The 135,000-nt window shown below is 51.0% G+C and overlaps 4 protein-coding genes across 6 annotated transcripts; 2 read left to right on the plus strand and 2 right to left on the minus strand.

Annotated features, from left to right (window-relative positions):
* Positions 1-430: 430 nt before the first annotated feature.
* Col16a1 (collagen type XVI alpha 1 chain) lies at positions 431-50,533 on the plus strand. Its single transcript, XM_051188919.1, has 72 exons — positions 431-519; positions 2,037-2,143; positions 4,067-4,141; positions 4,222-4,339; positions 5,342-5,465; positions 5,745-6,011; positions 6,579-6,659; positions 6,781-6,906; positions 7,613-7,666; positions 7,942-7,968; positions 8,462-8,497; positions 9,408-9,434; positions 10,420-10,482; positions 10,763-10,804; positions 10,884-10,928; positions 11,013-11,048; positions 11,382-11,444; positions 11,734-11,778; positions 11,855-11,950; positions 12,133-12,171; positions 12,594-12,638; positions 12,800-12,835; positions 13,095-13,205; positions 13,823-13,858; positions 14,093-14,128; positions 14,201-14,311; positions 14,582-14,626; positions 17,189-17,224; positions 17,368-17,412; positions 17,694-17,825; positions 18,538-18,573; positions 18,869-18,976; positions 19,269-19,391; positions 19,488-19,541; positions 19,740-19,781; positions 20,265-20,300; positions 20,379-20,432; positions 20,575-20,643; positions 24,206-24,259; positions 24,349-24,375; positions 25,034-25,093; positions 25,290-25,337; positions 25,457-25,510; positions 28,717-28,770; positions 28,959-28,991; positions 31,064-31,180; positions 31,367-31,408; positions 31,504-31,590; positions 32,401-32,445; positions 33,261-33,305; positions 34,972-35,025; positions 35,479-35,532; positions 36,015-36,068; positions 37,469-37,513; positions 37,628-37,681; positions 37,893-37,928; positions 38,182-38,244; positions 40,157-40,228; positions 40,400-40,453; positions 41,085-41,129; positions 41,294-41,338; positions 41,636-41,689; positions 42,074-42,127; positions 44,296-44,346; positions 44,647-44,736; positions 46,016-46,051; positions 47,012-47,056; positions 47,864-48,052; positions 48,368-48,434; positions 49,080-49,256; positions 49,431-49,508; positions 50,193-50,533. Exons 2-72 carry the CDS (start codon positions 2,071-2,073, stop codon positions 50,393-50,395), a joined length of 4,878 nt encoding a protein of 1,625 aa, XP_051044876.1. The 5' UTR covers positions 431-519; positions 2,037-2,070; the 3' UTR covers positions 50,396-50,533.
* A 9,192-nt stretch (positions 50,534-59,725) lies between these two features.
* Pef1 (penta-EF-hand domain containing 1) lies at positions 59,726-78,979 on the plus strand. Its single transcript, XM_051188920.1, has 5 exons — positions 59,726-59,812; positions 72,048-72,321; positions 75,984-76,139; positions 76,560-76,703; positions 78,131-78,979. Exons 1-5 carry the CDS (start codon positions 59,789-59,791, stop codon positions 78,358-78,360), a joined length of 828 nt encoding a protein of 275 aa, XP_051044877.1. The 5' UTR covers positions 59,726-59,788; the 3' UTR covers positions 78,361-78,979.
* Positions 78,980-81,770: 2,791 nt separating this feature from the next.
* On the minus strand, positions 81,771-89,605 carry Hcrtr1 (hypocretin receptor 1). Of its 2 annotated transcripts, XM_051188921.1 has the most exons (9): positions 89,417-89,605; positions 88,502-88,590; positions 88,066-88,303; positions 87,723-87,901; positions 86,487-86,730; positions 86,099-86,214; positions 84,545-84,771; positions 83,398-83,519; positions 81,771-81,937 (listed from the first exon to the last, which is right to left on the minus strand). In XM_051188921.1, exons 3-9 carry the CDS (start codon positions 88,262-88,264, stop codon positions 81,774-81,776), a joined length of 1,251 nt encoding a protein of 416 aa, XP_051044878.1. In that variant the 5' UTR covers positions 88,265-88,303; positions 88,502-88,590; positions 89,417-89,605; the 3' UTR covers positions 81,771-81,773. The 2 variants fall into 2 exon arrangements, with proteins under 2 accessions (XP_051044878.1, XP_051044879.1); XM_051188922.1 differs by lacking the exons at positions 88,502-88,590; positions 89,417-89,605 and having other exon boundaries at positions 87,723-87,826; positions 88,066-88,422.
* A 25,507-nt stretch (positions 89,606-115,112) lies between these two features.
* Positions 115,113-124,700, minus strand: Tinagl1 (tubulointerstitial nephritis antigen like 1). Of its 2 annotated transcripts, none has more exons than XM_051188924.1 (12): positions 124,591-124,700; positions 123,761-124,075; positions 122,818-122,881; positions 118,800-118,892; positions 118,498-118,612; positions 117,417-117,540; positions 117,186-117,336; positions 116,896-117,085; positions 116,760-116,805; positions 116,393-116,516; positions 115,792-115,837; positions 115,113-115,702 (listed from the first exon to the last, which is right to left on the minus strand). In XM_051188924.1, exons 2-12 carry the CDS (start codon positions 124,065-124,067, stop codon positions 115,565-115,567), a joined length of 1,398 nt encoding a protein of 465 aa, XP_051044881.1. In that variant the 5' UTR covers positions 124,068-124,075; positions 124,591-124,700; the 3' UTR covers positions 115,113-115,564. The 2 variants fall into 2 exon arrangements, with proteins under 2 accessions (XP_051044881.1, XP_051044880.1); XM_051188923.1 differs by having other exon boundaries at positions 123,761-124,253; positions 124,591-124,699.
* Between the last annotated feature and the right edge of the window lie 10,300 nt (positions 124,701-135,000).

The raw sequence follows: 135,000 nt of genomic DNA on the forward strand, positions 1-135,000 counted from the left end.
GCGCCTGGTTTGGCCTCCCTCCCACCAGCCCGCCGCAGGCGCCCCTTCCAGGGCAGCTCTGGGCACGCAGGGTCCCGCCTTGCTCCGCTCGCTCACCCCGCGGGCTCACCTGGCTAGGGAAGCCGGACGGGTGTGCCCGGGCGCAGGGCCAGGCCAGGAGCGCGGCAGTGCAGCCCAGCAGCCAGCGCCTCCGCAGCCCGCCGAGCCCTCGCGACCTCCCTCCTCCTCCAGCCTGGCGGGCCTGCCCAGCTGTGTTCCATTAGCCTCTTGGCAAAGCCCCAGTCCCCCAAGGACCGCCCTCTTCCCCCTCCAGGAGCGGCCGGCAATCCCGGCAGGCGTGCGCCGCGCGGCACTCAGCCGAGAGAGCTCGGGACGCGGGAGAAGCTGGGGACAGCGCAGACCAGCAGGGAGAGATCGAGGATCCCCTGGGGGCCGGTGGACCCCAGGCCCTGCTTCCCATCCATAGCTGGCGGCCTTGGGGCCGCCAGAATTGCTCAGTGAGGGGTTTGCGGGCCATTGGTAAGTGGGCCAAGACCGGGGCTGCTTCTCGCTGTAGGCTGAAAGGGTATTTTCTGCCACTGACTCTCTCTATGTGACCTGGGACAAGTGGCATCCCCTCTCTGAGGGTCTCCGTGTTCTTCTGTGTGGCAGGGTGGCCTGGAAACTCCATGCTGGTCCTGCTGTCGCCTCAAATCTGTGCCTGTGTTGAAGGGGGCGGGGTCTCCTTGGAAGCATCTCTCTAGCTATCTCTGCAGCCCTCCACTTAGACTGAGGCCTGGGAATGGAAGCCAGGAGTGAACATAATGAGCACACCTATGTTCACGCCTCCACATGCACCCACATGCTGCTCACAGCCGGCTCTCCTTCTATTAACTGTCAGGAAGGGGAAGGCCAGGGCAGGGTATGAGAGTGGGAGATGCATACTCCTAGGATGGAAGATGATTAGGATGGGGGGCACAGCTCCGTCCCAGGGAGGAAGAGTCGAGCCTACTTATTTACTGGGGGGAAGGAGTCCTTTCTGTTGTCACTCTGTATCCAGCAGCAAGACAGATAAGTTGGAATCACATTGGACCAAGTTGGACTTGCCTAAGAAAGTACCAACAGGAAGGCCTCCAGAAGGGGGCTCATGGGCTGGCTCTGGACAGGAGTGTTTATGTAAACTCAGGGCTTATCAGTTCTCATGTCTGTTAGCATGCCTGTGTGCAGCTAGGTTTGACTGCATAGTCCTGGTATCTATGTGCCTGTGTGCCTATGTGTATTGTACTGACACACATGGCTTTGCATGCTCATCATCTGCCTGTCCTGGAAGAGGCCAGATGATATATGGCTCTGCTGGCCACTTGCTGAGCCTGCATTGATTTATCTGGGACCATCCATCAGGGCTTAATAAAACCAAAAGACGAGCATCCATCAGCCTAGGAGTTTGGCAACAAGATCCTGGGCCCTGGTGACCTGCTCTCTGGCCCCTTGTCCACACAAGGGGAAGCTTTCTTGGCCCATACACAGCCCCTGTGATCCCTGCCAAGAGATTCAGTCCAGTCTTTGGCCCCTGACCTCATGGGTTCCTGGCAGGGCTATCTGTGCTCAGTTGAGCATGGCTCTCCAGGTACTGGGCTGCTGTATGCCAGCACAGAACACAGCTGTTAAAGCTCTGGGATTCATCCAGGCATTTTGATAAATTGCTGCTGCTCAAGGCCCCCCACTCTCACAGCCTTTGTGGTCTTTTAGGGCCCTCTAGACCCCTTCTCAATCCTGACATAGCCAGTAGCTGCCTGGGTCCTGTTTCTGTACTTCAGCCAGCCTTCTGCTCTGGCTGGTGGGTGTCTGGGCCATACCGGTAGTTAAATATTTGTATTATCACCTCTGCCCAGATTCTCACCCCAGCCCTGTGTGGGGCCCCTGTGAGAGGGACTGACACTAAGCCCTGACCACTGCAGTCCCTGGTGCGTGGGCCCTGCAGATTGCTGCCACTTACCCACACATGCAGCTGTCCTTTGGGCACTCTGAAGCCCACCTTTCCTGTTTCTGGTTGTCAGGCGCCAAGGCTGCAGCTGATCTCTCTGGACCAGCATGTTGGCATCCTGGGCTCTTGGTTTGTGGCTGCTTGGGCTCTGGACCACCTTCAGCCATGGAACAAATAGAGGTGAGCTGACACAGCCTTGCATCTGGCTCCCTGGGTTGCTGGGGTCTATGCACATATGTGGCCATGTATATCTCAGTTATGTGAGCATTTATGGACAAGTGTAGTGGCTGAGCTCAGGTTAGCCTCTGAGGTGTTTGCATACCTGAGCCTGTGTGAGTAGGCTGGAGTGCGAGTGTGTGTGTGTGTGTGTGTGTGTGTGTGTATCTCTTGTCTCCGAGTATCTCTGGGTTTACAACTTTAAAGCACAGTATATTTGTATGTACTCTTGGGCCTTTGTAGGAGGAGAACAGGGCCCTTCCACAGCATATCCTTGCTCTTCTTGCTAGCTAGTGGGATGGGAAAGAGCAGGCAGCACACTCTCCCTACAAAAGGCAACACTTCCGGAAAAGCTGCCCAGCCCCTCTGTTCCTTCTCATGACAATGACTCCATCCTTCAGCCACAGGCTCCTCCTTTGCTCTAGCCTGGATCTCTGATGACTGCCCGCCCCATGGTCCAGGCTCTGGACAGGGAGAGGGTATAGTTTTTCAGGGCCCAAAGCGAAGTTAAGTTGACCAGGCAATCTGCCTGGACTTGCCTGGTGCCCTCTGGGCCTGGTAGTTGTACCACCTAGCCAGGATGGAGCCAAACTCTTAGGCCCAAGTCCAGGGTGGGTTGAACTGCCACTATGGTGTGTGTGTGTGTGTGTGTGTGTGTGTGTGTGTGTGTGTGTATACAGGCACATGTGTATTTCTGCATGTGTATGGGAGAGTTTTGCTCTCCTCTCCCTCACCAGGTCCCCTAGAGGGGTTGGGGCAGAGGATTTCAACATCTGTAAGGAATCTGGGCCTGTTGCCAAGGGTGAGTCACCCAGTACCGAGGCAATGCTGAAGACAGTGATGGTCTTTCCGGCCAGACTTGGGGGTGGAGATTCCAGTGGGTCACTGTGCCCAGTGACACAGGGCTCTGTCTTTCAACTAGGCTGGACAGGGAGCTGGCCATCTTCTGGAAGGTGACTCCACTGGCTTGGCCCAGACTTCCCATCAGCTTTGCTGGGAAGGCCCATTGATCTTAGCCCCTGTCTCTCTGATGTAGCACTCCACCAACACTTCTGGTCTCAGGAGGGGAAGGAAGCTCAGCTCCGGGGAGAAGGAGGCTCATAGCCTCCAGCCTGTCCCTTTGGGGCTTCAGAGACTCGTGTCCTTGTTCAGAATCTTATACCTCTTTAATATGCCTGGTCTGGAGCATAAGGCTTTGTTCCTTGAGCTTGTGTCCCCTCAGCCCCTTGGTCTCCTTTGGTTGATTTGCTAGCTGGGTATGCAGGTGAAAAGTCATTCTGGTAGCTCAGACTTGTGTCTGCATTTTCTTCTTTGAATTTGGGAAATAGAAAGCCACTCATTGCCTAGGACATGTGTGCCAGTGCACGTGGTAGCCCTGGGGACATGGGTATGCATAGCTCATGCATGTATAGTCATGTGCACATAGTTGCACGGAACACCAAGTATGCATGAAGATAATATTTTCTAATCCCTGCAGTGTTCCTCTGCTCCCATCTAGGAGGAACATGTGGAGGAACATGTACATACCCATGGCTCCCCACTGTCTGGGCTCTGAACCATCCAGGCTTTCTTTCACTGCTCATTGCCTTGGCTCCAGCTGGGGGTATTGGAAGGCTGGGGTCCCAGGGGTCTGGCCCTATTCTGCTGTTGAGTCATTCAATGGCTTTGGGGCAGGTCTCAGTCTTCCCAGCCACGTGTTGGGCTCTTCTTGCACAACCAGGATCAGAAGGCAAAGTGAGAGCACAGCCTCAAGGCAGACTAGGTTAGGGTCCCAAAGGAAGACTAAGGACTTGTCCCCTCCTGGGGTCCCCGGGAGTCGCCCCTCTCCCTGGGCAGAGGGGAGATGCCCTCTTGAGTTCCTAAGGCTCCAGGCCAACTCTCTCCCAGGTGAGCGGTGTCCAACTTCACAGCAAGAAGGACTCAAGCTAGAGCACAGTAGTGACCCATCAACCAATGTGACTGGTGAGTTCAGTCTCATCATCCACTACCCCCTTCCTGGAGTAGCCTGCACTTCTCACCTGCCCTTTCTCTGGTGTCCGAAGGCTTCAACCTAATCCGCCGACTGAACCTCATGAAGACATCTGCCATCAAGAAGATCCGCAACCCCAAGGGGCCGCTCATCTTGCGACTGGGGGCTGCCCGGCTGACCCAACCCACTCGGTAAAGGACTCTGGGTGGCCACTGGGAATCTATACTGACCTCAGATACATCCTTGCAACTCTGGTTGTGAGGCCCAAGCTCAGGGCCTCTTTGGAAGCTGTGTTGAGCATTCCCCTGCCCAAAGTCTACCCGCTGTCCACCACTGGGCTTGCAGAGTGGGCTGTGTGTGCATGGGGCCTGGCAACCCCAGCCTGGCTCTCACTGGCAATGGCAGGACCAGGTTTATATCCCATGAGAACCCTAGGGTGGTTTTAAGAGCCTGTGTCTATGTGAGTGTGGCCTTGGTTAAAGCCCAGCTCCCAGCAGCCCCTGGGCAGTCTGGCTACTGCTGACCACCAGTGTCTCCTTTCTTTGCTGCTGTGTTTAGGCAGAACCTCCTGGTTTTTTGTTTTTTTTTTTTTTTTTAATCTCAGTGTCTCTCTTTCCACCCTTGGCCCATACACCATGCTGGTTTCCTTGGAAGCCCCCCTTTCCAAAGTTGGAATACAATGCTGAGATAGAGAAACAAAATTAAATTATTTATTTATTATGTATATGGGTGTTATGCCTGAATGTATGGGCACCATATGCATGCAGTGCCTGCAGAGGCCAGAAGGGGGCATCAGATCCCCTGAAACTCGAGTTACAGATGGTTGTGAGATACTATATGGATGCTGGGGATCAAACCCTGGTCTTCTGGAAGAGCAGCCAGTGCTCTTAACCACTGAGCCATCCCTCTAGTACCCTGAGATGGTTTCAAGGGTTCTCTGTTGACATTCTTCTGCCCCATTAGGCCCCATGTGACTTCACAGGGGCAAGCTCTTTCAGATTCCCATCACTGGCTTTCCCAGCGGCCAGCCAGCCCTTAGCACCCAGAAGGTGCTCTGTGAACGTGTCTGGGTAAATGTGTACATGGTTTGGAGGTGTGTGCTTGCTTGTCCCAGGTTGGCTCATCCCCCAAGTGCCAGTGTGCTCAGTGGCTGGTTGTCACTGAGCCTGAGTGCCCTCTCTTCTCCACCGCAGAAGAGTGTTCCCTCGGGGTCTCCCAGAGGAGTTTGCCCTGGTCCTGACAGTCTTGCTGAGGAAGAACACCTTCCGGAACACATGGTACTTGTTCCAAGTGACTGATGCAAATGGGTACCCACAGGTGAGCCCACCCACCCCCATTCCTTGGGCAACTGGTTGCATTAATCCAGCTCAGCTTCTACCCATACTTGTGGTTCCTGGGGCTTTTCTCCTCCATCCCAGTGCCCCCTCTTGAGACTGCCCCCCAGTGCCCATCACTTTCTTTCAGGATATTCTCTGTGACCCCAGCTAGCTTTCTCCTCTCCTATGAAATAAGCTTGAGGCTCTCAATTTTGCCATGCTATGCCTCTAGAACTCTGACTCTCTGTCCTTTTTTCTTTCCCCCCCTAATTTGTCACAGATCTCCTTGGAAGTCAACAGCCAGGAGCAGAGTCTAGAGCTCCGGGCACAGGGCCAAGATAGTGACTTTGTGTCCTGCATCTTCCCAGTGCCCCAGCTCTTCGATTTGCGTTGGCACAAGCTGATGCTGAGTGTGGCAGGTCGTGTGGCCTCTGTGCATGTGGACTGCATCTCAGCCTCCTCCCAGCCTCTGGGGCCCTGGCAACCCATTCGGTCTGGGGGACATGTATTTCTGGGCTTGGATGCTGAGCAGGGCAAGCCTGTTTCGGTGAGTGCTGGGTCCTGGCCTCTGCTCCCACTTCTGGAGGAGCCTTGAGCTCCTGACAGTATGTCTGTATTCAGATTCCTTCCCCCTTTGGAGCCATCACCTTCCATATGTAGCCTGACCATATTAACCTGACATTCCAGGCCCTCCATCATCTGTGTTCTGTGTGTCTCTAGCATTTTTCCTTACATCTCTCTATTGACTGTTGTGGTCAATTCCCTCCTAGTGTGATGGATCACCTATGAAATTTGCATGTTTATGCCTTTGCATATGCTTTCCCCTTTTCCTTCAATGCTTCCCCTTGAATATTCATTTACAGGATGGGCCAAGTTCAGATGGAGCCCCCTCTTATTGCTCCCCTCCTCCATCTTCTTCTTCCTTCCTCCCTGTTTCTCTCTCCCTCCCCTGTCTCTGCTTTTAGCGACAGCTTTATTCTTGATGGCTTCCCTGACTAGCCTGGAAAGACCCTAAAGTCAAATCCTAGGGCGAAGACGTCTTTGAGCTTCTTTGGGGACTATGGCAGAGCTCTTTGATCATCTGAAATAAGATGAACTTGTATGTTCCCTGCAGTTTGACCTTCAGCAGGCACACATCTACTGTGACCCTGAGCTGGTGCTGGAGGAGGGCTGCTGTGAGATCTTACCGGGAGGGGTGAGTAGCTGGCCCCTAGCACATGCTGTGTGGAGGGAGGGCATCCTGCATGGGGGATGGCAGAGGTCTGAGGATGCATCGGCCCCTGTACTGACCCTGGCCTTTCCCCCACATTGAGCAGTGTCCCCCAGAGACCTCCAAGGCCCGCCGGGATACCCAGAGTAATGAGCTCATCGAGATCAATCCTCAGACAGAGGGCAAGGTCTACACCCGCTGCTTCTGCTTGGAGGAGCCCCAGAACAGCAAGGTGGGTGAGCTGGGGAAGTACAAGGGAGACTGTTTCACCCTGACCTTGCTGAGGCCTGCCACCAGACTCAGCAGGCCACATGCTTAAGCTGGGGAAGATCCCTGAATGTGGGCTCAATTTACATCTTACCATATGGATCAGAGAGGCAGAGAACCCATGGGGTAACCCTGTGCCTGTGACTTGTTGCCGTTGCACATTATGTCACTCCAGCCTCTCACTAATGCCATCTAGACCCTCCTGTGGAGGGCAGGACCCACACTGCAGTTTCTCCTGTACATGGATGTTTGGTCCCAGAGGCCAGGCTGCACTGTTTTCCCAAGGCATGCTTGCTCTCCCAGCACCATGGCCAGCTGCCCTGTACACTCCTAGGTCCTTTGGAGGTGGCAGGGAAGCCCCATCCTTCCCTCAGCCCCACCCTCTGGCTGGACAGTGTCCCTGCCTACCCAGGCACCATGCCCAACCTTTGGCTGCAGAAACACAAGAACCCATTCATTGATTCGATGCCTCTTTTCTAAGACATCACATGGCAGGGGGAGGGCGGGGGAGGAGAAGGAGCGCCTGTGGTGGCAGCCTCAGGGGTCTGAGCAAGCCCTCGATGTCCTGGGAGGTACCCGCTGCCAAGCTGAGGGGGTGCCTGGCATCCATGCGCTCTGTCTGCATGCCCGTTTCCAGCATGGACCCCAGAATTGTCCCTCTGTCTGTCCAGGTGGATGCACAGCTGATGGGAAGAAGCAGCCAGAAGGCAGAAAGGGGGACAAAGGTAGAGATGGTGGGTGGAGGGAGGAGCCCGTGGTGCCCTCTGTCTGCCCTGTATGCCCTCTGTAAAGCCCTCGGAGAAGATGCCACACTCCCACTCTCTTCCTGCCCAGACAGAGCTTGGCTGTGTGGTGCCAGCTCTGAGAAGGGAAGACAGACTGGGCAGGACTCAGGTCCAGGCATTCTCTAGAGAGCTGGCTCCTGCCTGCTTTTGTACAGGGGCGTGGGCAATGCTTGATCCCAGGCTCTCCTCCCACTCCCCTGCCTCTCTCTTCCCAGGCCCACGGGGAGGCGGCAGTCAATGAGGTAAGCCTTTTGTCTGGGCTGGGAGGTGTCAGCACTAATCCCTTGGATAAAGCTTTATCCCTGAGGGCCCAACTCTTGGTCCTGTCTGCCCTGGATTGTGGGTAGAAGCCCTAGAGGCCATTCCTCTAGGAAGCCAATGGCTGTGGGCATCATGGGAAAAGCCTAGGTCTCAGCCATAAAACCGTTCTTCAGTGACATGCTGTGTGGCCTTGGGCTTGTTACTTGGGCTTTAGTTTTTTTGTTTTTGATTTTTTTTTTTCGTTTGAGAAGATGGCTGTAGGCCTATGTCGATGGAAGATAAGGGACAAGGTTCATCTTCAATGCTTTCTGTCTCTATGTCTCTCAGATCATGCCAAGGACGTGTGAGGGGCTGTCTGGGCTGAGAGAAAGGAGGGAGGGAGAGAGAGAGAATGTGTGTGTTATGCATGCTCATGTTGGGTAGGGCTAATCACAGAGACTTGGAATTGACCTGCAGGCCTGTTTTTCCTTTTAGTGCCCGCCCTGTGTCCATGGTGCCCAGAAGAGCAATGTGAGTGAATGGAGGGCCGTGGGTGGCGTGGCCACGGTCTGGGAGTGGTTGTTGCCTAGAGTAGACTGGAGCTTCCTGGCTGAGGACAAGGGAGCTTTGTTCATTTTCCCATCACTCCCCAGCCTGATTCCAGGAGCTCTGCTTAGCCCCACCCCTAAGCCCACCAAGCCCTGAAGCCTTGATGGAGTGTCATGATCCAGGGTGCTGGCCTCTTTGGGGTGTGGGAGGGGACTCAAGACCTTGGTTGCTGATTCCAGCTGTGTGTTTGCCTCCATATCCCAGATCCACTTTGATTAGAAGGCACCACATATCACCTCGGAGGCCTAGAGGGGAGGGGGCAGCCCAGGGACGCACAGCCCAGAGCCTGAGCATTCCCCTCTCCTAGCCTAGCCCAGTGTTCCCACTGGGAAGCTGGAAGGACAGAACTCAGGGCTCATTGTGAGCCATTTGGTACCTACTGTGCCCCTTCTGCAGGCAGCAAGAGTTTTGAGCTGATGGGATATATTGATTCACAAAGGCCATGAATCCCCTAACTTTGGGGGAGCGTAAATGTACCCCCCCACTGCTGCCTGCCTCTCTTTCTATTCAGTCTCCCATCGAATCTGGTAAGGCCATGGTTCCCAGATGTGTTGGGGTTGCCATGGCAACTGAGTGACCATGTTAGCCTAACAATTTGAGGTGGGGCTATCCAAAGGCCGGCAGGTTGTAGAAAGTAGATTAGACCCCTCTGTTGGCCTTACAGCCTTGGAAAATAGAGTCACCATGCTGACTGGCCTGGAAGGCTGGGACTCTGTGCTTAGCTCTGTCATCATGCAGTGTGAGCCTAGCTGATTTGTTTGTCCCCTCTGAGCCTCTGGCTCAGTCTTGCCCCCTAACATTCAGTATTTTCTTCCCTCTTGTGTTCTGTTAGGTCACACTTGGTCCCTCTGGCCCCAAGGTAAGATCCAGCAGAGGGCAGAATTCTCCTGTCTTCTTTGGGGTCCTTCCCATCTCATGTGGTCCTGTGGTCATGGGTTTACATCAGAGCTACCCCAATGTGTTCTAAGTGTGTGTTGGAGTGACTGGGTCATGTGTGCAGAGTCCAGAACTAACCTCTGCTGAGGCCAAGAATCTCAGTACACAGTACCAAGCCCTGGGCCCTGGGTGCACATATCCATCCTAGGAGGTGAGTCTTTTGACTTAAGGGGAGACCAAGGGCTCACCATGGCAGGCATAGTGTGATGTGTCGGAGTGATTGCATGTGGGTATACCTGTATATTCTGGAACACACATCTGCATGTATGTGGTCCACAGGCTGAGGCTTGAACCCCTAGGCACCTGTGGGCCTAATGAGCCTCAAGCTTGTGAGTGATGGGGCGAGTGTGGTTCATGGTGTGTGCTGTGCTTCCTCTGCTAGCTGGTAAGTGGATGGGCTCTGCCCACCACGTTGCTTACAGCATCCCCTGTCTTATTCACCCAACATCTGGACGGGTGCTGCTGCATCAACCCTATTTTATTGATGAGGAATCTGAGGCTCAGAGAGGTGACATGACTTGCATAAGTCTCGAGCCCAGGAAACTTGACTATCAGCTGTCCTGAGTTTATGTCATCCTGCATGCAATGTATTCACATGGCATGGATATGCTGTGTGTTTGCTAATGTGCATGGCTGTGGGTGTGGGGGAAGGGATACTTTGTGTGAGACTGGAGGTTTGCCAAACAGCCTTTTGGTGTATATAGAATCAGTACACTGTGTGTATGGAGAGGGGGCCTTGGGTCTCTCTCTCTCTCTCTCTCTCTCTCTCTCTCTCTCTCTCTCTCTGTGTGTGTGTGTGTGTGTGTGTGTGTGCATTTGCATGGTAGATGGGTGGAGGCAACCAGGGGTGGAGAATACTTCCTGGAGACCCCCTTCAGGCACAACCATCATTCTGGTTTCACCCACAGGGAGGGAAAGGTGAGCGAGGCCTGACTGGACCATCAGGTCCCAAGGGAGAGAAGGGAGCACGGGTAAGTACCTTAACAAATTCCACATCAGGACATCTCCCACTGGAGAAGGGCTTGGTGGGATGTAAATTAATATCCCACCATCTCAGTGGGAAGCCTGGCAAAATAGGCATTTGGACAGGGTTCTAAAGGAGTTAGCCTGGTCAAGTGGTGTTTGGACAGGGTTCCACAGGGGTTAGCATGTGGAAGCCTGTTTCCTAGGGACACCTGGTCCTTTCCTAGCAACAGGTTTTTGGTGTCTCCCCTGGAAGGCTCTAGCCTTGACCCTGTTTCTTACTCACAGGGCAGTGACTGTGTTCGAGTCTCCCCAGATGCCCCACTTCAGGTAAGACTGGGAGGTGAGGCCTGTTTCAGGGCTGAGGCAGGGCCATGCTAGCCACTTAACCCCTTTCCTTCCTTGTCAGTGTGCAGAAGGCCCGAAAGGAGAGAAGGGAGAGTCAGGAGACTTGGTAAGCCTGGGGCCTACCACAGGCCAGAGATGATGGGTCCTGGCCCAGCCTCACCCATTCATTTGGGCTCTTTCCTCATCTTAGGGACCCTCAGGACTCCCAGGCTCAACAGGCCAGAAGGTAATGGTAATGTTTGGAGGGGTGGGTGTCTGGATGGACCACAGGCCCTTTGTTCATGAGGAGGGAAATGCCCAAGGCCTTTCTAGAGGATCGTGACAGTTGGCAGAGTTGACAATCCCCTCCCCATCCCTTCTAGTTCTCTGACTAGTCCAAATACCCACAAGCAATGCCACATGCCTGTGGAATGAGTGGTCTGACGGTTTGGAAGTGCTTTCTGTAGTCTACCCTTCTGTGGAAGGCATTCCTTTTCAGAAGAGGCACTTGGCCCTCCCCTAACTGGAACTGCCTTGCTTCTTTTCCTCAGTCCTAGTCACTTGTCTTTTCCTTCCCCAGGGCCAGAAAGGCGAGAAGGGTGATGGAGGCCTCAAAGGATTGCCAGGAAAGCCAGGCCGAGATGTATGTTGTTGGGGACCCCTCCCCTAGGCTTCAAAATGCTAGGATCTAAGCCAGAGGTGCAGCCCTTCCTCCGGGCCCAGGAGGTGAGGTGCTGTGTCCTAGGGGGCAGGTCCTGAACCCAGGCCTCCTGACTCTGAGCCTGGCCATATTTGATGGCCCTAGGGTACCAGGCCAGGGTCTGGCATGGGAGATGAACAGTAAGGGTGAGAGAGGCAGATACTTTTTCCTGTTTTAGTGGGGCAGCCGCCAGGCCCCTGCCTGTCTCTACCTCATCCCTCTTCCCCCTCAGGGTCGGCCAGGAGAGATCTGTGTCATTGGGCCCAAAGGGCAGAAAGTGAGTTGCAAACCTGGGTGTGGGAGGGGGTGATAGGGATAGGGTGGTCGCTCTCTCATAACCATTTGTGCTCCAGGGTGACCCTGGCTTTGTTGGGCCCGAGGGACTGGCAGGAGAGCCTGGGCCCCCTGGCCTCCCAGGGCTGCCTGGGATAGGACTGCCTGGGACTCCTGTAAGTACCCCCCCTCTACCCCCCCTTGCACCTCTTCTGTAGTCCTCTCTTGAAACCTTTGCCCCAGTAGGGCTGAGTATGTGGGGGAGGGGATAAGAGGTGCAGGTTGGAGGGCGGCTTTAGATAAAACCCCTCATCATGCTGCAGAGAAGAAACTTGTACCACCTTGTTTCTGCCATCAGGGAGATCCAGGTGGTCCACCAGGCCCTAAGGGAGACAAGGTAAGCACAGAGGGAGTGTGGACAGAGGCTGGGGAGGGGTGTGATTGTCTCGGGAGGTGGCCAGGCTCTGGCCTGAAGAGGCTCAGTTCAGTGGGGATGCTAAAGAGGGTATCTCTACTCCAGTACTAGCTGGGGTGGAGGCCTTGGCTTCATTGAGCAGCAAGTCCTGGAAATGTCTGTCTGCCTGTCTGTTACCTCCTGCTTGTTGTACTTAGGAAGGGGCACTCAGAGCCCTAGTCATTTCTTTTCCTTTTACAGAGCTAGACACATAGGAGAACAGACAATAGGAAGAGAGAGTTTAGCCAGTCAATGGACCAGATGGAGATGAGAGGTTTGGCCTAAAGGGCCAGATGAAGGGACAAAGGGGTAGAGGTCACATCAGTGTGAACCTCCCTCCCCTTTAACCATTCTACTGATTACAGGGCAGCTCTGGGACGCCAGGAAAGGAAGGCCCTGGAGGGAAGCCTGTGAGTCACAACAGACAGGGGAGGGGATGTCCTTGCCCACCTGCCTGGGTCTGCTCTTCCAGGGCTCCCAGGGGAGGGGCTTGGGTCCTCAGCTCTTCTCTGACATACTGATCCCTCTGCCCTGGCATTAATGCCCCTGTCTCTCCCCTCCCCCCAAACAGGGGAAGCCAGGAGTGCCAGGGACTAAGGGAGAGAAGGTGAGCTACAGGCCTGGATGCCCTGGCTTGGGCTGGGAACAGGATCTGCCCTGAGCAGCAAGGACTCCACCCACGTGCAGGCTTGCTTCGAGGACATAGTCTCAGGAAGTCTGGGCCTTTCCTGAATGAATGAGTCACTTGGACATGAAGGCCCTGCAGTGTCCCTGATGTCCATTTGGATGATGGGGACACCTAGAGCTGGTGTGACGGGAGGTTGTTGTCTGTCCCAAGGCCTCAGCTCCGCCCTATCCTCTGCTAGGGTGACCCCTGTGAAGTGTGCCCAACGCTGCCTGAAGGGTTCCAGAATTTCGTGGGACTCCCTGGAAAGCCAGGTCCTAAAGGAGAACCAGGTGATCCTGCTCCAGCCAGGGTGAGTGCCCACTGAGGGACGTGCACCCATCATATATTCTATATATCAAGATTGCACAGCCAAATGAAGTCATCCTCCTGGCTTCCCACAGATACATGTATCCAGTAGATGGAATATTTTCATGAGATGCACACACACACGAACAGTGGGAGACACCCAAATCTATTATTCTTAGGGAAGAGATGAAGTGACTCCATGGCCTTGCCATGTAGAACTTATTACTCATGTGGTAGGTCGGCCTGTTGAATATTAGTTGTCCTCCTGTATTTCTCGTGGCCCTTGACACATGTACAAAACAGATCCTGAGGGACTGGATATTTCTCAAAGCCACAGAGGGATTAAGCAGAGTGTAGCCCAAAAGGGGTTTTGAACCATAGAGTTTATGGCTGGCTAGAGTGTCATCTCAAGTTTCCATGGCAATGCCCCCAGCACTCCCTCCCACCCCTAAGAGACTCTAGGATACCTTGTGGGCAAGATAGGGTGGAGCCATCTCTTACTGTGAGTGAAGCCTGGCTCTGGGCTTGGGTGTTGGCTAGAGACATGGAAGAATTGGTCCAGGCCAGGGTTAAGGTCCGGCCCAGCCTCCTTACCCCATTCCCTCATATACTCTCTTTCAGGAGGGCCTAGGAACTGTTGGACTGAAAGGTGACCGGGTATGTAAGGAACTTTCTCATGGGGACATTTAGCCTGAGTTCATTCCCCTTGTTTGTTAAGTGAGTTGATGGGCACTGCCTCTGAGTTGCTGGCTTTGAACCCCACAGGATGGGGGCAGTTCAAAGGGCATCTATTTGATGTGTCCCACTGCTGTCCCTACATGCAGCTAGAACATTCGGGGTGTCTCGACATGCATGGTTTCAGCCCACAAACCATTTGTTTTTTCTTTGCAGGGAGACCCAGGCATCCAAGGCATGAAAGGAGAGAAGGTAGGAAGCCCCAAACCCTGCCCTTTGCCTTCTGTCCACTTGGGAGGTTTGATTCTTCTTTTCCTTCCCTAGGGGGAACCCTGCTCATCCTGCAGTTCAGGTGTTGGGGCCCAGCATCTTGGGCCCTCTTCCGGGGTCAATGAAGACCTAGGCTCCCCTGGATATGGTTTACCTGGCCTTCCGGTGAGTGACCTGCCCTTGGCATTACTAGTGGCTGTCCTGGCTCTTCAGGTCCCGTGCTTTGGGGCAGGGACCAGGAGGTAGGCCATGGAGCAGTCTGCATCCTGGTTCTTTTCTCTGTCTGTGCTAGGCTGCCACTTGCAAAGTAGTAACTGCCTAGCAATCCCCCTGGTTCCTTTCTCCTGCTCATTGAACACTGAGACCCTGGGAGCTTGGAGGGGTGTCAGGCAAAGATGCTGTAACTCCATCTTGTTTTATCTGCTTTGTTTTAAGGGGAAATCTGGAGTTTCTGGGCCAAAGGGGCTGAAAGGAGAGAAGGTAAGCCCTGGGCTGGGTGTTGGAGACACAGGCAAGGCAGGGGATACAGCCCAAGAAGCAAGCGAGGCAGAGATCAAAGTGTAACTTCACAGCAGAATACATCCAACAGGGATTTTTTTTTCCTGAGCAAAGTCAAGGAATTTATTTCTAAGAACCTCATGTTCTTCAAGAGAATTCCTTAGTGTTGTATTTCTAGTTCAATGACAATCTAAAACTATTAAGCACATCCAAGACTACCTTATAGCAAAATAATATTTAACTTCCTTTTCTACTCATCATGTGCTGGGCATGGTTCCAAGCCTTGTGCACGTTATAGTCTTGCTTTATCCCCCCAAGACCTGATGAAGTATATTTCTTCCCTACTATTCCCATTTTATGGATAAGGAAAATGAGACATAAAAAGGCCAAGGGAATCTCCCAGTGCTCTGTGTGTGTTTGGATACAGAACTGTGATTTGAGTCCAGGAAGTCTAGCTCCACTATAGTCTGTAATCGCCGCTACTCGGCCGGGTTTCTAGATTTCAATGCCCATGTTAACATTTGTATTTATGATTGTGTTAGACATAAATGACAGTGTTGAACTTCTAACACAGTGTTGCTCAAATGGGTTCTGTGGGTATAGAAGTGCTCAAGCAGGGGACACATTAGGATGTGTGTTCAGACTCACCTCTAACAGGCAAATCACCATGTGGCATCTCTCAAATGGAGTTTAATACCCCTTCCCAAACCTGCTCTCCTTCTAATAGTGTGTGCGTTTGTGTCTGTGTACATGTGTGGTATCACTGAGATTGAACTAGAGTCTACTACATGCTTTTCAAGCACTCTACCAGTGAGCTACATCCCCTGCCCCCAAAAGACCTGAAAAATACTTATTTTATTCTTATTTGAAATAGGGTCTCACTAATTGCCCAGGCTGGCTTTGAACTCACAAGATACCCCAGACAGACCTTGGCCTTGTGATTCTCATTCTTACCCCTCCTTAGTACTGGATTAGAGGTCAAAAGTGTGATTAGCCCTTTCCATCACAGCAAATATCATATACCGAAATGCCCAAAGCCTAAAGCTGACATCACCCTGACTCCTCCTTCCCGCACATCTTCCTCTTGCCAGCCTCCCAGATGCAAGTCCTGATGGTTTAGGCCACATCTCCCTCAGCTCCCCCTGTTCCTCTCCATTTGTGCCTCTGGGTCCCCATGGTCTCACTCCTGATGACTGTGACCCCTCCTTTGGCCCACATGTGTCCACTGCAGCCCTTCAACAGCCCATTCATCACCGAGCAGTTAATGTGCCTTTGTAGAAAGGACTCCAATGACAGAACTTCCTGCCTACAGGCCTTTGGGGACTTGACTTTGTGCCACAGTCCTGCTGGACCTCAAGCTGAACGACCTTCCTTCTAGATTCTTCTCCCCCTCCTCTCTCTGCCTGCCTTTGCTTCAGCCATCTGAGCCTCCCTCCATTCTGGAGTACGTGGGGTCTATTGCCACCTCCAGACTTCATACAGTGATTCCCAAAGGAACATGGGGGCTCCTGCCTTCTTTCCCTGGCAGGCCTCCCTCCCGTCTTTCTGATAATCGTGGTACCGCTTTTCTTTGCTTCTCTTATCACCCTGTATAAACAGGGTCTCCTCTAGGTCTGGCTCATTACCTTGCTTCCTTCATGGCACTCACTACCACTTAGAATTGTACTGTTTTAAAAGCTCTGCTTATAAAGTGCTTGCCACACAAGCTTGAGAACCTGAATTCGAATTCCCAACATCCACATAAAAAGCCAGATGCCAGAAGCACCGTAACCCCGGCACTGTGGGTGAGAAAACAGGTGGAACCCTGGAGCTCACTGCCCAGTCAGCTCAGCTGAATCGATGAGCTCCAGGTCAAGACCCAATCCCAAAAAATCATGTGGAGACCGAGGAAAATGCCTGATGTCATCCCTGGCTTCTACCCACATGTATACATACGTACACCACATACATACCACACGCACACACGCGCACACACACACACACACACACACACACACACACACACACACGTATGCACGAAGATAAGTTGGGGTAAACGAGAGAATATAGCTCAATTGGTAGAGTGCTTGCCTAGCATGCACAAAGCCCCGAGTTTGATACCCAATGCTATGTAAACTGGACAAGGCGATGGACACCAAGGCAGGGGATCAGAAGTCCAAGGTGATCTTTGAATACATAGCACAGGCTTCCTTAAAAAAAAAAAAAAAAAAAAAAAAAAAAAAAAAAAAAGCTCTTCAGAATGCATGGTCCACGGGGCATTTTTGTCTGTGCTGTTCACTCCTGCAATACCTGGCTGGGTGCTCAGGGCCAAAAGGAGGCTGATGAACAGCTGTTGGAGAAATGACTTCATGATCTCTGCCTGGCTAGAGATGAAGCCGGGGCTGGGCTTCGTTTTGAGATTGTGGCTGGTCAGGGCTTCCCTGAGGAGTTTGGGGGAATCCTAGCTCCACTTTCCTTTGCCAGTAGACATCCCAAGAGTCTGCTCATGTGCCTGTGCTCTACCCTGTCTCCCCTTGAACTCTATGCTCTCTGCTTGACCTTCAGGGTAATTTTGGTGATGCAGGACCAGCTGGAGTTCCAGTAAGTATTATTTGGATGGCAGTGGCTTAGGCAAGGACGAGGTGGGAGGCGCTGCCCCTCCACAGGAGACCTAACAGGCTCTGGCTGGGCCTCTGCCTAGCTTGGCTGCTGCTGGGCTTCATCTCATGTGGCTTCTCCTGCAGGGGCCACCGGGACCAGTGGGACCAGCAGGCACCAAAGGGGCAAAGGTGAGTCTAGGGTTCCTGGCATGCCACCAGGACTTACCCCCGAAGAAGATGCCCTTGTTCTATCCAGATTCTGGGATCTCTGCAGTCTGTGGTGTAAATTCTGGCTCTTAGCAATGTAGTATTGTTCCATGTTTCCTTCGTCCCATGTTCCCATCATCAGCCTGCCGTGCTCCCCGTCTCTCTCAGCAGAGATGCTATATTGGAGCTGGCTACATTCTGCACCCCCATATCCCAAGCCCCGGGACCCAGGAACCCCTTAACCTAGTATCTTTGCTCTGCAGGGGGAGCCTTGTGAGCCCTGTGCAGCCTTGTCCAAGCTTCCTGATGGGGACAGCCATGTGGTTCACTTGCCCGGCCCAGCTGGAGAGAAGGGAGAGCCTGGCCCCCCAGGCTTTGGGCTGCCTGGGAAGCAGGTAAATTCTGGGATCTTTGGAGATGGACGTGGGCAGGATGCAAGAAAGAGCAGCAGCCCCCCCTTGCATGTTTGGAAGGACAAAGTGGGGGTGGAATCAACGATCAGTGCCTCTGTGTCTAGTGCGAGCTGCTCGCATCCCTCACCCAGGCCTCTGCCCTTCATCCTGGGACACAGAGTGGCAGAGCAATGGCAAGGCACAGCCTCAGCAGAGCGAGGTTCCAATTCTGGCTCCGAATTTTTTTTATAAGATCTTTGATTTGAGCAAGCCGCTTTTGTTCTCTGTCCCTCTGGGTCCTGTCCTTGGAGCTGTGATGAAACTCAGGTTATGATATGCATGAAGCACTGAACGGCACACAAGGGACACTGGAGAAACGACACTTAAGGCTGTGGGCTGACGGTTGCTGCTTTAATGGTGACAGCAAACACTGGGTCAGCAGAATAATCTCACAAGAGCCCCTTGGTGCAGAAGCCTACACCATGTTATCATCCCCATTTGACAGATGAGGAAATTGAGGCTAGATGAGGAGCTAGATGAGGCACCTTGCCTCAGTCATTCAGGCACAATGTCTCAGTGTGAGAGTGGTTCCCTAGCATGAGAACAAAGGTCATCGTGTCTTGTGCTCTGCTGCTTCCTCTGGTTCTCACACAGTGCTGGGCACCCAGCGGTGTCCACTCTGAGTGAATGGGTGCTGGGACCATTTTCTCCCCAGGGCAGAGCTGGAGAGCATGGACTCAAGGGTCAGAAGGTGAGAGGATGTGGATGGGCATGGTGCGGAGTGGGTACCTGGTTGTCCCGGCGGCTGCTCAGCTCCCTTTTCTTTCTTTGTTGATTGACAATGCTTTTTTTTTTTTAATGGAATGTATTCTGATCAGTTTCCCCTCAACTCCTCCCGGCTCTTTCTCATATCCCCACCCATCCAATTCCACCCCCTTCTCAGAAACAATCTGCCCTCTTTCCTTGATTATCTGTACCAGTCTCCACTCCCTTCTCAGCCCCCAGCCCAGGGGAAGGGACTGATGCCTGCCCCTGACTCCTTTCAGGGTGATGCTGGGAATCCCGGAGACCCTGGAATTCCAGGCACCGCTGGACAGCCTGGCATGTCTGGAGAGCCTGGAGTTCGGGGCCCTGCTGGTCCAAAAGGAGAAAAGGTAAGTCAGACAGGCTTGGAGGAGCCTGTTTCATGAGCAAATAGAAATCAAGGGGCTCGTTAAAGAGGGGTGGGATGGGACTGCAGGGAGCTTCAAGGGAGCCTGGCAGGACCAGATTCCTGACTCCTTACTGCAACTTGGAGTATCTATCAGGGATCTATTTTTTTTCTCAGCTGAGGAGAGGCAGAAGAGGGGTGGGGCTCTCAGAAGATGTAGGAGGCCCCTTTGCAATGCCCCTTGTCCTGGCTACCAGTACTGCTCATAGGCTTTCCCTGACCTTGTCTTTGACCAGGGTGATGGCTGCACTGCCTGCTCTAGCCTGCAGGGGGCGGTAACCGATGTAGCAGGACTGCCTGGAGCACCAGGTCCCAAAGGAGAGCCAGGTCCTGAAGGTGTGGGTCGGCCCGGGAAACCAGTAAGTGTCAGTGGCTCACCCGCCTCTGCCTGTGTGTGGCCTTCTCTATCCTCCCAACACACCAAGGTTATCCATGCGTTCCCTTGTGCCTTTTAGGGCCAGCCTGGCCTACCAGGAGTTCAGGGGCCCCCGGGACTGAAGGGCACTCAGGTATGTCCAGGAATGGTAGCCCTGGGCTGCTGCTTTTGGAAGAGGAGGATGGGAACGTGGGACTAAGGGCCCAGAATGAGGGACTGAGTCAGAGCTGCAGAAGGTGGAAATAGAGGAGGCTTCAGAGTGGTTTGGGAGAAGCTGGGGGATGGGTTGAGAATTTCCACCCAGGGGTTGCTTGTCGTTTTACCTCTTCAGGGTGAGCCCGGACGCCCAGGCACCGGTGCTGAGGGACCCCAGGTGAGTATCTCACCTGACCTTAATCTTCCCGCTTTCTTCTAGTACTTACGTCCATAGCTGCCAATTCCAGCATCCCAGGCTGTACCTGTCACTAGAGGCTAAGGGCACAGCTCTGTCCCTAGGGGTCACAACAGCCTTGGCCTGATGTTGCTCTATACAGGATTTGGCTTTTCTTTCTTTTTCTTTTCTTTTTGAGACAAGGTCTCTCTACATAGCCCTGGCTATCCTAGAACTCACTGTGTAGACCAGGCTAGCCTTGAACTCAAAGAAATCCGCCTGCCTCTGCCTCCTAAATCCTAGGATTAAAGGCATGTGTCACCCACCATGCCCTGCCAGAATCTGTCTTTGACACCCCTCCACCCCCCCATTACTCTAACCCTTGAGATGGACTGGCAGAAACTCTCCAACGTCTGCCAGTGATGCAGGTCCAAGCCGCAGGTGGCTTTGGCTGCTGTGCTATAGACTGCCCATTCTGACTTGCAGGGCGAGCCTGGAGCCCAGGGTTTGCCTGGCATTCAGGTAGGTCTCCTGGAGGCAGCAGACAAGGGAAGGGGCCATTTTATGGTAAGAGATAACCAACTGGGCTTCTGTCTGCAGGGACACCCGGGACCTCGGGGACCACCTGGCTCTACTGGAGAAAAAGGTGCCCAGGTGAGCCCCTTCCTTGTGGCTGTTGGGGCTGCAGGCATGGGGACCTGGGACTAAGTGACACCATCGGATGGCTGTCATCTCACTGCTGGATTGTGCTGGCTTCAGATCATGCCTCAGCAACCTGTTTGTCCTCTCCCTACAGGGACCTCCAGGGCCTAAAGGAGCCACAGGTCCCATGGGACCTCCTGGTGCTAGTGTCTCCGGGCCTCCGGTAAGAGCCTTTCCAACACACGACTAGAGCTATTGTTGGGCCCTTGACACTGCCTCTGGGTGGAGGGCACAGAGCTGACCCTGCCTGTGTCAGCAGCCTGGGGTGGGAGGAGACAGGATTCCTGGGCCATTCTCAGGGAAGGAAGACGCACTGGAACTGCCTTTAAATGATACTACATCACCACCATGTTTTTCTCTTTTCCTCTCTCTCTCTCTCTCTCTCTCTCTCTCTCTCTCTCTCTCTCTCTCTGTACATGTGTATGTATGTGTATACATGTGCACCACATGAGTGCATTGCCTTTGGGTGCTGTGAACTGAACTCTGGTTCTCTGGAAGAGAACCTCTGAGCCATCTTTCCCCTAGTCTGTCTCTGTTCTTTTTTTTTTTTTTTTTTAAGATTTATTTACTTTTATTTTATGGGCATTGGTGTTTTGCCTGCATGTATGTCTGTGAAGGTGCCAGATCCCCTGGAACTGGAGTTAAAGACAGTTGTGAGCTGCCATATAGGTGCTGAGAATTGAACCCAGGTCTTCTAGAAGAGCATCATGTGCTCCTAACCGCTGACTCACCTTTCCAGCTCTCTCTGTCCTTTAAAAAAATATGTTTTCAAGGACTAGGGAGATGCTTAGTGGGTAAAGTGCTTGCATCACAGCATGAGAGCCTGAGTTTGGTCCTCTGATCCCCACATCCATGTAGAAAGTCAGATGTGGCCATGTATAGGGGTGCATGCCTTTAATCAAAGCACCCAGAAGGCAGCTGGATCTTTTCAAGTTCAAGACTAGCTTAGTCTACTTAGTCTGTTTCAAGACATCTGGGGCTACATAGAGAAACCCTGCCTAAAAAACAAACAAACAAACAACTCATGAGGCAGAGGCAGGTAGAGTTCAAGGTCTACAGAGCAAGTTCCAGGACAACTCGAACTATACAGAGAAACCCTGTCTCAAGATACCACCAATAACAACAAACAGAAGTTGGATGTAATTGCATGTACCTGTTACCCCAGTACTGTAACCCTAGGGCTCACTGGCCAGTCAGTTTAAACTACAGAAGTCCCAGGTACCTAGGAGAGAATGTGTCTTAAAACCAAATAAACACAAAGCAAGGTAGATGGTTCCCGAGGAATGACTCCAGAGTCAACCCGAGTTGACTACTCATCTACATACATACATACATACATACATACATACATACATACATACATACACACACACAGTATTTCTCTTCAAATTTTTTAAAATTATGTATATGAATGTTTTGTCTGCATGTGGATGCCTGCTGCCTGCAGAGGTCAGAAGAGGCCACCAGATCCCTGGGTCTGTCTGTAGTTGCAGATGGTTGTGAGCCACCATGTAGGTGCTGGGACTCTAACCTGGGTCCTTTGCAAGAGCAATCAGTGCTTTTAACTTCTGAGCCGTCTCTCCAGCCCTGTATTTTGCTTTTTCAGATCAGCTTGTGGTAACTATCATATTTACAGAGCACATTCACACGGGATGCACTGAACAAATCAGCATGATTAGTGTTTCATCTTCTCATCATTTCTTTGTGTCCAGAGCCCCCAGTCACTTCGCTGTTTGTAAACTGAGGTCACCTTCCTGTTCTGTAGAAGACTAGAAATTGTTTATCCGAACTAATAGGGATCTGGTCACCATTATTCAGTCCCCCCTTGGTCTCTCCCTCCCCTCAGCTTGGAGATCTTCATTTTTAGCTTCTGAACACGGTCATCCCCATTTTTGGAGCAGTGTCCTGCTTACATCCTGTGTTCAGTCAGCTCTGAACATTCAGGGGTGTGTTTTCTCCTCAAGACAGCCTTGCAGAGGTAGGGTGTGGTGGCGCATGCCTTCAATCCCAGCACTCAGGAGGCAGAGGCAAGAGGATCTCTGTGAGTTCAAGGCCAGATTGGTCTAAAATCAAGTTCTAGGACAGCCAGAGCTATAGAGAGACTCTGTCTTGAAACACCCCCACCCAGAGCAAACAAACAAATAAATAAGACAGTCCTATAAAGGAACTGCTATTATGATTTTTATTGTTTTTTGTTTTGTTTTGTTTTAGAAACAAGGTCTAACACTATAAGGCAGACTTGAATGGAATTCTTGTAGCCCGGGTCTGTTCTGAACTTTCGGCACCCTCCTCTCTCAGCTTCCTAAGTGTTGGGATTGCAGGTGTGAGCCACCAAAACAGGCTAGGAGATGCTGTCATTTTCCAGGTCCACATGCAAGGAGAGCAAAGACCGGAGAGTAGGGGGTGGAGCTGGGAACTTGAAGCTTACCCTGCAGCCCACAGGGACCATGCACTGAGCGTCTATGGGGATGGAAAGGTTCTATTCTGTGCTGCCCAAGACAATGACTCCCACACTTAAAAGACCTGTCTATTGAGCAAATTGCACAGATTAAGTAATAACAAGTGCATTTTCTCATTTTAGTCATCAAAGACCTGTCTAATAGTCAGCTTCTACTCTGCATGAACCCACTAGAATTTTACAAGATGATAATTTTAGCCTGAATCAAAGAAATGCCACCTTTCAGCCAGCCTATGCCATGCTGGGCTGTGGGCAAATGTATAATTTTTCTTGAGCTTTTGGTAATGTTGAAAATAGCCTAGTGAGCCTTAGCCTTTCTCTATATCCTTTGTAGATCCCTAGAGAAATTGTTGTTTGAGTTTGGAGAGCGTTGATAGATTCTTTCTGGTGGTGTGCCAAAGGTGCCAAAGCCTAGAGGGGCAGGGATTTGCCCCCGGGTCCATATGGCTTTTCCCATCAGACCTAGACAATCAAAATCCCTGCCTGTGTCAAGCAGGGTACAGGCTGAATTAGACACACGTCCCTGGGTAGCTTTGAACCTGGATGCAAAGGTGGAGCGTCCCCCCAGGAAGGCAGTCATGGGGACGTCTGCTGTGCCTCAGCACATTTGTGTGTTTGCTCACGCAATACTCCTTGCCAGAAGCACTGACAGACTCCCCCTGTCCCAATCCCATGGTGTGTGTGCGCATGTGTGTGTGTGTGTGTGTGTATGCGTGTGTGCGTGCGTGCGTGTGTGCGTGTGTGCTTCCTGGTCTCTCCACTCTCTCTAGCTGGTCACACTCACTAGTTGTGTGACTTTAGGTAAGTGATAGTGTCTCAGAGTTGACACAACAAGGTCTGAAATTCCACTCTTCCACCTCAGTCCACAGGGTGATTTAAATAGTAAGAATGTGTGCAAAGGGAAAAAGAAGGAAGCGGGGTGGGGGGGGGCGGCCCTCAGATCCCCATGTGTGCTTGGTCCTGTGACTCTGACATTTCTTCAAGCCTCAGTTTCCTGGTTTGCAAAGCTGAACAGCACTCTCCTGCAGGACGCAGGAGAGGGGGCTCCATTCACTGTTCTTTGATGGGTGCTTGGTACAGTGCCTGTGCTCAGAGCCACACCCTCTCCTTCCTCCCTTCTTACCTCCTGGCCACAATGTCCCCTCTGAAACATGGGTGCCAGGGAGCCTGGGGCTGTCTCTGTCTATGTGCTTGTACTTCTCTAGCAGGCCGAATGGCTGGCTGATAATCCAGCCTCACCTTCTGACTCTGGGCCCTTTCCCTTTAGGGTCAAGATGGGCAGAAAGGACAGACTGGACTTCCGGGAGCCAAAGGGACACCTGTGAGTATGGTGGCCCAGTCAGCAGAGTTCTGTGGCTGGACCTGCCTCCTGTTCTCACCTACTCACTTTCTGGTGTTTTTCCTCTGTAGGGTGAAAAGGGGTCTCGAGGAGAGAAGGTAAGTCTCAAGGGCCAGGGGCCACCGCTCTTTGGGTATGGGGTCCTAGCATTCCATAGCCCCATGATAGCTCAGGCTGGAGGATGGGTGGGGTCATGTTGCTGTTCACAAAGTTCCTGGTTTCAGGAACTGTGGGTACCACACTCATTTCATGTAGGTGATGATGGCTCAGAATCCAGCCATGATCTCACGAGACCAGAGAACTCCAGGGTCCCTTTAGTGGACAGCTGCACTCTCACATGGAAACTGGGTCAGAAGATGAGGAGGAAAAGAGGAAGGTAGAGGGATGAGGGACCAGGATAGAAGGGCACAGAACCAGGCACAGAACCTTGGGGAGTGGGGCTGTTCAAGATAAAGCCATGCCTACTCACAGTGAGATTATGTGGCTGCATGTTGAGGGAGCTGACTGGGAGAAGGACAGGACCGCATCATTCTCTTGGTTCTCAGTTGATGGTGACTTAACTAAATGGCCACTACACACTGCATACACCCCATCCCCTGGTACCTGAGGAGGCGGAGGCCTGTGGGTTGCCTGAAGACATGATGTAGGAGGCTGACCCGGACATGTCCATTCCCACAGCCAACACCACCTCCCAGACGAGGCTTCCAGAGGACCCTCTGTCTTTGCCTCTTCCAACCAAGGCTCTTGTCTTTCCAGGGTGAACCAGGAGAGTGCTCCTGTGCTTCTCGGGGAGAGCCCATCTTCTCGGGCATGCCGGTGAGTGGGGTGGAGCTGCTTTCCCACCCTCCCCACCTGGGGAGAGGTCTGGATCCTCGCCTCACCTGGTGCCAGTGGGCAAGAGCCCTTGCCAGGCTTTGTGTCCCAGCCAGCCCCCTTCCCTTGCAGCTCTGTGCTTGGTGTAGACGTTGCCTATAACCTCTCCCCTTCTTTTGCGACCCCCACTCCCACCCAGGGTGCTCCGGGACTGTGGATGGGCAGCTCCTCGCAGCCGGGCCCGCAGGTGTGTGTGGCTTGTCTCCTTTGTCTTGCCTCCTGTCGCGGCTTTCCCGTCCTAACACAACTGCCATCGTCGTGGCAGGGAGCTCTGTTCCTCCTCTGATTTTATCTTCTGTTCCACAGGGTCCCCCAGGTGTCCCTGGGCCACCAGGTCCCCCCGGAATGCCTGGACTGCAGGTAAAAGAGTGAAAAGGGTCAGGAGTTTGCCAGGCACATGCGCATGCATGTGCGCGCACACACACGCGCGCGCGCACATACACACACACACACACACACACACACGCACACAGAGACTCATACACATATACATGCATACACACATATATGTAAATTAAAAATAAGATGGCTTAGTGGTTAAGAGCACTGGCTACTCTTCCAGAGGACCTGGGTTTAATTCCCATCACCCACATGGCAGCTCATAACTGCCTTTAACTCCAGTTCCAGGGGATCCGACAGCCTCACATGGAGTATATACAGTCAAAACACCAGTGCACATTAAATGAATAAATAAATCTTTAAAAAAAATAAGATGGAGAACAACTGAGGGAGACATTCATTGTTAACAACTGGCCTCGACATGCAACACATACACACACATAGGAATCTGCACACACATGCACACATACACATGAACATGTACACACATACAAATAAAATGTGACATTTGAATCAAAATATAAAGGAAATATAAGTAAATCTGCTAGGTGGGGAGAAGACTCCGAGGGAGGAGCACCTCTGGGGAGGAGCATCCCTGGGGAGGAGCATCCCTGAGGAAGAGCACCCCTGAGCAGGAGTACCCCTAGGGAGATACACTCCTGGCAGGGAAGCCAGCAGGTACAGAAGCCTAGAGGTAAGAATGTCCATGATGTCCTTGGAAATAGCACAGAGGCCTGAGATAGTAAGGAGAGAATATTAGGAGGAGCCAAGATCCATGTCACACAAATTCGCGGAGCCACGTGCTCTGACACATGCTCTGTGATCCTGGGCAAGTTATTTAATCTCCAGCTATCTCCATGCCTTTATCTATAAAATGTAGATAATTATAGCACCTGCCTCGGTGGGCTTCTTGTGGGTATTAAATAAGCTTGTGTGTTCAACATGTGTGAAATCTTTCCTGGCACACAGTGAATGCCCTGGGGGCGTTACCTATTGCTACAGTGCTTACTATTATTAGTTTACAACCATTCCCTCGTTTGTTTGAGCCTTTTGTTAGCCCCAACCCCAGGAGGAAGATGTTCTTACCTCTGCTTCACACCATCAGGGCCAGCTTAAGCCCTAAGAAGTGGCTTGTCCAAGGTCACCCAGCCAGATATTAAGAGCCAGCTCTGAGCTTTCCCAAGGGGAGCCTTCTCTCCTTCCTTCCTCTACTTTTCAGGACAGTTGCCAGGGGTCTGCTCACCAGGAATCAGAGTCTACACCACACACTCGGCAGTCTTTGCATTTGACGAACCTCTATGAGTTTCCTGTCCAGTGCCAGCATTCAGTGTTCTGTCAGTAGGGGCCATGGAGTTTGTTTGTGAAGGCTGAGTCATTCCAAAGAGACCCATTAACCAGGGAGATCTAGTATAGTGTGAACTGTGCCAAGCCACACCAGGGGAACAAGGGCAGGAGAAGGTGCTGTGTAATCCCAGAACCCAGAGTTGTATCTGATGCCCACGGCCAACCTGAGGCTGCCATACACAGACACCAGGCTTCTCTGTGCAGAGATGGACTCAGAGGTGGTTAACAATTATCTGCCCGAGGCTGCATCATCCCAATGCCCACAGGTGGCATTTTATCCTGATCCATTTTGCAGATGAAGAGCCTGAGGCACAGAGGCCAAGAAATTGCCCAAGGCTTTTATAACTGAAAGGCAGTAGTCTATCTTAGGCTGCATTCCCCACTTCTAGAGGAGAACATGGATATGTAATTCTAGCGGTGTAAGAAAGACTCACGCTCTCAGCTAACACAGCAGCACTTGAGAGTGGAACCCTGGGTGAATTATAGTAACAGGGCTAGGGGTGTGGCTCAGTTGGTAGAGTGCTTGCCTAGCATGCAAGAAGCCCTGTGGAGCCCCAACACCCCATTAATGGGGTGAGGTGGCACATGCTTGTAATCCCAGCCCTTAGGAGATAGAGGCAATAGGACCAGAGTTCAAGACCATTCTTAGCTATATAGCGAGTTTGAGGCCAGCCTGGGCTACATGAAGCCCTGTTCTAAACAAAAACATTCTGAAGAGTACTCACGTGCCAGGCACTGTTATAGACTGTGTGGGCACACTGGTTGGTGACCAAGGAGTGGGAGAGCCTGTTCTAGATAGGAAGGAACTGCTCAGGGGCAGCTGGCCTATTCCATTGCTGGGGGCTGGGTCATGAAGTGGGGCCAGATCTGAGCAGGCCCAGGAAATCCTGTACCTGGAGGAGCAGGCTGTGCAGTGATGCATTCATTCAACACATATTTAATGTGCACCTCCTCTTTGTGGGGTGCTGGGGATTCAAAATGGAACATCCTCCCTTCCTCAGCAGAGTATTTAATATGCAAATGTGCATTGTGAATATGCAAGAAAGCCAGAGGCTGGGTGTCAAACTTAACAGGAATATCCCTGTGCATCCTACATCTGGGCTCTTTGCTGGGTGCCTTACAGCATCCCCTCCTCGAAGCCACACATGATAACTGTTTTACAGAGAAGGAAACTGAGGCACAGAGTTGGACTTATACTCTTCCAGAAGTTACTGGTGCACCTAGATGGTATGATTGGCAAGCATCTGATGTGAGCTCTAGGGATGTTTTTCAAGGGATGAGATGCAATCAGTGGATAAAGGAGGGTGGGGGCCAGTGGCCCTCACTCAGAGTCTTCATGACCTGTTCTGTCCTGTTCAACCTGTGACCTTTGGCAAACAACCTTCTCTGAGCTCCTTCGTTTTAAAGATGGCAATAAAATGCTTGTTGCCTCCAGGAAACTATGGTGATAATTAATGAGAAGATATAGGAAAAGACTTAGGATGGACCACAGCAGTTACCCTGCAGAAGACCCTCCCTACCTGCAGGGCATGGTGGGTCACACCTTCAATGCCAGCACTTGGGAGGCAGAGGCAGGTGGATCTCTCTGAGTTCGAAGCCAGCTTGGTCCACAAAGGGAGTCCCAGGACAGCCAGGGCTTTACACAGAGAAATCATGACCCATGGAGCAAGTTGTAGTAGAACTGCTTTTGAGGACCACCCCTCTGTGCCACCTTGTCACCCCAGCCCCAACTGTGTGAGACCTTCAGGCTAAGCATGACCAGATCTCTCACCCATGCAGGGGGGGGGTGTGTGACAGGTGGCAGACTGTGATCAGGGAGACAAGGAGAGTGCCAGGCTGGGAGAGAGGTCTGATCTCTTTTGTGTGTTTCCTTTCTGCTTCAGGGAGTGCCAGGACACAACGGTTTGCCAGGACAGCCTGGGCTCACCGCTGAGCTGGTGGGTATCAGCCAGGACACACTGGCCATCCTCTTTCCTGTCCTCCTTGGGGCTGAGCTGGCCATGCAACCCCTTTAACTTTGGTGGAGGTCCTCCTTTGCTCCCGATCTTGAGGCTGGATGCTCCTGTAGGTTGTATAAGCCTCCCCTCCCGACCAACTGGCTAGAACCTACATTTGTGTCTTGCAGGGATCCTTACCCATCGAGCAGCACCTCCTCAAGGTAAGAGGGCACGCTGGCAGGTGTCGCCAAAGGGAATTCTCACAGCATGTGCTCAGTTGCTGCCACCTAACAGCAGCAGATTGAGCTTGCTGGGTCCCTGCTCGTGGGGGGGAGGGGAAGGGCGTCTGAGCATCTGCCTAAGAGGGTCTGGCTGGGCTCTGGCTGGTAACAACCCTCTAGGCAACATTTACTGAATGAGTGCTTAGAGGAATGCTGTGAAGGTCCCCCACCTGGTGTGTGCCTGGTGACAGAACCCAGCCTGAAGTCAGCTGGCAAAGATGCACCATAGCTTCTCTGGCTCACGCTGGGGCAGGGCCCAAAAGCTTCCAAAGCACAGTGTGTGTGTGTGTGTGTGTGTGTGTGTGTGTGTGTGTGTGTGTGTGTGTGTATGTTGGGGGGGGTGACAGTACAGTGGTAAGGGCTGGGTGGGTCAGATTGGAGATGGACCTGGGTGGATGTCTGTTTGAAAAGACTTCAGCAGGAGGAGGGACTTGAAAAGCAATTGTAGAAGAGAGTAGGCCTTCACCTCTACCAAAGGGCGGCGGCCTGCTCTGGCTGAGCGTGCTCTCAGGGTCCTCTAGAAACCAAGGTTCCTACAGTCACCTCCCGAAGTGACAGTCCAACTGGGCCATTCCTGCAGGCTGACTTGGAGTCCCTGGACCTCTTTTCAGGAGCTAGAATCCTCAGGGCCCCTTTCTGCATCCCTCATCCTCTAGCCACTGTCTCCTCCACATTGGCTAGTCAGTGCCATGGACATGATGCCACCCCAGTGAGCTTTGGTCGGAGCACAGAATGACAGCTGCCTGCCCTGTCCCTCTTTGAGTCACATATGTTTCCAGAAGCAGCTGGTGGTGGTAGTTCAGTTGGCATGGCAGCATCCGTGAGTCGGATCACAGTGAGGTTGTGGCAATGAGCCCCCCCACACCTCTCCTAGTCTAGGTGGCGCCTGAGTCCTCTCAGTCCTGCCCTCTAGGCAGTGATGGTGCAACTCCAACCCCAGATGGGACACACTCCTGACATCCCACAAGTTGGTTTTGTAATCCAGTGCCCCACAAAAGGTTCTACCCAGGAACTGAATCAGCCTGTAATAGAGGTCACATGTCAGCCAGAGAAGTCTGCTGGGGAGTCCCCGCAGTCACAATGTCCACAGCTCAAAGCAAGTGCTGACTCCATAGAATGGACAGTCAGGAACCAATCCAGACTTACCTGGACGAATCACACCACCTCCTTTGAATATCAGCTTTCTCCACAATGCTCATAACATAAATCGACCTCGCTGAGCCCTGGGGACCAAATGTGATATGTACCAAGGCCCATTACAATCTGTGGCCTTGTGGGTACTAAGGAAATGATGGCATTATCCTTGGGTTTTGCTTTGGATGGTGAAGGTGAGCGTGGGGCTCCTGACTGGGGTCCCAGTTACCATGCCTGGCAACAGCGAGACTCCAGGCTCCTGGAACAAGAGCCTGGGTTCTCTGGTTTTGATGGAAAGGACCAACAGCTTAGTCTCTGAGAGAGCATGTAACCAAGACAGGCAAAGCCCAAGTCAGAGGAAGCCTTTCCTGTAAGGACAGTTCAGACTCAGGGACCTGTGGGGCCTGTGAACAGTAGTGGGCTTCAGGCCCGCCCCGGGAGTGTCCACAGAGGACCTGCTCCTCTGGCAGCCCTCTCCTGGCATCCCCAGGCAGAGGTGCTGGCACTGGGAACCAGTCTTTTCATCCTGGATCCTTGGGGCTTGTCCTTGCTGCGGGTGCAGGTTGCAGGAACAGCCGGGACAGATGGTCCCTCTGCGGGTCCCTCCGCCTCCTCCCACAAGCCTGTCTGGAAAGCAAGCGCTCTGGCTTGGCCCTACCTGAGCCTCTTCCTGGAGGAAACTCAGAGCCACTAGCTGGGATCGGGTCCCCTGAGGACAGTGCAAAGCCACAGGGGGGGTGGCTGGAGAGGGAGAGTTTGAGGGTGGAGGACTGCTGGGCAGGGTGCCCGGGCCCGAGAGTCTGAGAGGGCATCCCCAGTAGGCTCTTCCTGCCCATCTCTGACCCAGGTCCCTCTGTCCTTTCCCTTTCTCCCATCAGAGCATTTGTGGAGACTGTGCCCAGGGCCAGACAGCCCATCCAGCCTTCCTTCTGGAGAAGGGAGAAAAGGGAGACCAGGGCATCCCTGGCGTGCCAGGCTTTGACAACTGTGCCAGGGTAGGAACTGGGCATAGGCGGGCTGGTACAGGAGGTTTCCCTGGTGTAGGAGGGCTCCCTGATGCTGGTCCTGATATCTGCATCTGGTAGAGACTGGGTCAGGGTAGCTGGCAGTCTTGGTGGGTGCCCTGTGCACACCAGAGGCCTTCTGACCAACCCCACGTAACAGAGTCTCGTCTCCCACAGTGCTTCATAGGAAGAGAGCGCCCAAGAGCAGAAGAGGCCAGAGTGAGCAAATCCTCCCCTTCCCTTCATCCATCCCTCTTGCCCTCTCCTCCTCCAGCCCCCATGCTCACTCCCACTCTCTCTATCCCCCACCACAGGGAGACAACAGTGAGGGAGAACCTGGCTGTCCTGGGAGCCCTGGCCTACCTGGTCCTCCGGGGCTGCCAGGCCAAAGAGGAGAAGAGGTAAGACCAAGGACCAGGCCCTCATCTGAGTAGGGCCTCAAAGACATGGGGCCCACATCTGCCCAGGGCTCCACATCTGCTCGGAGCACTCCCTGCTCCTCTGGCTCTCCCATGGCCTGGAGCCCCTCACCACTCCTCAGCATCCTGGCAGGCACCCTAGTACTCTGGTTCCTAGCAGCTTCCTCTCCCGGTGGTACCCTCTTCTCCAGGCCTGCTTCCCCCTCAGCAATCAGGTGATGACATATTTCCTTCTTAGTGAGGCCTCCCTGAGTCGCCCATTCTAAAACAGAAGATCCCCCACAACCCCTCCTCAAGCTCTCCCCTACCCTTCCCAGGCTCCCCCCACACTCCCCAGGCTCTTCCCCTCCTCAGGCCCCTCCCCCACCCTTCCCAAGCTCCTCTGCCTTCATTACACTCACACCATCAGACATTCTGCAAATCAGTTCCTTCTAGAACACTCCACAGGTATGCACTGAGCACCAACTATGTGCCAGCTATGTTCTATTTGTTACTGTTCACCTCGCCTCTAGGACATAAGCGCCACGAAGCAGAGATTTTAATGTTTTGTTTATGGCTATGTTCCCAGCCCCTGGGCCTGTGCCCAGCACATAATAGCTGCTCAATAAATGTTTGTTGGATGACTGAATGAACTGAATGAAAGGGCATTTTAACATCAGCTAAGTGGTCCTGCTTTGACATCAGCAGCCTTCTGTCTTGTCTGCAGCCGCAGTGAGCTGGAGGCAGGTACAGTAACACTGGCTACTGTGAGCCCTTGGACTCTCCATCTGGTTCCTTTGGTTTCTTCTGCAGGGTCCACCTGGCATGAGGGGCTCTCCAGGTCCTCCAGGACCTATTGTAAGTATCTCTGGTGTTCTGGTGGGTTTGAACAGATTTCAGAAAGTCCTAACCCACACATCATTCTGCTGCCTTGTCCCCAAGAAGCCAGGCAAGGCAACTACTACACTTCCCTTTCACTTGTGACAGCGTCTTTTGGGACAGTGGTCTGTTGCCTGAAATGCCCTGCTCTGCCCCACTGCCCGTGGACCCACTTAGGGAAGGCCCTCAGGGGCACGAATCTGGGTCCCTCCTCTTCCCTACTGTATTTAGTACCACACTAGGGACCCAGGTGGGGCACCATAGCCAGCAAGATTATGGTTGCGCAGCCAGATCTCTCCACTTCTTACAAGGGCCTGGGATGGTGCCCTCCATCATTCTGTGGGGCCATCTCTAGGAAAGTCTACAAAGCTCAGGCCAGAGGTCTCCACCCATAATCCTCAGGGAAAGACGTGACTAGACAATGCTGGCAATATGTTCTTTGGAGAAAAAAAAAAAAAATGTCTGGTGGAGGCCTTGGAACTACTCACCTGAGGGATGTTGGTGGTCGGGTGGCAGGGTGGTGCAGGACCAAAAGGAACCTGCTTTGTACCCCACTGAAGGCAGACTTGGGGAGCTCTGGGAAGGGTTTTCAGGCTGGGGAGGCTGCTGGTATCTGTGGGTGGAGGATCCCATCTAGGGGAGCAGTAGCCATCTTCTGATTAGATTCCTTTCCAGCAACCTTGAAAACCTCCAGGACCCCCTCCCCCCAAAGCTCCCTACTGCAGACTAACCCTCCAGGCCACCCCCGGGGTGACTGTTCTTGTGAGATGTGACCTGCCTGTTTCTCCCACCAGGGCCCCCCAGGTTTTCCTGGTACTGTTGGCTCCCCCGGACTGCCTGTAAGAACCTAGCAGCACTCTGCCTCCCCTTCCTGCCAGCCAGGTCTCTGTGGCTTCGCTTGTTCCCTGTCCTGTGGTGCCCCTCCATGTTCTGGTGTTCTGTCCGTTGTCCCCTGCAGGCATGGTAGCTAACGACACAGGTTCCCTTAAGTTCCGGTGGCTTGGAGACCATCCCAGTCTCCTGACCTCTTTCCGTGTTCCCTCGGCCTCTTCTCCCATCTTCTCACTTTCACCTTCCTCTATTTTCCCTTCCCTTTCTCTCCAGGCCCACACGCCACTCCCCCGTGCCCCAGCCAGGTCTCTCTTACCTTCTTACTGGATGCTGGGGCATCTAGGAAGGAGCCCCTTTATCTCCCCCGACTTACTCTTGCCTCCTGCTTCCCACCATTGCCTCGTGGACTGAAGATTTGCTGAAAGTAGTTCTTGGGGCCCTGCCAGGCACCTGGCTCTGTGCCCGGCAGAGATGCCAGAGCTTTAGGGCTTCACACTGCAGGCTGGCATAGGTTGGCTGCCCTGCTGCCTGGTAGGACTGTCCCCAGGCACCCTGGGGATTCACAGGCAGCCCCGCGTGCACCCTTCCCCGCGGCTAGAGGAAACCCATGGCCTCCTCTTCTTTCTTGCTTGGCTCCAGGCCCAGTCTGCTCCAAGGCTGGGCATGCAATACCAGCCAGTTGGGTTTCCGGTGTTAGGGCCCTGCCCCTCTGTGCCCAGAGCCTTGGGCTGACCCTTCTGCCAGGTGTCGTTAATTGCTCTGCCTTGTCATCGTCGTTGTCACAGGTGTGTTTAAATCGCAACCCCCACCCCCACCCCCACCCCCATCCTCAGTGTTGCTCTCTCCTGGGTCATGGGAGCTAAACCTCTTGTTTGTTGGATTCATGTTCCTGGGCCTGACTCCTGCCCTCCCAGGCCTGGTGGTGGAGGCTCATGAGCCAGGGCCTCTCCTTGTCGTATTTCCATCTGTCCCCAGTGTCTTCATCCCTGGCCGGGCCATGTCTATTTCCGCTTGCTTGGGGTGAAGGGGCCATCTGTCTGTCTAGCCATCTGTCTTGTGTCGTGGAAAGGTTTGGGTACCATTTCTAGAGGGCACGAGGGATAAAGGGGCAGAGAGGGTGTCTTCCATGGCAGAGATCAGGGTGAGAGATGAGGGGCTTTGATTGTAACTGATGTCCCTCTCCATGTTACTGAGTGACATGGGATTGCTCTGGAGAGGGCCCTCTTGTGCCTGCCCCTAGAAGATGGTGATTTTGGGCTCGGGTGGGAACTGGGACAGGTAAGTGCTGGGGACTTGGTGACACCGTGAGAATACCATTTGCAGAAGCACCTGCTCTGACAGCTTCCCTACAGAAGGAGCATGCATCTCCTAAAGGTGCATCCCAGACAGCCTCCACAGTAGGGCACGACAGTGACAGCCACCCTGTCAGTTGCTCACTTGGAGGGTGTGTCTCTGCTGATGCCTGTCTGGGAGCTGTTCTCCTGAAAGTCACCCGTACTTTTGGATTTGCCCACTCACCCTTTCCAGAATACACCCATGACAGTCACTTTGCCAGGGACACTGGGTTACCCCTTGTGACCTTTGTCCAGAGTGTGAAGAGCCAGACATGGGGAAGAGCCTGGGCTAGGTAGGGGTTGCCCTCCTCTGCAGTTTCTCATGACCACTCTCTCTAAGGGCCTGCAAGGGGAGCGAGGCCTCACCGGCCCAATGGGAGACAAAGGAGAGCCGGTAAGAAATGGCCCCAGGAGCCCTGTGAGCTGGCTGAGGGGTGGCCACCGAGTGGAAGACAGGGAGATGCTTTCTTTTGATCCAGAAGGGCTGGGGGCCTCAGGAGAAAAGCTTCACAACCCTCAGATCAGAGGAGCTGGGTGTCCATGTGCCCCTACATCCTGGGAGTGCATACAGCTCTGGCTGTATGCACCATTGTGTGGGGGGGGGGGGTTCACCTGTGTGCCCTTCCTATATGCCTGGTCCTCACCTCACTCTGGGCCTCCTTTCCCACTCTGCTCCCAGGATTCTGGTGAGCCTGGGGCTTGCCACCTGGCTAAGAGAACCTGGGTTTGGGAAATGCCCCAGAGTAGTAACTGCCCAGGATGGGTGTGGGCTTGGGACACTCTCACACAGGGAAGGTTGACAGAAATATTGAGGCTGGTCTATCATCATACCTGCCTTTCTTTACAGGGTCCTCCAGGACAACCTGGCTACCCAGGTGCTATGGGACCCCCGGGACTACCTGTGAGTAAGAGGACTCTGGCTCTGGGGCTACTGGAGGTGTAGGCTGGTGGTGAGAATGGAGCCGGGCAGAGTGTCCCTCAACAGCGTTCCCCCTTTCCCAATATCAGTCTCTGCCATGTTATCCACATAGAGCACCCCCACCCCACTTTGGCTCCCTTGGTAATATGGCTTACCCCCACCATTGCAAAGGAGGGGATGAAGAGGACACTCTCAGAACCCCCTATGAGTCCCAAGAGAACCGAGATTTGCTGCCCAAAGGGTTTTGAGAGAATAAGGGAGACAGCTGAGAGTTGCCATGCCTTGCAAAGGTGCCCTCAGGCCTTTCCAGTGTGGGCCACAGTGGCCTGCTCTAGTCCCCTACTTTGGCACCCTCAGCCTTCAAGTGCCAGCCTGGGTGCCAGCCTGGGTACCAGCTGCAGCCCCCTCTTGCATTAACACCACCATAGGCAGGCCACAGAGCTAATTCTGCTGTCCCTTGTCAGGGCATCAAGGGAGAACGAGGATACGCTGGCCCGGCAGGAGAGAAGGGGGAGTCGGTAAGTTGCATCATGGGTATGGACGTGAGAGTGGGGGCAAGCCTCCCACCCGCCAGCTACCTTCATCAACAGGGCTGGAGACTTTTCTGGGAGGAGGAGCCTGTGACCCCCGCTGCCCCTGCCCCGAGTCACTCCAGCTGTGTCTCTACACCAGCTGGTGGCTGCGGAGGCGGAGGCAGAGGCTGTGAGGAGATCCCAGCAGGCTTCTTGCAGGGAAGGCGACCGAGGAGGGGAAGGGCCCAGTCAGCTGGCAGAATTCCCCCCTCCTGCCAAATCAGGACCAGGAGCCTTTTTTCCTATTGAGGGCACCTTCACGGGGGTCCCGCCCTGAATGAAGGAGCTGGGACTGTTAGCACATGAGGTCACAGGCTCCTGGGTGACATGATTCACCCAGTGTCCTACAGCCAGCTAAGGAGTTAGTGGTGAGAAGCCTGGGCTGGAGGCCTAGTCTATCTGGTGAGGAACCTCAACCCTCATATCTGGGATCCGCCAAGCTAGAACTGGGGCCTCACCTCTCCCCCTCACGCATGTCAGTGAGGCCTCATGGGACTCTGCCAACACTGTCACATGTTTATTCTGCAACAAGAGTGTCTCCTTGGCATGCTGGTTGCTGCGAGTGCTTCTGAGGCTTCTGCACTGAACAAAGCAGGCCTGTGTGCCTTGCCCTGCAGCGCGAGGCAGTGAAGACATGAATAAATAGAAATAGCTATGATGAGGGCTGAGACCCCTGAGCATGCAGAGTCGGGGTGGGGAGTGGGGCTGGGGTAGTATGAAGATGCCATGTGGGAGAGGGAGAGGGAGGTCCTCAGGGAGGACTCTTAGAGCCGAGTTCTGCATGGGGGTGGAAGGAGCTGTACAGTATCCGTTCACACAGAGCTGAGGTCATGGGTGGGTCCTGGCAGGAATAGCTTGGAGCTAAGCATTTGTTCCCAAAGGACTCAGGAAACACTGAGGGGGTGAGCAATGCTGGGCTTTCCTGGTAGAGGGAATAGCAACACACAGACCCGGGGGCACGAACCTACAGAGCATGCTCAGGAAACACGAGGGGAGGGGGCGCGGAGAAGCACGTGAGGCAGGAAAGGGTGGCCAGTGACAGGTGACAGGATGCCTGTAAATCCAGATTGAGTGGAAAGCATAGGCCTCATTCATTAGGCAGAGGGGAGCCATGGAAGGTTGCTGAGCAAGAGAGTGACATAGCCCGAGCCATGTCTAAGAGAGAGAGGCTGTTATGTGTTGGCCGGGTTGGAGTGGGCATGGAGGTAGCAGGGTTAATTAGCAGGCTGGTTCCAGGGAACTGAGGGGCTGGGCAGAGAGTCCTATCAGCTCAGGACACACCCACCTCCTACCCTGCCCATTTCTCATGTTTCTGAGTCACTGATTCTGTTCCTTTGAGTCCCCAGGGCCCACCGGGATCTGAAGGCCTCCCCGGTCCCCAAGGCCCTGCGGTGAGTGAGTGAGCCGGCTGTGGAGTTGTGGAGGGGGAGGGAGCCTCCTGGCCCCTTCCTGTGTCCAGAGGACTGGGAGATGGGTTTCAGTTATGTTCTTCTCTATGGTGACAGGGTCCCCGAGGAGAGCGAGGCCCCCAGGGGAGCTCTGGTGAGAAGGGTGATCCGGTGAGTGATGCCTGGGTGCCGGGGGGGGGGGGAGGGGGGAGGCGCTGAAGGGGCTCCTCACTAGATCTAGTTTTCCCACCCACCCTCCTACCCAGAGCCTCACCTACTGGCCTACAAAGCCTGTAGACTTGGGGCTGCCCCCACCTGTTCCTCTTCCCACCCAAGTGGCCAGGCAGAGGAGTGACCCTCTCCCTTCTCCCCCCCCCCCCAGGGATTTCAAGGCCAGCCCGGCTTTCCAGGCCTACCGGTGAGTAAAGACACACAAGTGTGGTCCCACTGGGAAGAGCAGGCCCGGCCAGTCCTGCTGGATGAAAGTGAACCTGGGGAGGGGGGTCAAGAGATGGGAGGGACAGCGAAGGTGGCCACGATACAGTCTAGGAGCCAGACCTGCAGAGCAGGCCTTATGGGTGGCCGCAGAGGGACAGACAGACAGACAAACACGGAGAGGGAAGGGAGAGGAAGCCCTACTCTCACTCCTGCCTGCTTTTTTGTTGACACAGGGTCCCCCAGGCTTCCCAGGCAAAGCTGGAGCCCCTGGCCCACCTGGCCCCCAAGCAGAGAAGGTGAGTAAAACCGCACATCTTCCAGAAGCACAGGTCTGAGCGGTGGAACTCTCATGACTGCACAGGAGCGGTAGAGACGGATAACTGGACTGTGGCAGGCCAGCTTCGGTCAGCTTCATTTCTCGATAGACAGCAGAGAAGTCAGGGAGCCATGGGAAAGCGGGACCCCTTAAATGAGGGCGTCCCTGGAGGAAGAGTGTGCCTCTCTCCTTAGGCTATCTCCAAGGGCCCAGAGGACACAGGGGTCACCTGTGACTTTATGATTAGATGGGGATAGCAGCCCTGGAGCTCCACACTGCTTGACTCTGACACGTAGCCCTGCTGTGGCTTGGAGAGGACGTCCCTGGATCTGCAGAAGCTGGGCCCCCTTGTGTACTGGGTGGGAGCAGTCAGTGATCCCAAGCTTGATGTCTAAGCTCTGGATGGAAGAGGGGTCCACAGGGAGCTGTGATGGTCTGTATTCTCCCGGAGCCTCTTTCCTCACATTAGCCTCTCTCAGTGAGAAAAACAAGTGAGGAGAAACCAGTTGGGGGAACCCAAAAGGGTAGGGAGCCATCAGAGCTGAAATGGGTACCCAACTGGGAGAGGGGACAGGTCCCCCCACTGCCTCCTGAAGCCAGTACCCAGCAGACATAGGTGGATCTACGCTAGCTGACAGCTCCCTCTCATCTGTGGAGTCCTCCTTAGGCTGATCACTGCAGAGTCCCAAACTGCTGGCTAGAGGCGCTCCATCACAACTCAGTGGGGCTGACATTGGCTAGAACTGTGCTGACCCCTCCTGGTAGATGGTGGTATTGCAACACTCCCTGGCTTTCTCCTCTGTAGCTGTCTTTTCCCTTTGGGCAGCCCCCTCCACAGACACTGATCCAGAGCAGTGCCTCTCCCCGGCCCAGGGGAAGTAGCAGCCTTTTCTTAAGCTTCTTACCTCACAGTCTGCCTGCCTGTTCTCATCACTGCCCTGCTTTGGGCCTTCAGTGGCTGCCCAGGGACTACGGCTGTGTTTGCAGGCCATTTTACAGTCCCTGAGCCTTTTATTAGACATAACTTCACGTAAAGTCTCATATAATACAGACACAAGGGAAGATGCTCTGGATAAGACCTGGAAGGAGGTCTGGGCTAGAAACCTATTCCATGCTCCCAGCTTCGAGGCTCCCCCCTCCCCAACCCCCAGGATGTTGAGATATGATTTGACAAAGTGGAATGTTATTCAGGGCCCCTCCCAGTCAGGTGGCTTTCTCCCCAGCCTTCCTTCCAGACCCATCTAACATAAGGACCCCTGACCCCCAGGTCAGTCAGTCACGTGACCACTGCCACCTCTTTCTGACCTAGGTTCCCTCTAGGCTCCTCCTGCCTCATCCCAGGCATTCTTCAGAGTTCACCATCTGGTGACACTCCTGTGACATTTTCCCTGAGCCCTGGAGCCTCCACCCCTACCTTTGAGCTCGGCAGCCCCAGCCTTGCAAAGCAGTCAATTGCCATTGACTCCAGCAGGCCCGTGGCCCTCGAGGGGTCATAACATCCCGAGTACAGGAACCTCTCCGCCCTTTTACCTTGAGGTGTCAAAGCCCACATACATGGCCTGTTATTAGAGTGACATAAATTAAGCTCATCCACGCACCTACGTTCCTGCCCCTGGGCAACCCTGAGAAGATGCTGGTCCAAGAAGGTTCTATCTTTCTCTGTAAAGCAGTGAGGAAAGGTGGTGGGGGAGGGGGAGGGGGAAGAGGGAGGGGACAGGGGGCAGAGGGAGGGGGCTTGGCAGATGGAGACACATGCTCTCCAGAAGACAGCATGTGGGGTCATCTGTCTTGGCCTGATGTCAAGACAGAACTAAGGCCAGAAGTCAAATGCCCTGACTCCCAGGGGTCCCTAGACCCCTTAGACCTGATTTCATTGTGTATTCTGGTTTCAGGGCAGTGAAGGGATTCGGGGTCCATCAGGCTTGCCTGGTTCCCCTGGGCCACCAGGCCCTCCTGGGATTCAGGTGAGCGTGTGCCCTCAGGGCCTGGCAGGTATGAGGGATGGAGGGAGTACCTGTGTGAGTGTACACAGGTATGGAAAGGGTGTGGGTTGGGTAAGAGGTAGAGAGAACCGTGGGGCTGGGTCAGCCTTCCAGATAGCACAGCCTTCAGAAATGTCTTTCCCCTGTCCGCAGGGTCCTGCTGGGCTGGATGGACTAGATGGGAAGGACGGCAAGCCTGGCCTGAGGGTAAGATGGGGCTGTGGATGCGGGCAGGAGTCCTCTCCTCCTGATGAAGCAAGCTGAGTAGTCACCATTTTCATCAGGGTGCCCACATCTCCTCCTGGGCTACTCCTCCTCCTGGCTGGCATCAGACTGCCCCACTCCTCCCAATAGACTTAGCCAGGTTTGACAAATTGGTCTTAGCAAAGGCAGGATGGTAACAGAGATGCCATTTATATCTTCAAACTTGGGCAACTAGAGAAAGTAGGATAGGTTCTGAGGAGAATCTGGCTGTAGCCATGACAGGCCTGAACAGGCCCTGGCTCCTTAGTTGAGTGGGTTTTTGTTTGTTTGTTTGTTTGTTTGTTTGTTTGTTTGTTTTCTGGGGAATCTGAGAGAGATGGGAACGTGGCATTTGGGTAACATCGAGGTCAACTCCAATCCTTAACCAAAAGAAAGAAAGCCAAGGCCTACAGAGGGGCTGGGACCCATTCACAGTCCCCAGCCAGCCAGAGGCTGAGCCAGGCTGACTTCCCACTGCCCTACATGATGTCCTCACCAAATCCTGGGATGGGGGACTCGGAGAAGCAGAGGCAGAGGGGAATGCGTTGGGTCAAGGCTGAACCAAACTTCCTCAATGCTCCCTCTCTTTCCCTAGGGGGACCCAGGTCCTGCTGGCCCTCCTGGACTCATGGGACCCCCGGTAAGTTGAGCTTCAGGGAAGAGCCAGGAGCTCCGAGCCTCTTCCAGCTATCCTCAGCCTCCGAGTCCTCACACTGTGACTGCGATTGATTTGGCCTCAGCAGGAAAGTGTGGGGAGCATCTCACATGGAGATGAGAGGAACATCTCCCTACTTTATCTTCCAGGGATTCAAGGGGAAAACAGGACATCCTGGCCTCCCTGGGCCTAAGGTAAGGGAGACTTCTAGACAACGGGCTTCTCTATTCTCCTCAGGTCTGATGCCAGGCAGACATGGCAGCTCAGCCTGGGTTTAGGGTGCCACCTGGCCTCTGGCTGAGATGTTACTCTAGCACCCTAGTTTTCTAAGGCCACTAAGATCTGTTGAACTGGGTCAGGACTCTGCCACCTACCAGCTGAAGGGTGGCGGAGACCCTCTGATCAAAGCCAGGCCAAGGTGACAGTCCCCTTGATCCAGGCTCAACATGGGGATGGAGATACTAAAGTCCACTGTGCCGTCTCTCTTTCAGGGTGACTGTGGAAAACCAGGCCCCCCTGGCAGCAGTGGCCGGCCAGGTACAGAGGTAAGGACTGGGGTTCTATGTTTACTGCTGTCACACAGCCTTGGGCGCCACTAAGTTCCAAGATGGAACCTCTCTGGTCCTCTCAGTGGCAAAGGGGCTGCCTTCTCTCCTTGGCCTTCTGATGTGAAATTTCACCCCACACTGCACATCTGAACCCTCCTCCATCCTGAGAGTTATAACTGGTTCCCTCCCTAGAGGGATAATTGGACAACTACCCAAAAGGCAGGCCTGGCCTTCTTAAGCCCTGAAGGCTAGGGTCTGACGTTTAGAGCTCTGTCCAGCATTGCTCCATGCCACTCCCTTCAGCCCTCTCCTACTGAGCAGCCACACGTGTGCAAATCCGTCAGTGGGCTTCTGTATCTCCTCTTTCTCTGACTCCTGCAGGGTGAGCCTGGTGCCATGGGACCCCAGGGACGACCAGGACCCCCAGGTCATCTTGTGAGTTAAAATGATTTTGTCTCTGCTATGAATTAGGATGCCCCTGGGGGGACGGGGGTAAGCTGGTAGTGCCCCAGGAGCTGCCCTAACCATGCAGAGGTTTGAGGGGCTTTAGGCTCACCTGATGCAGTGGCTTTTGCTTTCAGCCACTTTGGGGGTTCTCTGTGCACATTCTCATTTGCTTATCAGACACGAGTCACTCAGTTAGTCAATAAGTAATCATTTGATCATGTGCGCCAAATCAGGGTCACAGCACGGAGCCAGATAGACAAGGGCTCTTATCCCATAGGACTTCTCCGGCAGGCACAGGAGCTAAGTGAATGATGAGGGGGTGCTACAGGAAGGAACTGGGAGGTAGGGAGCTTTAGGGCAGCAGTTCTCAGCCCATGGGTTGAGATAGCAGATAACCTGTGCATCAGATTCATTGTGATCCATAACAGTATCAAAATCACAGTTATGAAGTAGCCATGAAGCAGTTTTATGGTTGGGGGTCACCACACCATGAGGAACTGTATTAAAGGAACATTGCATTAGGAAGGTTGAGAAACTTTGCTGGAGAAGTGACTGAGCTGAAGCCAAAGTGAAGGAGTCAGCCATTGAGTAGCCTGGGAGAAGGGACAGGCAGAAGGGACACTAATACACAGAACCCAAAGCAGCCCATCACACTGGGCATGGGGGTAGCCTGAGAAGTGCATGCAGGACCAGAAAAGTTGGGAAAAAGATACCTCCAGGGTAGGTTCAGGAGCCTGGGCCAGGCATACTCAGGGGAGGGCTGGTAAGTGGCAGGTGGGTGGATGGGTGGTGTGAAGAGAGAGGGAACAGAGCGGTCAGGGGATCTGGGATGTGCTTGCAGGTGGAGGGCTTGCTCCCTTGGTCTGATGCAAGGGAGGACTTGGTGGTAGAGAGGAACCAGGAAGTTCGGCTGGGCTACTGGGCGGACGGGTGGTGCTTTTGCTATTAGGGTGAATTGGAGAGTGTGTTTATTAAGCAATATTGCATTTCCCATCTACTTTTCTCAGTAGTGACACAAACTACTGCCAATTGGTGCCTTTGATCAGTGTGACGGCACCAAGCCGATAGGGCTCCAGAGAAAGCAAATCCACTGGTGGGCTAGTATAGCATGGCCATATAATTTTCAGGAGGCATTTGGGAACATTAAAAATAGTTCATGACAAAAAAAGGAACTCTCAGATCCCCGTTTTTATGTATCTCAAGAAGTTCAGAGGCTCTTTCTGAGGGCCCTAGGTTTGCCTCCGTCCCCTTCACATTAAGTATGAAAGAGTCATACACTGAACAGTGGCCTTAGTAGACACTCCTGGGGGTGGGGTGGGGACTGTGGGCTCCTCCTATCATTGCTCTGACCAGCCCTGGTCCCCTGCTGTGTGCTGGTCCCAGTCATGAGCATTCCCACCCTAGGAGTCTTCCATAAGTACTATAGGCGCCAGGCTATTCTGGAAGGAATGTGGAAGAATGTGCTCTGGGAAGGAGCTGAGTACTCTTGGGTTCAGCGAAGGTGTTTCTCTGATGAGAGCGGTGACCTCTGGACTGTAGGCATTCCAGATACAGTCCCAGCAGTGTCAGAAGGGGCCATCCTGGGGGTTAAAATGCCATTGCTCCCCAGAGCGTGGGGCTACAGAGCTTTCCTGTGTGGATATTGGGTCAGCCTCTTTGCTCTGCCCCCAGATATCTCCCCTTTGGTGATATAGTGAAGGGCTTTGGGGACAGCTGGAGTTCCTTGTGTGGCTATGGGTGGTGGGGGGCATGGTCCCTTCCTCTTACACCTGCGTGTGTAAACCCTGGCTGCTGGCTTTACCTCCTCCACAGAACAGTTGGATGCTGGTCCACCTTTAGGAAGCACAGGGTCTCAGGAGATACCCAGGCTACAAATTCCTTCTCTCCTGCCTTTGGCCTCTGCCCCTCACAAGCCTAGGTGCACCAATCAGTGAGCACTGGGCACAAGAGTCCTGTATATTTGGCCCCTCCCTTCTCTGCTCTGGAACCAGAGCTCCTGGTAGAAGTTCATGTATAAGATCAGAAAGGAAGGACAGATTTCAGGAAGAGAACAAAGCTAATGCAGTGTAGGGATCCTCCTGCTGCTGCCTACCCCCCCCCCCCAGTCTGGGCTTTTTGTTAAAGCCCTTACAATGCCTTGACTTCCCTCTCCCTAGGGGCCACAGGGGCCTCCAGGCCAGCCAGGACCACCTGGGATCTCCACTATGGTGAGTAACTTTCTTCCATGTATTCCCTCAAGGGACATTGCTTTTCTATTGTGGGGTCCTTCCAGAAAAGCCAAAGGGATGGAGCATGCTTTTGTCCCCTTCTAGGCATCAGCCTCTCCATTTGTCCTAAAGATTTCTCTTCCGGGATGAGGCAAAGGGTGGCTCAAGGCCAGGTTCAAGCATGCCATCTGCCCCTATGGGGCCTTGCCCCTGGAGCGTGGCAGTGTGTGTGGGTGTCTGCCTCTGGCTTTGTGGACTCTGTTCACCCTTCTCTCCACTGACCTTCATCCTATCTTTTAGGGCCTGAAAGGAGACCGGGGAGCCCCTGGAGAGAGGGGCTTGGCTGGCCTCCCAGGTCAGCCTGGCACCCCCGGACACCCTGGGCCTCCGGTAAGACTCCACATCGTATGGCCCAGCCCAGGGGAGATGATTTGCCTTTGCTCAGCACACCTGGGGTCTCTAGAGGACAGGGTGTTAGAATGGCAGGATGGCAGCATGGGGCCTTTGTCTAGGGATTGCATTGTATTCAGAAAGACAAGCCCTGCCAGCCAGCACTGAGCCAGCTGCACAAAAGGGCACTGCCTCTGAGGACACATCATCAACCCGATGCAGATCCCTCAACGAGGTGCCAGGAAGAGAAGTCTTGGTCCATGTGTTGCTCCTGCCCTGCCCTTGCCCCAGTGGAGCTTGTCAGTAACCACAAAAAGTCTTTGAAAATGTCAGGAACCAGAAATACTGCTCTATTACTGTAACTTTTGGATCCCCTCAGAAGCCAGACTTGATCTCAGCCTGTTGAGCATTCAAAGTGATGCTAAATTGGTCACTGACTGTGGCAAAGTGAGCCTCCGCTTATGTTGGATGCGTGTTTTGTCTTAATTTGTTCTGCCACACTGTTTGGAGGTCTACTTGTCCCTGGGTTTTCAGAAGAGGAAATGAGGGTTCAGTGTGGCTGAGTAGATTGCTCTAAGTCACTCAGCTAGTAAATGGGAGAGCTGAGGCTTGATCCCCAGCCTGCTCCATTGCAAATTTTTCACCCCCTGGTCAGCCTGCAGCGCTTCCCCTCTATAGAGGTCTAGAAAGGCAAACCACATGAGTGGAGCTGATTGCTGGTCTCAGGGATGTAAAGGTTCTGGGAGGCCAAGGAAGGGGGCTCAGGTCTCCAGGACAGGGGCTTTCCCACCAAGTAGACTTTCCTTCAGGGTGCAGTAGCAAACCAGAGCTGGTAATCAGTCCCTGCTGGGATGGAGCCAGTCACGGGGGCGTGGTCACTGGATCCATTTCCCAGAGGGCCTGGGTCAGCCTGCAGACTCAGGAGCTGCCAAGGCCCTGGATGCATCTACCCCTTATCCTGCAATCATAGATTTCTCTTCTCCAGCAGTCCTCCAGAAAGGTCTGGGCAGGGGCTCAGAGGCTGGACAGCTCCTGCTGTGATGTCAGGGGAAGGAGGTCAGCTTGTCCTGGTCAGTCCTACTGAGGACAGAGGTTCACAGTTCATGTGGCCCTTAAGCAAGCATTTAGTGCACACTCAGAGCCAGGGAATGTGTACAGTTCTCAAGGCTGGAGGGGAGAGGGAGGGCAGGAGCTGCAGGATCAGGCCTCCTTGGTGGGACAAAGTGTGAAGCAGGGTTGGATGACAGGTTGTACTTTCCCAATGCTCTCTGCTCCCCAGGGTGAACCCGGTTCGGATGGTGCAGCTGGCAAAGAGGTATGATCATGTTGCCCTTTCTCTTGGGGACATTCCTCCTTGGTCTTCATCTTGTTCTATCCCTCATTTACTCAGGAGGCATGCTGCATGGACACAGACTATCTCCTACAGGAACTATACCCATAGTTTCCACATCTAGAAACTCAGCCAATCTCAGGTTTATTGAAAATATCCAGGGAAAGATCGCATGTGTACTGAACACGTACACTTTATTGTTTGTTTGTTTGTTTGTGAGGCTATGTACCTAGGCTGGCCTGGAACGTTATAGCCCAAACTGGCTCAGACTTAAGATCCTTCTGCTTCAGCCTCCCTAGTGCTTACAGGTGTGCACCGCCGCTCCTGGCTCACTCTTTTTGCCTATCACAATTCCCTAAACAATACAGCACCACAGCTCCGCAGCATTTGCACTGACACGGAACACACAGACAGGTACACGTGGGTTACAGCCAAGTGTCAACACCATCTTACAAATGGGACTTGAGACAGATTTGGGGATCCCATGGGGATCCTGGAACCAGTCCCCTACAGATACTCAGAGCCAATTACACGCAAGAAGCTGCTAACTCTTGTTGTTCTAGTAGAATTAGAGGACAGAAAGAGATAGTAATAATGATAACAAACTCCAAACAAAGGCTCCCTGGGCCCCAGCTCTCGCCAGGCCCTCTGCTATTTCAGACTAGCCTTCCCACTCTGACTTCTTGTCACATCAGTTCATCTGTGATGAGGCACCGGCCAATGCTATCAAACAAGGCCATGCCCCAGGAGACATCATCCTCTCTCCCAGCTGTCAGCCCCTCTGTTTGCCAGGGAAGCTGTCACCCCTTTTCACACAGCCAAGCTGTACACAGCCAGGGTCCTAGGGCGGAAGAAGGTGGTCTTCCTATCGTACCTCCCACCTCCACCCCAGGGAGCCTCAGTCATACTGCCCAGACTTGACTCTGAACTTCTGCTTTCTTACAGGGACCTCCTGGAAAGCAGGGGCTCTATGGCCCTCCGGGCCCAAAGGTGAGCAGGCGGTCACTGGCGGGCTTTGAAAAGAGGTGCTCAGAAACTCCAAGCTGTGACTCTAGCCACAGAGGAGGCCTAGGTTGGCCAATAGGCAGGAAAGGGAGATGTGACCTCACCTGGGACTATCCCATCTATGGCTCGGGAATGGCACTCTTTAATCCCCCACCATTGTGAGTGAGCTGCTCACTCGCTGGCCTCTGGGCTGATCTGGGGGAAAACAGAAGTCCCTGGACAGACACTCCCTGTGCCTAGTCACACTGGCACCAGAGTATGGGAAGTTTTGAAGAAAACTGGATGCAGTGCTAAGACCGGAGGCAGTGCAGTGGGACTCCAGGAAGGACTCAACTCTAAGTGGACTGGAAGGCTATATAAAGGGTAGGAACATTCCAGGAGAAGAGAGTAAAGCCTACTCATCAGGTGCTGAGGCTGGGGAGGAGGCCTTCCAGACAGTAGATTCAAGCAATGTGGTAGAACCAGAGAGTGGCAGGCAGCTAGAGCTGGCAAGGAGACGAGGCTGGGGAAGGAGTGAGGAGGACATCATGAATGATCTTGCCTGGGCAAGGAAGGGGATCTTCCTACTGAGGGTATGTGGGAGCCATGAGCATTTCCCATCAAAGAGTAATGGAAGCATGGCCTCCCAGAAGGACTGCTTTGGGAGGTAGTGAAGCAGGGGGAGCTGTATCATCCTGGCCGCAGGGCAGCAGGAGATGCTGGGCGCCTGGGGATGGGGTAGGTAGCTGATACATTGTGACATAGACTTGGAAACAGTCGGCAATGCTGTCCTGTGACTTGCTGTCTTTATAGGGTGACCCAGGACCTGTAGGACAGAAGGGCCAAGCAGGAGAAAAGGGAAGATCTGGCATGCCAGGGGGCCCTGGCAAGAGCGGTTCCATGGGACCTATTGGACCACCAGGTCCTGCAGGAGAGAGAGGCCACCCTGGGTCCCCAGGGCCTGCAGGGAACCCTGGATTGCCTGGTTTGCCAGGCTCTATGGTAAGGGCAAGCAGGCACATGGCCACTTTGGAAACCCCTGCTGACATTCTGCACAAAAGAGCTCAGCTACAGGTGTCTTCGAGTTCTTCATGGGGAGGAGGGGAGCGACAGGTGTCCCTCCCACCCTGAACTGCATTTAGCACAAAATGTGTCGTACTATTTCAGGATGGGTAGCTCTTTGGTTAAGGCTCTGTGGGAGGCTCTCAGGACCTTTGCCCTCCGCGCCGTCCTTTATTTCTGGGAATCAAGTCTGTTCACTGGGAAAGTGCCAAACTTGGACGTATAATTGAGGCCAGGTTTCTTCTCTTTCTTCAGGGAGACATGGTGAATTATGATGACATCAAGAGGTTCATCAGACAAGAGATCATTAAAATGTTTGATGGTAATTGGCAGCCGGCTGGGTGGCAGTGGGTGATGTTTGCCCTTCCCAGCCACTTCTTTACCCGGCCCTGCCTTCCTTTTCCTTAAAGCTTCTGTGTCATCCTCTTCCCACCCCCACACATTTACAGACAGCAGGTGACAGGCATATGCTCCCCTATCCATCAGACCTTCCTTGTCACCTGCTCTGTTCAGAGATAAATCGGTTCCCTTCTGCCCTCCTGATCCCCCATTTGAGCAAAGAAGGTTAAGAAAGCCGATTTCAAACAAGCCTGCGTGGAGGGAGTTCTGAGGAGAGAGGGGCAAGCAGACAGAAGGTGCTGCTAGGTTGGTTTGAAGCCGCCTTTTCCTGTGTGCTGTGTGAGGGGAAATATGGATGCCGGGCATCCTGCCTGGGAAGAGACCTGTCTGGACCACATTCTGGAGTTGGATGGTGGTTAGAGAATAGAGATGCCCAAATCACACCCGTGCTTCTGGAAGATGTGCATGGGAAGGCCCATGGGGGCCACTGCACAAGACCTTCCTCGGGGGAGCAGCCTGATACCCCTCCATCTTTGGAGGCTGTCCCATGCTGGTGGCATGTCTGCAGCATCTGCAGCCACTCTGAGTGCCTAGTCACCCAGTGGCCTGGCTTTGTCTTTGCTCACAGAGAGGATGGCTTACTACACCTCCAGGATGCAGTTCCCCATGGAGGTGGCAGCAGCTCCAGGCCGGCCAGGGCCCCCTGGGAAAGATGGCGCTCCAGGCCGGCCAGGTGCTCCAGGGTCACCTGGGCTCCCTGGTCAGATAGGCCGAGAAGGACGCCAGGGTTTGCCAGGAATGAGAGGTAGCTCTACCTTCTGGGTCTTTGGGGCATCAGGCATCTGCAGCTTTGTGTGGGCTGTCTTGTGAATGTGGTGTGTGTGTGTGTGTGTGTGTGTGTGTGTGTGTGTGTGTGATTTCACGTGGCTGTCTATTTTCTGCTTAGGGATAGGACTTAACTTCATTTCTTTTGGCTCAGGGTTACCTGGTACCAAAGGTGAAAAGGGAGACATCGGTGTTGGCATTGCAGGAGAAAATGGTCTTCCTGGGCCCCCAGGTAGGAGAGCCTAGTCTCTGTGACCATGAATCCAGAACAGCAGAGCTCCACCCTCTGTAGACCCCCCCCCCTTCTTTACAACATAATCATCAGAACACCAAATAATGCCAGGCTAGTTACCACTTATAGAAATGCTCAAGTTCAAGACACTGTGCTAGGCCTGAGGAGGAGTGGAGAGAGAGGCGGAGTGTCTGCCTCTGCCCTAAGTTAGGCTTGCAAGATGCAGTATGTGTGTTGGGTCACTGCATGCAATAGGGACCAGAACTCCAAGTCTAAGGCCTGTGGTGTTGATCAGGCTTAACCTCAGAGCTGTTCTCCAAGATGAAGGGTCAGAAAGTTGAGAGTGGTTAAAACCCGATCGAGCTCTGAGGCCCCAGTTCACTACTTGGCCCATGGATATTATCCATGTGTGACTTTTCTGAGCCTGTACCATTTCCCCAGGGAACTATTTTGTGGATACACTGACTTATGTACTAAAAGCTTTCCTGGTCCACAGACACTCTCAATAAAACTAGCTAGAGGTGTGTCTGTCCTCGTGAAATCAATGTGAGGAGCAGGCAGGTCTCACAAAAGTTTGCTTCAAAGCTAGCAAATATGCATGAAATGAAGGTGTCACTTGTCACAGCTCTTGTCTCTTGTCATCTGGGTCTCCTGAATTCTCCTCTGCCACTCTTCTGTCTGTAGGTCCTCAAGGGCCTCCAGGTTATGGCAAGATGGGCGCAACAGGACCAATGGGCCAGCAAGGTATTCCGGGCATCCCTGGCCCCCCAGGTCCAATGGGCCAGCCAGGGAAGGCTGGCCACTGCAACCCCTCAGACTGCTTTGGGGCCATGCCAATGGAGCAACAGTATCCACCCATGAAAAACATGAAGGGGCCTTTTGGCTAAACCACCACCTGTGCAGACGAGAGACTCCATTAGGAATAAATGGGCAAAGCTTACAGACTCTGACGGGTTGTGAATGTTTGTGCTATTCTTGTTTGTTGTTGCTGTTAATATTTTTTTTAACAATAAAGAAACAAAACTCTTTGTAGCCCTGCTTCCATGCATTTCCCCTGGTGCTGCAGCCACATCATCTCTGTCATTTGGTCCCAGGGTTATGGAAGGATGTGTCCCTCATGGTCTGTGGCCAGCCTGTAGGTTTCTATTGTGCTATGCACAGGCTGTCCACTTGCCTTGCTCCCTTTCCGGGCAAGCCAGCACACACTTGCCTTTTAGGAAGAGGCGCTGCTGAGTCTCTGGAGTGAACCAAAAGTAGGGCTGGAGACCCCCGAGACCCGCTCAGAAAGGCTGCTCCTGTTTTTTCTTTCTGAATGAACCCAGTATTCGGTACCCCATTCCCCTTTGTGTGACCTAAAGTCGAGTCTGCTTGTACCTGGGGAGATGCCACCCCGTGTTGCGGTGTGCTCATCCACCTGGACACCCCTCCAAGCATGCAGGCACTTCTCAATGCTCCAGTAATTTCATGACTAGAAAACCTGAGCAGACAGGAGGAAAGATGGCCTCTGCCTCTGCCCAGGCAGCCAGGGGGTGCTTCTCCAGGAAATGAGATGGAACCTCCTGCCTGTGCCCACGCACTGGGCTCTGCCACAGGCTTTCCGGCTTCAGGCAGACTTTTTAGACTGCAAATAGTGCCTTTTGTTATTCAAACGTGCATGCTGTACATCTCAGGCTGGCCTTCAGAAATAGCTGGGAAGGGGTCCCAGGCAAGCCATGATTAGATCTAAGCTTGTGGCCCACCAAGTCCACCGGGGGTTTTCTATCTGCTGTGCCCTCCATATGTAAAAAGGACAGGAAGAAAAGAAGACAATGAATGGAATATTACAGGGGCGCTCTGTCTCAGGCGTCTTTCTTCTCCATTCCTCAGATCGCTGGTCCTGATGGGCCGGCTGCCCTGGGAGGAAGCAACAGGGCACATCCAGAGGGACTTCCAAAGAAAGCCTATTTTACTGGCCCTGGCTTTCTGGAGGGCTTATTCAAGTTGGATAAACTTCAAAGGGATCATAGAGCAGGCTCAGAAATGTACTCAAAGTCTAGATGTTTATCCAAACTGCCTGAAGCCTTCAAGCTGGCTGTCACATCTCTCCAGAGCTGGCATCTCAGCACATTTTTGAACATTCCCTTCTCTGGTCAGGTACCAGCCTATGGTACCTTTGCCCTATTTGTTTTTTCTTGCCTGAGACAGAGGTATGCCCGTGGCCAGACAATGCTAACAGGCAGGCTCCTGAGCCAGCCAAGTGCCTCCCATGCTGTTCTTAGGTACAGGAGGAGAGTGATGCTCTTTTCATCTCTCACCAGCAATTCTCAGTTAACTCTGGTTCTAACAGAAAACATTAAAAAGCAAATACATCATCATTGCATTGAAGTCGCAGCCAGGTTTTGGACAGTGGGTGAGGACAGATGTTAAAGCGCTCCCATTGGAAGGTCGGCTTCCACTCTCAGCCCAGCCTGTGAAGCAAACTGTTGATGGGCCTTGTGGTGACCAGGAGCCTTTGGCGCAAGTAGAAAGGAAGAGAAGCGAGGACCAGCTGTTGAATTGTGCAGGTTGGCTCTGATAGGCCAGGGGGGTAATGGGCATGGGAGACATCAAACATGTACCCTTTGAGGGTCACCGGGGAATGGATCCTTAGAAGGGGTGCTTTATTCACTTTTCTTCCTGAGTCAAATCCATGCCTCTCTTTGGGAGATTCCACCACAGGCTAGCTTTAAGCTTTCATGATCTGGATGCCTGTCTCCCTGGAGTTTGGAATTGCTGTACTTTCTTGGACCGTGAAGAACCAGATGGGAAGCTGAATTTTATGGTCTCTTCTTCTGTGGTCAGCAGAAAAAAATCTGTGCATCTTGCTCATTGGCTCGGCAGCCAGGGGCTGCAGGGAAAATGAGGAGGGGCAACTTCCACTCTCCTCAGGCGATGTTTCCACCTCCTGCTCTGCTCCCTGTCCACTTCTTAGTCTGTTCTAGAGATTGTGCAGACTGACAGAGTCTAACTTGAAGAGCCCGTTTCCTCTTCCTAGTTTGTGCCAGGAGCTCTGGGGATCCTGAAAAAAAACTAGACAGATATGGACTCAGCCCCCACAATGACAACAGAGACAGAAGTTCATTAAGTGATCACAATAAAGGGTGGTAGGACAGTACCAGGTGGCTGGGGAGGTGCATCACTGTGGGACATAACTGTCTAGACAAAAGTTGATCCAGGCACACGGAACAGCGTGTGCCAAGGTCCAGAGATGATTGAACACAGCGGGCTGAGAGGGGGGCACCCGCCCTGGGGCTGTAGTGCTGAGCGTGAGCCTCGGTCACACAGTGGGTAGCTGCTGGTGAGTTTTAAACAAAGGTTTGCCTAATGGGGAGTTTGCCGATTGCAGTGTGAAGAACAGACTGGAGAGCCCTTAATTTGAGACGCCCAAGGCTATTGCATATTTATTCCACAGAGAAAAAAAATAATCCCTTGTTGGGAGCCTTGGGAACTGAATCTTCCCTTTTGTCATAATATTTTTCTTCTACCACATGTCAACACAACCCAATCACATTCTCGCTTCACATGAGGTCTGTTAACCCCTTGTAAGAACTCTTTTTCCTTCCAGACTGTCCCCATGGTGATATAATGTAAGGGGTCAGAGGTCAGACACCTATATGTGTGGTTCTCATTTTACAAGGGCTTTCGTGGAAAGCGGGAAGATCTTCCTCCCGTCCACAAAATCCAAAATGAATCCAAATTTCAAACCTGGACCTAGATGGAATCAAAGAGAATTTCATAATGAGGTGGGTGTTGGTGTTCCCAGAATGGCACTTGGGAGCTTGGCACCCAACCAGGTGGTACTGGGGAAGAAATATGTTCCCCTAGGGGAGGAAGGATTTTCCAGTGTAGGGCCTTCTGTTACCAACCTCTGCTTCACCTCTGAGGGTCAAGCACCCGCCTTCTCTGACCTCCGGAAAACTCTTACTTCCCCAAGAAAAGCAGCCAGCCTAACTTTCTCTCCCCTTCCAGAGCGGAGACAATAGCAGGAACACCCTGCCCGCCCGCCCACCGCTGTCTGCTTCAGGTGGGTAAGGTTTGGAAAGCAGCTGCTTGTTTTTCACTCTCTTTCATCTGCCTAGCCAAAATAAACACACCTAGGGCCCATTGGCTTGGGTTGGTGTCTGGCTGCTTGAGAGAACCCTTGGATGTTCCTCTGACCCCACCCCCAAGATAATGCAGACCTCCAGCTGAGTCCTCCTAAGCCTTTTACTGGAATAGAAGAATGCAGAGAATTTTCCTGAGGTGGGTGAGACGGCTCAGTGTTTGCTGGCAACACTGATAACTTGGTTCCATCTCCGGGACCCACATGGTGGAAGGAGAGAATTGACTCAAGTTGTCCTAAGACCTTCACGCACTGCATTAGGCATGCAGACACACACACACACACACACACACTCATACCCCCCCCCCCCCAAGGATTGCCGCAGGTAGTGAATCCTCTGCACCTAAAGAACTGCGACCAAATTGTTTGTGCAATGAGTAAGGGAGAGTCACACAAACTCACTTCACAGACTAGGTGTTACGATATTCTTTCTGGGTAAATATTCTTGACCTTCAGCCCCATCCCTCAGAACTACTTTCTTTTTGAGATGTCATGGTTTAGTCCCACCAACAGTTTTTGGAAGATGCTATCAGGTGAGTGGCTGTGTTTGCTAAAAGCATCTCTTCACTGGGGCCTGCTGGGTGACTAAAAGCAGGATAAAAGCCTGCCGTCTCCACTTTTATTTTACACATCTCCTTTTGCTACTTCAAACTTTGGGTCTGGGCCTGGACGGCTCAGCAAGGAAACACATCTGCTGCCAAACCTGTTGACCTGTGTTTGATCTTCCCAGTCCCATATCGTGGAAGGAAAGAACTAATTCCCAAAAGGATCCTCTGACCTCCACATACGCACAATGACACATGCATGAGTGAACTCATGCACACCACAAAATAAATAAAATGTAATAAAAACCTTGGAGTCAAATTCCTGCTCTTCTCGGCACGTAGACATGTTAATCATTTAAGGAATGTTCTGCAGAACGGGTAATCTTCCCCATTCGAGACTAAAAGGACAGCAAGATAAGAGTGACTGAGGTATCTTCAAGATTTGCAGAGATGCCATAATGATTGCTGGGAAAGGCAAGGAGTTAGGGATTGGGAGAGGAGCCACATGCTCCAAGAGGCAGCTTAAAACCATCAAATGGGGAAATTTCAGCCAGCAATCTTCTGCTTGTAATGCTTTAAAATGAACCCGAAGAGTGAGTACCTTGGAACTTTAAATTGGCTACAAGGCTAAAGGGTAAACCAATGATAGTAAATATTTCAATCATCTGTCACTTCCTCTCCTGAACTAATGGAAGGTAAGAGGTAAACTCACAGCCACAGAGACAGTGAGCTACTGCCTATCAAACACCTGTCCTGAGCTTTAGGCCCCATAGGACTGTCAACAGTGGCTTTAACTGACTGCAAAGTTAAACTGTAATAGAAAGTGGCTGCTTCTCCCTCGGTTGGCCAGAAGAGTCAGGTCGCATCTAAAGCTCATCTCATCCTGGGTCACTCACATTGAGACAAGGACTTGAAGTGACTGGCCAGTTCACTCCCCAGGTTGTCTGTTCTGTCCCACCCCCACTCCCAAGCTTATTTTTTATTTTATTCAAATGGGTGTTTGGACAGCATGTCTGTGCACCACATGGCCTGCAGAGGCCAGAAGAGGGCAATCAAACTGGAGTCATAATCATGAGCTACTCCTGGATGATGGAACTGAGCCCAGCTCCTCTGGAAGAGCACCAAGTGCAGTACTCTTAAGGCTGAGTCCTCATGCCTTTCCCTCCATGCACAGCGCCGCCCTTCCTTTGTGTTCTGGTTTCTTGAGAAGTTCCCTAGCCTTCTAGTCTCTGAGTCTTTGTCTGGGAAGGTGCTCTAGGGAGAATGTCCCTAACTCAGGGCTACCTCATCCAAGGACTGGGGTGGTTTTCCAATTCTCCAATAGACTGTCAACTGTCTGCTTTTGTGTTTTGTTTTTAGACAGTCTCACTATGCAGCTCAGGATGGCCTCAAAGTTGAACTCTTCCTGAAGGAGAGTGTTGCACACACTTGGAAAGTGGGAGGCAGGAGTCTTGACTGTATAGCAAGCTGTAAGCCAGCTTGGGATACAGGAGCCCCTAAATAATAATAACAACAATAATAATAAAGACCAAATCAACCTAGTACCTCATTTCCTCAAATGCTGGAGGATGAAGCTATTTGTTTGTTTGTTTGTTTGTTTGTTTTTGAGACAGGGTTTCTTTGTGTAGCCCTGGCTGTCCTGGAAATAGCTCTTTGACCAGGCTGGCCTTCAACTCACAGCGACCCACCTGCCTTTGCCTCCTGAATGTGTGCCACCACCACCTGGCTGGCATCTGGCCCTTACCATGTCCTTTTCCAAACCACAAGAGCAGCCCCTAAAAATCTCTAATCATTAAGCTGGAAGGGACCAACTACTGACGTGACTCCATCTCTTTTCCTGACTTGTCTGAGTCATACTCTTGCATTTGCCCTGGATTCCAGAAATTATAGGTCTGACTGACAAACACTGTGTCCTGAGCAGCAGCAACTTTGATGCTACCCCGAAGGGTCTGTGTAACCCACCCTGAGGTAATGATTATCCAGACCACAGCTGGAGCAAGACTGCTTGGTCATGTGTTTCTTGCCACCAGCTTTTGTCTGTTGCTTACATAAACTCACAGCTCTTGTTAGTGCCTCAAAGACAGGATAGAGGATGCTGGTTCCTGTTCCTCACCATGATGGCTGTATGGAGCCAACTTCTTTCCTGGGTTTACCACTTTTTTTCTGTTTTGTCTTTTGGAATAAGTGGCCAGGCATGATTTATTGACTCCACCACACCCAATCTATACTCCTGGCCTAGAACTCAACATGAGAGATTAATAATAGCACTGAGTTGTTAAAATATTCCTAACTTGGCCTGAAATCCTGGCTTCTCCATTGATTTTTTTTAAAAAAGATTTATTTATACATATGACTGTTTTGCTTGCATAAAATGAATGTGTACCATATGTAAGAATTGTGCCCTTGGAGGTCGGAAGAGGGCAACTCATCCCCCAGGAACTCAAGTTAAGGATGGTTGAAAGCCACCAAGTGGGGTGTTGGCAACAAAACCAGGATTGTCTTCTTCTTTTCCTCCTCCTCCTTTCTCTTCTCTTTTTGAGACAAGTTTTCTCTGTGTAACAATCTTGGATGTTCCAGAACTCACTTTGTAGACCAGGCTGGCCTCGAATTCACACAGATCTGCCTGCCTCTGCCTCCTGAGTGCTGGGATTAAAAGCGTGAACCACCACTGCCTGTCTCAAACCAGGGTCTTCCACAAAGAGCAAGTACTCTTAACTATTGAGCCATCTCTCCAAGATACTCCAACTGTTTTTGAGACAAGATCTTGCTGTGTAGCCCAGGGTCACTTTGGACTAGTGATCCTCCAGCCTCAGCCTCCCACATACTGAGATTACAGGCATGCACAACCATGTCCCAGTTCACCATTTATCTTTTTTATATTAGGGAAGTCATTTAGTGTCTCTTGTCCTCCTTTACAAATAGTTAATGACAATTATCTCCAAAGGCTGTGCTGGTAATTGAACAACACTGTAGGACTTGTCTATAGTTAGTAAGCATTCAATGTTTATTGATGATGATAACAACCGTTAATATCTACTAGATTCACGCCAGGCTCCATTCTGTGCAATGAGTACAAACAGAAGGGCTAGATGCTCAGCAGTTAAGAGAGCCAGCTCCATTTCCAGAGGACCCAAGTTCAGTTCCCAGCACCCAGGTCAGTTGGCTCACAACTGTCAGGAACTACATCTCCAGGGGATCTGACACCCTCTTTGGCCTCCACAGGCACCTGCAGTCACATGCACATACCCACAAACAGATACACAAAAATACACATAACTTAAATAAATCTTTACTAAAGAACAGGACAATCCTGCACCTTATAATGTGCAAGGAAATCCTAAAAGGGGGTAATTCAGTACAGCACATTTTATGACAAAATGAGATACCACGGTATGTCTGATGACTGGGATGTGCTTGGGAGACAAGGTGTCGTAGATGTGATATCAAGGATCCCACCCACCCAATGTAGTATTTCAACCGGGACCTGGATGAGAATGACAAATAAGAAAACGTGGAAAGTTAAGGGGAGATCGCCCTATAAAAGAGAGGAGCAAATCCAAAAATGTGGAGATGGAATGAGCTGCGTCTGTTTTGGGGTGGTAACCAGGCCAGCAAGGCTGGAGGCAAGCCTCAGCAAGGCTGAGGACGGCAATGGCATCAGTGAGGCTAGTGTCACAGGCTGAGTCTGGGTCCTACAGGACCATAAAGTCATAAGGACGACTTTAGATTTTATTACAAGAGTGACAGGAAACCCTTGGAGGAGGTTAGAGAATGACAATAATGAATTCACTTGTTCTGTTCTTCGAGACAGGGTTTTTCTATGTAGCCCTGGCTGTCCTGGAACTCACTCTGTATATTAGGCCTTAACCTCAGAGATCCTCTACTTCCTGAGTACTGAGACTAAAAGCATGCATCACCAACACCTACCCTAATTTACATTTTAAGGTGCCTTCTCTGGCTTCTCAGTGGAGAAGGACGTGTTGGAGCCAAATAAAAAGACATTGGTGGGTAGGCCAGACTACAGAGGGGTCTTGGATCAGTGATAGTTGGAACATGAAGAAAAAAAAAAGTGATCCTGGGTCCTTGGCCTGAGTGACTGTGCAGATTTTGTGATAGAACAGATGCGTTTTGTGGAAATCATCAGAGAATTCTTATTCAGGGTTAGACTGTAACACAGCGGCCATACTAGGTGCATACAGAGAAGAGTGGCTAATGAGATGGGGGCCACGAGAGAGGTTAAATGGAGGGTGGGACTGGCAGACTAGATGTGAAAGGGCCATCGGTCTTATGAATGGTGTGTCACTAAGCCTGAGCATAAGAGGCCGTAATAAATGCACTTTCAAGTTGATTTTAACCGACATTTGAGAAAACCGAGACTGAGAAGTAAAAGAAACTAATTTTTTAAAAAGAAAACAAGATCTGCCCACTAAAGTGTGTTGGAGGGGGGAACTGACCATTGAGAGTGGGACCCAGCCTGGGTACAGCTGGGCCAGATCATTAAGGGCCCAGAGAACGGGAATGAAAGGGTTTATCTTCTTTTGCAGTTGGATGAGGAATGTGAATTGCATGCTGTCCTGTGCTCAGTAACACGATCAGCACTGGGAGTTTGGAAAGTGTCTGGCTAGATGGTGAGATGGCCTAGGCAGATAACTGCTCATTTCATTTGTTTATTTAAAAGTATAGTGTTCGCACTATAGATTACAAGCAAACCAGACACAATTCTTGTCCATGTGAGAGGGTTTTTCCTTTGGTTTTTGTTTTTTGAAACAGGGCCTCACTATGTAGCCTTGGTTGTCCTGGAACTTTAGTAGATACACTTGCTTCTGCCTGCTGAGTGCTGAGACTAAAGGCATGTGCCATCATGTCCAGCCACATGGGGATTTAACTAAACAAGTGTAGAACCTAAACCTGAGAGAGAAGTAAGTAGATGATGTTGGTCACTCAGTAGCTGGGATCTACAAAGGGGATAAGACTCCCTTTCTGAGACTAGCTATCCACTGACACTAATCCTAGGTCATATTTTGTTGTGAACTCACTATGAATTTAGACATATAAGTCACTGCCTTTCTGGTCCTCAGTTCCCCCATTTATGAAGAGCCATATCATCCTAATTTTTCTTCTACTCTGGCAGCTTGACCTTTCTCCACGGTCCTAAGACTTGTTTAGCATCCAAGTACTAAATAATACCTCCATTCCAGGAGGAGGTTAGTGCCCAGTAGCCATGGCAACCGCTTGGGCGTAAAAAATTAAAGTGATCACAGAAAGTGACGTAATTAACATGTGGCCGATTTGCCAGGTTATAATATGGCCACCGCAGAAGCAACCCCGTTAGAAAACCTAGTCTAACCAACCCCTAAGGCTGCTCCAAGTCACAAAAAAAAACAAAAACAAACTTGCCACTATCACCACCACTTCCGGACATTTCTACCGGGTCCTTCGCTCTCGTAGTGGGTCTGTTAGGTACCCGCCCACTGCCCCAAGGTCACTTCCGTTTGTCGGCCGTAAGATTGACAGCCTGATCGTCCAAACAGAAGTGGACTTGCCCCCAGGCTGAACGAGGAGAGGCTTTGGTGAGGAAGCCCCGCCTTACACAAGTGTATGACGTCATAGTCGCCATGGCCAGCTATCCGTACGGGCAGGTGAGTTGCAGCCGCCCCTGCTTCAATGTCTGGGCTCTGTCTAGAGGCCCGGAGCCGCTCTTCATCCTCGGCTCTTTCTCCCCACTTTATTCGCGCCCTTTCCACGCAGAAGTTCACCTTAGCAAGGTCCTGCGTGAGCGAGAAACAAAGAGAGCCAGCCTGTCGCGATCGTCTTACGTCACCTAGGACTACTTGAGAAGTTGCTTGTGTCGCGTCCCCTCTGACGTCGCGCACGCCAGGTTTCGGGGGCTTTGGACTGGATAGATCCGGGCTGGCCCAGACCAGGGCACACACATCAGGTCTCCTGCTGGGCGGGGTGCTCGGCTGACAAGGCGTTTAGAACTGTGGTTCCCTTCGCTTCATTCAGGGCGTGGGGTAAAAACAGGTTTACCGACTCACCCAGCACGTACTGCGACAGAATAATCTAGACAACCGGTGGTAGGCGGTGCCAGAAGTGAGATGCTTACACCACTCACGGTAGTTCAGCGTCATTTCATACGCAGGAAAAGTGAAACCCAGAGAAAGCACGGAGTTTATCTGGTAACCAGGTAGTTCGGTGACAGGGTCCAGGTCAGAACCTGGATTGGTCTGCAGATGCGTCTTCCTCCCTTGCTAGCCTGCCTCGAGCCGGCTAGGAAGATGGCAGCGTGCTTTTTGTGGCCAAAATTCTTTGTTAACTGACAGTGGTGAGGTTAAGTGCAGTTTTGAGTCAAAAGTAGAATCATGTCTTGGCCGCATTAGTTTTGAGGTCATTTTTCTGAGCCTGTTTCCTCTGATAAAATAGGTTGAGTAGTAGACTCCCACCCTTCACAGAGTTACTGGGAAGAAACGATGCGATTCTTGTAGCGCATATGCTACACAGGAAAGTGTAGCATTGCTTTGTAGGATTTTTCAAAGCAGCTCCCTTACTTCACATTGTACAAAATGATCCCAGTGAAGGGTCCCAAGTTGTCCCCATCACAGAGTAATTTGAGAGATTAATCTCATGCAAGAAAAGTGGAAAACAAGCCGGGCATTGGTGGCGCATGCCTTTAGCACTCAGGAGGCAGAGGCAGGCAGATCTCTGTGAGTTTGAGGCCAGCCTGGTCTACAGAGCGAGTTCCAGGACAGGCTCCAAAGCAATACAGAGAAGCCCTGTTTTGAGTAAAAAAAAAAAAAAAAAGGAAAACAGAATCAAATGTGATCACAGTCACATGTCAAAAGATGTGCAGTCCTGCATAATTAATACAGCCTTTTGTTACATTTAGATGAGAGACAGAGAGGGAAAGAAGAGACTAGATGTGAATTGCTTTTTCTCCAATCATATGGGTCTTGGGGATCAAACTCCTTGAATCTGACAGCAAACACCTTTAGCCACTGAGTCATCTTGCTGGCCCCTACCCAGCAGTTGGGCCTCCATTATGCTCATATGAGGACCCTGTAGGCACACAGGGCTTACTGTTTTGACTTATAGCTGAGGAATAAACCCAGCGCGGCCTAAAGTTCACACGTAGCAGGTGAGAGTGAGACAAATAGGAGAACTTTGAACTCTGTCTACTGCATGCTTAGCAGAAGTTAAGTAGAGAGGCTAGTGTGGGCAGAGATTGAAGTATAACAGCAGTGTTTCCCAAACTCCATTCCACTTGCTGGGTTTTGTGAGATGTTAGTGGGGGCTGTTAATAGAGGAGTCTGTGGTTAAGCAAGTTTGGGAAATACTATGTTAAATACAGCTTGGTAATGTTCACCAAATCTGCCAGAAAGTCATAAAATATGTAATATTTCTTAAAAATTACTTAACCATGGAACATACCTCCCTGTTCATTTTGTCTTATGTCTGGTCTTTTTTTGTGATATTCTGGTATTCCAGAAGAGCTCAGTTTAGGGAAATATTGCCATAGTCCATGGTACTTTTTCTTTTCTTTCTTTCTCTCTTTATTTCTTTATTTCTTTCTTTCTTTTTTTTTTTTTTTTTTTTTTTTTTTTTTGGCTTGTTTGTATCATAATCACCTAAAAGCTCACTTGAAGAACAGACTTGGGTCCCATCTAAGACTTGCTCTGTGCACAGAATGACAGAGCTCTCACTCTGAAATCATGAGGGATATATGTGCTTATGTGTGGGGCCAGTGAGAATCTGGAAGCCAAGGGTTGACATTGAGTAACTCTCCAGTGTACTTTTGAGACCGTCTCACTGAATTGGGAGCTGGGTCATCTGGGCAGTGAGCTCCAGGGATGCTCATTGTCTCTGCTTCTCCAGGCATGCTTTGCCACACCTGGCTTTTTTTGCTTAGGTGCTGGGGATTCATACAAATAGGCCCTCACACTTGCATGGTGAATGCTATACTGATGGAGGCATCCTCCAAGTCCAAGTAATGTACATCTTAATAAGCTCTGGGGGTGATTTGTATATACCCTAGAAGCAAAGACAGACAGAACTGGGCTAGAATCCCAACACTATCCACTTAACAAGTCCTATATGCTTGGATTGCTCATTCAAGGGCTCTGGCCCTTAATTCCTTGCCCACAGAAAGGAGAAATGGCACCTGTGGAAAGGGTGTAGGAGGATGGAATGCAGCAAAGCCTATGGGGAACTCTGCACGTCACCGCATAGGACATGGCAGTATATGGTGGCCGCACTTGCTGCCACTGCCATGATGGTTACTTTGCTGTGCTGCCTGGGCTTGTGCTCAGGGCAGAATGCTGAAAAAGAGCACTAGGAGAAAATGTCTGGGATAGAAGAAGAAATGGTGCCTGTATCCCCACCTTACAGGTGTCCGCCTCCTCCTCCCAGGTGTGCTAAGAAAGGACAGCAAGGGCTCAGGCGATGATGCTTCCTCCCTTCCACCCACTGCATAGTTCTGGAGGATTACAGCCACTGGTGGGAGTCGGGGTGCCTGTAATTTTCCACTGCCTCTGGCCCAGGGTACTCAAGCATTGCCTGGGTTTAGGAGTAGTGAAAGTCAAGCACCCGTTGGTTCCATCGGGGTGGGGGAAGGGGAGAGCCTGCCTGATGGATTTCAGTGCTTAAAAGCTTGGTCTCCAAGCCCAGAAAAAGTGGCTTTCACTTCCCTGCTCTGCCACTTGCTTTCAGAGATTGGTTGTAAAGACATGAAGCTCACTTTCCCACATTCCTTAGAATGGGGTCACAGCAGTACCTACACCAGACTCACTGCGAAGATGAAATGAGATAATTAAGTCAGGTGTAGCATGTAGTAAATACTCCAAGTGGGAGAGATGCAGACATGCAGATTGTGTAAAGTGGGAATGGGTAGAAGGTATTAGAATAGTGCAGGGGACCCACCCAGTGGGGTTTGGCAGGAAGAATCACCAATGGTGTAAGCTGGGGGGGAAAAAAGGAATAACTTCACAAAGACCAGGAAGCAAGTGAAAAAGTACATTCTGTGGTACATTTTTCTTAGTGACTGCTTTTGTATCAATTATATGAGGGCTTTTATTAAAGAATAAGAAAGTCCCATATTTGGGGGCAATTTTAAAATTAGTCTGGTTTTAATAATAAGGGGCCAGGAGACAAGAAAACAAGACCAGAAGTGCAAGCAAGGGCCAGTCCCAAAGGGTCTTGTGTGTCGTGTTGAGGGGTCTGATGTCCTAAGAGCACGAGGGAGGGAGCTGGTGAGGGTGTGTTGCATTTGTCCTGCAGAGCTCTGACAGTGGGTCTTGAGAGAAGGAATTGAAGCCAGAGAGGTGGAGGCAAAGTGGCCACTTTCAAAGCTATTGAGGTACTCTCTGCTAAAGAGGACAACGACCTGGTAAAGCCTGGTGTGACAAGCTGTTGGCAGGCAGAGTTGAGGGAGCATGGTGTTTAATTGAGGTGACGGAGAAGGAAAGGAAGTCCCAGCGAGGGCACTAAGGCTTTGATTTGTATGACTGGTGGCAGGAGGCACTAGGAGATGGGAACAAAGAGACTCATGAGGCAGGAGGGAAGGTCAGGGGGCCGTTGGGTGTGTGCATCTGCAGCTCAGGGGAGATGAAGCTGGAAAGGAAGATTTTGTAGTATCAGCACGGAGGTGGTAATTAAAGTCTTGGGACAGTTCTTGGCTCGTTGTTCATTGGTTACATGTTTCTGTCCTTTAAATATTTTAGAAGGCTCTGCTGGTGAATGCCTAGACCATTCCTTCTGTCTTCCTGTGTCTGTTTAACCCTTCGCTTAGGCTCCTGCCTCTTTCATCAGGCACTTGAAAGGTAGCTCTGAGCAGGCTTGCCTTTGCAATGCAGTCTCCTCTCTTCTTCATCGGGAGTCAGTCTGGACCCTCTTTGATGCCTCAGAGCCTCCCTTGGGATTGCGGGTAGAGGAATGGGCCCTGGAGTTAAGACAGAACACAGGAACTTCTGAATTGGGAGGGGTTGAGCTCTATGACACCTGCAGGAGTGCATGTAGATACTTCAAGGTTGAACTGAACAAATCGGGATCTAGATGCTCCAGTGGGAAAAGGATGTACTTTTCCGAGCCTCTGCTGTGGATGCTGAAAGATATCTCCACCCTTTCCTTCCACCTGAGTCCACTGTAGAACACCATCATACTTGACAGGTGTTTAGCACAGCTCCTGGCACAGGCATGTGCTAGGCACTCCTATGTGCAGTACTATTTTGAATCAGTTTCCCATTTTAGCTGCATGATCTAAGTATATTAAATAGGCTCTAGGCATCTTCATTTTCTCACCTCTAAAATGGGGTGAGCAGTTAGCTCTGAGGATCAAGGAATCGATGAAAGCTGAGTGAACTTAAAGCACCTCACAGAGCCTCATTGTTATGACCCCCAACCCTGAAAAATAGCAAAGATAGCTTATTTCCATCAGCTAAGACCCAGAGGTAGTTTCTCTGTGATGCTTCGGAAACCATGGTTACTGAACTCTCGTCTTTTGTCCTCCACCCCAGTCTTTTGTTTATGAGTCTGAAATGCTGTTAGAAAATGTCTGGAAAGGGTTGGCAGCAGAACATGGAGTCAATGATCTGGATCTCATTTCTGGTTCAGACCATAACTTGAGACTCAGTGACCCTGAGACCAGCCCAACGTCTTACACACGCCTCCTCCCGGCCTGTTCTGTCTTAGTTGGTGGCTGTGCCTTCTCCATCGTGTACAAGCTAGAACCCTGAGTCATTCGGAACACTTTGCTTTCTTCACTCCCCCTCCATCTCTTGCCTAATCCAATTAGTTGCCAAGTCATGTCTAGTCTCTCTCTGAAATAGCTTCAGAGCCCACCCCATTCTTCCCATCCCTGTGCCTGCTGTCTGGTTCATGCCCTGCCTGCCCAGCACCTGGACTGCCCTCCCCCCCAGCTCATCTCCAAACCCACACTGGCTAATTCTCCAAATGAGGCTCGGAGCACATTCCTCCTGCACTGGAAACCCTTCTGTGGTACTCTGTTTTCTCCTGCATAAAGCCCTAACTGTGCAATGTGGTGCATATTTGTTCATACATTTATGGAGGCTTACAGGTACCAGTCACTGCTGGGCTTGGGGGTGATGATGGTAAAGAAAGAAGCTCTGTATCTTTCTCCAGTGAGGGAGACACTGGACAGGCATGGATAACTCACCCACCAACTGAAAAACAGCACGACAGGTGCTTGGATGAGGAGGGTATGAAGGGCCTTTCTTTCTGAGTTCACAGCATGTTCTTGCCATTCCCTAACCACACCATGCTTACTCATAAGTCGATCTTCTTGTGTCTACAGTGTCCCCCTCTAACATCTTTTGGTGGGGAATACCTCTGCATCTTTCAAAGACCAGCATGACACTACTGGCTTTAGTCAAAGCAACTTTTTTTGGGAGAGAGATAAGTACATTAAAAAACAAAACAAACAAACAAAAAACCCAAAAAATAATACACGTTTGTTTGGTCTGTGTTCTGAGCCCCTGGCTATAGTACACAGAGGTAGGCTATTGTGGATGGTTCTTCCCACCAGCCTGGTCCCACAGCCACCTCAGCCCCAAATGAACACTCAGACACTATATTAGTTATAAAGCTGTGGTGACTAGAGCTTCTTATTGGCTAGCTCTGTCTTAATTATTAACTTATAACTACTAATTTGTGTAATTCTACATGGTCTTATCTTACCGGACAACGCCTGATTCGTGTCCTCTTCCCAGGATCACATTGCGACTGCACTCTGCCTACACCTGCCAGAATTCTCCTCTCCTCCTAGACCCACCTATCTTACTGCCCTATTGGCCAACAGTGTTTGATTCATTGACCAATAAGATAAACATATGCAGAAGAACAACCCCCATCAGTGGACAAGACAAGGAGCTGTAGCTGTAAAGACTTGGTCTCCAAGACCTAGCCTCTAGACCTAGCTTTGCACAGTTTACTTGTGACATCTGGGAATTCAAGTTTCCTCCTCTGTAGAGGGGCACTGTCATTAATAGTTACTGCATATCAAGTTCTTGTTCCATCAGGCTTCTGTGAGCCTGACTTCATTCATATGGCAGACAGTGTGAGGCAGACACTATTACCTAAGGATTCTGAGGCTTAGTGAGGGTGAGTCATAAATTCAGTTAGTGTGTGATACACTTTTGAATTCAAAGAAACTGAGCTTTCCAGACCTAGCAGCAAAGTTTATATAGCTTGAGATCAGTAAAGAGTGTACTTGATCTGTTGTCCTACTGTGTTCTCAGTCTGTGTAAGCTTAACCTGCCTTTAAGAGAACAACATAATCAACCTTATTGCCATGGATTCCCCATGCAATCAGCTTGTATAACCCAAGCTAAATGCAGAGCTGTTTTAAATTATATATTCTCCCATGCCCCTGAGCCAGAACTGTGTGTGTGTGTGTGTGTGTGTGTGTAAATGTGTGTGACTGTGTGTGTGTTAGTGCATGTATGTGTATAAGTGTGTGTGTGGTAGTCATTTACTGAAAACAGCCAACCCCTGCATGAGGCCTTGAGCGCTGTTCTGAGTCAATGAATAACTTTTTCCTTAGTAAAACTCTGCTAAAGATCTCTGAAGAAAGCCTTAATCCCAAGCACTTGGGAGCAGAGACAGATGGATCCCTGAGTTTGATGCCGCCCTGGTCTACAAAATGAGTTTCAGGGCAGTCAAGGCTACCTTGGCTGTCTTGAATGTCCCTCCCACCCCCAATGAATTATCCTTCATTCCTGTCATATGCCATTTTTCTGTGCTGTTGAATAAATACAGAGCAAAGCATTGTTAGAGTCCAGCAGAAGTGGAGAAATCACATTTGGGCTGACTCTTGTCAAATCACTCCAACAGGGGTTGCTTCATTTTATTCCTTATTATGTGTTTTATTATTGTTGTTTTTGTTTGTTTAGTTTTTTTCAAAACAGGACTTCTCAGTAGCTTTGGAGCCTGTCCTAGAACTCACTCAGTAGAGCAGGCTGACCTCGAACTCACAGAGTCCACCTGTCTCTGCTTCCTGAGTGCTGGAATTAAAGGTGTGTGCCACCACCAGCTGGCTGTATGAGACAAGGTTTTTCTGTATATATAGTCCTGGCTGTCCAGGAACTCACTGTGTAGCCCAGGCTGGCCTCAAACTCACAGAGACCTGCCTGCCTCTGCCTCCTGGTTGCTGGGATTAAAGGTGTGTGTGTGCCACCACCCAGTGCTCCTTGCTGTGATAAATTTTGGTGCCACCCCACCCCCCCACCAAACCCCCGTGTGTGGAATGATTGATTGACTTGAACTCACACGACTGTCCAAAGAGCCCTAGGAAATAAGGACTTCTTTAGGACATCTTGGGTACCAGAAAGGAAAGGGAGCAACAGGAATCTCTCCCAAAGCTCCTTCCTTGTCCACCAGCAGGGTGGAGAGGTCCCAAGGAAAAGGGAAATCATGACATCTCAGACTGGCGGTATTGGTGAGCAGGGACACATACACTCCCATGCTTACTTTTTCTTCTTTCTCTCTATCAAGCCCCGTTTGCCTCTCCTTCGCAATATGTCACAAGCAGCAAACAGGCTTTCTCAAAAGCCTGTTACCTCTACTTTCTCACTTTGGCTTTTAAACTGCTCTACTGTATTGGGGAATTCTGTGTCTCCTGAAGTTCACATTCAGGCAGAACAAATGAAAGCTTTACTTAAAGGGATTGGAGCTAAAGTGTCATTAAGACAAATTTATTGGCTTGGCTATTATTAAAATATATTGTCTCTTGTGTCCTAACCATAGGGTACTTGATTCAGGAGTCTTGGGAAAGAATTGTGACCAGTTGTATTGCTCTATACTGCTGGTTGAACTAAAACATTTAATGCTTTGGAACCAGGTTAGTTTAGCCATATAGCCTTTCCAAAAGGAAAATGAATCTCCCAGGAATGTCTCCTACTGAACCTCATGCACCTCCTTTCCCTAATTCTCTGCCAACAGGTAATATAATAAGTTGTCCACATCAGAGCTAGGCAGTGGTGACACAACTTCCAATCCCAGCACTTGGAAGGCAGAGGCAGGTGGATCTCTGTGAGTTTGAAACCAGACTGGTCTACAGAGTGAGATCCAGGACAGCCCCAGGGTTACACGGGAAAACCCTTTCTCAAAGAAACAAAGTAAAATAAATAATCCCTGACCAAGGATTCCATTTGCCATATACAAAGATCTCACAAAGTGTGTTATAGTGAGTAGGGTCCTAACCATTTCACTAGAGGAATGTTATTATGACAAGCCCTTATAAAAACAATTCTCTCCACTGCTTAATACAATCTATGGCCCATAGAGTGGATGGACAAATGCCTGCCCATTGCTTCACACAACCAAGGCAGCGGCCACTTGTAAATGTTACTTAATGGCCAATTAATCAGACAGGGAAACTTTGAAACTGAGGCTCAGCCACTTGGCAGCCTCAGCTACTACAAGGGTTAGGACCAATGTTGCTGATCCTAATACTCCTTCAGGGTCCTTTTCTGCCATCAGACAAAAGTCTGCAGAGCCTTGTTTGGACTTGGTTGATCATCTACACGGCAAGCTATGGAAAGACAGATAATAAAGAAGCTGCTGCCACATTACCTTTCATTAGCTCACAAAATGCAAATTCTGATTGCAAACAAACCATCTGTAGTTGCTAATCCTTTTCATACTATGCTGATCAATGAAAGCCCACCAAAGCATTGGCATGTAAGAGTGGGAGGCTCACACTCTGGCAGTAGCCTTGTGGCCCTCTGTGTCTCAAATGTGGAGAAAGAGACCATTTCTGAAAACAGTATAAACAAAACAATAGACTTCAGTATGGTAAACCCCCTTCCTTTGTAAAGATGTAAAGATTGTAAAGATGGTTTTGCTGCCCAGTCATTGTCCATCTAGAGTTGATAGTGAAGGCAGTTCAGTTTGGGGGAGCAAAGGATGAGTGCCGAGGGTGGATTGATGATACAGCAAAGCCCTTTGGTTCACTGCCTGTGGTCCCAGCGCCCTGGCCCTGGGCTGCCTCTGCAGGAGCCCAGAATCACAGGTTCTACACCTTGTACTTCTGCCTCAAGCCACCCAGCTCCACCCCAAACCTAAGACATTAAGAGATTTGATTACTAAAGTTAATTTTATATTAGATTTATCTATAATTAGGATATAAAATTAAATGTAATGGAAGAGGTGAAGAGGCTCCTCACAGATGTGTTGGAGCCCCTTCCAGCGAATGTTTTAACTTGATTTTAGTAGGTAAATCAGACTGGACTATAAGTTTTGTTTGCCCAGATTTTTTTCCTCTAGATGTCATTGATTCTGACTACATTAGTCAGATTCACATTATAGGTTATTCCCAGCTGCTCCAAGAAATTCCAGCTCTAACTCAATTGACAAAATTGACTATTAATCCTTATCTCACCCCATAGACCTTGCTAATGGGCTTAGCAAGAACTTGATTCCACAGGGCACACCAGACTCAGTTGGTGTTTTTGTCAACCAGATTCCCATGAAGGGCATTAGAGACACAGCAGCTGGTGTTTCCATTATAGTGAAATAATCCTGGCCTAATTGGCACATTGAATCCCTGGTTTTAGACATTCAAGAGTTGGTGACAAAAGTAATCCCCTACTTTTGTAAATATAGAAACCTTATGTGCAGTTTTCCAAAATCAAACTGCCATTTTCCACTTCTTAGTTTTATCTTTCACTTTCTCCCTTGTCTCAGGGGGATTGTGACAGCTCCTAAATATCCCTTTCCCTCAGGGCCAGGAGAAACACCTACCTAAGCATTCTTGGATCAAAGGTCTCCCTAAGTGGGGACAAACATAAGCAATTATGTCAGCTAATCTAAGAACCAACTTCAACCAGACCAGTGCTATTATCTATGTTCTATCTTCCCAAAATTCTGGCAAATGGAGGTTTTTATGTTATCTCCATGTTATTAATGACCATCTTCATCCTTTGGAGCCATCCAGTCTGGAGTCCCCTCTCCTATGTTATAGTTACCGATTTAAAAGATTGCCTTTTTTAAACTGTTCCATTACACCCTGATCATCAAGAATTGCTTTTACAGTGCCTCCATCAATAAGCAGGCGCCTATATCTCCCTTCCAATGGAAAGTACTTCTCCAGTTGCCAGTGGTGGGTATATAGTACTACCGCTAAAAGGGAAATACACTCTATTAAACACAAGTTTTCTGACACTTAACTACAATTTCACTATATGGATGATATCCTATTAGCCTCTTATTCTAAAGTGTATATGTAACTTTTCAAAAGGATTTACACACTTCAATACAAACCTTTTTTCATTTACAGCTTGCCCTAATTCAGCTAGGTGTTCCATGCATCTGTCTTGTAAATTGTCCATCATTCTTCCATTAAACCCGGTTGATTACAATGGTCTGTTCCCAAAAAGATAATATTAAATTCTTTTCAGTAGCTCTTGGGCAATATCAGTTTGCTTTGGCCTTCCTTGGTGGGAATTCTCAAAGTGACTTTTCCATCTTTTTGCCTACCTTACAAGTCTTAAACTCACCTCCTTCATTAATTCTTTTTGCATTACAGTCCATTTAGTGGCTTGTCCCCTGGGAGGAGGACAGCTTAGATTTATGCTCTCTGTTTATCTTGAACACTTCCCTTTCCCTTGCAGCAGGATTCACTCCCCTTTCAGCCATTTTACAATGGTTGTTTCTTCTCAATATACCTAAAACTTTTTTTTGTTGCTTGTTTGTTTTAATCCCAAACCAACAATGACTTATTTAACAGGACAGAACCAGAGTTGTCCAACTTACTGGATAGACTTACTAGACAAGACCCTGATTTTTGTTGTATTGTTTTGTTTTTCAGAACAGATTTTCTCTGTGTATCCCTGGCTGTCTTGGAACATGATCTGTAGACCAGGCTGGCCTTGAACTCACAGAGATTCACCTGCCTCTGCCTTTCAAGTGCTGGGATTAAAGGCATGCACTACCACTGCCCATAGACCCTGGGTTTGTGTTTTTGGTTTTTTTAATCCTTCTAGATCTCAAAATAATTTCAACTTTCCTTTGCAGACCTCAGAAGAGTGGCAAATAGCTTTTTATTTTTGAGGACAAAACTTTTCATTCCCTCCTATAAAGATTCTATAGGATTCTATTATCTCCGTATAAGTCTTTTCTCCAACAAGTACACATCCTATTTCTAACACACTAACTGTTCTTTGTTAGGCAAAAGGCAGAGGGCAGGGAGCGGAGGATTCATATTTGGGCTGGCTCTTGGTCAAACTACTCCTTCTTTTAGTACATTATTGACGTGAATTCGTGGGTGACAAACCTGAACTGTGGTGTTTGGTTTTTGCCCCCCCCCCCCCCTGGGTGTAGGCTCCCTGCCTGCCTTAGAGTCATGAGGTTAGGGAATACTCAGGCCTCCTCAGCTGGCGTAGGTAAGGAAGAGCTGCTGCGGAGGGGCCGTGCTGTGACTGCATCACTGGTGGCTGATGAGGATGGACTTTGTAGCAAAGACTGTACTTGTGCTGTGAATTCTGCAGGCGGGGATGGAGGTCAGGATCCCAAAGAGGGAGCATTCCGCTCGGTTCATTTACCTGTTCTTATATTTACTGAGCATCTACCGTCCACTGGAAGCTAGGGATAAAGCCATAAGGCAGACATGATCCCAGGCCTTGTAGGGCCCTGGATGTAGAGGAAAGAGGAGTCAGGAGGACAAGATGCCAGCCTGGACTCTGTATTCCTTTGGTATAACCTTGGGTAACTGGTAGCTCCCCTAGAAGCCTCAAGGCCACCTGAGCAAACGATGTGAGTGCAACCTCACCTGTAGGATCAGACACAAGAAGGCAGTGCAGGCGCTTTGTAAAGTACTGTGCTGTGGTTCTTCCCTCACCCTGCTTATACCTGTTCTTCCTGCAGACTTTCCCAGAAGCTACAGGACAGGCGCCTGGAGCACCCCCAGGTGGCTACTACCCTGGACCTCCCCACGGCGGGGGCCAGTATGGCAGTGGACTTCCCCCTGGTGGTGGTTATGGAGGTGCTGCCCCTGGAGGGCCCTATGGATACCCCAGTGCTGGGGGACTCCCCTCTGGGACTCCAAGTGGACCATATGGTGGTGTACCTCCAGGGGGCCCCTACGGTCAGCCACCTCCAAGTTCCTATGGTGGCCAGCAGCCTGGACCTTATGGACAGGGTAAGTAGAACCTTCAGCTCTGGAACCCAATGTAGATTATCTACCTGGTCTACGCTATCCATATCCCATCCTTGTCCTTCCTGAAGATGTGCATGTACCCCAGTCTCTGGCACTGTAGCCCCTTGCTTCCTGCTTTGCCTAACTGGCAGAATGAGAAGCCCGTCAGTTAGCTTGTCTGGGCCAACATTCCCAGAGTCCTCTTGGCTTACAACCAACATTTATTTCTGCTGCTTGCTCATTCTTGCTCATGTGTTAGCAACGTGGGTTGCCAGCTGAGTTTCTGCTCCATGTGTCTCTTCATTCTGGGATCAGTGGGGAAGGAGCACCCTCTTTGGAGCATGTTGTCCTTAGGGTGGAGAGAAAGAGTAAGAATCTAGCTGGGTTGGGCAATAACTCTTCAGGTTCTGCTCTGAAGTACTGATGTCTCATCTACTTGTGTTCTTTTGGCTGAAGCACATCCCGTTGTCGAGCCTGACCCCAGCTGGAGATGGTGCTCCTTGAGCTACCAGACGGTGGGAGAGGGTGTACAGTGCTTGGATCAGAAAGGGGGATCCTCAGATAATTGGAGACAGCAGTGTAGTCTATGGGAGAAGAAACTCCATTCCTGTAGGAGGGTAACTGGCCACATCTGTGGAAAGAAAAGATGTATCAGTAGTAAAAGCTTTTCAGATCAGACACTGACCTGCCCAAACTGCCTCTTTAAGCTTCAGTGTCCAGCTCTGTAAAATAGGGGCTGTGTACTGGGCATGGCATCTGAGCTTGATGGACAGTACTCAGGGAGAGACTTGTGACAGTGCAGGAGAATACGGTGTTTAATGTAATGGTAGCTGTGCAGGCAAGAGCATGGCAGAGAAGGGGAAGGAGCAGCAGGCTGGAAGGGAGGTGTTGGGAAGACAAGGAGGGCAGAGATCGAAGAGCCTCTTGGCAGAGGGCTGGGAAAGTGGGTGCCAGTCCTTGCTTTTCCCGGATTCCCTTCAGTCAGCTCCTTCACAGAGGGCCTATTCTCAGGGGGCCCAGCACCAGCTAGGCAGCCAGGAACTGCTTTGGCCCATGAGAAGGGCCTCCAGGGAAGGCTGTGCTTAGGAAGCAAGCAGCATCTGAATGGATGTACCCAGGCAGGTGGCCCTGGGGGAGACGCCCAAACCTCTGGGGTTCTGAGCACAGCCAGCAAGTGGCATTTATCTTCTCAGAGCCCAAGCATCTGCCCGTTGGCTTCCGGCTCAGCGGCTCAGTGGCTCTGCCGTGGATTTCCATATCCAAAACCTTGTGTCTGAGCTCATAGGAAGTCTGCAGGGAAAGGAGCTCCTGACTCTGCCGCCTGGTCCCTAGGGCCTGAGAGTGGCAGTAGTCTCCAGAGCAGGGGAAGGAAGGAGGGGCTAGCCCCACATGCTCAGGTTCCTTTTGCCACTTCCTCTCATTTGGCTGCATGGCTTCCTCTCCAGGGTGGCTAGCAACATCTGGGAATGGTACTGCATACGTCCTGATCTATGCGACACTTGCCTTAGCATCCTGGGAAGGTCCACCTCCAGGGTTCAAGTACTAGTATACTACTGTAGGTGACAGATCTGACCACTTGAAGTGCTCCTGATTGCAGAAAGATCCCAGAGGGCCTCTGGCTGTCGCATTTGCCATCAGCCCTTGCTGTCCACCCAGCAGAGATGCTTAGAGCACTGTAAATGCATCCTGAGCCTTTGCTGCCTTCTCCTCCCCCACAGCTCCTCATTCCTTCAAACACAACTGAAATAACCCCTTCTCTGAAAATGCCCCCTCCACCCACTTTCCAGCCTGTGCTAAGGGCTCCATCTTGGTGTTGTCTCAGGTAATCCTTCCAACCACCCTGGGAAGTAGGTCATTTTATAAATATGGAAATTGGAATTCAAAAAAGTTAGTTACCTCACCTGAAGTTGCACAGCTAGTAAAAACCAGTCCTGACGGGGACTCCAGGTCTACCTTGACTCTAAAGCTGAATCTCTGTACGAAGCACATGGGCACACGTGTCACAGAAACTTCTCCCTCCCCAGTGACCCTGCTTGTTCTGGTGCGGTTTCTGAAGAACTCCATGACCAAAAACGACTTAGAAAAAGAAAGGGTTTATTTGGCTTACAGGTCACAGTCCATCATCAAGGGAAACTGAGGCAGGAAGCTTAAAGCAGAAACCAAGGAGGAGTGCTGCTCGCCACCTTGATCTCTTGCTCACTCCCTGGTTCACGTTCAGCACAGGCCCACCGGCCTAGGGATGGTACTGCCCACAGTGGGCTTCTAATCAGCCGCCAGTATGACAGTGCCCCACAAACGTGCCCACAGGACACTCTTAAAGGGAATCTGCACCCCAAAACCAGTGCCACGCCCGTGGAGTTCCAGAGAGCTAGGCCTGGAGCCCTAAGTCTCAGAAGCAGGGGGTCTGACTTCTCTTCCTCCCCACAGCTTCAAAAAACAGCGTATCTAGAAAAAACAGGTTCTGCCCCTACTGTCCACTGCAAACACTGATTCTCAGATCTTGTATGGTGGGCATGTTTTCCTGGACCCTCAGAGGCCAGCCTGCAGAGTTTGAAGGCACCTGCCTCAGGCTAGTGGAAGTCCACCGTGTGCTGTCACTGTTTTGAGGTCACACTGAGTGTCCTTTCCTTTTCCTCCGCTGTCCTGTCTCATAGAGCTCTGACCTGAGCAGTCCTCAGTTGAGGCCATTTGTGTCAAGTCAACAGTAAACACACCCGGTGCACTGTTGTTTAAGGTGGGCAAGCTGGCCTGGGTCTCCACATTAGACTTTCAGTCAGGCAAGCTGGCCTGGGTCTCCACATTAGACTTTCAGTCAGGCAAGCTGGCCTGGGTCTCCCTTCCACTTCTCTTCTGGCCTCACCTCTGGGTCTGCCCTCCACACTGCCGGTGCCTGTTTCTGACAGCTTCTTGTGTGCAGAATCCCCTTTTGTGGCAGTAACCCTGCTTCACTAAGACAGATGGCTCCCCAACTTTGTCACTCCGTCCCTCGGGCCATTTACAGGGAGTCCGGGCTGTATGGGAGGGGGTGGGAAATGTAAAGTTAAGTTGAGAAGTTATTGGGACACTGTACACAAAGTTTGGCAGGACCTTGCTGTAGAAGTCCACCGCAAGCCTTCATGAGGTGACACACGAGCCTCTCTCAGAGAAGGGCATGGACTTGGAGGAGGTTAGATAGGCAGACCTGTAAGGCTTTCTGGGTGGGTATTCTAGTTTGCCCTCTGTTGCTACTGGTAAAACCCTGATCAGGGAGAATCCAGGGCAGGAAAGGGTTAATTTCGGCTTATAGGTTGTAGTCGGTCATTGACATGAACTGGGAAGCAGGAACTGTGGAGGAGCACGGTTTGCTGGACCACTGTTTGCTGGCTCGCTTGCAGGCTTACACTTAGTTTCGAAAACAACCGGGCCACCTACCCAGGGAATGGTGCCACCCACAGGTTAGACCCTCCTACCCATGTTAATAGTCAAGACAATCCTCACAGGACAGTCTCATCTGGGCAGTCCAACCCTTCAGCTGGACTCCTTCCTCAGATGACTCCAGGCTTCATCAAGATGGCAGTTGCAGATAACTAGAACAGAAAGGAAAGTCTGGCCAGGGAGATGCCCAGAATGGCTCCCTGGCATTTCACTGACCTGGGTCTGACTACAGTGGTTCATTCTTCCTCTAGGTGGTGTCCCCCCCAATGTGGACCCTGAGGCCTACTCCTGGTTCCAGTCGGTGGATGCCGACCACAGTGGCTATATCTCCCTCAAAGAGCTGAAACAGGCCCTAGTCAACTCTAACTGGTCCTCCTTCAATGATGAGACATGCCTCATGATGATAAGTGAGTTCCACGCTTCCAAGAGCATGCAGACTTGAGCTGGGTCCAGGCCCCCTGACAGGTGTCAGAAGTGGGCAAGTAGTCAGTCTGAGGAGAACGATAACCAGGGAGGAAGCGGGGCTTCAAGATGCACTCTTTACCATGGATCACTGTCAAGTCTAGGTTGCTAAGTGTCAGGCTGGTCCAGTTCTCCATTCTGCAGACAGACACTACCCTCCCTGGTAAGAAACTGCAGGGAAGGGGTCAGCATGGACCCCTGGAGCTAAGCTACTAGCCCTGCAGAATCTGGACGGGACGGAGAGCCACCAGGGGAAGGGCTGGTGCCACAGTTGGTCTGTCTCAGGGACAAGAAGGGCTGCCTCAGTGGTGCCCTTGGCCTTCAGTCTTGAAGCCTTCCTCTGACTTTTCCCTCCTCCCACCCAGACATGTTTGACAAGACCAAATCTGGCCGCATTGATGTCGTCGGCTTCTCAGCCCTCTGGAAGTTCCTCCAGCAGTGGAAGGGCCTTTTCCAGCAGTATGACCGGGACCGCTCTGGGTCCATTAGCTCCACAGAGCTGCAGCAAGGTGAGGCCATGGCGGGCACTGTGCACACGGCATTGCTTTTCATGTCTTAAAACACATTGCGGGGTTTCCTCTCACTGTCCAGTGCCCACCCATACCAGTCATTCCACCTGATGTGCACCCTGGCCGGGCTTTGATCCAGAGTCAGGCAGCACTGGGTGCAGATCCAGTGCTGGGCCCCCTGGGGACAGGACTCAATGGGAACTTGGAGAGCAGTGTGGTTTATTCTTATTGTCCCAGCGTGCGCATGGAAAAAGCCCTGTTTCAGGGCTCAGAGAAGTTCTGTTGCTCCTCAGCCAGAGGTGGTTTCTGAGACCCAGAGCCTTCTCAGATTTGTAGCTGGGAAAGAGGACCTGGGCCCACAGCTCCACATCTGGTTCCAATCTGACTCTGTAGGTCAAGCCTGCAGCCTGGGCTCAGGCCAGTAGGTTACTAGGACAGATGGATGATGTGGCCCTGAGAACCCACTGAGAAGTTCCATCCCCTCAGAGAGGGAAAAGGATGCCCAGAGAGTCCAGGACCTTTGTCCAGACCGAGCTTTTTATTCAGATGAGGGTCTGTGAGTGGGGGGTGAGCATGCCATGCCTGCCCTGCTGGAAGGGAGATGGTCAGTACCGAGCACTGTCTTGCCAGCTTCTTTGACCAAATGTTGCTGAGGTTGATAGCAACAACACAATTCGCACTTACTGAATGTTTGCTGTGCCCTAGGCACTGTACTAAGCATTGCAGCGGGTTCCTGAAATTCATTGTCCCAAGGGCTAGACCCTGTTGGCCATTGCACACAGATTGGTGAAGGATCCCTTCCGGTCTCCCTTTTATGAGGGACAAAAACTGAATCTTAGTTCCTTGCCCAAGGGCTCCCAGAGAGTTCAGATTGCTCCTGGGCAGGCAAGGAATGCAGACAAGGCAGGGGGCATCTCCGGGGGAGATGGGAAGTGGCGTGCAGGCTGTGGCCTCATATGGGGTGTGACTTTTCTTTCAAACAGGATACTGTGTGTGTACCCCCATGATTGCCTTTGATCCTTATTAGCATAGGTTAAGTATCTATCACCCTGCAGGAGAGGCAGTAAGAGGGGCTAAGCAGGGAAACCAGTGACTGCCTGCCTCCAGGACAGTTGTGACCCTCCTGCTGAAATCGTCTCCCCAGGTGGTTAGTGGCTCACACTTCCTTCTGCAACGCAGATGCATGAGATGGTCACAGGTAGATCGCTAGCCTCTCTGGGATCTCATGAACCTTGACAACGAAGAGATGCAGAGTGGCGTGGGGTATCCAGAGAGACCTGTGCTCCTGACATCTGACTGGATCACAGGACCTCTCTGTCTTCCTCATGCTTCTGAGCTGCCGCCCCCCCCCCCCCAGGTCCCCTGATCTGCCGTGCTGTAGTGCTGGTCTCACAGCAGGCTCTGCTTCCTGTGCCCTCCCTCTCTAGCTCTGTCCCAGATGGGCTACAATCTGAGCCCTCAGTTCACCCAGCTCCTGGTTTCTCGCTACTGCCCACGCTCTGCCACTCCTGCCATGCAGCTCGACTGCTTCATCAAGGTGTGTACCCAGCTGCAGGTGTTGACGGAAGCCTTCCGGGAGAAGGACACCGCTGTACAGGGCAACATTCGGCTCAGCTTTGAGGACTTCGTCACCATGACAGCTTCTCGGATGCTATGACCCAGCCACTCCAAGGGATGTGGCCTCTCTTCCTTTCCTCCTCTCCTAGCAAAGCCTGACCTAGGAAAGGACTGTGGAATGGCCCAGCCGTGGAGTAGGGGATGCTAGTGGTGGTAGTGGAGTTAGTGTCTGGCCACTGTCCCCTGGCCTCTGGCCTTCCCCTCTACTCCCTGATGCCAGCGCTAAGTGTCATCAGCTGGCCTCTTGTGGCACCACTGTCACCCCTCACCGAGACCCCCATGTCAGATGAGCCCAGTTTCTGCAAAGTGGAGTCGGGCTGAGCATGAAGGAGAGTTGCTGGGACCAGTGCCTGGGATTCCTCAACTCTGACCATCCTTGTGTGTTAGTTAGCATTAGTTTACCCGAGGCTTTGCCTGCTCCAGGAGCTTGGACAGTCTGCCATTTTGGCCATATCTTAGGAGGTTCCTGCCCTTCAAACCTTGGACCCCTCATTGGCCTGCCATGTTCCACTCAGCTTCAGTCCACAGGGGACAGTTACCACATCTTACTGCCAATTTTTTAATTTGCTTTTTTTTTTCTATTTGGGGCCAAAAGTCCAAAAAAAACAAAACTGTTAGCTTCAATAAAAGACTCCATAGTCCCATGTTTCCCAGCATGACTTCTCTCTTATGTGTTCATGTTGTCCACTCATTCACTCATTCAGGTAGGGAAACAACCATCGCTTACCCAGCCATGCAGAAGCAATAGTGCCAAGGGCCCCGGTAGACCCGGTGATCATCTTATTTGCCAGGGTGAATGAAGTTGGGGCTCTGCCAGGTTCCTCTGTGTCTGGGACCTGCCCGAAAGGCTGACTGTTTCTTCAACTTCTAGGGTTGCCATTCTGGGCTGGAAGCTGCCACCCCAGACTTCTCACAGCATGCTCTTTTTATTATCTTAGGCCTGAGTTTTATCTCTCAGATGAACTCCATTATGAAGCCATAACTCCCCCTACTTTTATTAAGCACAGACACCAGTACCTGCCAGTTATATTTCTAGATCAGCATGATACCCAGTCTGCACTGTGTCTATAATGAGCTGACAGAATTTCAATCAAAAGCTGAAGACACCAGACATTCTGGTTTGCGAGGGGGGCCTTATCACAGATAATGGTGTGATTATCCTCTGGCGTTGGGCGATGGAGATAAGAGTGTCGAGGCCTTCAGCAGGGCTGTCCTCCCTGCTGGTGGGGATGGAGAGTGGCTGTGACTTTTTCCAGGTCACAGAGGCCAGCAGGCTCGCCAGTCTCAACCAATTCAGCTCCTCCAGGCTGCTGTGGCTCCGCAGTCCAGAAAACAAGAGTCCAGAACATACCGGTCAACCCCTTCCATTTCTGGAGTTTTAGAGGGCCCCAGGGAGTCCGCCGGCTCTATTTGCCAACCTCCAGTAACCAAAAGAAAAGGGGGCTGGGGACTTTCCAGGTTGCTTGTTTTGTTTTTTTGACCGGTACCCAGTGTCTTTCTGTTCTAACTGGCCACTTTGGGAGCACCATCCCCTGGCCCTAGGTTTCTCTCTTGGGCTGGCCAGAGCAACTCCCTCCTTCCTGCATGCTGTTCTTCTGGATGTTGAGCCTACCACCACCGTCTCCCCCAACCCACCCCCAGCCCAACTTCCCTCATAGAGCAGGTAGCCCTGGGCTTGTCACATGCCCCTCACTGAGCATTACTCCTCTTGGCATGTTGGCTACCTCCCCAGAGTATGCTTGCTTGCATCAGCTCCCCAGGCAGAAGGCCCACCCCAGTGCTGGCTGCCTTCCACCAGCAGGGTAAGATAGAGCTGTGCTGCTATCATCTCTGCTCCCGCTGGAAGTCATCTTTGTTTTTTTATGTGGTTCACATGTTAGACAAGTACCCTACCATCCAGCTACACCTCTAGTCCCCAAACCCATCTTTACAATGGTGCCAACCACAATCTGCCTTATACTGGGAGGGGCTGCTGAGCGTTTGAGAGCTGGAGGATCCAGCCCTCATGCCTCACCCCAAGCACACCTGCCCTCACACTTGATGTGGATTCCAGGCCAATGAGAGCACAGTGGTTAGGACTGCCCAGTCTGCTGGCCACCTGCGGCCACCGGACTGCTGAGTCTGTAGAGCAGATGAGGTGTTTAACACCTAGACCTGATCTGGACAGAATGGCATGCCTACAAGGAGCCATGATGTCTAATCTCTCCTGGGCTGGTCCCCATGGCTCTGCTCCACTTCCTGACCAGTGAAGTCAAGGAAGCCTGTGGCTCCTCTGTGAACACCTGCTGGTGTGCTCACCCTCAGTGGCCTCGGCCAGATGTCCCCTGCTCCTTGTAGCAGAATGGAACTCAAGAATGTGCTATTCTGCTGTGGCAACAGGTGTCGAGGCCTTTTTGGCAGCCCTGTAATCGGCTCGATCACAGATGGAGCACGGCTGGCCAAATCTGTGACTTTCCCTTTGTATTCTGTGAGTTCATAGGAAATAAAGGAAGCCCTGATTTCCAAGAAGGCTGGGAACAGTAAATCTATCAACCCCACTGTCTGCCCATCTGCCTCCTTACCTTCCAGTCCAGAGGTCATCGGGCAGGGAACAGAAAGTGTGTCACAGAGATCCAAGTCCTGGGCACCAGACGCTGGGCACTCACTGCCTAGGCAATGTGGCCAGCAATCAGTTCATCTGAGGTGGGGGTGGGTAGATAAGAGCATTCCAGAGCCTTCTCCTCTTGCCATCCCCCAGATGCCCCACCTTCCACTACTAACCTGAGCAGCACAGATTTTGTGTAATGACAAGGAAAGGGAACAGTTAGTGCCAGGCTTTTAATTACAATTGCTTTGGGCTGCTGGCCTCCTCGCTGAACGGCCGCATGGAGACTGTTTAAGTGCTCCACAATGCCAACAAGATGCAGCCTGTGGTGTGTGCAGTCCACACCTGGAGAGGGTGGGCTGTGCTTCAGAACCCACTGAAAAGGGCTGGACCCGAATTAGTTCACAGAGACCTCAGAGCAGCTGGCTATATGCAGCCGGGGCTTCGGGTGGCCTCCGGGCCAGGTGACTATGCCTGTGGGGACCTTTGGAGCAGAGTCCAGCTGGGGAAGGCCTATAATTGAGTAGGAGACAGGTCTTTGGGAAGAAAGCTAAGCTCTGTCTGAAAGGGTGAGGTGACACTGTAGGGTGTAGCCAGCCACACGAGGCAGCCACACGACTAAGCATGTCCACAGCACTGATGGTTTACAGCGCTCTCTGCTTTCTTGAGTATGCCTATGCCTCCTATCAACCCTGCTTAGGGGACACAACCTCGGAAAGGGAATGGCTCTGGCTGAGTCACCCAGGCAGGAAGCCAGGACTGGAGTCACAGCCTCTCACTGAGCAGCAACAGTCTTCATGAGTGCTGGGGCCGCCGATCCCAGGCAAAGGACCGGGCTGTGCCTCCCAGAGCCTGGGCCAGGCCCCTGCTTAGGACAGCACTGTGGTGACGCTGGTCAGCAGGACATGCTCAGAGACTTTGGAGACAGAACACCGGCTCTGCAAGGACACGGACTTATGTCTGGCAGAGGAGCGGGAACCCAGACCAGGCAGGCAGCAGGCGAAGGCGGCCTTAAACTGCTCCCGAAATTTGCCTTGGTTGGGAGACAAAAGACACAGCCATAAGGGGACAAATGCAGCGGGAAGGGGTTTGAGCTCAAGGAACACCCACTTCCCCCACCCTCCAGGGCTCCAGGCAGTCAAAGCCACATGGTGGGGTAGAGAGGGAGGGGTAGAGCTGGGATGGAGAGCCCTGCCAGCCAGAGAGGGCAAGAAGCCCCCAGCGGGTTCTTGAAGCAAAATGCAATTGTCTTGATTCCTTGACTGCACTCTGGCTGGGAGCCTGGCTCAAGACGTGGTGTCTGGCTCAGGGGCCTCAGGTCACTTCTGCCCTCCATGCTGTGTATGTGAAGGAAGCTTGGGATTTACACTGTGGTCAGCCTCCCCCAGCTCTGTCCAGTGGTATTGAAATGAGAGCAGCGGCTATTGTAGGTGGCAGTCACCCTGCACCAGGGGCTGGGACAGTACTTCAGACTTCATCCCCCAGAGCATCCCCCACACCCTGCCAGGCCGTGTCTCACATCACAGATAAGAGGTGCAGAAGTAAATGGTTTACTCAAGGCCGCCCAGCTGGAAACTGAGCCTGAAGCTCTAACCCCAAGCCCATCTCTTAAAGGGGAGGGCAGAGTGGGAAAAGAGGGACCGCACAGCACTGTGCAGCTCATTTGTATATATGGGGGCAGGGGGCGAGCGACAGAGGTTTTCTTGAAAGCAAACACTCCCCAGTTGTGTCCCCAGGCTGCCATTCTCTAGTGTCCAGCTCAGGACAGAGCACACAGTAGCTACTCAGCAAGCACAGGCCAGGCAAGCCGTGTGCATCTGGGCGGCTGCCTGCTCTTTCCTCTGGAATGTTCCACTCTTCTGCCTAGGCAGCCTCGGTTGAATAACTTGAGTCACAGTGAGAATTACACTAGGGACCACTGACCCTATCTCAAACATCTAACTCCTTTTGAAAGAGACTGGGAGGAAGAGGGCATTGGTGGGAGCATTGGACAACATAGTGAGAATGGGACCAGGGGGCCTAGAGTCCAGGAAGAGAGAATGGAAATTTGCTTTGAGGCTCTTAGATCCAGGGGGTAGCCAAGATTCTGGCTACCCAACCCTGTGTCTGGCTGACTCTGCTGCTGACTGTCCCTTGTCCCTCAGTTAGTTTACATAATCCCTCAGTCAGGGCCTCCAGGGTCACTTCTCAGTCACAGCTCCCGCTAAAAACAGAGGAATTAGTAGGAAATCTTGCTGTGCATGCTCCATGGATTGGAGACGAAGGGCCAGGCCCTGTCCTTCCTCTGAGGTACTGGTCTGCAGGTTGGTCCGACTCCATTCTGGGTGCTAGTTACTGGCCATAGCTCAGATCGTGGCTCCTAGGAAGGGCAGTGTGTTCGAGTCTCCCTATGAGTGGAGGATTCCCAGGGAGAGCTAGAGAGCAGGTTCATCCTCTCGGACCAGCCTGAGATGGACTCTGGCCACCCTGAGTCCCTGCATGCAGCCCACTTACCACTGAGGAAGTTGTAGATGATGGGGTTGGCGGCACTGTTGGCATACACCAGCCAGTGGGAGAAGGTAAAGCAGGCATAGACGGCTTCCCGGTCGCTGGCTTGGCGGAACATCCCGAACACTCTGGCACCAGCGGGAAGGATGGTAAGAAGTAGGGACAGGTGGGCAGGGGAGGGTGCCCACAGAACTCTAGCTAGAAAGTGTAAGGGTCCTCATTGCTCATTGCCATCCATTTGGGGCACTTGGTTTGAGATCTTGACCACAATTTGGGGTACCCAAACATGGATTCTGACCAGAATGGGCCTTGGGACAGGGACCAATATGATCTTCTCAGTCTCCAGCTTTCTGACCACTTGCAGTCACCCCCATCTACCTTCTCACCCATCCCAACAGAAACAAGATGTCATAGACAGCATCCTTTTTTTTCCAGTTAAAGAAACAGACATATAGAAATACATGCCCAGGATCATACAAGCCAGGACATGTCCAAACCCAGTCTGGCTGCTGTGCACTGCTCTGTGACCTTCCACTGATGACCCATGACCCCTCATATGCTGTGTCCTTCTGCCTAAACTGCTGTCCTTCCATCCTGTGGTGCTTGCTCCTTCATGTCTGCCAAGTCTGTTCTCATGGGTCCCAGTCTCAGAGGTTGTTTTGAGAGAGGGTCTTACTGTGTAACTGAGGCTGGCTTTGAACTCATGATCCTCTTGCCTTGGCCTGCTGAGTGCTGAGATTACAGACACATACCTCCTTGCATCTCAGAGAATCCTTAAGTAGCAACAGTTTTTCTGAGACACCACCCTACCCCTGCAATCACTCTCTGACCTCTTCTGGTATTTCATTTTCCTTCATAGCTCTCACTGTCTGATATACACTGATTTTACTTCTCTCTCACTGGAGTGAAGCCTCTATGAAGACAGGGATTTTGTCTGTAATTTGTAGTCAGTCACCCTAGAACTTGAGAGCCAAGGGCATGGAAGAATGGGTTTTCCTAATTGCCCTTGGAGGCAGGCCTGATACCCGCATGCAACACTAGAGAAGATAGAAACAGCAGAGCAACCCCCAGGGTGGAGAGGAATGGGCTGAATGGTAGCCTTCCTCAGACCACAAAGCCCCTCCCCTCCCCACATGTTCCCCTGTGTCCTCACCTCTTAAGGACATTGAGGACACTGATGGGCAGGTAACAGAGTGCAAAAACCAGCAGAACCACCATTAGCATCTTAGCCGTCTTCCTCCGAGCTCGCATCTGCTTCACCTCAGCCAGGAAGGCTCTGGCCCGGGGTTGTGGCTCTGTCCACAGGCCCTGGCGCTGAGCCTCTAGTTGCTCTGAAGGTCGCTTCCAGTTCCTCACCAAGGCTGATGTGGTACCAGGGATCTAACACACACACACACACACACACACACACACACACCAGCAGTGGTCTGAACCCTCCTGCCTGCTCTCCCTTCCTCAGTTCTTCATTTTTGGGATGAGGTGGAGAGCTGAGTCATGAAGAGATGTCCACGTCACACTGTGGGGAGGCCTGGGAGTCAGGAGAGCCTCAAGGATGGCCTGGACATCAGGGCATGGCTCTCCACCAAGAACCACTCAGAAGCCTGAGTAGTTCTGGACTCCTGGATCAAACACATACTGAAAGCCCCTCCCATCACTGGACAACACAATCACCCCACAACCAAGAGGCATGGAGCAGGAATGCAAGAAACTAGAGTTTAGAAGCTGCTCACACATTCATAAGCGGTGTGGTTTCTCTAAACCTTTGTTTCTTTAACATAGACCTGTCACAAAGGGCTTTAACGGGGGCCTTCCTACAAGGCAGGTCCTGGGTTTAATGTAACCCATTGCCCTGCATGGCCTAGGTGTGGGTTAGCACTGGGACAACCCAGACTGTCGGTGTTATGGAGACCAATCAGCCATGTGGCTCATGTCCTCCTCCCTGCTTGGATACTGACCAGGACTTACAGCCACCAGTGCAAATGGCTCTTAGTATCCATTATCCCATGAACGCTACCCTAGAAAACCTATTGGTCCATGTAATGAGAAGAAAGCCATGCCTGGAAGGAGCTGGCCTCCATGGCCTCTGTAGTTGGTTGCCCCTAACACTGGGAAATGGGCAAGACCACCTCTTCCTTAGCTAGCTAAGACACTGGGCATGAGGCCTAGCTGGACGAGCTATTTGGAGCTGCAATGGTTAATGTTCTGCTACTAAGATGAGCATTGGAGCATCAGATTTGGGTTCCAACTCCTGCTTTTCTCCTGACTAGCTGAGTGCTTTGGAGACATTGTGTCACTTCTGTGGGTGTTTTCTACCATATGTGGGGGGGGGGGGAGAAAGATATGATACGTGGGTTAAAGCTGACTATAAATCCTAGCTACCCAGGAGGCTGAGGCAGGAGAATTGCAAGCTCAGGCTAGTTGGGTCAACTTAGCAAAACCATGCCACAACATTTAAAACAGGAAGGCGGAGGGCACAGGGTCAGGGAGAAAGGGTCTGGGGATACTCTTCAGTGACAGCACACTTGTCTAGCATATGGAAGGCCCTGGATCTCTCAGTACCAAAAGTTGACTAATCGATTAATTAATTAAAAGAGGCTGTCCCTGGGCCTGGCCTCTCTGTAGTCACAGCATGAATAACATATTCCAATGTCAGGGACGACAGCTGCACCCTTTGAAGCCAAGACAGTGACACCAGAGTTAGACTCACCTGGCGGCCCCAGAGCTTGCGGCAGATCTGGAAGTAGGCCATGGCCATGAGGCCCAGTGGGGCCAAGTAGGTAACAATAAAGAAGCAGCTGTGGTAGATCTTGGGGTAGAGTTCATCTGTAGGGTTCATGACATGCAAGAGTCAGGTCTATCCTAGGAGTCCCAGTCTGCCTCAACAAAGCCACCCCATTTCAACAAGGACCAAAGCAAGACCTGGGAACAACTGTATTTCACATAGATACCATAGCCTAGAATTGCCCAATCTAGTGGCATCATCCTGGAAGGAACCCCAGCAGATGCTCACACTAGAGGAGATGCCTACCCTGGGGATACCCACCCTGGAAGTCCCCTGTCCTAGAGGTATGCACCCTAGAGGTGCCCACCATTACCTGCCCAGTGTTCATCACAGACGGAGAAGAGCCTGGTACGATTGGCTAGCTCAGGCAGCACACTGTTGCACTCCATGACCGCGGCCTGGGGCACCATGATGGCCAGCGACACAGCCCAGATGCCCAGAATGGAGCCGCGGGCCCGGCGAGCTGTGCTCTTGAACAGTAGCGGGTGGCAGATGGCATACCAGCGGTCCAGGGCGATGAAGCTGAGAGTCAGCACGGCCACCGACACGGACACGGCCTGCCCCGTGGGGACATGATGTCAGAGGTGGGGAGGGGAGCAGTTCACAGCCCAGAGCTGCTGGTGCACACTGTGACTCCACCACCACTTTCAGACTGTGTGAATTTAGGCAAGTCACTCACCCTCTCTGAGCCTTATCTGCAGAATGGGAATATAGCATCTATCTGGCAGGATTCTGGTAAGAATAAATGAAATCGTGTATGGAGAATGTCCAGTTGGAGACCTGACACACACTAGGCACTACTGTACCACACTGTGTGTGGCGGGCACTCCTCTCCATGCCCTTACAATGAGCTGAATTATGGATGAGGAAACGAGACACATAGTTCCCTCACACTTAAGCTCAACAGACTGAGTCAGCTGAGCAGAAGGCTTTAAAGCAGTGAGAAATCCAGGCGGCATCTCGGTCACCCTGGAGGTCATCACTTCCCTATGCTTCTGGAAAGCCCTGTGCTGAGAGGCATGGATGAGTTAGCAGGTAGCATAGGCAGGCATTGTCTCCAGGGTATCCCAGGTCCCAGGGTACAGGAAGAGGTCTAAGGGCTACTGAGAGGCCACGGTGGCCTCTGGCCAGCACTCTTTCCAGTCTACAGATCACCGCCTAGCATCCTGGTGTCTGGTATTGGGGAAGGAGACCAGAGAAGACAGGAGAGATCTCTTTGACTCTCAGTTGGTCCCCACTGGGATCAGGGAGCAGACCCAGTGAGCATTTGGGACTGTCACTGTGGGCTCCTGTCTCCTCTCTCTATGTTCCTGTGTGCCTGGAGGTAACTGTGTTCATACCTGTAACCAGCAGGGGATGTCTATGTGAGAATATGAGGCTGTGTGTATTCCTGAGTGGACAGCCTGGTGGTCTGGGTGACCCTGCAAGAGTCCTTCCTGAGTCACTGTGACTTGCTTGAAAGGTGAGACTTAGGGTCACTGAGACCCACCAAGGTCGTAGGTGTTAAACAGGCGTGATAGAGGCTACGGAGGGGCACGGGAGAACTAACCTGTAGGTAGGGGATGACCTTGCACAAGGCATGGCCGAACAGCCACGATTCAGTGATGTCCACTAACAGACTGGCAGGCAGGCAGATGGCAGTTACCAGCACATCTGCCAGGGACAGGTTGACAATAAAGTAGTTGGTGACTGTCCTCATGTGGTGGTTCCGCCACACAGCCAGGCAGACTGCAGAGAGTGGGGGGGGGGGGAGGGGGGAGATAAGTCGGCATCAGCCAGGCCTATTCAGGCTCAGTGAGATACTGAGCTCCCATGCCCACCTCACCAGCAGGAAGGGGTATGAAGGCAAGGCCCCGCGGTCTCCCTCTAGTCCTCAGAGGACAGACACCTACCCAGCGTGTTGCCCACCAAGGCTATGAGGAACACGGCCACATAGGCTGCGATGAGAACCCACTCGTATTGCTTGGGGTAGAGATAGTCGCGCCACAGGTAGCGGAGGAACTCATCCTCATAGTCCGGAGGAAGGTGGAAGGGTTCCCCGCTGCCAGTGGGGACTCCGGGCTGGGTCCCGGGAGTGGCCGAGGGTTCCATGAGCTCTGGGGCCACTTCAGCTGAGGAGCATTCTGGGCTCTGTGGAGGAAGAGGAACTCCCACAAGCCCTCAGCCCACTCCCTTCAGGGGACTCTGGTCTTGCACCCAGGTCTTTGGGGTCCCGGTCCAAACTTTCTGAAGGAGAGAAGACTGGGAGGGAAGGAGAAAGGGATCCCGATCTTACCTCCCCTATTCAGCCTCGGTTTCCCCACTCAACGGAGTAATAAAGATACCTACCTCCCAGGGCCACGACGAGGAAAGTGAGCTCTAAGGCTTAGGGACTACTTCACCCAGAAGCCGGTATTGGGTATCATTATTAGTGAGCCCTGCTGTGCAGATGAGGAGATGTGAAGCTGAAAGGTTGAACCCCTTGCTCAAGGTCACAAAGCCAATCCAGGTCTGCCTGCGTCCTCCAGCCATCACAGATTTAGGAAAGGAATCCATTCCCAACAGCAAATATTCTCTCTTGAATCAGTTCTCAAGCCTTGATTAGGGGTTGGGGAAAGGGTTCGGGGAGAACTGAAGATCTAGGTTCCGCCCACTAGACCTGCCAGAGCCTCCTCGGTGCCCGTACACAGATGCGCGCACACACATACCCGAGAAGAATGCAAGAAGAGACTGACCACCTCCCTGGGAGAAAGGAAATAGTCCCCCCTCGCCTAGAAACGGGATTCTTAAGACCCCCTTGCTAGGTCTCCTGGAATCCCCGGGGCCGCGATGATCCCCGACGGCCGCCAGGGGTCGCTGAGCCGGCGCTCAGGCCGCTCTCCATTCATAAATCCAGCCTCGCTCAGGCCGCTCCCTCCTCCCTCAGACCCCCTCCTTCCCCTAGCTGGGTAGGGACGACCCTAGACTGGATTAGGAGGGTGGACGGCCCCTGGACAGCCCTAGAGGAGGGGGCAGAGACGCTGGCCTACCGATTTCCCAGATAGACCTCCCTGTTCCTTTAGGGGATCTGGGAGGATTCCTAGAAGGGGCATCAAGAGTGCTAAAGGGTTACGAGGGAGCCGCCCGGAGGTGAGCGGAGTGGGTGGTGGCGCAGCCTCCCACCACCCAGGTCAACCCCAGAGACTCCAGGTTTCCCCCGCCATCACCTGCCACTGCTCCTCTGGAACCCTCATGCCAGTCCTGAGGGATCCCCATACCCCGCACCTGTTGGCTCCCAGACCCGAGCATCATCGGTTGCTGGTACCTGGACCTTGCTCGCGGGACTTTGCCTTGGTGCGGGGGAAGGCCGGGACTGGGGACGCGGCGGGGTAGCCCCCTCCCGAGGCGAACTATCCGCTTCGTGGCTCCGCGGCCCCGGCTCCGCGCCCGTGGTAGCTCGGGAGGGCTCGGGAGGTCTGCTCGCAGTGGGGAGGGGAGCGGGGCGGGAGGCTGTGCAAGGAGGGGAGGGAGCCCCAGCCCGTCTGCGCTCGAGGTCGCCCAGCTCGAGCCCCGCCTAGTACTTCAAGCTTCCATCCACCTCCATTCACGCGTCCATTGGCTCATTCATACCGTGAGCACCCTTTCGACACTTAGGCTCCCGCCACCCTGCATTCAGCGCGCAACTAGGGCGTGTGTGGTGGGGGCGGCGTCGGGGACACAGTGCAGGGATGGACCCCACCTCTGCTCGCTGCCTCACCTGGCCAGTGAGGATGGCAGCACAAGTGGATGTCACGGAGGTGAAAGGATGCCGGTGGCGCCTCCAGGCAACCTCAGGACACGCTGGAGCCCCTTGTGTCCAGATATGTCAGAAAGCCCCCCCCCCATCTCTCCTGCGTCTCTCTGCCCCAAATCCTTGCTCGCACCTACTTCCCCTTCCTATAGCAAGGACGTGAGGTGGAGGCAGAAGAAGGGATGCTGGTGGTGTTCACTAATTGAATAAATATTTACCAAGCTCTGTGGCAAGCAACGAACCTATCTATGATACGGACGCCATTTCCACAGGCTACCCGTTGCACGAGCTCACTTAATCCCCACGTCAGCCTGGTGAGGTAGTTGCTATTGTTCCCATTTTACAGATAAGAGCTTGGATGCACACAGTTCTGGGCTCTGCCCAAGGTCAAAGGCAGCACTAGGGCTCGAACCTGTGTTCCACTCATTTTACCAGCACTCCGACCCCCAAGGCTCCTAGCCATGCAAAGGATCTAACCTTCAGGGAGTAAGATGGTTCCCTGTGGTGCCCACAAAGGTGGGAGAGGTCCCAGGCGACTGAAGAGCTCACCCAGGGATTCCAAGAGCAGCAATACCTGCTCAGAAACTTGAAGAATGACAAAGTGACCTAGAGGCTAAGGTAGAGTATGGGAGAAGGGGTCTTTAAGGAAGATGCAGCAGGTGGAAATGATTGCAAGTTAGGTCTCCTGGGAATCCTAGGCAGGTGGAGGGAGATCTTCAGGGGCCTTCGGACAGTCACATGGTTCACCTCCTGCCTCAGGACAGGACCTCCCAAGCAAGTAAGTCTCCTTTCTCTCAATCCCTCCACATCTTCCCTTTGCAGCCAGAACCACCTTCCAAGGTGCTGGAGATGCAGACAGGGAGTCTGTGAGCAGAGGGCTGGGGCCTCCACTCCAGAAGAATGGAAGTGCCAAAACTTGAGGCAGAACTTTGTCCTTGGGTAGCTGTGGCATTTGTATGCAAGATGGTGGAGCTAGGATCCCCCCCCCCCAATTTTTCAGGACAGGGTTTCCCTGTGTAGTCCTGGCTGTCCTGGAACTTGTTCTGTATACCAGGCTGATCTAGAACTCACGGAGATCTGCCTGCCTCTGCCTCTCAAGTGTTGGGATTAAAGGCATGCACCACCATTGCCCTGCAATGTCGAGATTCTAAAACTGTCCTGTCTGCTGCTTGAAGCAGGGATTGGATGAAGGACTTCCAAGAAAAGGGTTGTTGTGTTCGTGATGTATGTGTGTGTTAGAGCTTATGTATTCACAAAAAGTTATTAGGATATGTCTGTTGTCATGTGTATTTGTGTCTCTGTGCATGGGGGTAGGCTGCTGGGTGAAGACTGGGGTTCACTCTGGCTAAGATATATTCATATGGGTCTTGATTTGCCCCTGTTTTGGGCTCTGTGTCTAAGGACTGTGTGTGTGTGCATGTGTGTGTGTGTGGGGGGGTTGTCTGTCTCTGTGGGTCTCAGTGTGTATTTGTGGTTTTGACCATCATTTGCGCCTCAGTGTGTTTCCCAGCGAGTTTGGGAATGTGAGTGTACTCATGCCTTTGTGTCTACTGTTCTGTAAGTGTGACTGTGGAATTCAGGAGCCTGCTCCCATGGTGATGACTCCCCTTTTCACATTCTGCTCCCCCTCCCCCAATCTGGAGCTGTGACCATTTCCCATGCAGGGGTCCCAGAGGAGGCTACAGAATGTGGGGGATAGGAGGCAGATCATGCAAGGAAGGACACTCAGCTAACAGCTGCTGCAGGCAAGGTGCAGCCAGGGATGTGGAAGGTACAGATCCCTGCGTGGGCGGTGGGCAGCTCAGGCGCCACACTGACTCTATAGAGCTCAGAGCTGTGGATTGCAGTGAGCAAAGAGCCTCCATTCTCCCAAGTCAGTGTACACTAGGGATGCATTTGTCCACGTGTGTGGAGGGAGCCTGGCTGCTATTCTCTTTAAGCCCAGAGAACACCCAGTATTTTAGCGCTAGTCTCTGGCCCCCTGGCCAGGAATCTCCAGTTGTCCACTTCTCCCCCATTTATTCCTCTGTACCCTAGAGATGGCTGCTTCCCAAGACAAGAGTCATGAGGGACTCCTTAAGGTGGCAATCTCTGTTCTTTACCTATCAGACCCTGATCAACAGGAGACTGTGGGCCCCAGAACCATCTGGTCCTAAGTTGGGTACCCAAATTCAGCTATAGGTGGCTGATCATTGGGCCTAGATGAGCAAGAGAGAGAGAAACCTTGAATGCCTGCTTGAAGGACATCTGGGCGGAGCGTGCCCTGGAAGACCCACTGAAGCCACAGTTGTTTAGTTCCTAGGGCACAATGGCACTGGCCTCTGGGAGCTCCTGGCAAAATGCCAGTGCCCAAGGGAGACCAAGGACGTCAGGCTTCCTGTCTCTGGACTGGGCCATCAGCCCCCGATGCCTCCTCTGCTCAGGGAGGGCCAGCCTGAAACCTTGGCTTTGCTTGAGCTGTCTGTCAAACCGTGTCTGCATGACCTTTTTTCCTGGAACCAGGCAGCCCCCGCCTTGTTGATCTAATCCTGAGCCTCCAAGCCACAGGTCCCTGTCACATCCATCTTTAAGTGTCAGCCCAGGCACTGTCCTCAGGTGCTGGCTCATCCTCCCTCCCTCCCTCCCAATTCCAATGCGACTTACAGTAACCTCTGTCTGGCTAGGACTAGAGCAATTGAACAGTAATTGGTTTTGCAATTTGTGGATGCCACAAGCCTGGCTGAGGGTGGGCAGCTGTGACCGGGGGTCAGAAATTCTGTTTAAAAGGCACAGTTAAGAAGTGGAGGGTAGGTTCGGGTGCAGGGCTCTATTGTAGTTCAGGAAGGGGATTTCAAGGACTGGGAGACTAGGGAAGTCACTGAGGTAGCTATGAAGTTTTTGGTCCCTAAGTACAACGACAATAACCTCTGGGGAGGGCTAGCCAAGTAGTCAATGCTCTAGGGTGATACCCAGATACCTCATGTCCTCAGCATCTCTGTAGGATGTCCTCATCCCTTACAGGAAAAGTTTCCTACTTCAGGCCTGGAGGCTAAGAAGGACCAGCAGGCATTAAGAAGGGAGGGACCCAAGGTCTGGAATCAGAACCCTTTGAGACTTAGAAAACATTTTCCACACAGGGGTGGGGCAGGAGAAGAGGCTTGCTCACCCAGCTACTTGCTCAACAAACCCTGAGGGCCATGCAACAGCAGATGGAACCCTGCAGCTCAGACCGGAGAACCCCTTACATAGAGATGGTTGGGTGGGGTCGGATGCATGGAGTTATTGTGTGGAGACAGACTCTGTGCAATGAGTTTAGGACCCACAATGTGATTCCAAGTGGAAAACCAGAAAGGCGTGGCTTAGAAGCCAGCTCAGTACTCCCTGAGGTATGCTCCTGAAAAGTCACTCTGTGTCCCTAGAACTCTGTAATAGGTTAGATAATAGCTCAAATGGAGTGCCCTAACCTGACACAGCACTCAGCAGATGAGCAGTTGTGAGTTTGTGCAAGGCCTTTGGGTTCTGCCCCTAACACTGACAAAAGGAGGTTGAAGGCTAAGGTGGAGGAATCTGAGCGTTGGAGTCTGAGGATGTAGTTCAGTGGCAGAGTAATTGCTTAGCATGCACAAGGCCCTAGGGTTCTACACTTAGCACTTCAAAAACAAAAATAAAGCCCACACCACAACCCCCGGAACCAGACAATGAATCCCACAGTCAAGAAGGCTGTGCAGACACAGACACGACTCCATTATAAGGCTGTTGAAGCGGTGAGATAGTGCTAAATACCCAGGTGTCTTCTAAGAGAGAATCAGGAGCCTCAGACAGGCGGCAGGAAGGAGGCCGGGGCTGAGTGACACCAGTGTGGGTAGAGACTGCAGCTACACACCAAGGACAGCCTACAGTCTGTGAGCCTGGAACAGTGAGGGAATTAGTCCTCAGAGCCTGGAGAAGCTGTTCAGCCTCGCTGATCACTCGGTCTTCCCTCTCAAGAACTCATTTGGCTGTGGGCCCTCAGCCCTGGAGAAGATCAGCTTACAATGCTTCAAGCCAATACATTTGTGATAATCTGCCAGAGCGTGCATGGTCTCTCTCTCTCTTTCTCTCTCTCTCTCTCTCTCTCTCTCTGTCTGTCTGTCTCTCTCTCTCTCTCTCTGTCTGTCTGTCTCTCTCTCTCTCTCTCTCTCTCTCTCTCTCACACACACACACACACACACACACAGAATCATGTTGCTGGTTAAGGTCAAACCACAGAAGCTTGTTTTTTCCATAGGGAGGCTTGTGGCAGGACTTCCCTAGACCAGGAGGATGTGTAGAGTGGCAAGGTAAAGACTGACACCCTTAGCTGCATGATCTTTCAGCATTAGTTTCACATTTTAAATTCCCAGTGGTGCTATCAAACAAGCTCATGCTTAACTTGTGGTCTGGGTCTGCTTGTATGTCGAGCACATGCTAATGCTTGGGGCTGTGAGAACTCTAAATTATGAAATAACTAATATTAAGTTAGGGTTACTATTGCTATGATGGAACACTGTAACCAAACGTGACTTTATTTGGCTTACATCTCCTAAGTCACAGTTCATTGAGAGAAGCCAAGGCAGGAACTCAAACTGAGCAGAAACCTAGAGTTGATGCAGGAGTTTCAGGAGTTGATGCAGAAGTCATAGAGGAGTGCTGTTTTATCGGTTTATTCAGCCTGCTTTCTTTTGGAACCCAGAGCCACCAGTCCAGGGGTGTCTCCACCCACAGTGAGCTGGGCCCTCCCCCCTTGGATCACTAATTAGAAAAACGATCTGCAGGCCTGTTTACAGTCCGATATTTCGGAGGCATTTTCTCAGCTGAGGCCCCCTCCTTTCAGAAGACTACAGTGTGTGTCAAGTGAACACAAAACTAGCCAGCACAATCAGTGAACAACAGTCCTTGTAAATGTGTACAGGTGTGGTTATATTTTGACATAGAAAAACAGGAGGAACAAAGACAAGAAATGGTCTATTTTTCTGGGGTGGTCTGGGTGGGTGAGGGGGTAAGAATGACTATCTAACCATGACCTGAGTTACCAGATATTTGAGACAAATCTTAAACAGAAGAGAAAGAAAACCTAAAGACCAAAATATTCCAGAAGCTCCTCGGACGGGGTCTCGAGGACTGAATAGGAGTTTGTAGGTGTTCTTGAGTGAGCGGCTGTGGTGGTTTAAATGGGAACATCCCCATAAGCTCATAGATTTCAATGTTTGGTCCACAGGTGACAGAACAGTTTGAGAAAGGTGAAGAGGTGTGGCCTTGTTGGAGGAGGTATGTCACTGGGAGTGGCAGGGGCTGGGGTGGGGGTTGAGGTTTCAAACATCGCCATTCTTTCCCAGTGTCTCTGCCTCATGGTTGTTTCAAGATGTCAACTCTCTGCTACAGTGCCATGATAATCAAGGACTCGCCCTCTAAAACTTAAGCCCCCAATGAACTTTTCTTTCGTAAGTTACCTTGGCCATGGTGTTTTGTCGTGGCAACAGAGAAGTAACCAAGACAGAAGGGATGGGCAGGAAGAGGGGGAAGTGGTCCAGCTACGGGAAGCAGCATGAGCAGTGGTAGGGAACAGGGCTAGCTCAAGCGCTATCGAACTAGCATTTAGTTTGGCCCCAGGGTGCTCCCAAAAGGAGCCAGGAGGAATAGAATGATGGGTCAGGCCTTAGTCCCAGCACTCAGGAGGCAGAGGCAGGCAGATCTCTGTGAGTTCGAGGTCAGGCTGTTGGACATAGAGAGTTCCAGGCCAGCCAGGGCTACGCAGAGAAACCTGAGGGGGTGGGGATAGGAGAGGCAAAGACCCGTCCTCCAGCATGGGCTGAAGAGTTTGGACTCCATCCATCCTAGAGGGAGTACAGTCCCTCATGGCTTCGACCATGCAGGGTATGATGCAGACAGATTGCCAGTCTTGCCCTGCAACTTCAGGACATTTGAAATAAATGAAGAATACACTATTCTCCTTTAAAACAAACTATTCAGTAGAAAATAAAGTAAAATCATTTTTAATTGAGTAGAGTAGCTACGGATCCTTGCATTTGAATACAGCCAGCATAACAGATGGCACTGGTGTAGAAAGATGACAGTGTCTCTCTCTGTAGGCCATCCAGGGCTGGTCTGGCAGCTCTGCCGTTACCAGGACACCAGCACTCAGCTGGGAGAGAAGGGAGTCTGGGTTGTGCAGAGAGACTGCAGCCACACTGGATTTAAATCACAGATCAGCTACTTACCTGCTGTGTGACCCTGGGATGCTACTCAATTTCCCTGTGCTTGGGTTTCATCAGCTTTAAATGGGAACAACACAGTATCAGGTTGTGGTGGGAAGAATACACACACACACACACACACACACACACACACACACACACACGTGTCTACATCCTGGTTGGTAGAAACGATAGCAAAAGGGATTTGCAAGAATGGTTAGTGTTATTTTAGAGGCCTGTAGACATAGCTCATCTGGTAGATTCCTTGCTCAGTGTACACAAGGCCCTGAGATTGATCCCCAGGACAGCATAAGTTGGGCAGGGTGACGCATACTGCAATGTCAGCACTTGGGAGGTAGAGACAGGAAGACCAGAAGTTCAAAGTCATCCTCAGCTATGTAGCAAGGTCAAGGGCAACCTAGAACATATGAAACCCAGTTTCAAAAATGTTTCTGTTTTTCCTTGAGAAAGATTTCCATTGTCCTGGAATTCACAGAGCTATGCCTGTGTTGCAATTAGAGGTATGACTACCATGCCCCGCAGGAAGATGGGTATGTTGGATTGCCTTGATGAGCCAATATAATCACAAGAAGGCTGGAAGTCAGAGTGGTCAGGGTATGCTGATCCCAGGGAAAGTATTGTGATCCAGGGAAGGCAGGTGATCCCTGCCCCCAGTCTGAAGAAGGAAGCGTCCCTGGATAATACTGTTTTCAAACATCTGCCCTCCAGGCCTGTTTTAAACCACTGCACAGACCAGTGAGATGGCTCAGTGGGTAAAGGCACTTGCCACCAAGCCTGACAGCCTGAGTCCAATTCTCAGGACCCACATCAGCACACACACACACACACACACACACACACACACACACACACACACACTAAATACATAAATGTACCCGTAAGTCATAAGATTGTAGTCTGTCATAGGGAAAGAACATACATCAAGAGGTTATGCAAGATAAAATTGTGCAGAGCCCTCAGGAAAGTGCCTCACAATAGTGTGTGTGTGTGTACTGTTACTTATGACAAAACAGCCTGGGCCAGAGAAGCCTTGTAACATTAATATTCAAAGTAATGAAAAGAAGTGTCGCTTCTACATATATCTGGGTAGCCTGAATTTGATTACCTGAATGGATAAAGCTGCAAGGGATTCTGGGAAATGTGCTTTTTCTCTAGAGAGACATTTCAGCTAATGCCCAACTGCAGTATAAGTGTCCCGTGACTCAAGGAAGTTGGAGGTGGTTGCTGAAGAACCAGCAGTGTCCAGTGTGACAACTTCCTCAGTGGTAACTTCCTCCTGAGTTTGCTTACATACACATTTTCCCCACACTTCTTTCTAGTGCATTCATTTCATGTCATTGTGGTGTTGGATGGGAAGCCCAGGACCTTTCTGGTGCTAATCAAGTGTTCTCCTGTACCAGGCTTTTTCTTTGGGTCCACCAACCAGCTCCCAAATCATGACTTACTATTGGTTTTGAATGTTCAGCCTAGCTTAGGCTCATTTCTGGCTAGCTCTTTCAACTTAAATGAGCCTGTTTCTCTTTATCTATGTTTTGCTTTGTAATTTTTTACCTTTTCTTTCTGTGTGTCCTATGTTTTCCTGCTTCTTCTGTGTCTGTTTGTCTGACTGACTGGACCCAGGCATCTCGATCTTTCTCCCTCATTCTTGTCTCCTTCTTCTCTTCTCTCTCGACCCTAGATTTCTCCTCCTCCTTATTCTCTCTACCTGCCAGCCCTGCCTATCCCTCTCCTGCCTAGCTATTGGCCATTCAGCTTTTTATTAGACCAATCAGGTGCCTTAGGCAGGCAAAGCAACACATCTTTTCATAATTAAGCAAATGCAGCATAAACAAATGTAACACACCTTTACATAGTTAAATATTCCACAACATTCTCCCACTGGAGCACAGATTCAGCCCTCAGCTCCATTAGGTTTATGCAGTGTTTCTGGACTCCCCAATATATAAAATGAGCCCCCATTCATCACTCTTCCTTGCCCTTCCCCTTCAAGCCCCTGTTAATTGCGTTTACATCTAGTTCCATATCCATAATTAAAATGTCTATGTCTGAATTTCAGATATGGAAAATCAACAAAGCATTTAAAAAATACAGTTGTGTAAACCTGGTCCTCTATGGAGCTGAGCAGCACATATGGGCTGTAGAAAAGGAGCTATGATCTTATGGTGTAAGTGCCACTTGAAGGGACATGCTCAAGGTGTTGAGTTCAAGGATGCTCTCCTACGTTCCCTTTAATACTTGAAGTCATGTGACTGGTTAATTCCTTTCATACTTGCACCATGACTTCCTTATACAGCTTATTGCTCTCTCAGAGTTTTAAATTGTGCTTCTTTTTGCTTCTTTAGAGAAGGAACATTTGCCTTTTAAATCAAGTCACTCAAACTTTCCTGCATCTTAATTACAGCGCTTGTTCTGTGAAGTCCACTTCTGTCTTGAAGACTTTCTTCTTTGGAGCCCCAGACTTCCTGTTCTAATTTTGATGGAGGCTCTGAGGACCTCTAATATTTCGAGTTGTTGACCCCTGGGTCAATTCCAGTGCATTGGAAACTTGGTAAGTCTCTTATTCTTAAATCACGTCTGTTTTGCTAGTTGTTTTAAAGACATGCATGGGGGGAGGAGGCCTTCTGAATCTTTGTGTGTGAGCAAATGTCTTTGGTGAATCCAAGTAGGAAAGTATACCTGGCAGGCTGGGACACAGGGCACCAGCTCACACATAGGCAAGTACCCAGGTTCCCTGTGAGTCAGGGCGAAGAGGGACTAACTGGAAACACCAGCCTCATGAAAAACAGGGAGAAAGAGGGAGAAAGTAGGAGGGGAGGAAGGAGGGAGAGAGAAGAAGGAGAGGAGGGAGTTTCTGTCTCATCTTAAAAAGTGTCCCTGTCAGCAGGGCATTGGTGGTGCATGCCTTTAGTCCCAGCACTCCTGAGGCAGAGGCAGGCAGATCTGTATCGTGGATAAATAGGGATTGGGGAAAGCAGATAGGCTGATGGATGTTTATTCAGGGAGAAATCACTTACAACAGAGACAGATTACCACCAGCAGGTTCCCTACCAAGGATGCCTCTGGATGCTATCTGTCTCCAACCAGGAAGCAAGAGAGAGCCTCTGGGGCCCCCCACCCCAGACCTAGTTCTCCCAGGTCCCATCTTCACCTATCCCCATCCCCAATGGGTATGGTTAGTGCAACAGGTGTGGGCAGGCTGAATATCTCACTACAATTCCCCCTTTAGTCTAAAGAAAAGATTTAGGCTTGATACAAAACTATATACAAAGATGGTAAGTATCAAGTATGCTCTAAGAAAAGGAAAATCAAGAACATATAAACTTAAGACCTACACATCCAGTCCTAGGGTGAAGGCATAACAGAGATTACTAAGAGTTGTCCTAAGATGGAAAGCTTAAATCTAATACCTAATATTTCTATCTAGAAGAGAGAATAGTAATTGTGAGAATAATAATCTTCAACCTCATCAAAGACCTGAGAAGGAGAATAACAATACTAGGATAGGCAGGAAGTGCGATGGGCAACTTCCAAAAGGTGCAGTGAGGACAGAAACAACAGGTTACCTGGATAGTCACCCAAAGTCTCACAGGAACATCGGGGCAACCAGTTTTGGCTAAGGCCTAGAGTATCTGACAGACCACTACAGAAGCAGGGGGGTAGAAAGGCTGTCTTTCCCTGACTTGGCAAAGTTCCACAATCTATGCACGCACAGTAGGACAGCACATCCAAGTCAGTGATCGAGGTGGGGGCAGTTCTTTGCCCAAGAGGCCATTAACCAAGGAGAGGATGGACTCCAGAAGAAGCGACATCAGTGCCCAACATATTTTCAGGAAATGCTCGTTGCTGTCAGGAGCAATAGTGTCTCATATCAACGGAATACTAATATTAAAACATTTAAATGCCATGTTCTGCAGGTCTATGTAGTGTTTGAAGATCAAGCATTTATGTCTGACTAATTTCATAGGTATAAGAAACATGGGTGGAGATAATCTGTAATACTCAGGAACCTAGCTATAAAACTGGTTGAAACTTCCCTGAGTAATAGCAGGGACAATTACTTTAACAATATAACTATATATATGTAAAATGCCAGCAAGGTGAATATCTCACTACAGATCTCTGTGAGTTCAAGGCCAGCCTGGTCTACAGAGCTAGTTTCAGGACAGGCTCTGAAGCAATACAGAGAAACCCTGTCTTGAAAAAAAGAAAGAAAGAAAGAAAGAAAGAAAGAAAGAAAGAAAGAAAGAAAGAAAAAAAAAAAAAAAAAAGGAAAGTGTCCCTGTCTCCTTATGTACTCTTTGTTTGGGGCAGGGGGAAGTTGAAGGCTCATGTTGACTTGCTTTGTGTTAAACAGACTTTTATAAAACCATTTCCCAACCTTTTTTTAAAGCATTTGTATTACATTTATACATTTATTTGTTAATTTAGTGTGTGTGTGTGTGTGTGTGTGTGTGAGAGAGAGAGAGAGAGAGAGAGAGAGAGAGAGAGAGCATGTATACTGGTGTAGGTATGCCCTTGCCACAGGGCACATGTGATCAGAGGACAACTTCTGGGAATCAGGTCTCTCCTTCCCATGTGTGGATCCTGGGGATTGAACTCAGGTCTTCAGGCTTGGCAACAAGCGCCTTTACTTATTTTATCAGCCTGAAGACTTTTCTTATCCTCACACCATGTCTCAGCATTGGCCACATCTTCCTACTCTTTTATTATAGCTACTCATGCTATTATTTTTCTTTAACGTGACTATCCCATAATTTGTATATTTGCTGTTATACTAAAACCAGATCTATGTAGCTATTCTAGCTACTCTACTTTTTCTTTCTTTTCTTTTCCTTTTTCTTTCTTTCGTTCTTTCTTTCTTTCTTTTTGAGACTCTCTCATGTAATAGCTGAAGATGACTGAACTCCTGATATTCTTGTCTCCATCTCTCACTTCTAGGACTGAAAGTTTGTTTACCAGAATACCTGGCTATAGCTATATTCTCTCCACGTGTGAGTGATGCTTGTGTTCCTGTGTATGCGTACATGTGTGGGTTTATGCAGGTGTGGATCTTCTTCGGTTGTTTTCCATCTTGGTATTTAAGACAGGGAGTTCATCTATTCAACTAGATCAGCAGACAGGAAGTCCCAGCAATGCTCCAGTCTCTATCTCCTCAGCTCAGGAATTACAGCTCATACCACCATCTGCTTCTTTTATATGGGTGACCAGAATTCAAACCCAGGTCCCCATGCTTGTGTGGTAAGAATCTATCAACCAAGCCATCTCCCATCTCCCCAGTCCATGTGTATGTTTGTTTTTATGTATTTTTATATAATCCATTTATTTTTATTTCATGTGTACTCATTTGCCTGCATGTATATCTGTAGTGAGGTAGTCCTTCTGTAGCACTGACCACGCCCATTGGGGGTGGAGCTATGGGCGGAGGTGACCTGAGGAAGGAGGTCGGAGGGGGCAGGAAGGCGCTCTCTTTCTGGCGTGACTCGGACAGGAGAGGATCGGGTTGAATTTCCTGGTGTTCATCTGTCTAGGTTGTAAGTTATTTCTCCCTGAATAAACAGATTCCCCTGAAACTGAAGTTCCAGGCAGTTCTGAGCTGCCACATGGGTGCTGGGAATAGAACTAGGATTCTCTGGAAGAGATCAGTGTTCTTAAATGCTGGACCATCTCTCCAGCCCCCAAACCCTCCTTTTTTTTTTTTTTTTTTTTTTTTTTAGACTAAGTATTGTGTACCCAAGTTGGCATTTAGGTTTCAATGCAGGTGAGAATGACCTTCAACTTCTGATCCTCCTAATTCTGCTGAGAATAGAGGTGTGGGCCATCATATCTGGTTTGCGCCATCCTGGGGTTGAATCCAGTACTTCCTGTGTGGTAGGCATGCACTCTACCAACCGAGCTAACCCCTGGCCCTCTGGCTCCATCTTCTAACCCACATTCAAACAATAATATAACCCTGAGTAATAGAATTCATTCATCTACCTCTAAATGCCACCCATATGCCATTCTTTGGAGGCAATGTTCCCGGTGGTTTACTACATGGATCACCTTATCAGTTACCTAAGCAGCCAATTCTCTGCGTGCCTGCTGGTTTGAGTGCCACAGAAGATCTCCTTTAAATAGCCTTTCTCCTTGCCCAGATTCTGACACACTGGAAAATAAAATGAATGAGTAATGACAGAAGACAAAATGTCCCTTTTGTTACCACTGTTCTAAAGCAGGAGACCTGGCTGACAGTAACACAAGGGTGCCTCAGTCACAGGCCTGACCCAGTCTCTTCTGCAGTGAGCCATAGTCTCATCCACACTCTCCCACCCATTCTGGCTGTGCTGGTGCATCTGCCCATGTTAGGGAAGTGACCAGGATGGTGTTAGGAGCTGAGAAGCCTACTGGGAGAGAGTCCTCCCACAGACCAAGCAGAAGGACACTGAGAACTTGACCTGGTAGCAAATCTTGTCATCAGAAAGGCAAGGTTTTGGGGAATTATATGTAGCTATGACAACCAAATGCCATGGAGTCAGGTACATATTCAGGGAGCAGAGAGAGTCCATATCTTACCCAAATTGCCTCAAATGACAGAAAAAGAGGGGAAAGTACCTGCTGTGTTTAATGTGGTGAGTGCAACCTTAATACCCAACCTAGGTGATGACAGAGTGGGACAAGAAGGTTGTAGGTCAGTTTCAATGATGGCTACAGATGCAAATATCCTAAACTATTAAAAATCATAATGGAGCTGGAGAGATGGCTCAAGGTTAAGAGCACTGGCTGCTCTCCCAGAGGTCCTGAGTTCAATTCCCAGCAGTCACATGGTAGATCACAACCATCTAAAATGAGATCTGGTGCCCTCTTCTGCCTTGTAGGCAAACATGCAGGCAGAACACCCTATAATAAATAAATAAATAAATAAATCTTTTTTAAAAAATGTATAATAGTCGCTTTAAGCTATGGTATTGCTGGGTAGTGGTGGCTCATGCCTTTAACGCCAGCACTCAGGAGGCCGAGACAGGTGAATCTCTGGATTTGAGGCCAGCCTGGTCTACAAAGGGAGTTCCATTCCAGTTCAACCTCCAAAGTCATAGAGAAAAACCCTGTCTCAAAAAACAAAAACAAACAAACAAAACACCCCAAAAGCTATGACATCAACAGAGTAACAGACAAAGACAAACAGCCTTCTCTTACATAGAACTATTTGGAGGGAAAAAAAAACACTCAAAGTTTTTGATAAAATTAGGACTCTAGGTATATAGCTTAGTCAGTAGAGCGCTTACCTTGAACAAAGTCCTCACTTGATCCCCAGTGTCATATAGCACAAGGTGTGGTGACATAGGCCTGTAGGGCAGGAGAATTGGAAGTTCAAGGTCATGATTGTCTACAGAGCAAGTTTAAAGCTAGCCAGGTACCCGAGGCCTTGTCTCAAATACAATGGTTATTATGATTTGTGGATCATATGAACTATGTAGAAAACCTTATGCAACAATTGATAGGAACCCTCCTTAAAATAAAGGGAGGTGGCTCAACAGTTAAGGACACTGTCTGCTCCTCCAGAGGACCTGGGTTCAATTCCCAGTACTTACTATATGGCCCACAGCTATCTGTGACTCCAGTCCCAGGGAATCTGATGCCCTCTTCTGGTGAGGCAGAAGAATATCCATATACATAGTAAATAAATAAATATTTTAAAAATAAAAATTGTTGGGCATAGTGGCAGAGGCAGACAAATCCCTGAGTTCAAGACCAGCCTGGTCTACAGAATTAATTCCAGGCCAGACAGACCTACACAGTGAGACCCTGTCTAAATAAATAAGTAAATAAATATAAAAATAGAAGAGACCCTGTCTAAATAAATAAATACATATAAAAATAGAATGGTTAGGGATGTGGCTCAGTGGTAGAACACTGTAGCAGGCCTGAGTCCTGCACTTGTTCCCCAACATTATAGAGGAGAAGCTGTGCTCAAGGATTTGAAGCCACTGCTAAATATATTAGTACATACTTGAAACCTCACTCCAGGGAATGGATGCAGGAGGTCCAGGAGTTCAAGGTCAGCCACAGAAAACTCAAGGCCAGCCTGGGCTACATGAGACCCTGTCTCAAAAACTAAAGAAATTAACAAATAAAAAGAATTTCAAGGCGAGTACACCATCAAGCTGGACACAGAGCCTTCTGAAGATAGGGCCCACAAATCCAGCCCTACTTGGAAATGACATACATACCCTGGCACCTACTGTATTCTACTGGACAGAAGAAATGGTGAGATCCAGCCAGCTAATTCTGAGAGAGGAGAATGCTGACAACAAGTTCTCCTTTGCTCTTGTCTGGCTCAATGACAGGATTTTCTTCACTTCCTTTCTCTCTTCTCTGAGGGTTTAGAATGTGTTCTATCCCCCTTCTGTCATTAGTCATCCTTAGGTCTCATTTGCAGAGTGTGGGCCCACATCTAGAATAGCTGTGGAATGCCTTTGAGCTCAGACCATGGTTTCCCACCTCTCGTTTTATTGTTTTCTACATTTTTAGTCTTCCTTACCTCTGTTTTTGTCGTGCTGAAGCAGGGTCTGGCATAGCTAGGCGAATGCCCTACCACTGATCTACCCCAGCCCTCACATTTTGAGATTTCTTTTAAACAGGGATCACTGAGTGAGTGGCTCAGGCTAGCCTCACACTTACAACGCTCCCACTTCAGCCTCTGGCATGAGGTGGTTTTGCAGGCAGATTAGGTCACGTAGTAGTCTTATTCTTCAAACATTCTCACCCTGTAGCCCAGGCTGCCTCAATCAACTCAAGATCTTCCTGTTTCTGACTTCCACGTGTGGGATTACTGTTCTCCCTTACACCGGGTTTTTAAAGTTCAAACTAGCTTGACTTTCCGAAGTTCAGAAATTCTTTGCTCTCCATCTCTTCTCTCCAGCGACTTCTTCTAATTCCTGGTGTCTTCTTGTTCTCTTAGTGTGACATCTTAGGGCCTCTGGCCCCCAGAATGTATTCTAGTGATTTTTGCAACATTGGCTGCATCCCTAATCACATGCTTCCTTCAGTTCCCAACAGCCTGCATTCTGTACTTGTGATTTGTTTACGTTATTAAGGCTTTTAAAAGACTAGACTCGACTTTTTGCTGTTTTCTATATCACTTTCTGTTTTCTCTTTATTATTTCCTTCCTTTTACTCTCTTTGGATTTTCTGATTGTCTCTTCCCAGTGCCTCAAGTTGGTAGCTTAATGCATTTGTTGCCAATTCTTTGTGTTTTTAATAAACATAGTGAAGGCTATAATTTTTCCTCCAAGTTCCACTTTAGCTTATTGTTATTCCATTTTAAATATTTTGCAGTTTCCATTACAATATCCTCTCTTCCTCATGCATTATTTAGAAATGAGTTTGTAAGTTACCAAACATATTGAATTTTCTTAGCCAACATTTTAATGTTGATTTCAAAATTTTATTATATTGGGATTAGAAAATGTGACCAAATGGTATTGATTCTTTATGTTTATGTTCCTTTATTTTGTGTGCAGTGCTGAGCATTGAACCCAAAGCCCAGAACATGCTAAGTAATGCTAAGCATTACACCCTTGGCCCCATGTTAATAATCTAATATTTTTTATACTTCCTTTATTTCTAAGTATCTAGTGTTGTTTGTTGTTTGTTTGATTTGGCTCATTGAGATGATCTCTCAGTTCAGGCTGGCCTTGAACTCACCTCCCCCACCCCACCCCTGTCTAAGTCTCTCAAATGCTGGGATTACAGACATGAGCATCCAAGCTGGGGTCCAAGTGTGCAGTAATTCAAAAACAAAACAAAAAACTGCTGTATTCATTGGGGGTGTAAGTGATGGGTTTTCTGCTGAGTGTAAATGCACCTGACAGATGAAGTACCTACCTCCCTAGCAGGGCTCAAACTCTTGCCTTCCCCACTTATGGAGTTGCAACTTGACCCATTAGCTTTAGAAAGCCCAACTGGCATTTCTACTTTGGAGGCTCCTCACTTTCCCCTTTCAGTTCTCCAGATCTGCTGAGTGTTTCACCAAGCTAGATTTGCACTGTCAGATACACACAAACTCATGCTTATTACAGCTTCTTGGCAAGTATTTCCTTGTATGCGCCTCTGGCTTAGGCTATGGGTTAGACTATTGCTACCAAAGGCCTGAAAAGAAACCGTCATTTAAGTGAAATAGAAATTTACTTCTTGGGGCTGGAGAGATGGCTCAACTGTCAAAGTTAGGTGTGTCCATGTATATCTGTCAGTACTTCGGGAGGTGGAATCAGAAGGATGGCTGGGGCTTGTTGTCCCCTAAACTAATGAAAATATATGAGCTCCACATTCATGGAGAGACCATGCCTCAAAGAAACAAGGTGGACAGTGATAGACTATAATACATGATATCTTCTGGCCTCTGTGCATGCATACCTAACACACACACACACACACACACACACACACACACACACACACACACACCTCCTCCATACAAACACACACAAAAACTAAAACCACCTACACATACAACCCCCACACACAGACACAAAGTGAATTTTGTGTTTCATTTATTGGTCCACAAACACAGTCCCTTGGCCTCCAGCTTCTCGTGAGATTTGAGAATAGGTCACAGGGAGCTCAGCAGGAAGTGAGAGGGAGGGGAGGGAGATTATGCAGTGTTTACTCCCCAGCTCCTTGAAGGCAGGTGAACTCTGCTTAGAATGTCCTTTCAGAGTCTAGCTGACACCCTGCTCCCTTCTGCCCTGCAGCTCTAAAAAAGTGGCTTGAGTCTTGCATTCCTACCATGACTCCAACACCCTGCTTTGTTGAGATGTTTTGAAAGTAAATTCTGCCCAAATTTTCCTAATTAGACCTCACCATCTGTTTCCTGCTGAGGCCCTGAGTGATACAGGCTGGCTTGGTGTTTTTAAAAGTCACTAGCTTTGAATATGTTTGGGCAAGTATGCATTCTGTGACAACCTGGACACAGGTGTCACTACTCTGTGCTCCCACCTCCAAAGCTTGTCTATGTATCGGCCTGATTCCCAAGGCATCTGAGGTTGAGACCCTGGCTTAGAGAACCCACCGCACCCAGGTCTCTGGAGTTCCATCCAGCAGTGAGGACAAGATAGTCCTTCCCTGTGTCCATCAGGACCAACATCCTGCATGGCCACTGTTCTGCAGGCCTGCAATGTCTCACCTGTCACAAGAGGCTGGACCCTCAGGTGACTTGATCCATCCCTGACTCGTTCTCTAATTTTACTTGGCTAGCCCAGGCTAGCCTGAAATTCGCTCTATAGTGGAGGATGGCCTTGAACTCTTGATCCTCCTGCTTCTACCTCGTTAGTGCTGGGGCTACAGGTGTGTGCCACTACAGGCGCTACTTTCGACCCGCAGGTCCCATTTCTCTAGCCCTTAATGGCAGCTTTTCTCCTTTCCTCTTCCTTCAGTGGCGCTAGTTCACCCTCATGCAGAGACAAGAGAAACGCTCCCACTTTAATGACTGGCGACTTGAGTGGGGGGTGAGCCTCAGGGCGCCCAGTACAGCTGGAGTTGCAGCTTGGGCCTGCCTGGACCTGAGAGGGCTTTCTGTGGGGCATGCAAGGAACAAGAACGAGAACATGAAACAGAAGCACAAGACAGTGCCGCGAGGAGGAGGAGCCCTCATGATCAAAGAGGGGCCCTCTCCTGGCCAGGCTGGGCACAACATCTTAGTAACGCCAACAAAGAGGGGTCTGAGCAGTGACCCTTGGCTGCCCACATAAGCTGTAACTCATTGTCCACACTGTCCCTTCCTGTTTTCCCCCGTGTCAGTACCCTGGCCTCTTTGAACAGCTATGACTCAGTCAGGAAGATGTGTAAAGCATGGAAAACACTCAGGCCTCAGTTCTGAGACCTCACACAGGTGACTTCTCCACTGTCCCCCTCTGCTGTGACAGTGAGGTGTGGACTCGGCTTCCAGAAGGCAGTGCTGTGGGATTACTAGGCTTTCCAGAATCCCATTGTCTCCTCTCTCCTATTCCCTTATAAAACAGTGCCATTTGGGCTGGAGAGATGGATTAGCAGTTGTGATCACTGGCTGCTCTTCCAGAGGACCCAAGTTCAAATCTTGACACCACGTGGAAGCTCATAACAATCTGTTACTCTAGTCCTAGGGGATCTGATGCCCTCTTCTGCTCTGGTCTTTGTGGACACCAGGCCTACGTGGCACATAGACGTACTTGCATGCAAAACACCCCATACACAAGAACATTTCCTAAAAACTAAATTAAAACTTAAAAAAGAAAAATGGTGCTGAGAGCAGAGAGGGTAAACTGGCTCGTGTCCCAGAAGTCATTAGGAAGGGTCAGGAAGAAGGCAGCTCTTCTGTGATGGAGGAAGTCTGGTACATGTAGCCAAAAATGGATGACAATTGGTGTGTGTGGGTGCTTCTTGGAGGAGGGAGCCGTTTCAGCTCCCAGCAGCTCTAGGTCAAGGCCACTGAACCTTCCTTCAAGTGCACCTTGGTCAGCTGTAGCCCTGAGCCCCAGATTCCAGGCTTTGGAATCTACATAGCTGGAGGCCAAAGCACCTGCTTGGTCCAAACTGAACTACAGCTGGCATGGGGTGTGGGTTCAGGCTTTGAATTCTGACAAATGAGATTCCCCTACTATAGAAATAACAAACTTAGGCTGACTCAGTTTCCCCTAATGTGTACTCACAGCACAGCAAGCAACACAAGATTTCTGTTGGCAGACTCTCTCTGTCCTGCCAGTCAGCCCCCTCCCACCAGCTGGCTCCCAAATAACCACACAGAGACTTATTATTAACCATAAATGCTTGGCTGATAGCTTGGGCTTGTTACTAACTATCTCTTACAACTTAAACTGACCCACATTTCTTATCTATGCTCTACCACATGCCAGTACCTTTTTTCAGCATGGGGTGTTCATCTCCTGCATGTGTCTGGCTAGCAACTCTGCCCTTCTTCCCAGCATTCTCCCAATCTGGCTTTCATGCCTAACCTCTTTCTGCCTAGTTGTTAACTAGTTGGCTTTTTATTAAGTCGATGAGAGCAAAACATCTTCACATTGTACAAAAGGATTATTCCACAGCAGATTTCTGTAATCTCAAAGGTGGATCAATAGTTAAGAGTATTTGTTGTTCTTGCGGAGGACCCAGATTCGATTCTTAGCACTCACATGGTGGTTCACCGCCATCTGTAACTCCAGTTCCAGGGAATCCAATGCCCCCTGCTGACCTCCACAGCACCAGGTGTGGGGGCTTTGCTTTCCTGCAGGGGAACTGCTACTCAGTAGAAATACCCTGTGTCCTATGGTTCAAGTTTGACCCCTCCCATGGTCTGGGAGCACATCCCCCCCCCCCACTTTAGATGCTCATCATCAGTCCCAGGCTGTTTAACTTGTGTTTCTGGGTTTTTTTTTTTTTTGTTGTTGTTGTTTTGTTTTGTTTTGTTGTTGTTGTTTGGCTTGGATTTTGTGGTTTTGTTGGTTTGTTGCAACAGAGGTTGGCATCAGGTGTCTTCTTCAACTTCTCTTTGTCTTAGTTTTTGAGGCAGGGTCTCTTGTCTAGCCAGGAGATCACAGATTCAGCTAGACTGGCTGGCCAGTGAACTCCAGAGATTCATCTGTCTCTGCTCCTTCAGGTGGTAGTGCTCAGTTTTCTATGTGGGTCCTGTGGATTTGAACTCAGATCCCCATGCTTGCATGGCAGGCACTTTACTGGCTGAGTCATCTCCCAGGACAAGGGAAACACCTTAAGCAATCTATTACAAATGCTATCACAGAGGACATGAATGAAGAAATGTACTGGGTGAGGCATGCAACAACTTCAAGAGGGAGCTATCTGGACCTCTGATCTTCCAGGTTTCGGAGCCTTCTGATGTTGGTGAGACCATGTGCTGAAAGCCAACCAGGTCTGGTTGCCTGGTGTTCTTGGCCTGCTTGTGTAGCGCATCTCGCTTCAGAGTTTGAGGCAGGAATTCGAGTCTTATGATCTACTTTTGGATAAGGGTAGGTTAGAGAATGTCTTTACCACTAGCCCCAAGCCCGGAAGGTGGAGAAAAATTCAAGTTTCCAGAAAGAGATTGGTTTCTGTGACTGTTCTATGGGACAAAGGTCATAGACAAGGACAAAAACAAGATGTGTTGTAATATCACATCCATTCCTTCTGAGTTATGTGGCCTTGGCAAGTCACTTCACCTTCTATTTCCATCCCTGCCTCAGTTTCCTCCATGTACAGAAAGACAAACAGTCCCATCCATAGCACAAGACCCACAAGAAGTCCACCCCCTCCTCCAGTGGACATATTTGACACAGTCCAATAGCCACCTCATCTCATGGCAGAAGACATGGAGCAGGAAGTAAGAAGGCTCCTGCAGTTACTGCTCATCCTCTGCCTTGCTTGGGAGGTGACTGTCCTCAGCCTTGCTTGGGAGTGGGGGAGCTGTCCTCATTCTTGCTTAAGAGGGGACCATCCTCTCAGCTTTGCTTGGGAGGGGCCTGAGCTGACTATTGGCACCTCAGGAAGTGTAGCTGGAAGGAGACAGGCATATAGGCCTTGATTCATGGGAGCTTATTGTTTCATAGTGAAGGACAGGTGGGTGAAATTCTAAAAACCATACCCACAATGGGCTGGGAGAGTTGTCTAGTAGAAGTTGAGAGAGGAACCCATCTCTTTGGATTGAACTTGGCAAGAGGCAGGCAGTGTGGTCTGTTCCTGGCTCCATTGTTTTTCAGCTGTGTTTTGCCAAGTCATACCCTTCACGCCATCTCCCATCAAGTTGCCATATCACAACAGTTGTCCCTGGCTGTCTCTGCCCTTTGTCCAGTATTCTAGGGGAACAGTAGACTTCTCTGTCTTTGGGGATCTTCTCCCACAATGCTGCTTTCTTAAAGGTCTCTTGCCCATAGATGATTGGCCTATAGGTAGACACCCATCTAGAGCTAAATTAATCCAAAGAAAATAGCTGTGGGCTAGAGGCTCAGGAGCCATCCCTGGCCCCATGCCTTCTTCCTGGAAGACTGATCTAAAGAGCAAGGAGAAGGGCAGCCAGTTGCCAAGTGACTCAGCAGGTAAAGGTGCTTGTGGATCATCACCAAGCCTGATGATCTGAGCTCCAGCCCCAGGAGCCACACAGGAAAAAGGAATTCACTCTTACAAGTTGTCCTCTGACCTCTGTAGGGGCACCCCCACACACATACACAAAATAGTTAAGTAAATGTAAGTTAAAAGGCAAAGAGAGAGAGAGAGAATGAGCATCACCTAACAGTATTGGGGCCGTGGTGGCAGCTGTGCTGGCCCTGGCCAGTTGGCTTTGAGTTTCAAGAGCCATGCTTCCTCACCAAGTGTGGATGGGACCCAGGCAGCTAACAGGACTGTGCTTAGTTCCAGGCCTGGTCCACTGTAGCTCAGGCCACATGAATTCCTTTCCCTAAATGGACACCAGGCAGGGATAGGGCTTGGCAGGACATCAGGAGGATTTGGAGCATCACGTCTCATAATATGACAGAACTTCACTGGTTGCTGGGATTAGAGTCAGGTGCCTTGGAACCCTGCAGAGACCTCAGGGGACCAAAAGGAAATCCAAGCACCATACTGGGAGCTGGTGGGGGGGGACCGGGCTGAAATGATAAGGACCCTGCCCTGTTATGTTGTGGGAGAAGTGGTCAGCAAGTGTATGCTCCGTGGTAGGGGCCGTATGCCAGAGGATGGGTGCAGACCTAGAAGGTGGCTGTGAGGACAGGCCTTGCTGAGGAGGGAGACGAAGGTGAGCAGTCAGGGATAAGCAAGAGTTTTGGAGGAGGGTAAAGAGATTAGGAAAGGGTGTTGGACTACTGAGAATCTGTGTGAGTATGGTGTGTATATGCAGTGTATGAGTGTGCTGTGTGTATATGCAGTGTATGAGTGTGCTGTGTGTATGTGAATGCATGTGTATGTGCAGGCCAGAGGCTGACATTGGCCCCTTGTTCTCTCTATCACTCTCCCTGATGCTAGCCAGTTAGCTCCCTGGGATTCCCTTGTCCCTGCCTCCAGCCCTGAAGAGCTGGAATTACAGGCAGTCCACCACACTTGCCTGGCTTTTATGAAGACACTGGGGATCAGAATTCTAGTCTTTATGTTTTTATGGCAAGTGCTTTGGGAACTGAGCCATCTCCCACCCAACCCCTGTCTACCCATCTTAACCACTACCATTAGTCCAGACTGGAAGACTAAGGTCAGAGGTACCCCAATTGGATCCTCTGTCATCTACTTACTGAGCTTATGACCACCATTAACTTACCACTCTCTGCTTAAATGCAAAAGAAACTTTAAAAAATATTTTGTGTGTGTGTGTGTGTGTGTGTGTGTGTGTGTGTGTTATATGCCACATGTGTGTGGGCTCCTAGGGAAACCAGAAGAGGATGTTGGACCCTCTGGAGTTACAGGTGGTTGTGAGCTGCCTGATTAGGGTACCAGAACAGAGCTTGCGGCCCATGCAAGAACATCAAGTGCTTTGTACCCTTAAGTCCTAAGCCATCCATCTAGCCCCAGAAACTGTTTATTTTAGAGACTTGAATGAGGTAATATATGTAAAAATATCCCAAACAGTATGTTAGCAGACACCTGTGGCCAAAGCACTCAACAAATGCATAGCTCATTATGAAAATCTTTTACACGATCACATCCAATTCCTTCATGTGATCATGCCTGTTATGTTTACTGAGCTTCGAAGCTCAGTTAGTCAAGTGTTTTCAGAGCATACATGCAGCTCTGGGCTTGATCCCCAACACCACATTAATTGGGTGGAAGACCAGAAGTTTGAAGCCAGCCTGGGCTACATGAGACCCTGACCAAAAACAGAGTCCCGAGCAGTATGACCGCGACTATCTCCGCTGAAGACAGACAAACCTGACCTAAATTACACGGAGCCATGTGGATCAGACAGAGTGTATATTTGTTTAAATACGTTTGGCCAGATCAGAGAGGATGGGGTTAGTCTCAGGACACACACAGCAAGGGCAGGGGCGTGGGGTGGAAGGATCTCTTTATGGGCTCACTTTAAGAGGCTCCTGAGGCACCCCTCAGTGCAGCAGTGCACCCATCAGTAGTGCAGAGAACAGGGGTGGATGGGAACTGGGGAGCACAGGGCACCTGTTGAGTCTTCTAACTTCCATTCCCACACTTCCCCAGTTCAGAAGAGGTGCTGGTAGGACCGGGTAGAATCCTTAGTGGTCCACAGGGCACAGCGGAGCCTCAGCCAGCAGATCTGCCACATCCGATTTCCCTCTCTGGACCCTTTCCTTTCCGGCCCCCCGCGGTTTCCGCCAAAGGTCCTGGTAGCAATTTCCAGTTCTCCCAGGACCGGGGTTTTTCCATCTGGGAGCGTCTTGGGCCACAGCCATGGAGGAGAGGACAGGGCCTGCGTGCCCCCTCGGAACTCCCCGCTTGCTGTCCCAAGGTCACCCTGGGCTTTGAGTCCTGGGTACACGCTGACCCGGGCCCGAGCTCGGGACGTCCGGCAAACAGGAAGTGAGACAAAGGCGACCGCTTATCGGGCTGCCCCACATTCCTTTCAGGTGATGCCTGTGGGCTGCCAGGGCCCCCAGTAAGGTCCTCTCTGTGCTGGTGACTTAGGGCTCCCTTCTCCGGTCCTCCAGACAGCCCCTTGCTTCTGCACTCAGAGGGACCCACAGCTAGTCCTCAGAGGGAAAGAGAGTTGAAAGAACAAACTAGAAGGTCAATAGGGTGTGGTGGTGCTTGTCTCTGATTTCAGTGTTTGGGAGGTGGGTTAGTTCAAGGTCATCATCAGCTAGAAAGAGAGTTCGAGGACTGCCTGGGGTACTTGCTATATAAGGCTCTATCCATGGAAGAACAAGGAACCAACTCCTGATGGAGGCCCTAGGCTGAGAGCTTCTAGTGCAAATACCCAGACTAGGCAAAGACTAGGTGAAAGGGCAGGCAGAGAGCTGTGGGAGGAGGGGTGTGTCCCATGCACAGCATCTTACATATCAGTCACCCTTTATAGGTATCTTGTAAATAAAGAATCCAGGACCTAGCTTTGAAATAAGAGCAGTCAGAGGTGAGTGGCGGGGGTGGGGGGAGGTCTGGACCGGGGACCTGAAAGTCCTTGCAGTATGGGTATGTGCTCATCATTTGGGGAGCAGAGAGGCCCTGGGGCTGTCACATTCTGACAGTCTCCTGTAGTCCTGGTTGGCCTTGAACTTGTTCTGTAGCCTCCTGTGTCCACCAGATGTTAAGACTGCTGGTGTGTACCATCCAGGCACAGGGTAGGCGGTTAGTTAGATAGGTCTCTGGGGCCTTGAAATCAGGCTGCAGCCTGGCATGGGAGAACAGCCTGGCTACATGTGACCTTTACAGGAAGAAAGGGAAGAAGTGGACAAGAAAGACGGGAGGGGTGGGAAAGAATGGAGGGGGCCACATGGAACATCACTGACTCTTAGGCCCTGGGAGCCTGGGGTGTCCAGTCAGGAGAGGGCTGCCAGGCAGGCCCCGCTTGACTCAGGAGTAGGAAACAGGAGGGTCCTGCTTCTCTGCCTACCAAATCGCTTCTGTTAATTGGAGGACTGGGCCATACCCTCCCCCCTTTCCTATGCTTTGCTGACTCAGCATCTGAAAGGTCCTGCCCATGCCAGGACAATCTCTGGAGGTCAAAGGCCGTGTTATCCAGGCCCCAGGCCCTCCTCCAAGTGGCTGGGCACTGACAGTTAGAACTAGAAAGACACTAAGATTTCTTGTTTGCCCAAGCCTGCCTGATACCTGGTGATGTGCAATGCTCTGCCCTTCATCTTTCCCCTTCCTCTTCCTGTCAGGGTCTTGTGTACCCCAAGGCTCAGATTTGCTACCTAACCCAATGATAACCTAGAACTCAGGGCCTCATGTTTCCACCTCCCAAGAGCTGGGATCACAAGCCTGTGCCCTTGTTCCCAGCTGTAGGGCAGTTCTTTCTATTGTCTAGCCATAGGCCACCCCACTTCTGACTTGGTTTTCTTGCTTTAAAGAGTCCAAGACACTGTGATTATCAATAGTTTGGTTTTATTTTAAAACAGTGAAAAGAAAAATAAATATATTTAAAGACTAAGAAAACAGTACTGGGGTTTTTGGAAAGGTACAGCCAGAACGGAGGTCAGGGAGATTGGCAGAAACAACCAAAAAGAAATGGGAATGGGGTTGGGTGGTAGGAAGATTGGGGTGTCTTAGCTCCTGTGGTCCTGGGCTGGCGGACCAGGAGCCTCGGATCTACACTCCCTGCAGTTTCCATACCAGGCCCTATCCAGTTCCGGCTGTGACACCTGGGACCTCCACCAGCCTCACGCATCTTTGGCTCCCAGGCCGGGTGCTGCATTAGTGGATCTGTGTGTATGTGAATTAGCACCTGGTCCCCCTGACTGCACCCAAGTTGCTGCTTCATCAGGCGTGGCCCTAAGGCCTCTTCTGTAGCTGTGAATCCCTCCTAATGGCTGCCACTCATTAATGCCCCATGTCCTCCATTCCCACACGGCCCCAAACGCCTAGCACGAAGCTCTCAATGTCACACTCATTGGTGCCGCGCACGATTCGGAAATGGCCTCTCTCACCCCACCATGGGCCCCATGAGTTGGCAGCAGTCTGAAAGAGGAGAAAGACATGAGGCAAGGGATGGAAGAGGGCCCCAGAGGGCAGGGGGCATGGGACTCAGCCGTGCACCAGGGACTCACCCAGTATTTGATTGTCCTTCCATCTGGCAGCTTCTCTTCTCCCCACCTAGAGGGAGGCGTTGCTGATTGTACCAGGTCTCAGGGCCAGAACCTAACACCCCTCACCCACCCCGTCATTTCTGAAATCTGAGTGTCTGCCCCTCTTTGCACGGCCTCAGCCACTCAGTGAGTTGGCCAGAGTTGGGAGAAGTACTGAATAACCCTTGAGGGTTTTCCTGGTTTGTTTGGTTGGCTGGTTGGTTTTGCTGAGACACGGTCTCACGTAACCCAGACTGGACTTGAAGTTGCTATGTAAAGGCTAACTCGTGATCCTCCTTCCGCCACGTGTCCCCAGTGCTGAGATTACAGGTATGCTCCCCAACTCTTGCATCCTCAGCTCTATTTCAAGCAGGTGTGGTTCACTGTCCCTAGACACCTTCCAGAGCTCCCTGCTGTCCATGCACCCTTGCAACCAACCCCTCCTCTCTGTGTCTGTTCTCTCCTTGGCAACAGGGACAAGGGGAGGAGCAGCCTTAGCTCCACAGAGAACACAGAGATTTCCAAAGAATTCCCAGTGTAAACCCCGCTGCTCCTAGTCCTGTGCGCCCAACAGGAACCTCACCCTGTGATCTTGACCGAGTGAGTCCCATGTCTGCGGTACTGCTCCGGCCTCCCCTGGCTTACAGGTGTGTGGCTGTAGATGCCACTCTGGTACAAGAAGAAATCCTCATGTACTTCCATGAGTGCTGTGGGCAGAGACAGAGATGGCGCCCAGCTCATTAGCACAGGCTGTGATGCTGAGCATCTAGACACCAGGGCCTCATGTTAGAGACTGATTAACCCAGGGGCCTCCTGCAAGGAAAGAGGAATGGACCCTCCACTCCTGTTCCAACTGTACCTGGTGCCCAATCCTGTAGTGACCCGTTGGGCCTTGTAACCAACCTCCAGCAGGAAATTTCTGGAACCAGGGAGAGGTTAGGGGTATTTACCTTGAACAGGGCCATTCTCCATTAGCTCCTTCATGATCTCCTTCTCCTGGTTAGGGAGGTCCATCAAGGTAAGATTTAGCCGACCAAGCCCCCAACTCTTGCTTCTGCCCCCTCCCCATGTTTATGTAAGACTTACATCGGAGCCTAAGCGGTAGGCAGGCGTGACCTGGTAGATGTCATTGGAGTCAACCTGACTATTAGGGCATCGGGAAGTTGCCTGGCGCTTGCCCCGCCCCATGGCGCGACTGTGCATCATACATCGAGGATTGGTACCAGCTTCGTTCTGCTCACGGCCGGCAAAAGGGTAACAGTTGTCAGATACCACCCTGAAGAAGGGAGCAAAGGCCGTGACCGCCATGGAACCAGAAAGCCCAGGCTTTGCAGGGTGCCTCGTCGTTTTCTTCTAGCCCACAACCTGAGGCATACCCTCGGCGCCGCAGGAACCACCAAGCACCATCGAGACGCCCACCTCGGCAGCCCTGCTGGTGGTGGGTATCACAGGACAGCAGGTTCTGTGGTGATAGGATGGGTGTCATGTGTCCCATTGAATGGATGGAGACCCGGTCAGATGCAACAGCTAGTGGAAAGGCAAAAAAGGCTGTCAGAGGCCAGGCCATGGCCCTCCTCTCTGGTGCCAGCTCCTGACCCTGGACACACCTGCTGTGGAGAAAGCCCAGGAGCCTGCGCAGTTGCCCTGGTCCAGTGGCTCATGGATCAGGTTGGGCCACTTCTCTGAAGCCTCAAAGGCCGTGGGTAGTACTTCCCCTCGGCCCAGCACCGTCTGTAAAACAGTAGTGATATATGTCACTTGCTTCCTAGCATGGCCCTGCTGTTCCTCCCACCCCAGCTTTAGGGAGCTGTTGAAAAGTTCAGAGCCTCCAGCAGTTGGTTCTGGAGCAGTCCTGGGGTTTGGGGAGGGTGCCAGTTCCTTCGGACTTGGACTTGAGTGGGGTCCCCCAAAGATCACTCAGAGGTAATGAGGCTTACTCAACACATGAAGCACCGAGGCCAGTAGCAAAGAAGACCAGGCCAGGGCCACCAGCTTCCCACTCTCCTGCCACTTTTTTCTGTACCTTCTGATGAGCCACACCCTCCTTCCTGCCATGGCAGTGGCCTCCAAGCCCCAAAGGACTTGGGTGGGAAGAAACAGTAAAGTCCCGTGACCAGGCAGGCCGCCAAGACAAACAGCAGAAAATAGCAAGCAGCCCCAGGGAGAAAGGCAGGGCCAGGGGCTGGCCACCCTGGCCTTCAGCAGAAGTCTCCTGGCCTCTCCCTGTCTGTGTTGATGGACAGCACAAGCCCCACCCAAGCCTATTGCATGGATCTTTACCTGCCCCCACTCCCCCCTTTGACTGGTGGGGTCTGGTGGGAAAACAGAAGCCCTCTCTTCCCTGGGGGCTTCACTGAGTCTGCATTTTTTCCGAGAATTGTTGCTCTCTGGCCAGAGCTGGAAGACTGTCCATCCCTCTTTTCCTAAAATACCAAGGTGAACCCTGGCCCCTTGGGTCTTGACCCAGCTGTACTGGGACCAACAGCATTTTTCCCAGGCTGAGGAGGCAGGAGGGCCTGCTGCCAGAATCAGGTTTAGAAGCTAATCACAACACTGCCAGAGAAGGCATTAATGTGCCCATGGACACACAGCTTTATCCTAGGGGATAGGCCCTTGGCAGAGCAAGATAAGGTACACCATCCCTGATGTGCTAAGAGATGGTGGGGATGTGGGCAAGAGCGGACTTACATAAATCTCATTCATATTCATGACAGAGGAAGATGGGCGGATTGTGCCCAGGCGGTAGCGAATGCCCTCATCCAGGGTCATGCCCCAGAAGGCACTATGGTTCCCAGCCTGCCACCTGAAGGAGAGAAGGTGAAGAGAAGTTACAGACCTGGCAAGGCCAGAAGCTCTGGATCTACACAAGGGACAAAGAAGAAAAATTCCAGTGTGGGTGAGCTTAGCACAATGACCATGTCTGATGATCATGTATGCAGACATGCATGTACACTCCTGTGCCCACCAAAGCCATGCCCAGAGCCTCTCACCCGTAATTGCCCCGATTGATGGTGTTAATCATGTCTGGATCCACTAGACATGGTTCCTGGTCACATTCCCACTGCCCTTTCTTCTGGCAGGTACTAGTAAGGGAAAAAAAAGGCAAGAAAGCATGAGTAGGGATTGGGGGTCCACGAGGAACTTCCGAGGTCCATATAGGCCTGGAACTCTGTACCAACAACAATAGTCTAGCCTGGAAATGATCCCAACCAGCCTGGTAGGTTTTGTAACTCAAGTTCACAATTTTTGTTTGTTTGTTCGTTTTGTTTTGATTTTAGAAACAGGGTTTCTCTGTGTAGCCCTGGCTGTCCTGGAGCTCATTTTGTAGACTGGCTGACCTTGAACTCACAGAAATCTGCCTGTGCCTGCCTCCCAATGTGCTGGCATTAAAGGCACAGTCCATCACAGCCCAGCAAGTTTACAGTTCTGAGTTCATCCCAGATGCCCAGGACCTCGATGCTCCTCAACATCACCAGCGTGAGGATGTGGCAAAAGGTTCTGTTTAATGTGGGTCAAAGTGAGTTCCAGCTCCTATTACTTCCTGCATCTCAGACTCAAAACCCCGAGTCACCTTTGACCCCTCACATGCTGATCCAGTCACACCTCAACACAAACACAGGGTCCAGACTGTGCCTCATTCTCCACAGCCACCTCCATCCAGCCACCTTCCACCTGACCACTGCTGCGGTCTCCTTGTCCTGGCCTCTGCCCTGTTCCACCCCACATCTGTAAAGCATATTTTTAAATTGGTGGCCATAGCCATCCTGTTAAGCCCAAGCCATGCTGTTCCTCTGCTCTAACCCATTGGCTTCACACCACAGAATAAGAGCCAAAGTCCTTGATGGTGACAAGCCTGATGTGACCTGTTCTCCTGTCCCCTGTCTGCCCTCTGCTCCTCCCATGCCTGGACTCCAGCCATGGTGGTTGTTCATACCTGCCAAACTCCTGCCCAGTGCCTTTGAGCTGCTCTCCCAACCACATCTTCCATGGCTCCCTTTCGTTTTCTCCGATTCCTTGTCCAAATGTCAACCTCCCACAGAAGCTTTCTCCAGTTGTCCTATCTTAAAACTCAATGCCCTCCATACTCTGTCCACTTCCCCAACTTACAGTGTCCCTTAGCCACCAATGCCTAGTGGCCTAGTGGTATTTATACTGCTTTCATTTTTTCTTTTCTGACAACGTCCATCATGTAGCTGAAATTGACCTTGAACCCACTATGTAGCCCAATAATGGTTTTGAACGTGTGATCTTCCTGCTTCTGTACCACGCACAACTTTAATGTGGAGCAGAGGATTGACCCTAGGGTTTCTTACCTGGGCCAGCACTCTGCCAACTGAGCCACATTGCCAGCCCACATAACCCTATTTCCTCATAGACTTTTTTGGGGGCTTTCTCTGTATTGCCCTGGAACTCGATCTGTAGACCAGCCTGGCTTCGAACTCACAGATCTGCCTGTCTCTGCCTCCCCAGCTTCATGATGCGCATCCAGCAAATATTTGTTTTTATTTTCTTTAGGACAGAAGCCAGGGCCTTATGGCTGTTAAGCAAATGCTCTTCTCTGGGCCACACCCTTGACCCTCTTTTGACTATATTTTGAGACAGGTGTCACTAAATTGTGCAGGTTGGTCTTGAAATTACTCTGGAGTTCTGGGTATCTTTGGATTTGGCATCCACCTGCTTAGCTGGGATTATCAACCTGCATCCTAGCAAATATCTTGAGTGAATGAATGACTTGAGGTAGCACAGTCAAGTGGCTAAGAATGTAGATTTTAGAGTTCAACTCCCAAGTTCAAATCCTGCCAGCCTGTTTCGTGGCTTGGGGGGTGGTTATTTAAAATCCCTACCCCATCTTTCGATGTTCTTATCTGTAATGTGAAGACAATAAGCAGTGCCACTTTCCAGGGACTTAAGGCAGGTCCCTGAAGGGCTTGGCCCAATGTGGGTGCTTTTGACTATTGTTCATGCTTCAGGAACCCTGGGCCCCCCTTCTGCTCATGTCCAGCTGGCCACACCTCTGGATGTGTAATGGCATCTCAGATTAAAGCCACTGGCCTTCCCCCTGGTCTGCTCCTCCCTCTGAGAACATGGGACCCAATACCTGGTCTGTGGTGAAACTTTCATGTCCCCTGTCAGCACATGCCAAAGACACACATCATGAGTGCATCTTCCTGCCCTTCCTCCTCTGCTGCCACGCCCACTTCAGGCCAACTCATGCAGCCATCCCTGCCCCAGATGCTCTGAGGCCAGACAGACCCATGAGCAATGCTGGTTAGACTGGAGGTCTTGAAGGAACATCCCTTAGACACACAGAAGCTGGACATGGTTGAGCCTTCTCTAATCTTTGCTGCTTGAGGGTCCCACCAAGAAGACCTTCTCCTACCTCCTGCCTTCCCCTAAGTGGTGTCCCCCACCCCCATGCATAGGTTCCTTTTTGTCTTCTATTTACTCCACTAGAAAGTTCCTAGCAGTCTTCCTTTCAACCTTGTTCCCTCCCCACTTTAATCCAGGATCCCTTATCTTCCCTCCCTATATAATAGCTATAGCAGCTTGTCGTAACATTTGTGCATTTTTGCTTTTCCATGTCCTTCACTATGAAACAATAAGCTCCCGTGAGTCAAGGCCTATGTGCCTGTCTCCTTCCAGCTACACTTCCTGGGCCCAACACAGCACCTGCAACACAGTGGGTCTTCAGTAATTAGGCATCAACTAAAGGCTTGACTTCTAGGCATTCTACAGTGTTTTTACAAGCTCATAACTCTGCTATTACAAGATTCTAAACAGTCTCCTTCCAGGCAACCCAGGGCACCCGCCTACAATGCCACCTTATAAGGCGCCTCAAGGGGAGCCAAGCCCCAATATGGCTGGCTTTCTAGCCTTGGAGCCAGCGGGCGGTGCTCAAGAGAGCTGGAGGGGCCTGTGGGGGTAGGGAGGCCCCCTCTTCTACCTTCCTCAACGGCCTTTGAGACCTTCAGAAGCATCCCTGATGGTGATGTCCAGCCTGGAAGACACATAACACTCTTCCACTCTCAAGTGGGATACTCAGCCACCACGACCTGTCCTGAAGGGGTCAGCCAATGCCTTCCTGCCCCCATCTTTTGAGCCCCAGGGCTGTTCAGCAGGTCTAGACAAGACTGGTAGCAGCAGGTCCTAGCATTCCAGAGGGGCCTGGGACAGCAATGGAAACGTTAACCCCTTGGCAGCCACCCTATCAGAACAGCAGAGTTTTGCAGATATGCCCCGCCCTTCTGAGCACACACACACCCTTCCCTCACCCCCCCCCCCACACACATATACACACACACACTGTCCCCATTCCTACAGTGACCCTGGCACCCCTCACCCAGTGAGGCAAAGGCAACAGCTATGTGCAATGCATTCCGAAAAGTTTCCTTCTCCCTGGGGCTCCCAGTCCAGGCAGAGAGAGGGGCGGGGCAGGCTCAGAGCAGCAGAGACCCCACCTTTTCCAGTAAGGCCTCCACATTTCCCACCTGTTCTCCTTCCCAGATCAGACTGAGGATGAGATATCCATGTCCCCTTCCTCCTGCTGCCAGGAATGGGGGTTTGAGGGTGGGGAGAGGGCACATTCCAGGGAAGGCCCTGCTGCAGGCCACTGGCCAGTGGCCAGCCCAGTCATCCCTGACCCTCATCCTGCCCAGGACAGCGGATGCTGCATCAGAGGTTTCCTTCCTGGCGTCCCCTTCTTGGACTCTCCCGCGACAGCAGGACAAGTTGGGAGGGAGGCCAGCCCAAATCAGGAGTGGGTGGAGAAAAGCTCCTGGCTTAGGTGTGGCAGCCAGCCAGACCACCATGGCTGACCACTCCTAGGCTTGTGACCAGAATCCTATTATGAGATGGCGTGGCCAGTTTGAAAGTTCCCATATTGCAGGTGAAGACAATGAGGCCTATGATACAAAAAGGGTACCCTCGGGAATAGTGACAGGGTTTGGCAATCAAGTCTGTCGGCCACGTGGCACTCAAAGAGAGCGCACCCAGGTCTCTCCTACTCACCATCGATTGCAGTTGTCCCAGTATGTTCCAAAGACTGGGTAGATGCGGCCCCCGTGCATGCATCCTGCGGGACGAGAAGAGAGGTGACTAGTCCTCGAGGCCAAGGAGCCCAACACCTTCTTCCCAGCTAGTCTTAATCCCAGGCCAACTCCAACTCTCACTGAATCTAAGGACATACTGTATTTTAGGACCTCTGCAGCTCCAACTGCCTGCCACACAGGAGCTGTTCAGGAACTCTGGTTTAGGTCCGTGTTGTTTCACCTGGAGGCCAGCCATGACATTCCTGGTACCCTTTGTCACTCAGATGAGTTGGGACTTGCACTTGGGACATGGAAGGAGCTTGAGAAAAGAAACTGAAGCCCAGGGGAAGCAAGCAACTCCCTTAAGACAGCACAGCATTCTGAGATAGCAACCCAGACATGGGTTCTCCTTAGTCCAAAGCCCAGCAGGACTTCCCTGATCAAGGGCTTTCCTGATTCTCCTACTGGAGTGGGGTGGTGCAGGTAAAGGGCATGTGCAGGCGAAGGCAGGAGCAGATTTAGCCACCTGATAACACAGCCAATCTCAGAGGCATAGAATCCTCAGGTGAAAATTGCCTGGCTAAAACAACCTGGCTTCGGGTGTGCTCTATCAGCCCCAGGGTGAGTCAGCAGGCGGGGCAACCACCTTCCCTGTACTGACTACGAGATAGGGCTGAAGCTTGCCTGCCCTGCCCTAAGGCCACCTAAGTCCTAACAGGATCTTCTATCTTTCAGTGTTGCTTGAGAGAGTCAAGGAAGACCAGAGGAGGGACTTCCAAAGGGGCAGGGAATAAATACAGTGAGGATTTCTTTCCGAGTGTTTTCAAAGCCAGGGAATGTCCATTATCAGCCTTGTTCCTGAGCTTCCTGGGACTTCGCTTGATTGACAAGGTGGCCACCCTCCTGGCTATCCTGGTGCCCACCTTGGATGGGAGGGAAGGGGGGTGGCACCCCGAGGCAGAAGTCCCAGAAGTCGGGGCAGCAGTCCGAGACGGTGCGGTTGCAGAAGAGATCACAGTAACAGGTGGCTCCCAGGTAGGGCAAGGCACAGTCATCAGCTCGGCCACGACAGCACATGTCTTGTTCTTGGCAGTACCGGCCACCGGCGTCCCGGATGCCCCGCAGGTGCAAGCCTGGTGCCAACTCCCTGCGCCAACGACTCCGCCTGGCTTCCAGGGCAGCCTGGCCAGCCAGCAGCAGCAACAGCAGCCCCAGCCGACATCCCCACATGGTGCCTCCTGGCCCAGGGAGGACAGAGGTCAGGGGTCAGAGGAGTTGGGTTCTGGAGACTCCTTACACACGTCAAGTGTGGGTCTCCCTACAAATGACCTGGAACCTTCCCAGGAAGCTCAGCGAAGCGAAGTATGGGACCCTGGTTCCGGAGTCCCGGAGAAGAATTCAGTACTAGGTGTCAGTCTGTTCATGAGGGAAAAGGGAACATGCAAGAAGCTGGTCCCCCTCCTTGACCTGTCTAGGGACTGTCAAGGACAAGGAAATGGAAACTGACATTCCCAACCCCCATTCTTCTCCCCTGCCCTTGGTCCCTCTACCCCGCTGACGCATTTGGTTTCGATTGTTGGCTCTGTCTTCCTAGTCCCCCTCAGCCCCCTCTTGTCCTGTCCTATCTTCTGTCCTGAGTTCCTCTGACCCTCTCTTTTGTGCCTCTCTACCGGAGTCCTGCTCCCTCAGTATGCCCCTTCTCCCTGCTCCTTCTCTCTATGCCCTCTGCCCTCTGAACAGGGAGAGTCCCTACCTGGTGAGGGGTGTGGGCTGGACCCAGGCTGCCCTGCGCGCCTCCGCCTCCAAGATCGAGACTGCCAGACCGAGTCAAGTGAAGAGCGCAGGGCGGGACGCTTTTTGTACCGCCCAGCCGGCAGCACCCGCCCCAACCAGGGACTGTGGGAGGGCGGGGCCGCTTCTAGGTACCTGAAGTAGCCCTTAGGTCTTGAGGGGGCAACTTCGGGAAGAATACGTGATTGTCTTCCTGGGGGAGGGGGTCTCTTGTCAGTGGAAGCCTCTCCTAAAGGAGCAGGACTGCAAATCAGAGGGTAAAGGATTGTGGACTGACACTAGGAAAGACTTTCCAACCGATTTTAAGAGGTAGAAAAGAGAGCTGAAGGGTAGGTAGCTAAGAGGCAACTGAGATCAGAGTATAGGACTTGACAGAGAGCTAGGGGCAAAAATCTCTAAGCCAACCCCAGGCCCTTCAGGAAGAAAAATAGTCATGCATCTCCTTGTCCCAGTGACCCTGGGCTTGGGGGGGGGCACTCCAAGCCACAGCAGCTCCCAGGAATGACAGGAATTCCCAATGGATGATTCAGGAAGCTGCCTAGGTTCAGGGCACTTGGGAAAGCTCCTCCCCAGGAGGTGGGTGCGGTGCGGAGGCCGAGTGCACCCAAGGGACCCAGCACTCCTGACCGTTTGTGGGGTCTGCCCTCCCCAGTGCGGTGGGCACCTTGCCCAGCACCGCCCCCTCCACCAGGCCCAAGGGCATCCTTCTTGGCACAAGGCACCTTGGAGGGCCCCACATCAAGGGCGCTGGCAGCTGGGGCCCCCTGCAGAGCCCCCTTCCGTTTCTGGCCTAACCTTTGCCTTTCCCTCACACAATGGGGCTTCTGTCCCTTGAGGCCTTCCGGCTGTCACTTTGTGCCTCCCCATTGTGCAAGCTCCTTCTTCCAACAGGTTGGGCCCGGGGCCAGAGAAAGACACCGCACCTGGACAGTTGTCCCAGCCTGCTCAGGGGCAAGCAGGAGTATCAGGATTCCCTTAGTTTTCCAGGACAAGTCTGTCTTCTCTGTCCCCTCCCCTTAGCGGTCACCTCTGCAGAGGGTGAGAGAGCAGTACAAGGGGGTACTTGTGGCTGAGTCACGCCTGCTGTGGGGCCTTGGTGGTGCACCCTGGTGACCAGGGTGCAGAAGCACTGAACTCGCAGACCTACCCATTTGCATCATGCAAGGACCCGAGAGCACAAAGCCCACAAGATAAACTGAGGCGCAAGAGAACAGATGTGATGTGGGCTGGGGTGCAGCTTCCTTAGTAGAGTGTTTGTTGAGCATGCGTGAAGCCCTGGGTTCAAGCCTAGCAGCTATAAAAAGTATGAGGCTGGTGGGATGGCTCGGTGGGTAAAGGTGCTTGCCACCAAGTCTAATAACCTGACTTCAGTCCCTGGAATCCAGATGGTGGAAGGAGAGCAGATTCCACAAGGCTGTCTTCACACTTCTAGTGCATACAGACTGCTTACACTAGCACGTGCACACACGTGTGCACGCGCACACACACAAATAAACACTTGTGCTGTGTCTGTATCCCCAGCACTCGGGAGGTAAGGCAGAAGGATCAGAAGTTCAGTTTTGTAGCCAGTTCAAGGCCATTCTGGAGATGTGGGGCAGAGGCACAAGCAAGCCCAGACTCATCCAAGGTCACATAGCCAGAACACAGGGTCCCCAGGACACTTGCCCGTGCTCTCTCTCCCCAAGCCTCCTTAGTCACCATGTCACCATGACAGGTGTCAACACCTACTGGTTGGGAAGCCCCCTTTCCTATTTAATAGGCAGCCATCTTTTTTGTTTTGTTTTGTTGTTTGTTTGTTTTTTTTTCAAGACAGGGTTTCTCTGTGTAGCTTTGGAGTCTGTCCTGAAACTAGCTCTGTAGACCAGGCTGTCAAACTCACAGAGATCTGCCTGCCTCTGCCTCCTGAATGCTGGGATTAAAGGTGTGTGCCACCAATGCCTGTCGCCATCTTTTTTTTTTTTTTTAAGATTTTTATATTTATTATGTATACAGTGTTCTACCTGCATGTATCCATCTTATTGCAAGGCAGGTTCCTCAGAATCAGCAGACATCATGTCCTCTGGTAGGAAGCTGGCTCCGGCAGACCTGCTTTCCTGGGTCAATCCCACAGTTTTGAGGCTGGAGCCACAGCATTGGGTCTATCTTTGCCCAAGAGTACCCCTTCCCTATGAGCTGCTGTGTGACTGTGATGCTTGGACACGTGTGCGTGCGTGCGTGCGTGCGTGCGTGCGTGCGTGTGTGTGTGTGTGTGTGTGTGTGTGTGTGTGTGTCCTGCTATGTTTCTGTGTGCCTAGATCTTTTGGCTTGTTCTTGTCCTGCTGGTTCTTGTCTGTCTGGGTCTACCAATTTACCTGTCTGCCTGCTATGCTCCTGTGTAAGTGTGTCCCCATAGCTGTGTGGACAGTGTGTGTCCCTGTGCCTGTCCTGGACATGTCTGTCCGTGTGTCCAGTGCCTGTCTGCGTAAGCTGCTGCTGGTTGAGTGTGGTTGAAAGCCCTTCTTGCTTGTGAACACCTGTGTGCTCGTACCTGGACTATCTGGGTCTGTCTGGAGTTTGTCTGTGTCTGTCTGTGCACAGGAGACAGGAACTTGGAGTAGGGAGGAGAGCAGACCGGATCTCCCCTCCACCCTCACCCCTGTCATCAGAGAGTTTGGCTGCGAGCCCACCACAGTGGAATGCCATGACTCACTAGATTCCTTGGCCAAGAAGCAGAGGAAAAGGGCAGGGCCTGGGGGTGCCAGACACCCCACTTTCCTTTTCCACCCTCGTGACTCATTCTAATTCTTGCTCAGAATGGGACCTTGTCCTAGAGCCTGGGACAGAGCAGCAGGCAAAGGACAGCAGCAAGGCCCCTTCTATTGCCCTTTCGTCTTCCCAGGAGGCAGGGGGACTGGGATTCTGTGGTCCTACCTCAGATGGAACCCTCTCTGGGCCCTGGTTTTCCACCTGTTACCACAGCCTCCCAGAAGCCTTCTTGAACTTTCTTCTTTCTGCAAGGGAGAGGAAGCCAACCAGGGCTTCCAGAGCCTAGGGAACAGTATCTAGAGGCTGAGCTGGGCAGCCATGCTCCACCAGGCCTCTGGACTTAAGTAGTCCAAACAGCACCTGGCCAAGGCTAATGGGCTTCTGTGTGCCCCTTGGTCTCTGCCTCCTGAGTGCTGGGATTAAAGTCTTGTACCACCATTGCCCAGTGAGCATTGTCTTAATTAGTGATTGATGTAGAAAGTCCCAGTCCATTGTGGGCGGGTCCACCCTTTGGCTGCAGGTCCTGGGTTCTATACAAAAGGCAAGCTGAGTAAGCCATGGGGAGAGCAAGCCAGTAAGCAGCACCCCTCCACAGCCTCTGCATCAGCTCCTGCCTCCAGGTTCCTGTGCTGTTTGAGTAGGCAAATCAGTGGATTTGGAAATGTAAGTGGAGCGAGCCCTTTCCTCCACAAGTTGCTTTTGGTTATGGTGTTTCGTCATAGCAACAAAAACCGTAGCTAAGGAAACTTGTGTCAGGTTTTGCTTTGTTTTTGTTTCGCTTTTGTTGATCATTCAACAAACAGACCAGAAGTCACAAACGCCAAGAGTTGTGAAGCTCTGTACAAAGCCTGAGGACCTGGAGTGACAACAGGGTCACTGTGATCTCAGAGGTCAGGCCATCTGAGCTGACATCTGCAGGAGACTCTGGACACAGACCTCAGGTTGTGACAGATATTCCAGGGTACCAGATGCTTAGGAGCAAAAGCCCTGAGGCTGGCCACAGCTGAGTGTGCTAGAGCCAGAGGGCCACCACAGGCGGGGACAGATGAGCTGAGGGCTGGGAAAAGCCTGGCTGTAGCAATGAGCTGGGGTTGTCTTCTGCCACTGAAGAGACAGCCTGGGCTACCTAGGGAGAACCTGTCAGTTAATTAAAATGAATTAATTAATTAGTCTTGTTTATCCATGCAGAGGTCCTCTCCGGTGTTCAGTAGAAAGCAGACTATCATGGGCCAAGCATGGGTTCTAAGAGGCTGTATGAGAGCCTCTTAGTGGGGGACCCAGGCTCTTGGTGCTGAGGCTAAAATGAGCCAGTGGTAGTGTCAATGAGACGTGGGGCCTGTCTGACGCATATTATGGAGGTGAAATTGACCAGACTCGCTGCAAAGTAGAATGCCAGAGGCTAGAGAGAACAGGAATCAGGCCTGGCTGCCAAACCTCTGCTCTTCTGCCCACTTAGTGGCAGAGCTTGAATCTGAGTGGGCTCAGGATAGCTCTAGGGAGGGAACCAGAGTCACCTGTGAGGGTTCATAGCCAGGGTTGGGAGGGAGGAAACAACCCCAGGCCTTGGCTTCTCCCATAGAAGGGCTGGTGGAGAAGCCAGGGGCAGGGCTATGCTCCTTAGTGGTCCCAGCTGCTTGTGAGGCTGAGGCAGAAGGAAGGAAGATTTGAGCCCAGAGTTCAAGCAGGTTCAACATAGTGTGATATCATCTCTAAACCTCTGTCCCAGAGGATAGAGTAGACAATGAGGTAGAGGAAATCCAGGTGTGTCCAGAACACAACAGGGGATCATTTTTGGGAGGAAAGGGCTGTAGGTGCAGCCGTGGGGGCAGGCTGTTTATGGAAGGCCCTGGGTGCAGTCCCGGCCCTGGGTGCAGGAAAGAGATGAATTATGTGATATGAGGACAGATGGCCCTGGATTAGCCAACAAGGAAGTTGGAGCAAGTAGGCTGGAGCAGCCTCACTGAGGAGGGGGAGGTGTCTAGGAGGATGTGCCATCCCAGTGAATAGATACACAGTAAGTGGGGCCAGTGGCTTAGAGAACTGGAGCCGGAGCAGTTTGTTGGCAATTTTTTATGTGACGGAAGCCAGAGAATTAGCACTGGGTGGAAGGGGCTAGGGGGTCAAGTGAGGGTTTTGTCCAAATATGGGAGATACAAAACTAAAACTGGGCTCCCATGCCCATGATCCCAGCCCTGGGGAGGTGAAAGCAGAAGGTCAGGGGTTCAAGGTCATCCTCAGCTATATATCATGAGCTCAGGGCCAACCTAGGCTACATGAGGCCTTGTTTCAAAATAAAATAAAATGAAACCATGTTCTGTGCTAATGGAGATGGCCTAGAAAAAGGAACTGGAGACATGGAGAAAGAATTTACCAAGAAGGGAAGTTCGTGTGTTCGTGTGTGTGTGTGTGTGTGTGTGTGTGTGAGAGAGAGAGAGAGAGAGGGAGAGAGAGAGAGAGAGAGAGAGAGAGAGAGAGTTGGGGGGTGGAACTCAGGGCCTCTGGCATGCTGGGACTTTGTCCATGCAGGGTGAGTGGTTGAAGTTGCTGCTGACCATGGTTTGTAGTGGCCCCAGTCTGTGATGGCTAGCTATTTCATAGCATGTCATCCATCACACTCACCAGGCACCAAGGATACACCTTTTCCTAGCTAACACTGTTAACTCTGCTTGTGGATGAGAAAGTTGAACTTCAGAAAGACTTTTGAACTTTCCCAAAGCCACCTAAGGTCAGGGAAAAAGCAGGGCTGAGGTCCATGTCCCAAGAACCCCAGCCACACTGTCTCTGCAGCAGCCACAATCTTCGAAGGATTGGGCTGGCTCTCATGCTGGTGATTGGGTTGCCACTTGTGGGCGGGAGCTGGGAGATGCAGAGTATAGAGACAGCGTTCTCTTTCTGTCATATTTCTCTGCCAGGAGGGTTAAGAACCAATGGAGCCCTCAGGGCCCCTGAGTGCTAAAGTTGGCTTGCTGTGTAAGGACACCATGTCTCCACCTACAGTCACATCTAGATTGTTAGTTCTTCAAACCCTGTGCCAGGAATCCTGAGATGCTTGGAGGTGATGGCTCCCTCTCTCACTTTATCTTTGGCAGTAGCAGAAAATGAATGTGGGGCCTCATGCATGCTAGGCAAATGCTCTCCACTGAGATGTACCTCCAGCCCTTTTTACTTCTTACATTGAGGCAGACCCTCACTACGGTGCCAGTCTGGCCTTCAAGTCATGCTATAGCCGGAGCGAGCCTTGAACTTGTGATTTGCTTGTCTCAGCCTCCCAAGTAGCTGGGCTTATCGGCAGCTCCACCTGGTCCCACTCCTTTCTTAATTACCTGCTACCCTCAGCCGGACCCACTTTCACTGAAGCACAAAGTTCAGAATCAACAGCGTGCATCCTTGCAGGCAAGTCTCAGAGCTGAAGCTCTCCAGCTTCCTGCTTACAGGAGCTTGTGGCTGGGGCTCCTTGGAGTTGGCGCTATTCCAATATCTGTTTACAGGAGCGTTTCCACATCTCACTTACATTTCCGGGAAATCTCCGTTGTTCCAGCCAGGAAGATCAACAAACACATGAGTCCTGATGAGCGCAAGGGCTCTTCCAGGGCTAGGGGTGTGGGCTACGCTTTCCCTTTTGCCCCTAATATAAGCAATGAACCCCCAGTGGTGGGGTGAACCCCAGCTCGATGAAGTATCTCTTCTCTTTGGAGAAAGTATTAGCATGATGCCTGAAGGACTGGAGGCTCTCAGAAGGACTCTTCCCATCCTATTCCCTGACGTTATAGAATGTGACCTGAATTGGAGAAAGGTTCTTGCAAGCTGGGTGTGGTGGTGTTCACCTGGTAATTCTAGTACTTGGGAGGTGGAGGCAGGGGGATCGGGAGTTCAAACCTGGGGTACATGAATCTCTGTCTCAGAAAAGAGAAAAGAAAGAAAGAGGGAGAGGAAGGAAGGAAGCCCTACATTTTGAAGTCTTAAATGGTCAAGTTGGTGGAATTTTAACAAGCCTGGGAAACTAACACGGCAGTTCCCGCTTTAGTGATGGATGAGACCTTAGATCTTGTGTGTTGATTATAATGTGCCAAAATCAAGGCCAAGTAAAGAACAGACCAGCTCAAAGCAGCCCACTGGAAATAAACTGGTTCAGTCACATCAAATCATTTCAAGGCTGGATACGGTGATACTTGCAGCCTGCATTGGCACTCAGGAGGCTGAGACAGGAGGGCCTTGAGTTAGTGGCCAAACGGTGCAGCACAACTCTCAAAAGAAAAATCGCCTTGAAGGGGCCCATGTACTCACTCACTCTGCCGTGAGGGAGTATCATACAGAGACTCCAGAGCCAGAGGGAGCCCTGTGCCTCAGTTTCTACATGTGTAAAATCAACATTACCTTACTGAAAGGCACTTACAGGATCATATGAATTCTTAGCTCTAAGGCACGATTGACAATATTGGCTTAGCACAAATTCAAAACAGGTGTCTACTGTTATTACACTCATCACAAGCAAAATAGCCAGGACCTCAGAATAGTTCAGCAGACGCCTGTATGCCGTGGCTGAGCCCACCAGAGAAAAATAGCAGAAACTAGTATAGTTGGTGCAAAGCTCCTGAGTCAATGCCCACTAAATCCAGATTATACCAGTCATAACAGGATTAGCGCAGTCAGTCTGGGATCCTTGCATGCTGCTCGCACCCACGCAGGTCTCCCTGTGCTCTGTGCACATCAGCTTTCGGAACAGCCAGCAGCTCTGGCTCCCAGGGGTGGGCAGTGATGCCCAAGCAGAGTGGCGGAAGCTGCCTCGGAAGGCAGGCAGACAGACCCAGCAGTGTGATTGCTGCTAAGAGAAACACTCAAATTCCGATGTCAGCTCGAAGCTCCAATATCTGAACCTGATTTACACAAACTCAACGAGACACAGGGTCTGGCTCGGCAGTTGAAGGCACTTGGTCTCCATCCTGACAACCCCAGTTTGATCTCCAGGACTCAAATGGTGCAGGGAGAGCACTGTGACTCCTGCAAGTTGTCCTCTGACTTCCATGTGTGTACTGTGGCTCATGTGTGTTTCCCAACACCCCTCTCTCTCTTTCCTTCTCTCTCTCTCTCTCTCTCTCTCTCTCTCTCTCTCTCTCTCTCTCTCACACACACACACACACACACACACACACACACACACACACAAAACAGAATAAACAAATCAATGTAAAAGAAAATAAAAGGAGCATAGTCGAGCCTATGAGCATCCATGTTTCATGGAACCTGCAAGCACTATGCAGAGGGGGCAACCTCAAGGTCAGGAGCTGAGTAGTAGTGGTGGCAGGCTGTGGGCAATGATGGCAGACTGGGCAGTGTCAGTGGTGGCAGTCTGGGGACCGTGGCAGCAGACTGAACATTGCACACAGGTCATCTCATTCTTACCTCAATTCCTGATGAGATATTAGGCATGACCATCCCCATTTCACAGATGGGGAATGCTGAGTCCCAGACAGAAGACCTGCTCAGACACAGCTATCTGAGAAACAGACCTTAACTCTAGGGCCTCTGGAGCAGAATGCAGAAGTGAGGAGGTCAGAGGTCGAGGGCTGGATGCAGTATAGCCCAGAATCAGCTTGCACATGAAAGGGTGGGAGCAGTGTGGGTCCAGGAAGGAACAGGAAGGCAACTCCTCACTGCTTCATCTCACAGTGACTTTCAATTTTCCACCTGTTAGTGGGGTGTCATTGTTCAAAAATATCTGTAAATGGGGCATGGAAATTCAGGCCTGCAATCCTAGAACATGGATGGCTGAGACGGGAAGGGCTCCTTGAGTTCAAGGCCAATGCTTAGCTACAGAATCACGCACACACCACACACCATACAGACACATACACACACACACACACACACCAGCACCACCTCCACCACCAACAACAACCATCACCACCAGTGGCGCAAGATGGTTCAGTGGGTAAAGTGTCCACTGCATAAGCACAAGGATCTGAGTTTGAATCTCCAGTACCACCTAAAAGCCAGATGTGAAGGTACCCATCTGTAACCCCAGTGCTGGGGCTTGGGGCAGAGACAGATGGGGCTTACTGGTCAGCCAGTCATCTGAAATGGCAAACTCTGGTCTCAGTGAGAGATCCTGTCTCAAAAGAAACAATGGAGGGAGGAACTATCCTTGGCCTCCACACTCACTGTGAGGGGAGGTGCCTGAACACAGGCGATTACACCACACCAAACAAAGCAAAACAAAAGGCATAGGGGTACACGCCTATAACCACTGCACATGGAAGGCTGAGTCAAGAGGTCTAGGAGTTCAAGTCCAGCCTTGGCACACAAGGAGCTCAGGACCCTGTGTCAAACAACAAAACACAAAGCAAAAGTGTAAAAGGCACGTAGTGAAATGTCTCATTCTGTCTCTGCTTTACTTGCCCTCTTCTGAGTCTTCATCCCCACCCACCTCTGGTCACCTTCTGTGAGCATCTCCTGTATTCTTTCAGGGTTTGTTTATGTACCCTCAAAAGTGACTGCTTGCTTCTAGCACCTGTTTCCATAGAAAAGTTAGCAAACAGCACCAAGCTGTATCAAGTCTTACCTGCAACATATCTGAGACCTTCATCAGTGAACAAGGGCTTCCTGGTTCCTTAATACCATTGTATAACGCCATGCTCTACAAACTGAATTAATTTATAACTATGTCCCCGAGGGTAGGTATCTGAGTTGTTTCCATTAGTCTGGTGGTGTGTTGGAACCCACGGCCTAGCACATGCATCCCATGATTTACCTCTGAGCTCTACCCTCAGCTCCAGAGCTCTTAAGAGGCAGCCCACTCTGGCTTCAAACTCACAGCAGTCCCCTTGTTGGAAGTATAGACATGAGTCACCATATCTGGCTTATTTTTTAATCTTAGAACCATAAGCAGTGCTACAACAAACCATCATGGCTACACTGCTTTATACACAACCAAGAATATTGGCAGAATAAATCCCCCAGATGGACCAAAGACACTATTGTTTTTCTATTACCTTGTAACAGTTTACACCCCCCACCCCCCACCCCGCATTCAGCAGTTTAAGACAACACTCAGTGTTCAGTGCTTGCCCTGTGGTGAAAAGCCTGTCACAGTATGGCTGATCTGAGCAAAACCAAGCAAGGTATATATGTGTGCAAGGCTTAGCTCTCATTTAGAGGCCCTGGAGAGGAGCAGCTTCCAATTCATTCCTGTGCAGAATTTGGTTCTCGGAGGCATAGACCTGGGGTCCCTGATGGCTTGATGGCTACCAGCCCGGAACTCCCAGAGTCCTTGCTCCCTTCAACATCAACTCAGAGTCCTTCAAACCAATGACTTCTGCTGGAGAAACTTGAGGCTTTCGAGAGGCTTCCCTGACCTGTCTCCATCCACCCAGGGCTATCTTCCATCTCAACATCAACTGACTTGGGACCTCACCTACATCTCTCTTCCAGATCCCTTTGGCCATTTAATGGAATCTAATCACTGAACTCAATCTGAGATTCATGGGTCCAAGACGCGTGCAAGACAAGGATTCACGTGGAGATGAGGACCAGTGAACATCACTTCTGGATTCTGCCTCCCACACCAGAGATCTGCTAGAGATTGCCATCTTGTCCCACATCAGGGCTTCATGACGGCACGCCTGGCCCC

The sequence above is a fragment of the Phodopus roborovskii genome, unplaced genomic scaffold (assembly GCF_943737965.1).
Source record: "Phodopus roborovskii unplaced genomic scaffold, PHOROB, whole genome shotgun sequence".
Taxonomy (NCBI): Eukaryota; Metazoa; Chordata; class Mammalia; order Rodentia; family Cricetidae; genus Phodopus; species Phodopus roborovskii.

What these genes read in the sequence shown, in the direction of transcription:
- Col16a1 (XM_051188919.1), top strand. Translation starts at nt 2,071, where the DNA reads ATGTTGGCATCCTGGGCTCTTGGTTTGTGGCTGCTTGGGCTCTGGACC. An exon ending in AGGAGCCCCAGAACAGCAAG is followed by an intron (nt 6,907 to 7,612) that starts GTGGGTGAGCTG and finishes CTGTCTGTCCAG; the next exon opens with GTGGATGCACAGCTGATGGG. An exon ending in ATGGCCCTCCGGGCCCAAAG is followed by an intron (nt 47,057 to 47,863) that starts GTGAGCAGGCGG and finishes CTGTCTTTATAG; the next exon opens with GGTGACCCAGGACCTGTAGG.
- Pef1 (XM_051188920.1), top strand. Translation starts at nt 59,789, where the DNA reads ATGGCCAGCTATCCGTACGGGCAG. An exon ending in CCAGCTATCCGTACGGGCAG is followed by an intron (nt 59,813 to 72,047) that starts GTGAGTTGCAGC and finishes TTCTTCCTGCAG; the next exon opens with ACTTTCCCAGAAGCTACAGG. An exon ending in GCCTGGACCTTATGGACAGG is followed by an intron (nt 72,322 to 75,983) that starts GTAAGTAGAACC and finishes TTCTTCCTCTAG; the next exon opens with GTGGTGTCCCCCCCAATGTG.
- Hcrtr1 (XM_051188921.1), bottom strand. Translation starts at nt 88,264, where the DNA reads ATGGAACCCTCGGCCACTCCCGGGACCCAGCCCGGAGTCCCCACTGGC. An exon ending in CTTGGTGGGCAACACGCTGG is followed by an intron (nt 87,902 to 88,065) that starts GTAGGTGTCTGT and finishes CACTCTCTGCAG; the next exon opens with TCTGCCTGGCTGTGTGGCGG. An exon ending in GTCCTCAATGTCCTTAAGAG is followed by an intron (nt 83,520 to 84,544) that starts GTGAGGACACAG and finishes CGCTGGTGCCAG; the next exon opens with AGTGTTCGGGATGTTCCGCC.
- Tinagl1 (XM_051188924.1), bottom strand. Translation starts at nt 124,067, where the DNA reads ATGTGGGGATGTCGGCTGGGGCTGCTGTTGCTGCTGCTGGCTGGCCAG. An exon ending in ATCAATCGGGGCAATTACGG is followed by an intron (nt 118,613 to 118,799) that starts GTGAGAGGCTCT and finishes TCTCTCCTTCAG; the next exon opens with GTGGCAGGCTGGGAACCATA. An exon ending in CCTACCGCTTAGGCTCCGAT is followed by an intron (nt 116,806 to 116,895) that starts GTAAGTCTTACA and finishes CTCCCTAACCAG; the next exon opens with GAGAAGGAGATCATGAAGGA.